General features: G+C 36.2%; 4 protein-coding genes across 5 annotated transcripts; 2 read left to right on the top strand and 2 right to left on the bottom strand.

Annotated features, from left to right (window-relative positions):
- Positions 1-21,938: 21,938 nt before the first annotated feature.
- On the top strand, positions 21,939-79,329 carry LOC129262436 (multiple C2 and transmembrane domain-containing protein 1-like). The gene is made up of 21 exons (XM_064099809.1): positions 21,939-22,669; positions 23,203-23,599; positions 26,024-26,246; positions 28,253-28,361; positions 49,986-50,174; positions 52,774-52,904; positions 53,857-54,043; positions 54,606-54,660; positions 56,300-56,338; positions 61,965-62,067; positions 63,052-63,154; positions 63,626-63,727; positions 64,597-64,671; positions 65,427-65,546; positions 66,226-66,351; positions 69,312-69,362; positions 73,357-73,374; positions 76,323-76,429; positions 76,903-77,012; positions 78,056-78,153; positions 79,182-79,329. The coding sequence occupies exons 1-21, from the start codon at positions 22,604-22,606 to the stop codon at positions 79,242-79,244; spliced, it is 2,472 nt and encodes an 823-aa protein (XP_063955879.1). The 5' UTR covers positions 21,939-22,603; the 3' UTR covers positions 79,245-79,329.
- An 8,206-nt stretch (positions 79,330-87,535) lies between these two features.
- Positions 87,536-93,674, bottom strand: LOC129260522 (large ribosomal subunit protein eL36-like). Its single transcript, XM_054898488.2, has 4 exons — positions 93,614-93,674; positions 89,875-89,966; positions 88,971-89,102; positions 87,536-87,938 (listed from the first exon to the last, which is right to left on the bottom strand). Exons 2-4 carry the CDS (start codon positions 89,962-89,964, stop codon positions 87,819-87,821), a joined length of 342 nt encoding a protein of 113 aa, XP_054754463.1. The 5' UTR covers positions 89,965-89,966; positions 93,614-93,674; the 3' UTR covers positions 87,536-87,818.
- A 2,403-nt stretch (positions 93,675-96,077) lies between these two features.
- Positions 96,078-100,316, bottom strand: LOC129262437 (uncharacterized). Its single transcript, XM_054900555.2, has 3 exons — positions 100,214-100,316; positions 98,336-98,777; positions 96,078-97,919 (listed from the first exon to the last, which is right to left on the bottom strand). Exons 1-3 carry the CDS (start codon positions 100,222-100,224, stop codon positions 97,797-97,799), a joined length of 576 nt encoding a protein of 191 aa, XP_054756530.1. The 5' UTR covers positions 100,225-100,316; the 3' UTR covers positions 96,078-97,796.
- A 5,649-nt stretch (positions 100,317-105,965) lies between these two features.
- On the top strand, positions 105,966-114,737 carry LOC135154119 (uncharacterized). Of its 2 annotated transcripts, none has more exons than XM_064099377.1 (2): positions 105,966-106,295; positions 112,620-114,737. In XM_064099377.1, exon 2 carries the CDS (start codon positions 112,895-112,897, stop codon positions 113,858-113,860), a length of 966 nt encoding a protein of 321 aa, XP_063955447.1. In that variant the 5' UTR covers positions 105,966-106,295; positions 112,620-112,894; the 3' UTR covers positions 113,861-114,737. The 2 variants fall into 2 exon arrangements, with proteins under 2 accessions (XP_063955447.1, XP_063955446.1); XM_064099376.1 differs by having other exon boundaries at positions 106,061-106,308.
- Positions 114,738-115,158: the final 421 nt, after the last annotated feature.

Genomic DNA, 115,158 nt, shown 5'->3' with positions numbered 1-115,158 from the left:
ATTCCAAAGGGAAGGGGCAATTGAAGAAAGAGCGCGGTCACCATATTTTGTAGAGGTTCGAGGTCCAGGAGTTAACTGCACTGTCGACACTGATAACTCTTTGGGAGTCCCCCATCCTGTACTGCCCCCCCCCCCCCCCCGATTCACATCACCGGTCCAAGTAGACTCACCACCAGGTAAAAAATCATTTCTTTATTTTCGGAGGGGTGGGGCGGTACTTTTCACAACTTACTGCCTCAATCTGAAACATTGGCTACAGTACGTTTTAACATTGCAAGAAATGGGAATTTTTTTTAAGGGTTCAATTTTGAGTTTCCAGGGCTCTTTTGAGCATTTTTGGGGGCAACGTCACCTGGACCCCCTGTGCAATATTTTCCTTGCTTACTACTCTCATACTGTAGTAATTCCCTTCACATTTACCCTTTCATGTAAATCCACTTTTGTCTAAAAATATACTGCACTGTTTGTTTCTGAAAGACTGTCATGCCAAGTATCTTTTGAAAGTTTGGGTATTCTGTCGCTTGTCATTATTTACATTCAAATTTGAGAAAAGTAAATGGAGTATGTCCATTGAGAAAAAACACAGCGATGATCTGGTTTACTTGTGTATGTGCATTTTATAGGCAGTGTAGATAAAGATAAATCAGTGCTTTGGCACTTTTTTTTATTCAGACCAATGTAAACTCCACGTGGAGGACTCGGAAAGCACAAATAATAAGATGCAAAATCATATCTGTATTCAATTAATAAGGCCCTTATTAAGGGTGAAACTCCTGTGAATTATCATTAGGTGGGCTGATGATGTCATAACCCTACATTCCTTTTTCTTATATGTTATTACATGAAATCATAATTGTTTCGTTTTTTCAAACATGTGGAAATGATGTGTATCCATTATATGATGGAATAAGTAAACAATAAATAAATAAATGCACTTTAATAATCAGTTGCCAATCCAATTGTTTCAGTTCTTGGTAGAATTTTTTTTAAATAAACCTAATTTCATATAATAAAATACAAAAGAACAAGTGGGGATATGACATCATCAGCCCACCTAGTAAATATTCATAAAGACATCCGGAATAATGCAAATCTTTAAAATTCAATAACTTTGTTATTTTGTTATAAATCCGATTTTGATAAAAAAATTTCAGCACTTTGCTCTGTGAATTTTACTCTATATTATTAAAATATAAATATCTTCAGCCTGGAGCATCCCTTTGATTCAGATCCTTTCTCTTTTTTTGGTTTATTTGTGTAAAAATGTGAACTTCGTCATCTATTAGATAAGCTACTAAATGCTAGGTGTAATGAATGATCTTCTACATTGCATTCTTGTAGTTGGTCATGTTTCATTTGAATAATTCATCAATATCAATCAGTGAATCAGCAATGCAAAGAAAGATTTACACATCTAACTCGGATTTCACTCCATTATGCAGTGATATGTAATCCAAACTACAACTTTCAATCCTCCTTTCTTTCACTCTCTCCCTCTCTAACCTCTGTCATAGTCTGTCTTCCCTCTCTTTCTCTCTCTCTCCCTCTCTCTTCCCCTCTTCCCTCACCCTCTCCCCCAATACATGTAGACTCCATACATATCTTCCTGCTGATAAAATTTTGTATACTAGTATATAGTTTGTATTAAGATAGTCGGGTAGCTTCCAGAAAATTATGCATAATGATGAGGTTTTGTAATTTTATTGTCTCAGTATAGTCTGACAATATGAAATTATGATGGAAAAAGGAGGAAGAATTGAAAAAAAAATCATCTTGTGTTCCTTACCTTTCTTGAAGGAAATTGAAGGAAAATAACTTACACAGTATATAATCATACTTTTCGGAAAACAAATAAATCTCTGTCTAAAGCGTCTTTCAAACATCTAATAACCCCATATGAGCATTATAACTTTTGAATAATACTTTAATACTTTTATTCAGTTGAATACATGCAGTAGAAACGTAATGTTTATATTAAAAGGAAATACAGTTAATGTGTACTGAAATTATATGTATATTCCAGATATTAAATCAGGCTAATTTAAAAGGTGCTGGTCACTAAGTCCTGCTCTCCCAAAATAACATTCACAATAAAAAAAAAATTAATTATGGATTCTGGCAAGGGCAGATCCAGGATGCATAAATGATGGGGCGCAGAAAGTGTGCCATATCTCAAATAGCAAAAAACTGAATAAGCTTCTAATAAAAAACAAATTGCTGTAGCCTACCAGAAAAACCTGGCAAGGTACGAGTTCCTGTTAAAAAGTGAATTTAATTTAATTGTCCTCACGGACCTCGCCCCCCCCTCTCTCCTAAAAAATATTGGTTATCTAAAACTGTACAAGTAATGAGTTATACCATTGGATGAAATTGGGAATGATGATTAATTACATGGATCTGTGATGAAGAGTATAGTAACAGGGATGCAGCTATTAAAAGCCTTGGAAAGTGATGAATTCTCACATTTATTTCTCACCCAAAACATGGTTGCCTGGCAGGTGATGTGGGTTCAGTTCTATCTCTTCGAAATGAGTGAGAAATCTAGTGATGTTTCCGAAATTCAGAATAAATCTGAACAGATATTGAGTGACAAAATTCTTGTGAATGATTGGCTTTGATAATTAAAAAGTAGTTCTAATATTTTGTCAGTGATTCAATGAACTGGCTAACATGTAAACCTAATTTTGGGTCAAATTTTCGAAATCGATTTTGTTTGCATATTCTGAAAGCCTGTCCATCTGTTATTACATATAATTTTATAGATTTACCATATTTCAGATAAAAATTCCTAAAGAATAACAGAATAACTGGCACATTCCCCTCCTTTGATTTTATGAAACGGCCTTAACCATTGTTTCTGTACTATTATAGTCTCTGAAATGGCAGGCAGAGGTGGAAAACATGACTTAGATGTTGTGGGTATGCATTGAATCACTTTGCGAACTGGCATACAACTGGCTAAAATATCGGTCAAAACTTTGCGCATGATGCACATGATTTTACAAAGTGATCTACCCCCTGTTTTTCGTAAAAATGAACAGTTTCTGAAATGAGTACCTGTGCTTCATATCGAAAAAATGAATAAGAATTGCAATTAAAACTTTTCAGACTATAAAAGGATAGAATGTATACTTTAAATTGGTGCTCTTGTTTCTTTCAAAGTGCAAAGTTATTGGTGTTTGAAAAACATCCAAACTTTGAACGTGATTATCTGAAAATTCTGATTTGGAGACGCTGGTTCATAAAATCGCTGACAATTTGTAATAATTGAATGTACAGGACAATTTTATACAAAGTAATTAAGCAAAATAGAAATGAAATGGCATTTGACAGCAACGTTATTAAAGTTGGTTTCATTGGAGTTATGCTTCAAAATGTGCACATTGTAATGAGGTTTTTTTTTCACAGTCAGTGATGAAAAACAGATTTCCTTGAAAGTATACATGTATGTATATCATGTTTGGATAAATATCAATAATATTCACAATGTCACACTGTATTGTGGTTTTAAAAAGTATGCCGGGTATACATCCTTGGATCAAGATCAATTCTCACTTTCAATTTCTCACCTTGTTCAATGTTGTCTTGTCTGGCAGTTGTTTTTGCAGGAAGGTAATATCAGAGAATGATTAATCATACAAATTTACATGTACATGTAGTTACCCATATCACCTACTGGAATTGATAGGCACATGTACAAAAATACAATGACTGTTGAAATGATAGGTAGCAGATTGATTTTAAAGGGGAATCCTACCCAAATAAAAAGTTGCTTTTACTTTTAGGGGGAAAAGTAAAAAAAAAAAATGGTGAAGGTTTGAACAAACAATATTAAAGAAAGTCACAAATTTTATAAAGTTGTTAAATTTGTTAATCAGTATACCCATGGCCACTTCAAATTGGCTGCATTTGTGATGTCATAGTGTGGTGAAGCAAGGAGTACTGATTTATATATCAATCCCAATACATGAAATGGCAAAATTTCCATTTTTCAAAATTTTTACTAAAAATTACATTTTTCTTTCATGAGGATATAAAACAGTAGTATGCTACCTTGGTTATATTTCAATTTCTGCCCCAAGGGACTTTTAACTCTCACCATTCTGTTTTACTTATATTTCTCCTACCTCACACAACATTTTTTATGACCATACCAGCTACTCATGGTTATTATCATCCACTCTCAGTGGATTTACCCGTTTATGAGGCTTAAACTGATATACTGCCCTCTCTTGTTCATATTCTTTGTAACCATGCAGTTGTAGAATTCTAGGTCTTGTTGGTTAGTGATTTTTATCAAAATTAAAAAGATGAAATCAGTATTTGTGAACCACTTTAGCTCTGTGTGTCACCCACATGATAATTAAAACTAAAGATGTGTTAATGTTTAAATTCCAGCCGACAAGTAGTTAGATTTTTAAAATGCCACATTTCCTACTTTTATGAACTTTGTGTAAGGTTATGAGAAATTAAAATGAAAAATTAAAATGCCTTAATTGATTACAATTTTTTTCTATTTCAAAAGGAATCTTTGTATACTTATAGTAGTCCCGAAAGGTGATAAGGTTGAATGCATTGCAGGGGAAAAAATTACATGGGATTTGGGGCACTTTCTTCCCGAAATGCTCAAAAGAGAGCTGGAAAAAAAAGAGCCCCGGTGGGTGTTCCATAAAGCTGTTCGTAAAGTTACGCACAACTTTACGAACGACTGGAACATGTTCTTATGTCCTAAATGAATGACATAGGAATGTATTATCTAGCACAAGAAGGGGTCACCAGTCGTGTGTAAAGTCATTCGTATCTTACGAACAGATTTTTGAAACACCCACCAGGAAAATCCCCTTTTCTTGCAAGGTTAAAGTTTTGAATATCCAATGTTGAAGAGTTAGGTTATAAATGAAAAGTACAGTAGCTCCCGAAAACAAAACAAAAAGAAGAAAAAATCCTGATGCATTATACTTTTAGCTTTGTACCTTTGAATTGGAAATACATAAGAATTTAATTAAAATCATCATTGTCATTTTAATCCACAAGGTTGTGTTGGTGCTATTGTTCAAAATTTGCTCTTGCAATATTGATGGAATGAATCATTCATAGTAAAGTGCTGGCTCGGTGGTGGTATTTATTTATTTATATATTCATTTGAACAAATTTTTTTTATAACGGTGGCACTCACAGAACATGTGGTGTGTCATTATTAAAAGTGTTAAAAAAATACCACAACCAATAAAAACTACATTAAATGGCAGTATAAACTATATGTATGCTGGTGATTGCTGATGCTGTGTGTATATTTTTCATTTGATTTTCATATGTATTTTACCTTGTTTTACTGGGAGCTACAACTCACGAGTTCCTATGAACTTTTCAGTAGTTTCCGTTTTTCTTTTATACATGTAATTTTCATTCTTTTACATATTGTATATTGTTTTTTATATTAGTGAGAAAATAAATAAATTGAACTTGAAAATTGAACTTGAACTTATCTAAAAAAGAAAAAAAAAGGGGGGGGGGGGGGGCAAGTAAGAAACAATATCTGAAGCATTACATTTACATTTAATTATAGAATAAGTTTATACCATGAGACACATGCCCCGAGTACACTCTACTTTTCAAGGATCGCAAACAAATCCGGACAAAATGTCAGATTTATTTTTAAACACTAGGTGCAAATTTTTGGATCTCAAAAGGTTTTAGATTCAAGTCCTAGAGCTCCATATTTAAATCCACATGGTCTGTTTGAATCTGAATCCAACACCCGGCAGGCTACCACCCACCGTATGGACGGCCAGCAACGTCAACATCTAAAATGCAAATTTGTTCATAATAATTTTCTAGATATATGATGTATATTCATACATTCGTCTTTCTCTTGAAGATTCAGTGTGATTCTCTTTGTTTACTATTAGAGGAGATTGTGCAAAATTCCTGTAGAAAAAATTATGGTATGGATGGATTTCCAGGCTGACTTTAATTTTTTTTAACAAATTCTGTATGTTTGTACAATGCAGGGCGATCACGAAGATAATTCATAGCAGTTCATAGCACGGTATAAAAGTGATTGATTCAGTACTACAAATTCAAATTTGAAGTGTATGTTTGTATCAATATTTCACCATTGAATAATTCTTGTGAAATCAGTATTATTACTTGTACTTTTAGGTTGAATGAAGTTGTCGTGAGTGATAGAGCAATTTCAGCAGGAAGAAATAAGAACCGGGTAACGACCCCAACCGGAGTAAAATTGACAAATCAAATACCAATTGAAAGCTTGAATAAGCCAAGAAGCACAGCATAATGCAAGTTTCATTCATTTATTCCCCTTTCCAGCTAATTGTTCTTGAGAAAACCCAAATTAGCCAGTTTGGAAAATCTGGTTCTCTCTGGCTGGCTCGACGTCAGAGCGATCAGCATACAGTGTCACCGAGGAGTGTAATTATTACAAAATAAGCTGAACGATTGTCTCAATTTCAAGATCAAAAATTCAATTTTTTTTTACACAGGAATTTTTTCATAGGAAACTGACACTGACAATATTTAGTGCTTATAACTGGATGCAGAGGTAAAGTGTGGGACAGTTAAAAAAAAAAAATTATTGGTCCCTTATTTAGCGCAGTTCAGGGACTCAGTTTTATAATTATGAGGGGAGCAATAAAAAGCTCTCCTAAAACTTTTAAGCGGAGCACTACAAAAAGCTCTTCTTTGACATACAAGGGGAGCTCTCTTGTCCGATTTCAAAATGGATGGAGGAATGTACGCTAAGTTACAACCCACAACCAAAGGAGACAAACAATCCGATATAGATCTTTGCAATATCTATCTTGAAATTTTTAGTGTGTTTAATTGCTTATAATATAATTGTGTGTTATTTACAAAACCTTGACAGCGAATGAAGTTTTGAAGGATGACTCGAACAGTTTGATCATTGACTGACACTCTTGTTTATAAAGCAATTGCTGAGGCGAGTGATAAATCGCTCTTCCAAAAATGGATTAAGGAGAACGGTAGCAAGTGATCACTCTCACTCCCCTTAAAACTGAGTCCCTGGCAGTTTTTCCATCTAAGATTTGCAATCAGATTATGCGTAACATGTTTTCCTGACATAGCAATCTTGATCAAAGAAGAGCCAGACAATGAATTCATGAACCCGCTTCCCAGAAATCTTCATACCGGTACTCTGATTAAGGTTCATAATAATAATGGTAGTCAGTTCTTGTATAGCGCATAACACATTATAAATAACGTCTCTATGCGCTTCCAAAGGACTTGGATATTATTACCTTGGATGTAGCCCCGCAGCCTTTTACAGCACGGTGGCATTTCAAGGAATAAATTCCTGCAAGGTACCCATTTACCTCACCTGGGTTGAATGCAGCACAAAGTGAATAGATTTCTTGCTGAAGGAAACTACGCAATGGCTGGGATTTGAACCCATGACCCTCTGTTTCAAAGTCCGGAGACTAATCCACTGGGCCACAACGCCCCACTTGCTGTTATATCATTTGTTATTGTAGTCAGGTTCATTTTACAAATTCAAGTGAAATGCAAATCATTCTCTTCAGGACAGAAATTTCATGCCATACAACATTGATCGCTCTTACGGAAGGCAAACAGTTGCTCATTGACTTAAATAGGGGAACCACATCATGCTTGATTTTGAAATAATTTAAAGGCTGACTACAGCTTTGGTAGGACCTCAAAAGCGAATGAACACAGTTTTAGGTTTTAAGCAGTGGAGAGATATGAAAAAGACAAAGCGTAGATTCTATGATATTTTCGCCAAATGAGCATTTTTAATTTAAAAAAAAGTACACAGAAAAACATCAAATTCCAGTTCTGCTTTTCAGGTATAAATAACAAATCATTACCAGGTGAACAGGAGTTGGCTTCGCTATCTCGGGTCTTAAGTAAAATGATGGTTGGAAATATCTTGACAAATAGAAAATTTGATAATTTCACTGGACATCTCTTTACTACTTCTGAAGCACATAATTTGACACTATTTTTTGCCTCAGTCTCACATTTGTACTCTCTTGCTGCTTATAATTTACACACTGTATCAAAAACACTGTTTAAAATGAATAAGCAATGCTGTTTCAGCCTGTTTCTATATTAAACAGATATTGTTTAAACTTTTTTTAACAAGCTATTTAACAAAAGTTTTAGTAATTGTCTGAATGTTCAAACAGTAGTTGTCATATTGATGGGCTTAAACAGCATTGTTTGAAAACTTGCACTTTTGCATTAAGATAGCATTATTGAATCTACTTTGTAATTATTTTCTTGGGTTGCCACACAGTCAAGCTATGCTTATAGTGGCAACCCCTGCAACATTCTTAAATCGTTATGTACTAAAGAGAAAATACAACTTTGTACTCTCTTTTGATTGACATATGTTTTGTTATGTACCCTATTGTCTCTTTTTTGGTTAATTTGTACCTGTATATGGAAAAGGTTGCAGAAATTAACTCAAATGAAAAACAGCTTTTTACAGTTCAAGCTTTGGTTCGATGTTGGATTGTTGGATTCCTATATGGTTTACACCACCTACATTACATCAAACTCCAGCAATATGGAATCACTGTCTTTGTGGATACATGTATGAGCACACATTATCAAGATTGCTGTATTAAAATGTCTTTGATTTCTGCAAATACGAGAGAGAGCATGTGATCATTCCTGTTTCTAAGGCACTGTTTGCTCTTTAAAGCTAAATGAACGTAGTTGCAGTAAAACACTGATTTCGTGAGAAAGTCTGTAAAACCAAGGTAAAGTATTGATATATCATCGTGGATCTAGATCTGGTACAGTTACATAAATTGAACTTTGTGAAATCATAATATCTAGCTAAAAAACGATCACACTGAAGATCGCCAACACAGATAGGCACACGTGGGACAGTGTATTATTATTGCTGGAATAAAGACCAGACGGAAGTGACCGAATCCGTGCTTATTTTGCTTATTTCTCAGCAATTACACAATTTCTTCCAGAATCCTTTGGCACATATTTTTTATTCATACAAACAGACACTTTGGTGATCATTATATTAAATTCTGTAAAAAGTCATTTTGAGATCGTTCCCACAACTGGAATTTATCTTTAAACGAGGACTGCTGATAGGGAGATAGGTGGCTTTTATACTTTGCTGTTGCCATGGGGCTAATGATACCTCCTCCCTGAATCATTCCTGTTGATGAATCATTCATGATGCAGTCTCTAGATGGTGAAGATGAAGATGATGATAATGGCTCAATCCCGTAGCCTAAGAGGAAGTTTGTACTTGTGAGCTCTCGCTGCTTCAATCATTGTGTAGCCTCAAGTACTGTTTCAAGACTGTTTTGAGCCTGCTACCTTAATATGTTTTGAACCTTTAAAATGGAAGATAAAATTGAAGTGTGGACCTATATAATGATGGAATTGTTCTGTAAACTTTGATAAAAAACAGGGGTAGGGAATGATTGTTGCAATCATATCCTGTTGACATATTGACGTTGTTATAATTTATTAGGAATGGAAATTATTCCTTGCATTTAAATGTGTGCCCCGTGCATATTGTAATTGTTATGTCAGTTGGGATAGGGAATTTCCCAGTTTGTATTTTAGGTACATTAATGAAATCAATTCTTTCCAATTCACATTGATCATCACATTATCTAGGATTCATAATTATTATCTTTTCTGTGATGCCCTATTCACATTATGATTATTACATAAACAATTAAAAATCAGTACTCTCTATTTGTATGTTTTCCCACCATTGCTATCTTATAAATGCCAACCTTTTAATAGAGATTTGATTTATGAACTGGTATTATAGGGGACAACCATATGTATATTGCTCTTATCATAAGCTTATTTCACATCATATCTGTATATCAGCAGAAAAATTAAAGGAATATACCCCAAATTGTCGCGCAGAAGTCACAACTCCACCTATTTACTGGCCCAATTCAAAACGAATGGCCATATATTATTGTAGTACATGTAGCTGCGCATTATAAATGGTTCTTTATTATCATGCAGTTGCTAGATTTTAACAGAGTATCCATCTTGAATCATTTACATTGTGATTTATCCAGAAATCTTGAATACATATCAGACAATGTATATTTGAATGGAACTGGTGAAAATTGTAGAGTAAACTTACAATTCACTCTGGTCTAGCTACTGTGGGCGGCCTCGGGTGAATGAACACAATGCAAGGTAGGACTTTCAAGCCACTTTGCACCAAAGACAGTAGACCGTAGCATCACTTGGGTCCCCAGCCAGGGGCGGGGAAGTCAATCACATTAGAGATGGCTTTAAACTTTCTGTAAAATCATCTTTATTAGATGTGAACACACTCATGTAAACAATAACGTAAACTGAACAAGCATCAACCACCATTATCTCATCAGCAAAACACTTTCTTTAGACCTGGGGCATCTTGCATAAGGACTTATACCCCTTTCATAAACCCAATTATGCGGCTAATAGCAGCATAATTTGGTCGTAAAATCGGAGGAGGACCAGAGTTATCCGCATTATTTTGATGCTGCAATTATCCGCATAATAGCAGCATCGGGACAAGATTTTGAGTTTATGAACGTATTTCCAAATAATGCAGATAATTGCCATGGTGCGGTCACAAGGTCACCCTTTTCCAACACAACCGCATTGGAGGGGGCATGTCCAGCTGTCATGACGATTATCCGCCTTTTTCAGGACGGGCGCTCGTAAATATGATGCGGATAATTTTCGGAGTTTGTGAACGCAATTTTTATTGAATTAGCCGCATTACTATTAGGCGGCTAATTGGAGGATAGGTTTATGAAAGGGGTATTACTCTTACCTCATTTGTCATTATAGGAAACCTTGATATTGATTGGCTGCTGAGCCCTGTTACCATGGTAGTTAACCACACTTGCAAAGTTACCATCATTGTAAGTGTTTGTGAAATGGGGTCTCTGTTTTGTCTACAAGCTTGTATCGTGATAGTGGCTTCTCTCTCTATCCACCTCACGATTGGTTGTCTAATCAGCCATGTGTGTGGAAGGCTGAAACTTGAAAGTCGAACGTCCTCCGGTATCAGACCAATATGAGATGCTGATGATGATGATAATGCATGTTAGGGATGATGCCACACGTGTCGCCGTGACGATGGGATGAAGTTCACTCCTATCTCTCCTCCTTCGTGCAGTGTACCGTTCTCTGAGAGGAATCTCACTTCATTGGATTGATTTATCTTGCTATATTAGAAGGGATGTGTGCATTCTGTTAGGAATAGATGATTGGGATGGAATGACTCATCGCGCATGCCATTTTCTTTCAGCGAGAATTCCCATTTGTGCTTTTTGAGACTGCAACAATCGGACACTATGCCCATGGTAAGACAGTTTTAAGGTATTTTAGAATATCAAATAATCAAAATACTACTACTCTAAGTGGTAGGTAAACTGTAAACTGCAGTTCGTGTTGGAGTTTTTTATTGCAATTTACTTTTCAAGATGCTCTGGTTTGGATTTTTATTAGAAAGTTTTTAGAGTTTAGTGTTGAAGCCAGGAACTACAGAAGATGACTGGAAGGCAACTTACAAAGTTCTGTACTTTCATGCATTCAGAAAGAAACAGATAAAAGGCTTTTCAAAATCAAGGAGCAATGTCTTGAAGTATACAGACATACAAAATTTTTTTTTTTTTCAATCTTTCATAGACTCTTTTGTTTTAAATGGTGCGCAGCCTATTCATTAAAAGTTAGCTTACCTTTAATATCCATATCGTTAACATGCACTGGTGGCTTCATTCCCCTAGTACCCTTTTTCTGATACCGATGAATGCACCATTAATTAATTAATTAATTAATATGCATTCATGGATAATCTAGATGATTTGATTGTATCAATAAAGTAATGCAGAATGTATATAATTTCTGCAGCAATGGTGTGCAGTTTGGCACTGTCAGTGTAGAAGCAGTCGCAGAGAGTTTTTGTCATGCTCTATGTCATTAATTCATCCTGTTAAGTAATTACTGCGAGCAAGACAAATGGGGAAAACATGTACATGTGCACTTTAATAGCACCTAGACATATTCATTACTAACAATTGTTTTTAAAATGATCTCCTTTATAGCATGTTGAACATGAGTAAAAAAAAATACTATGGTATAATGCCTTTTCTGTATTTTGATATTTTTCCACAAGAATGGAGAAAAATTATGTACTTGTCACCAGAATATGTTAGGTGACGTATCATTAATAAAAATATGACTTCATAATAGCTGTCAGGATGTTTTCCAATTTTGGAGTTTTATGCTATTTGATTACTTAATCTGATTTTAATATTTTTGTGGGGGAACTGTTTGTTGTTGCCACTGGGGAAGATTACTTTTTAGGGTTAGCTTTTCAATACCTTAAATTTGAACAAAGTGGATTTAGAATGACAGGGAAGGGGGGTTCTTCTATTTCTTTTTAGTTTCTAAGGAGGATGTACACATGTTTTTTTTTTCTGAATTCCTAAAAGATTTAACCCACATAAATTAATATGATACATCAAGCTTGGAAGTGATTATCAAAATTGGGTTTTTAAATGGCCTCTAAGAGCCTCCTTAACCCTGCTACACTCATCTGTACACCCTCGTCGTGAAGACAGTGAGATGTGGCCATCGAGGTAACTTCAAGAAGAGACCACATTAAAGAAATTCAAACAGATTTAAATCAGATTTAAGTTTTGGTAAATGCCCCCAAAGTTCATCTCACTATTCCAATTCAGTACTTATGTGTATGCCATGCCCTAGATCAGTTATGTGAAATTAAAAAAATTATTTTAATTGTGTGCATGCCTGATTAAAATAAAATATCTGGGTTGTGTAATAAAACCCCTTCTCAAGCATATGGAATGCTATGATGGGAATTTCAGGGAACAATTTTCATCTACAGCTTTGTGATATCCATCATCTTTTAATTTTTTGATTTTTTTGAGTGCTCAAAGTGCCATTCAAAAGTACCATTCTCAAAGTGCGTAAAGAAAAGATAACATTAAAGAGCGAGTGTGCTATAATAGAATTGATGGTCTATTATCCTCCCATCCCCCAATCTATAGTATAGGATAGTATACACCAGTGTAGTTTGCTATGTCTCAACTATATCGAGTGAGTATATTCCAAGGTGCCAGGCAGGGAGACCACAACAAGAATTCTCTGTAGGCTATCTGTCAAATGTCAGCCTTCCATGTTTCCATCTTGATGTATACCTGAGATAGCTACCCTTGGATTGTGCACCCCAGAGGCAACGTCTTATAAAGATTTAAAATCCAATCTTCTGGTCTGATTCTCAGCAAACCTGATTCCATATTATATTGCAGAAGACTCAATATATTTTAACATAACAATAAAAAAATACAGTTTCGTGTGTTAATAATGGTGATGACAGACATAATGAATTTTGTAGGGCAAATCATCATCTTTATTAATACTGTATTATTCCATAATATTGTCCATAATATATTTCTTTGCAATCTGTTTGTATGATGGATGATGACTCTAGATCTCGCCTCTGAATAGTATTGAAAAGGATGATAGGCATTTATGATATATAGCACTTTCCATCTAGAAATTGTTTATTCCAAGGCGCACTATTATTACCCTGGCTTTAGCTTGAGCGGCAGTTTCCAGGGCTGTGCATGCAAGCAGTTATCCTACATTGACCTCACCTGGGTTGAGCGCAGCACAATGTGGATCAGTTTCTTGCTGAAGGAAATGACACTATGGCTGGGATTCAGACCTAATACCCTCTGTTATTCAAAGTCCTATGACTAATTATCCACTGGGCCCTAATGCTCCATATTGATATTTAGAATGATGTATTCTTATTTTGATCTAGTATTGGTTCTTTGGTTTTCGTTGGTGAGTTTGGTGCCTAATGTGGCAATTCTAAAAGGCTTTAATATATGGTTGAATACATAGCCTTTTAGTGTGAATATTTTGGACAAGAGATCAAGTAAATATTGTAAAATCCCCCCCCCCCCCGGTAGCTTTTCTCGGTATGTGGTCACTATGGTCAGTGTACATTTCAGTTTAGTGGTCAAGTCCCTCAACAGTCGCTCATCATTTTCACACCTGTGATGTCAGGGTACTGAACTGTAGATGAATACTCCCCGAGTTAATACTCCCAGTAAGTATCCTTCTTGTAATCAACACTTGTTCCTTGCAGCAGAATATTTATTGCAAAATCAAGGAGATATAAATCTCCTTGGCAAAATCAACCATACACAGAGGAACGTTGTCATTTGCTCTGCACAACATCTGGTCGGGCTTCTGAAATATAATCTAAACCACAGTAAATTCCATTTTGAGATTTCACTGAAAAAAAACAAAAAAAACATAATCCTCTGTAACCGTCTGCTGCCCCCCCGACATCATTTAATTAAGTATGATTGAATTTGTGATGTGCAATAAATATACAAATCCAGTGAATCTTGTGAGCGTAAGCCACTATTAACCAAAGAATTTTACCTGTTTTTAGATTTATAGCAGATGCGTATGCAACCAAAGAAAGTTTGTTTGTGTTTATGGTGTAAAGTACTGTTTGTGTTTAGTATATGCACTTATTAACACTTCTTAATTTTAATATGTAATTTTTCTTTTTGCTATCTTAGAATGATTTATTTAACATTCAAAATCCTTTTTTTTCTTCATTTTTTACACTCATATTTTCTATAAACCAACCTGATGGTTTGTTAAAGTGTGAATTGACCAACCGTTGTTTAAAAAATATCCCAATTTCGCATGTTATAAAAAAAACCCAATTCATATGTGAACGAGCTTTATAGGTTGGTTTATAAAACATTTCTGAAAGTGTATCACCTCAAAAGACAGGTTATGATGTTTGCAAGGTGTTTTTGTTGAACTTCATGTCCAGTTCCTCTCTTACCTCTCTTCCTCTCTTCTCTTACAATAGACTAGGCATTTGCATGTAGTTGGAATAAAATCCATTAATTAATCCCGTTTGGAAACTCTTGAATGATTCATCTTCACACGTATGAATGACACTCTATTCCCACACCATGGATATCCCTTTTACCTTGTCTGGTGATGGATTGCAGCATATTATATTTACCTTCTAAAGCATTGAAGTTGGCAGCATCCAAGGTGAACTGTAGAGACTCCTTATGATTCAAATAGCCAACCTTAAAGCGTTAGAAGAGTACCGTAGTCTGCTGTGGAAACCCTTCATGCGAGGTGAGGGTCTGAATGTGCAGCCTATAATGCCTCTAACGGCAAGTGTTATATGTGCTCGTCTTTGCTTGGAGATCCACTTGTTGGTCAAGGTTTCAATCAGGGTGTATGGCTGGAGCCTTGAAGAAGGTAAGGGTCTGAATGTGCAGCCTATAATGCCCTCAACGGCAAGTGTTATACATGTATGTGCTAGTCTTTGCATGGAGACCCACTTGTTGGTCAAGGTTTCAATCAGGGTCTGTGCCTGTAGACTAGTAGAAGAGCTGCTGCTCGAAAGAAAAGAATCCATCAACCTAATATTCTATGCTGTTAAAAAGAGAGTTGAATAAAGCTTTAAGTGGAATGGTGTTTTGAGGAGAAGCATCCTGGTTTCGTAGGCCTGTCTCTTGCCTTGTAATCCAAATCATGTCTGTTTGAATTCTTTGAACTGAATGGTAGTTTTTATGCCTTGTAAACTGCAAATATCATTCTCTAGATAAATTACATGGTTTTTTAATATTTTATTTTGTTATGATTATCATGAAGTATAATAAAAAAAGAAAATATGAAAACAAAAAATCATGCCATATAGTGAGCCTTCTAATATTTTCATTACTAGTATTGTTACAGATTTTAAAAAGATGGCAATCTGTAGAAATTTGTATCATGAGAGTTTAGATTTGTTATGCATTGAGTTTCTTTCCAAAAATGCATGTTAAAACCTGAAATAGATGAAGATGTGTAAAGTAATTTGATTGAAATCATGCATTGCAATTTCAAGAGAATCTTACCTTTAGGGGGGGGGGGGGGCAAAACAAAAAACAACCCCCAACCCATAGTTGTCCATATATATACTAAAATACATGTAAAACATCTTCTGCCACATGAAATCTTCACTAGTAGTCATAATTAAAGGGGGAGTGAACTCTGTGTGGTCTCGCATTGACTGTGTGTTATAAATATGTAGTCTTAAAATATATAATATATAATACTTATTAAGTTAATGGCACTCAGAGGTGCTACATGCTGTCATAATAGACACCAAATGAGCTTTAAAATAGTAATTGCATTTCCATATCAGTCCTTTGTTTGATATTTTTGATGTATTTTCTAATATCTAACACATTGTCATTGGAGTTAATGCCCTTAACAGACTCCGAGATTAGGTACATAAAATACCACAATTATATTGCAGTTTTTTAATGGCAGTATAGAATTAGATGTTATCTGTCTTTTATGGTTTGAATGGATACTTTATCATTATCAGTATCTTATTTAAATGAACCTCTTTTCCCCACAATGCTTACTAGTTATAGCAACTGCTGTCATTGGCAATTGCTGTGGTAACCTCGCTTAAACAACCAATAAAAATGTAGCAAATTTACTATCAGTGCTGTAGTGAATATGGCAGGTAGGGGCAGTGCTGGGTATTTTTCATTTTATTATGGGGGATGGGAATCTTAATCTATTTTGGGCCAAAAATTATTATCTATGGTTATCATATATTCTTACATAACCCAGCCCACTCTTTTCCACACTATTGTTTTGTATTTTTTGCTTCTCCTTTTTTTCTTCACTTGAAAATCATTGGGGGTGGGGAGGCGATTCCCCCCTCCCCTTCCTCGCTGTTTTGTACCACCCTTTTTTAAGGCTATAGACATACATGTAGTAGTTGGCTGTTGGCTTGTTGTGTACATCAGGCATACAAATGACCTATTATTTGTTTCTCTGTTTTAATGGTAATGGGATGTATGATGCATTGCCGCCGCCTCGGGTGTTTCTAGGTCATCTTGTAATTCTGACAAATATTCTACATATTCCATGGAAACCATTAAGTTTATTAGATGGTTCCATCACTGGGAGGAAAAATCATTGTCAATTATCTGATATCCAAAACAGGCAATTGTGTATCCAACATTGGGCATTTCAGATGTTATTGCAACTCGCACTGGATTACCAGTGGTGATCAGCACTGTTACTGTCAGTCAGATGCCATCACTACTTGAGAAGTGTTTTTAAAGGGAAACCCTGGTAGAAAATTTCCCTCTCTTTATCTTCCAGAAAATATTAAAGGAAAATGAAAGGATAGATTTATTATCTGGTCGTAGGCCGATTATATTTCACTAATTAAAATAAAATTAAAATGAGGCAGAACGGTTTCCTATTTTCCATGATATGCCAAGTCAAAGTTATCAATATTTTGATAATCGAAAGACCCGTGGAGGTTGCCATTTTGCTCATACTCCCTATATCTCCGTGGGGGTCGTGACGTCAGCGACGCACAACTCGGTGTCCGACTCCGGCGCGCGCCTGTGAGTGCTAGCGTAAAACACTCGGGCCAATGCTGATCAGGATGGTATACTGCCAGGCATATGGCTGCTGAATTCAGTCAGAAAAGGGGACAAAATGCAGCCAGCGTTTACAGAATTCACGATCCGTAGAAGAGGCCAGAAATCTCTATAAAAAAAAAAATGGGTGGCTGCTTGCTGCTGACCGTGCGCTGATGTGCCTCTACTCTAGCTCTGCTGGTTGAGCAATTTCTTCGGCCGAGTATTGTGGCTCGAAGTCGTAGGCTCTCAGGGGTATAAGTGGATTTATTTTGATTGTCATGTACTTATTAATGATATGTGGTATTAAATTTTGGGTTTCATTCTCCTTTAATGGTTATTAGAGATTATTCAACCCTTTCAAGCTTTTTGGGGGAGAGGGGATTTACTTTGATCACACATACCACCTCAAGACTGCAGAAATGATGAATTCATGCTATGTTTCTTTACTTTCCGGGGGGGGGGGGGGGGAAGAGGAGGGTGAGGAGGGATTTTCCGTGAACTCGCACAAAACTTTTCTCAGAAGAAAGCTTTGCAAAAATGCGATGATTTTTATGTTTGATCGTACACAATACTCAATGCAAAATCATTGAAATGCCTCACTATCAATTGCTATGCTTAATAATTATGTTACAGGCGCTATTATCAAAATACTGTTAAACCTGTGTTAGTGGCAACCTGTTTATAATGGCCACCGGCCTATAGTGACACCTCAAACTGATTTCCATGGAGGCAGATTGTGTGTATAAGAACTTGTCTATAGCAGCCACCTGCCTATAATGACCACTAAAACAGATTCCCATGAAATCAGATTGTGTCAATAAGAACCTGTCTAAAGCAGCCACCTGCCTATAATTACCACTAAAACAGATTCCCATGAAAGCAGATTGTGTCAATAAGAACCTGTCTATAGCAGTCGCCTGCCTATAGTGACCACTAAAACAGATTCCCATGAAAGCAGATTGTGTCAATAAGAACCTGTCTATAGCAGCCACCTGCCTATAATGACCACTAAAACAGATTCCCATGAAAGCAGATTGTGTCAATAAGAACCTGTCTAAAGCAGCCACCTGCCTATAATTACCACTAAAACAGATTCCCATGAAAGCAGATTGTGTCAATAAGAACCTGTCTATAGCAGTCGCCTGCCTATAGTGACCACTAAAACAGATTCCCATGAAAGCAGATTGTGTCAATAAGAACCTGTCTATAGCAGTCGCCTGCCTATAATGACCACTAAAACAGATTCCCATGAAAGCAGATTGTGTCAATAAGAACCTGTCTATAGCAGTCGCCTGCCTATAGTGACCACTAAAACAGATTCCCATGAAAGCAGATTGTGTCAATAAGAACCTGTCTATAGCAGTCGCCTGCCTATAGTGACCACTAAAACAGATTCCCATGAAAGCAGATTGTGTCAATAAGAACCAGCGTGGCCAGTGAAAAAAATCAAATTATGCCAGAGGAGCAGCGAAATTATGCTAAATCGCGAAAAATTATGCCAAACCGTTTTGGACCCTAGGATTTTCCACAGGGAGGGGGCAAAACCGCCCGCCAAAAATATTTGACAAGAAAAAAAAAAAAAGAAAAAAAAAAAAGAAAGGTCTTCAATCACAAATAAAGGAGTTCGTACCAGGAAAAAAAATTGACAAGCAAATATAAATAAAAAATAAAAAAAAGGTCTTCAATCTTCAAATAGATCAAAATTATGCTAAATATGCTATTATTATGCCAGATTCTTTGCTTAAAAAGTCTAATTATGCCCCAAATTATGCTGAAAGGGTCGAAATTATGCCAGAAAAAAGTCTAATTATGCCGGCATAATGAATTATGCTGAAAGGGTCGAAATTATGCCAGAAAGCATAATTATGCCAGTTCTGGCAACGTTGATAAGAACCTGTCTATAGCAGTCACCTGCCTATGATGACCACTAAAACTGATTCTCATGGAGGTAGATTGTGTGTATAAGAACCTGTCTATAGCAGCCACCTGCCTATAGTGACACCTAAAACTGATTATCATGGAGGTAGATTGTGTGTATAAGAACCTGTCTATAGCAGCCACCTGCCTATGATGACACCTCAAACTGATTCCCATGAAGGAAGATTGTGTGTATAAGAACCTGTCTATAGCAGCCACCTGCCTATAGTGACACCTAAAACTGATTCTCATGGAGGCAGATTGTGTGTAGAAAGCAGTCACCTGTCTATATAGGCCACATTTTGTGTTCCCTTGGATGGTCACTATAGACATATTTTATAGTCAAATTTGAATTTTCACACTGACATGCTGTCTTCAGAAGATATGAAATTAGTTTTGAGAATAAGAATTTATTTTCTTGCCTGGATTTCTTGACCTAATACTCTTGTTGTCAATGGCACATTATGGCCCGAATTCACAAAGGTGGTTTTTAAAACCCACGGATGAGTTCATGGTTTATGCAGATTTCCTGTATAAATTACACTTATTTTACCGCGTATATTAAAAAATGCCCAATGCTGATGCGCGCTTTTGTCACAGTGCGTCAAATTGACGCCTGTTGCCGTCGTTATCCACGCAATTTTATTCATGAGTCCTCTGTTTTTATTCATGAGTCCACTGCTCAAACATAGGACTCATGAATAAAATAGCGTATCTAACCATGGTAACAGGCGTCAATTTGGCGCTCTGTGACAAAAGCGTGCATCAGCATTGGACATGTGTTATATACGCGCCTGATACGCGCTAAATTAAGCGTAATTTATACAGGAAATCTGCATAAACCATGGACTCAACCATGGATTTAAAAAACCACCTTTGTGCATTCGGGTCTATGAGTTTCTGTTACAGGCTGCTAAATCTTAGAATACATTCTTTAAAATATCATGGTCCCATTTCATGAAGAATTGTTTTAACAAATGCACAATTTCTACAACAAAATTACTATAAGCCAATCAGATTGAATAATTTCAGTAGCTTTTAACTGTTATTGTAAAGTAACAAGTTTTATGAAATGGACCCCAGATCAAAGGGTCAGCTGGGTGCAACTGCTAGTTTAGTCATACATTACTATTTTCTAGTCACTAGAACACAGTCATTTCTGACTTGAATATAAACTGTTATATGAAATATGACTAGACATAGTTGTACCCATCAAAATACTGAGGTAGTCATTAACTAAAAAGTCATTTAAATAGTTTGTTTTAGTTTAAAAAAAATCATAGGAATCTATTTGTGTTCATAAAAAAACTAACAGCATTCATCAAAATTTACCACCATGTACCTGTATACGTATTATGTGCCAAGTTTTAATGGAGGAAAATAAAAAATTGCTGAGGTAGGAATTATGTCATTAGAATAGATCCCCCCAAGATACACTCTATGGTACAACACATCCCACCTGTGTTTATTCCTGTTGTTTCTATTTTGACCTCAAACAGATCTATCTTGTTTAATTAGTTGTGCAATGTTGTTGAGATCATGTTCCAAATCAATATTTTCAGGGTATATTTGACCTTTCGGTCTTTGCCTTTAGTTCTCCCACTTCAAAAATCAACCCATGCAGACCACTTCATCTAATACTCATTAGACCGGATTTATATTATATTTACCCACTTACGTTTTTTTTAAAGAAAACATATGGTGCTCTTGTTTTTATTTCCAGATGTACCATGAAATATGAGGGTATATCCTTTTCTTCATCTCATACAAAACACTTTTAGGTCCATTTGTAACATAAGGAGAATAAAGCATAAATTAATGTCATTTTTCTTTCAGTAACGTTACTGCTTTATGACTTGTATATATCCAGGGCAGTGCCAGGGTATTTTGAGGGGGAGGGGAGGGGGGAGGTGGGGAGGGGGGAAGATGATCTGAAAGTGGCCTAATTTTCAATAATTATTTATTCTTGGTGAAGTGTTAAGGCTATCTTGTTTTTTTTTTTTACAACACCTTTGTTTTCTATTACTCTTTCTTTATTTTTTCCTATTTTTTAACTTTTGTAAAAATTACTTAGAAATTAAAGAAGCAGTTGCCCCTGCCTCCTCCCTGGTACCGCTCTTGGATATTTCATTTCTCTTTCCACATCAAATGAATAATCACTCATTGGCCATTTTTTTTTAAATATAAGATAAAGATAGCATCAATAAACCTGTCAATCTTTCATTCAATTGTGATTTTAATTGCTTATTGCGATGTGATGTTTCACATTGTATTTATTGATTTATTTTTGGTTATGAAAGACGAGAAGAGAGTCTAGGTTACTGTCTAGCTACTTCAAATACCAGCGCATTTTTTTTTTCTTCATGATATCAAATCCACCCTCAAGACCTCAAACCCGATAATATAATTGTATTTATTTTGTAACCACTGCTACCACTCTTCACTTTCACTGTGCCCCCATGCATACACATACATAATTTATCTGGATATTAAAGTCAGGGATTTTGTGATCCTACGCATCATACTATGCAGGTAAAGAAACAGTACTTCCATAGAGCTTGGGTATGTTTTAGTATCGGCTGGCCACCAAAAGTAATTTATGTTCTTCACCTCCAGTTATTCACACATAATTAGGGATTGATTTCATTGACTATCCCATCCACTCCGTTGGTTTTAGTTGTGACGTTGTCGTAGTAGTTCAGCGTTTGGATGTATCAACATCGAAGCATAGCGATGTTGTATGGATTCATTTCTGTTGCGGATTCGTGTAGATTCTGGTTGGAGCTGGCAGGGTGAAATTTGCAAATTGATTCGATGATTGTTTACATTGTACTTGGCAAGGGCTATCTCCTTTTTTGGATGCTTCTCGTGGAATGATGTAGATATTTCATGGAGGATTTGGATTTGAGTGGAGTTATTTTGGGGTTGTGTTGATTCACCGTGTAGCTACCGAGGCTGAAGTTCATTCAAGGCAGAGGCTTTAGGTTGTCAGGCCAATGCAATACCACATGGAAAATGCAGATTTCTGTCTCGATTGGATGTCTTCACTGCATGCATTGCTTTCAGTGAGTGTGTCTATGTCAAGTCAAGCCTGTCCTGTGTCGTACACACCTGAATGAGTACCTGAAAAGCTTCATGTTGGGATTGATGGCCCAGTAAACAAAATGTGTGTGTTTTCATGTGATGATGAGGACACATTCTCTGAGTTCTTTGGGAATTGTGATTTGTTGGTGAGTAAACTGCTCATTATAAAATCAGGTTCATATGTGAATATGGTGAATGAATCTTGGCAGCTCTGGGAAAATCTTGCACTGGAATCAATACGAGACAAATGGAGAACAAAATTATGGGTGATATGAAAATTGGAAGAAAACGGAAACGAAAGGGAGGGAGAGGGGGTGGAAGAGAAGAGGAGAGAGAGAGAGAACAAGAAGAGAGAGAGAGAGAACAAATAAACTTAGATGGGGGCAGGATGGGAATCAAATGAAAGAGTGAAATATACAGAGATATTGAAAGAAAGAAAAGGTGCAAAGTTTTGATTGATGGTGGAAAGAAAGATAAATCAATACGTATGTACATGAAGATTTGTATGATTATTACATTTGAGAAGAAAATTATTTTGAAAGTAAGATGATTCTTTTTCAAAACTTTACTGTGAGAATTGATAGCTCTCAGTTAATGTAATTAAGCATGAATAAAAGCATAAAAAAAAACCTATTCATACAAAATTCATACAATTTCAATTGTCATTGTATCTTTGCAGCCAGCAGCAGTTCGTAAACGCCTTATGGATAAGAAGCATGGAGACCAGTCCTCCTCCGCTCCCGAATCCAGCCCCCACCGGACGACATCCCTGCCCCTCACCAACCAAAACAACAACCAACAACACACCTCAGGGGGCAGCGAAGACGACTACCATGGTAGGCGGAGCCGGGGGTCGTCGCTTGGTGCTGTTACCATGGAAACCAACCAGCGGGGATCGGGGGATGATGCAATGGTAGGGGTGGATGGGGGGTTCTTGTCGACGCAGGGGATGAGCTTGGAGGAGATGGATGAGCGGGTGGCGGCGAGGTTCAGTGGGGTTCCTCAGCCGGGGCACTTCTACCGGTTAGAGGTCCATTTGAAGGAGGGACGGGATCTAGCAGTCAGAGACTGGAGTGGTAAGTATTAAAAGTTTGTAAATAATAATGATAAACAAAGCATTTATTATGTGCCATCTATCTAGCAAACTATCCTAAGGAATGAGAATCTTTGGAAAACTTAGTTAAAAGAGATTTTTTACTTGCAAGTCATAATTCCACCCCCTCTCCAAATACAATGTTTTACTGTATGAGCTGGAATTTTCATGATGGCTATATTTTTGTTAGTTAAAGAAGTCCAATATTTCTAAAATTCCCGCTTCTGCTTAATATAGCCTTGTGATTGTAAAAGTCATAGATTATAATTAAAAAAATGGAAATATTTGATTTTAGAGAAATAATTCACAAATGAAATATCTGTATGCTAAAATCATTTTTTTTTCTCATCACTTAGTATCCATCATTCACTGACAGTTACCGTGTAGTAACATTGCTTCTTAGCCAATCCAACAGGGGGTTCCAATGAACTGATCATTGATGGAAGCCTTCTTGAAATGTTGCCAAGATCTTGAAAATGGTAGTCAGATTTTATTAGGACCATGTGAGACCTATGGCTCGTAACACAAAGCTTGCCAATCATCGTAGATGAATATCATTATATTGATTGCATTTAGAACAAAGTACAATCCATCGCAACAATCAAACTCATGATCAATTGCTAACCTATGTGTTATGGGAACCTAGTATCAGTTTCTTCTACGTCCTCTCCTTACACTCCGTACCAGAAGCAATTCACTATTAAAGTGGTTGTTTCCTGATTGTGTTATTATGTTGATATCATAGCATAATAATTATTATTTCAGTATACAAATAGTGAATAGGCATGAGTGGGATGGTGCGAGATTTCGCATGAGGTGAAAGAAAGATGCTCTATTCAACGAGGCGTTAGCAATGTTGAATAGATCGTGTCTTTCCTTCACCGAATGTGAAATGTTGCACCATTGCACAAGTAAGAATATTCGCTATTTGTGTTAGTACAACGCCTCGGAAGTGAGTGACAATACAAACAATATTCCTTTTTTTCCTACATAAATCTATGAAAATAAAAGAGAAAATTTTGAAAGCAAAAGGAAAATCCTTTCAAACGCACATCTGATCCGCAGCAGCAATGTACACTTCAGCTAGTAAGCCCGGCCCTACACGTATTGCACCTGCATTTGCTAAGTACATGCAATACGTTGAATCATGTTGTAATAGTGACGTCACCTTTTCCCGACCCATGCAGCGGTACATTATGGACGGTACGTGTGCAACGGTACAATGTTTGACATTCAGCCTCTCATTTTTTCACGTACCACAAGCTAAGTAGACGTTGTACAATATGTATAAATCTGTCATTTCCGTAACAGTGCAATAGTCATCCCAAACTACATTTTATTCCAGGCTCATCAGATCTCTATTTCAGGATCCGGCAAGCAGGTTTATAAATCTAAGTCTTCTCCATAGCCGTACAATATCTTAAACCACCTTTCTTTCCAGGTTCATCGGATCCCTACATCAGGTTCAAGATCAAAGGCAAGCAGGTTTATAAATCTAAGTCTTCTCCATAGCCGTACAATATCTTAAACCACCTTTCTTTCCAGGTTCATCGGATCCCTACATCAGGTTCAAGATCAAAGGCAAGCAGGTTTATAAATCTAAGTCTTCTCCATAGCCGTACAATATCTTAAACCACCTTTCTTTCCAGGTTCATCGGATCCCTACATCACGTTCAAGATTAACGGCAAGCAGGTTTATATATCTAAGTCTTCTTCATAGCCGTACAATATCTTAAACTATCTTAAACCACCTTTCTTTCCAGGTTCATCGGATCCCTACATCAGGTTCAAGATTAACGGCAAGCAGGTTTATAAATCTAAGTCTTCTTCATAGCCGTACAATATCTTAAACCACCTTTCTTTCCAGGTTCATCGGATCCCTACATCAGGTTCAAGATCAAAGGCAAGCAGGTTTATAAATCTAAGTCTTCTCCATAGCCGTACAATATCTTAAACCACCTTTCTTTCCAGGTTCATCGGATCCCTACATCAGATTCAAGATTAACGGCAAGCAGGTTTATAAATCTAAGTCTTCTTCATAGCCGTACAATATCTTAAACTATCTTAAACCACCTTTCTTTCCAGGTTCATCGGATCCCTACATCAGGTTCAAGATTAACGGCAAGCAGGTTTATAAATCTAAGTCTTCTCCATAGCCGTACAATATCTTAAACCACCTTTCTTTCCAGGTTCATCGGATCCCTACATCAGGTTCAAGATCAAAGGCAAGCAGGTTTATAAATCTAAGTCTTCTCCATAGCCGTACAATATCTTAAACCACCTTTCTTTCCAGGTTCATCGGATCCCTACATCAGATTCAAGATTAACGGCAAGCAGGTTTATAAATCTAAGTCTTCTTCATAGCCGTACAATATCTTAAACTATCTTAAACCACCTTTCTTTCCAGGTTCATCGGATCCCTACATCAGGTTCAAGATTAACGGCAAGCAGGTTTATAAATCTAAGACCATCGTACACAATCTCAATCCGAGGTGGAATGAGGTCTTCTCCGTAGCCATCGAAGATGTCACCAAACACCTTTACATCCACGTCTTTGATTATGACATTGGTACTTCTGATGATCCTATGGGCAACGCCAAGTTTGACCTCATGACGCTTAAGACGGGCGAGTAAGTAATTTACCCCTAGGCCTCAGAATCTTTTTTCAGGAGCTTGGTTTCCAGGAATTTTATTACATTTTGATATAAAGAAAAGCCTCAAAAGGAAAAATCAGTTGATTCAATGAAAATTTTTATTTCACATGATAAAATATTTCAGAGATACTAGATAAATTGGAAATAAAACCTGTTGGGATTACAGAATTTAGTTGTAAAGTAGTTGGTACTGTTAATGATTTATAGTTTGAGTAATTGTAATATTCATCTTTAAAGTATGTTGTCAACATTTCTCATGGATCGCTTCATGCAGACTAGCATAGTCTAATCATGTGCTCAGTGTATGCATTGCCGATCTATGGATTCCATTATATTCTGAAAATATTTTCATGACATTTTCATAGAGATATTGCATACCTGCAGGGGATAAACCAATAAAGATCTGTCTTTCGTTAAAAAATGTGAGAATATGGTGTTGATAATGAAGAGCATTTTTGAATGACAGATGCCTTGTGGCTATTATCAGTTCTCTTCAAGACCCCTTCCCCTTTCCATCACATTGCATGCATATTGGATTTTAAATATTGATTTTAGCAAGGGATGCTGTTTTCCTCTCTAAAACAGTCCAAGAGATCAATAAGTAAGGAATGAAAAATCACATTATGATTTTCTTCGGAGATTGTGATCCCTCCCCCTTAGCTTTTTTTAATACCATTCTTATGATACACATTACTGATATATTTTCTAAAATCGTCTTTACTTATATTATCAATGTCTCATAAAAAATGTGTACTTGTTCAGCCATTAGATTATTTCACACCTTTTCCAGATAAGAAAAAAATGTATGTTTGATGTGAGCAAATATAATCCATTTCTTCCTAAAGGTCATAGGGTAAAGTGGAAATTGACACTGTTCCCTAACCTTCATTGTATACCAAAAATCCAATCAGAGTAGGTAATTATGTGTGTATCTATTCCAAGTATTTATGTACAGGAGGGATATATAGAAAAATATCTCACTTCATATCTACTTAATTCCATGCCTTTTGAAGGAAAGGATGGCTATATAGACAAATATCTCACATCATATCTACTTTATTCCATGCCTTTTGAAGGAAAGGATGGCTATATAGACAAATATCTCACATCATATCTACTTTATTCCATGCCTTTTGAAGGAAAGGATGGCTATATAGACAAATATCTCACATCATATCTACTTTATTCCATGCCTTTTGAAGGAAAGGATGGCTATATAGACAAATATCTCACATCATATCTACTTTATTCCATGCCTTTTACAGACCTGCCAACCAGTACGTTTTTGCAACCAAAATACCACAGTACGTTTTTTCTTTGAAATATGTTTTTTTTTTATACTAAATTGTAATTTATTGAGAAAAATAATCTCTATATGTCTCTATTTCATAAAACGTACACAAATATGGTTATTAGATCAATGTAATTTCAGGTAACTTTTTTTTTTCAATCATTTTGTTAAAACCAGGGTGAAGATATACACATGTTCTAATGTAGTTTTTTTTCATCTGCAAGAGCAGTGCGCATTTTAGCTTGCATGCAGCCTAAGCGCCGCGATGAGCGAGTGCACCAAGCATTTTATTATGAAATACACTTTTTTGGGGAAAAATACAGTTTTTTTATCACAGAATACAGTTTTTCATTCACAGAGGTTGGCAGGTCTGCATATTTATCTTACACGGTGAAAATACTGATTTTTTGTCAAAATACTTATTTTGGGGGATAAGAATACTGAAAATGCAAAATACAACTTGGCAGCTCTGCTTTTAGAAGAAAAAGTAATTGATTAAAAGGTAAAATCTTGGTAATCTGGGAAGATTTTCAAAAATCTGAATTGCCAGGCTTTACATTATGTCCTATCAGTGTATGTATCACAGAAATAAGATCAAGCCTTGAACAAAACTTAGGCATTGTGTAACATTGTTGAATTCAATGATCCTTTACAATATGAACCTGATTTCTGTTTTATTCACGCAATTTAGACCCACAGAAGTAAAGTTGGACCTATCAGATGATACGACCGATGAGTACCTAGGCTATATTGTATTAGTCTTCTCATTGATACCAGTGAATGAAGGGGAATATGCTGCTGTGAGTAATGTTATTTTGTTTATTTAATCAATTAATTTATTTATTCATCTGTTTATTTATGTGTTTATTTAATTTATTCATTCATTTTTATTTATTCATTCATTCATATTTATTCATTGATTGATTGCTTAATTGATTGCTTGATTAATTTATTAATTGATTAATTAATTAATGCCACTCAATGAGGGAGAATATACTGTTGTAAGTTAATGCATTGTATTTATTTGATTAATTTATTCATAAGTTATTCATTTATTACCAGTGATTGAGGGCCAATATGCTGCTTTAAGTTGTGTTTTTTGCCTATTTTATCTAATTTCTAATTAATTGATTTATTATTAACTAATTCATGATACCAGTATTATGAGTGAGAATATACTGCTGGGCAATTCTGTATAATAATCAACCTGTTTGTACATCCGACCCCCATTTTTCTCAAGTTTTAGTTCACTTCATAAACTGACCAAGTCATGATCATTTGAGAGCATTACAGACTGTCAAAAGAACCAGAAATCAGAGACAGAAAATTTCATGAAGATCCCACATACACGGGGTCAGGCGTACATATTTTATGGAATTGCCCTGCTTATGAAAATTATTCGCCATTTTGTCTCATTATGTAAAAAGAAGAATCTTATCCAAAATTTACAAATGGTAAGTGTCAAAGACTACATATATATTTTTTTTTTGGGGGGGGGAATAGAATATATAATGTTTGCTGAGAGAGTTTGTATTTGTATTTTTTTTTTTCATTTTTGAAAGTTTAAGGAGCTGCATCAGTACATGCAGGTGCTGTGTTTGTTGAATTTCAATTAAAGGTACTTAAAAGTAAGAGTCCATTTCAGTGTAGACAAAATGGTGGGGGTACATGTATGTTGAAATACTGATGTAAAAGACACAGTGGGAATTGTGCTGAAAGATGAGCAACAAACAATTGTTTAAGTGTCCTTTATGATTGTATTTCAATTAAGTTTTAGGAATAATTTAAGAGCTATACCACATCTTGAACTTCTAGGAGTAAGTTTGAAACAAGTCTACTTAAAGATAATGTTACATAATGCGACAAGACCCCCCCCCTCCCCCATATAAAGTGGTCAGTCCTTTGTTTAAATGAATATTCAAGAACACACTGCTCATAAATGGTTACATGGTGGATTTTTTTTAAGTTCCACAAGAAAATTGCGATCTTGTTTTTCAGATGAACAAACCTTGGATGGATTACAAACAATGGCTTCGTCCTCCAGCTATCATTTTATAAACTCCAAGGCAGCATTATACTCGGGATTCAGCTCGGCACTTAATCTTACCCATGCATAATATATGGATATACCTTTCTAACTTGAAATTCATCCTGTCAACCTGTTATTTGAAATTCATGAAACACTTCTCTCTCTGTCACTGACTTGGGTTGTAAAATCCCCAGTGCTTCTTTTCTCCTACAGCCTCTCAATCAAACTAGAAATTTCATCTTAAACTGAAATTCAGTGATTTTACATGAGGGGGTTTTTACATCTACCTGGTCGGGAAAAAATAACATGTATTTTTTTACATGCGAAAGCAATTTACTTTCCAGGGAAAAGGTATTTTTGTCTGGGGCTGCTGGTCAGCTAACCAACCCCAAATTTGCTGCATCATATTTCAGCTTATATTGAAACCTATAGGAGTTTCAGGAGCTCTTTTTTTTTTTGTTTCAAGAGCTTTGAGGTCAAGAGCTTTGAGGGATATTTTGGTGGTGAATTTACCCAGAGGCTTTGTATATTTTTTCCCTGGTACTTAACGTTATTTAATTTCAAAACTGAGGATTTTTGCAGGGATTTGTTAAAGCTTGCAGGTATATTTGCAGTGCAAGAGCAGAATACAGAAAATATCAACTTTGCATAACTGCTTAACTTGATTTTTCAATGCGAGAATCATGTTTTCTGCTCATGAACTGTAAAGCCTGGCGAATACTTCGTGATCCGTTGCACTCTGATTTTCAAAGAAATTGTAATAGCACAAGTTTGATATCAACATGACTTATTTACGATCAAAGTTCCCATTAGTGACGTGAATGCTGTAATTTGAATTCCAGTCTATTCCGAGCCTCCATGAAAGAAAAAAAAATGAATTAAATTCCAAATTGTAATGATGTCATCGTCAGCTGCGACTTTAAGCCGATTTGGACCTGACTCACTAGAAGTTTTGAAGCAAAGTAGAATTCTCATTATAGTATTCCTAGCATAAGCCAAACTTCAGATGAGATAATTTTACTCCTGAACTTTCATATTCAAATGCAAAATATGATAGGTTAAAAATGGCGTCATAGTTGGGTCTTGTAGTTTGTGGTGGGCTTAAGAAATTATATTGTCGTTGAGATCGTAAAAGCACAATGGAAGTATTCAGTATTTTGAGGTCTGAACAAGTTTTTATAATTTGCGCGTGTTGTTTCTGTTTCGGCGGGTGTGAACTTATCAATAGGTTAGCAAGATCCCTTATAGGTCATTGGGGATATCTTATTTTGCATAATTGAAGTCAATGATCTGATTAGGCAGATATAAGGTTTCTTCTGCGCCCTAAACAAGAAGGTCGTGAATACATTAGATTTCTTGAAATAGTAGTTTGCTATATTTCATTTTTTTGAGTGGGCAGCTCTATCTTTTTCTTTGCAATGGCTATTACAATTTAAGACTTTTCTACTCTGTATCAGAAAAACATTATGAGTTTTAATAAAAGCATGGAATTTCTTGATTTAATCAAACAACATTTTAGTGATGATATTGTATTATGTTGGGGGGCAAGGAGATGTTTTGACATGGTTCATTTCACATTGATTCTATTTCATTTTATACTGTTTATTTTTCCTCCCCCCATTTTTTCATATTTGAAATTTTCACTACACTTACTGTTGACAGCCATCCGAAATGCAGGCGCAGGCAGCACACAGTGCTTGTGTACTGTAATGAAAACTGCTGCAAAAGCGGAGGAAGAATTTACCCAAAACAGGTCTAAATTTTGCAAAGTAATATGCAGCAAATTTCTCTCCCCACCTCCTATTCGTTTGCCACAGAGATTGATTTCGATGTCCACTTTTTCCTGTGAGGCATTGCAACTTTTGGCCTGTCCACTGCAACCGATAGGTGGCACACTGCATTGTGAATCCTCCAAATTCTTTTTATTTTTCTTGATCTTGGGTCCGTTTCATAAAACTTGTTACAATAACAAATTTACAATAACAGTTATAAGCCACTGAAATCCTTCAATCTGATTGGCTGATACTATATTTGTTATAGAAATCTTGCATTTGTTATTATAACAAGTCTTTATGAAAAAGAGCTCTGGACTCTAGATGATATCATATATGACAGCAATTACAAACATTCCCCGCCCTTTAATTTTGAACAGAAATGATATTAAGCAGTAAATTAGTGCAGTTAATAGGCCTATATATCATTCTAAGTGTATACATGAAGTGTCATTCTGCAGCCACCCATCAATGTGCACCTTGTATTTCTCTGTTCCTGATACACTGTAATAAATTGGGGTGTTAAACCTGACACCTGCTGACGTCCCTAGAGGACCACACCACACCCTGAGGTGTAAAAATTACATCCTAGAGATTAAACATTACACCAAGGAGTGTAAAAGTAACAATAACTCATATTGTATAACACCTTTGGTTGTTGAACTAACACCACAAATTAAACATTGGAGTAACATGATTGGTGTAAATGAAGTCCTTTATATACACCATTTATTAACTGAACACTGCAGTGTTTGCTTTGCAGTATACCCTCTCTATGCCCCCTTGGATCCATTCAGTTCGATGCACATGGTTTGATGTCTGATAAATAATCCGAGGCCCATCCATCAGAACCTGTCGGTGATGTTTCCATTAAGAAGACAAGCGATTGAGGCAGTGGCGTACCTAGGATTTTCCACAGGGGGAGCAAAACCGTCCGCTCAAAAATTTGACAAGCAAAAAAAAAAAAAGGTCTTCAATAAAGGATTTTGTACCAGACTAAAAATTTGACAAGCAAAAAAAAAAAGGAAAAAAAAGGTCTTCAAGCTCGTCAGGGGGGGCAAAAAAGGTCTTTCAAGCTCGTCAGGAGGGGCAGGGATACGTCCTTTGCATGGGTTGTGGTTCACCCCCCCCCCCCCCCCCCGTAGGTACGCTAGTGGATTGAGGCAGTACCCCTATGTGACTTTCAGGGCCCTGTGACAAAGCTTTGCGATTGATGATATGGCTGATTTCTATAATTGATTGCATTGATTATTTTGTATGATCAATTGTAAAAGTCGATAATTGATCACTATTGAAGCTTAATGTAACGGAGCCCAGGTCAATTCAGGCCTAATCCCATCTCAAAATGACTATCAGTGACCACCTTCAGGAGCAACCTGAAAACATACCTGTATAACGGTGCTTTTTAGCGGATAACCATCTATGTATTCATTGTATAAAAAAGCATCTAATTAAGATGGAAAGTGCGCTATATAAATCATATTTATTATCATTATTATCATTATTTATTTGTTGAGCCCTGCTCACAATAAGCACTGAGGATGAATTCTTTAGTGTTTGTACTGATCATGGAATAGCCGATAAGTTGTCATCACTGTAATGGACACCATCTCCTGGGTCGTTTTGGACATTTTGATTGGAGGGTTAATCTTTGTAAATTTCAGAAAATTGTGAATACACATATTGTATGGGGCCTTGATTATTTCATGGACCTTCGGATCCATTGTTTATGAAATGTTGAACCATAGAGGAACTTAAAACATGGAGAATATAAAGAGGAGTGGAAATGAAAAAGAGCATAATGTACAAATGTCCTAAAAACTGAAGTTCTTTTTGAAAACCTTTGTGAAGATAGAATTTTATTGATATTTAAAAATATATAGGTGCTAGTGTATAGACTGGGGGGGGGGGGGGCTTGGGGGACATCGCCCCATAAAACAGTTTCTTGACCAAGGAAAAAGGAGAAAAAAAAAAAAAAAAAGGGGGAAATATAATATGATCTTTCTCTGGATATTATGTCAAAATCTATCCAGAACTTTGCCGCATACACCATTTCTGGCTCCCTTGAAATTTTTTGCTCATGATGATAATGAATATAGGACTACGAGGCTATATGTGATAGGGTGATCACATCAGATCCCAAGAGATTTGCAGTGATTACTGCGGACAGTGACAGATGAAAGATACCATCCAAATTACATGACGAGAATGGTGTTGGAACATACATCCAGGTGTCCCTATGTAATTCAGACAGTGTCAATGTTTACACTTTGCTCAGCAGTGACATATGGGGGATTGCATCAGAAATGCTAATTACTATGTAAATAGGTGTACTGTGATTGATTTGCTTGAAGGTATCATACAAGTGCGTCTGAAATAAATGGAGATATACAAATAAAAATTTTATTAAAAAGAATATTCATGAAAGCACCTTATAGTGGCAGCTATGCTAAAGCTAGGGTAATGATATCAGCCCTTATATATATACTATTAGTATTATGCTCTATATAAATATTGCAGGTTATTATTTGCCTAGAAATTGGGAGAGTGTTTACAGGAAATGTGATATTGCCATTTAAATAAAGTTTATTGTAGTAGATTTTGATGAAAACTTTATATAGAAATATCTTAAGATGCTTAACAGAATTAGTTATTTCAAGTAAAATATTGCTGACATGCAGGGGATGGAATGTCAATTTTTCTATCAAGTGATTGACCCCCCCCCCCTCCCCCTGCATCATAATAATCATTTGTCTTTTTATAGACATTTGGTGTTATCAGTTTCCATTGCCTTCCAATTTGGATTAATTGAATTGATTTTAGGTCAGCATTGTCTTGCCACATCTGCATATGTCACTCCCCAATTGTGGAACATATTCCCACACTCAATCACCTACAGTCAGTAGTTTAAAACACATGTGAAGACTTATCTTTTCAATAAAACTTGCAATATCAAGTTTTTTCATGAATGAGGAAATCAACTCTTTTATTTAATATCCATATATTTTTATTGATCTTTTACAGCTTACTTATTTTGTTTTTATTATTCTTAATTTACCTTTTCCTCATTATCTTATGTACATGTATTTAAATTTTCATTGCCTAAGTATTCTTGCCTATACACATATTTCTCATGTCAGTTTTTACAAAGGTGTATTGCTTTTTAATGTTTGAAATATGTAATGAGTCTTTTAATTGTTTTTACTTTGTATGCATGACCAATTCAGCCATTTGGCTGCGACTCATGTTTTTAATAAACCTTGAATTGAATTGAATTCATTTATTTTGTTATGCATGTTAGAATGTATAATTATAGTAGTTGCGCAATAAAAATTCTTTTTAGTATTATCATTATATGCATCACTGGTGGAGAGGCTACGCATCACAACTATTATCCACCTTACTGTAAAATCTCAGCAGTGAGAATGTTCCCCATGGTGATGGTCAACATCCTCATGTTCTCAACTCTGGTAGTTTATTAGGAACTCCCTCCGATGCCATGTTATCAAACCATGCATGAAGACTTCTTCTTCCAATATTATCTTGGCATACCCCTTTATCTCATCATGTATCCTTTAATATAAAGATTGCTTGACTGGGATGCAGACTATGTGATCAAAGCAAGCATGAAGACACTTACCTCTAAGACACCATTCTCATTATACTTTCTAAAACTGGTTTACTGGAAACCGGTTGACGAAACCAGTTTGGAAGATCGCTTTGCTAGCGTCCCCATTTGATCACCCGAAAGTGGTTTTCAAAATCATTTCAAGACCGCTTCGACCATTCTCATTACACGTTAAACTAGTTTCCACTAAACTAGTTTTAGGACAGTAGTGAGAACAGTGTCTAAGGCCCCGTTCTCATATACTTTCTTGAACCAGTTTAGGAAACCAGGAATAGAAGATCGCTTTGCTCGTGTTCTCATCACCATTTCCTGAGCTGGTGTCTAATGCCACTTCAGGTTAAGCGATCTTGCTGCTATGGGAACCCTTTTGGTGGAGTCACTTATTTCATGAGGAATTTTAAACTGTAATGCAGGCCTTCTTCACACAGTGTGTACTGAGTGGTGCGCCCAACATTCTTGTTCCGTTGGAAGATCACTTCGTGAAGAACAGTTGTGTCTTCCCCTGCACATAATGAGGCAAAGTGGTCTTGAAAACCACATTGCTTCCAAGACCGCTTCAAGAATTTCCATTACACGGTGGTCTGGTTTCCACTACACTGATTTCCACTAAACTAGTTTTAAAAAGTAGATGTGAACAGGGTCTTATATTTACTATCCTCGTACCTCTTAATACCTCCTCATCTGCTCCTCAATCCACTCACTTTTTGCCTTGTTGTCTTACCAAGCAGAATGACTATTCCTGTCAATGTTCTTTCCTTATTTCACCTGCTCTGTATAAACACTGCCTGCTTTCAAATGTATCATGTTTTCAAACTATAAGCTCAAAAACTTTCTTTTCCTTTAATCTTGCTTCATTATAAGCACATCTATTTTGGGGAAGGGGTATATCTACCCCCCCCCCCCTTTGATGATGAATGAAACAAAATAGTGTGACGGTGGGAATCACCTCAACAACCCTTGACATGTTCTTCCAAAGTGAGATTGCTATAATCTAGGCGGAGGTTGCAGCTTCATGTACAGTTGTACCCCGGGGGGGGGGGGGGGGGGGGCACTCAGTATATAATGCATAGTGGGTATGTGCCGCGGAGGGGACCCCCATTTTTACTCTCAAATTTCCGTTCCAAGGCATAGCATTTTTGTCTTATTGAGAAAAAGAACAAAGAAAGCCGCTCCAAAGCATAGCATTTTCTTCTTGTCGAGGAAAAAGAATAAAGAAATCCGCTCCAAAGCTTCGCATATTTTCCGTTACGCCGTTCCGGCCGTATTGATCTGCTACAATGAGCCGCAATTTTGGTGAAAAGCGGCCGCAAAGTGCTGTCCGACCAGATCGCCTCTGCGCTAGCGGACACGGCGGCCGTGCCGCCGGGCTAGCTGCATGCACGTTCCATAGGGATGCATACGCACTCACACGCTGGCGATCCGTTCCAAGGACCCCCGTTTTCACAAACATTTGTAGTTCCGAAGCCCGTTCCGAGGACCCTCCATTTTACAATAAGCCCGCTCCAAGGCCCCCGTTTTTTTATCTCGCCCGCGGCACAGACCTACTACTTTTTTGGTCGAGTGCCCCCCCCGGGAGTTGTACTCAAAAGTTAGTGAACCCCACCACAGGATGCACCCCTTCATGTTGAGAGTTGAATGTAGACAACAACACTACAATGTTCAGCGAGCCCAGAGAAACAAATTATATTGAATTTTATATTTGATTGCCTGACAATTAAATCTCTAAATATGGCAGAACTTGAACACTTTAAATATGTTTATTTTCTGGTGGGGTTCACTAACTTTTGAGTACTGTATGCCTTTATTGTTACCCTAAACGTAAGTGGTGAATCTGATGTTGCAAAGCAATCACTGCCAAGATACCTCTTGTCTTGCTTTAGTAGTCATTTTTTTTGTCTCGCCTGCATAGCAGAGACTAAAGGCGCCACTTTTCCGACGGCGGCGTCGTCAACATTGAAATCTTAACCAAGGTTCAGTTTTTGAAATGTCATCATAACTTAGAAAGTATATGGACCTAGTTCATGAAACTTGGACATAAGGGTAATCAAGTATTACTGGAGATCCTGCCTGAGTTTCAGGTCACATGACTAAGGTCAATGCTGCTATATCGAATCGTGATTCTCCTTCCGTTTTCTCTTATATGCCCCTTATTTTCTGGTCTGATTGAACACATTGTGTATTACACATCCCATTTTACACCATGCACTTCCATTGGCGTACTGTTATTAAACCAAGCATGTCTGTTCATTCATGCAATACCTAATTATGTCGATGATGTGCATCCATAGATCAGTCTTTGATAATGTATCATGCATGTGCAGGGGGCCGTTTTGGGACTCTTAAAAGGGGTTTTTCTTTACCCCCAAATATAATTATAAAAATGAATTGCATAACTAAATAAATTAATATTGAAAATAATAATGAAAAGTTGATATTTAATAAATTAATGAAATGAAAATAAAAAGAAATGTATGCAAATGAATAAATTGAAAAAAAGAAAGATATAAAAAAGTAACAAGGTAGAATTAAGTAGCATAAAATGAACAATAATATATATAAAAATATAATACTGATAAAATAATGGAGAAAGAGTTAATACACCCCTTAATTGTACCAGTCTCCTAAAATACAAATGATTTATAGGGGAGGGAGGGCAAAAAGAAAAATGGAACAGTAATATAAATTATAGTTAATCGAAGAATACAAAGATATCAGATGTAATGTCCACAAACACACGCTACAAATAAAGATAAATGTTTTATTCAACCAGTCAGAGTTGGGGTAGCATTCTGAAGAAGGTAAATAAAAATATAAAGGTAAACATAGAATTGAATACAATCTTAAATCTTAATCATGTGTGTCTTTAATTGCCCCTTGCCAGGGCAGGAAATAAATTTTATCTTTTAGCGGCTATTTTTTGTCACATTGTGGCGATTGCTGAATTTTGGGGGCTATTTCATTTCAATTTTACATACTGTAAAAACATATTGAATTGTTCTGTATGTTTGTGGCAGGTATTGGGCCTAAAGAAAGTGGTTGCTTCAAATCATTAAATTTCGGGGAAGTTTAAATGTGATTTTGGCAGTCGTGAGGGTGAAATCACCCGTTGCCTTCATGTATGTTGCCCCTCGCTCGTGAACAAAATGTTATGTAGGTCTTCACAGTGAATTTTCGTTTTAATTTCATTTGGTCTAATGCCGATTCGTCCAGTTGCCAGCTTGTCTACTATCATTTGGTCTACCATCAGTTCGTCCAATATCCAGATGGTGTAATTGCCATTTTGTCCACTCACCATTTCATCTAATAACCAGTTGGTCCAATAGCCATTTAGTCCGTATACCATTTGGTCTAATTAGACTATTAAAGTGTTAACTGGGCAAAATGAATGAAAATAAATTGGATATTAGACCAAATGTTTATGAGACGAAATGGTCATAGACGAACTGGTGATTAGATAAAAAAAATTATGATTAGACCGAATGGATATTGGACCAAATGGTTGTTAGACGAAATATTGATGGATGGAATGGCATTAGACTAAATGAAGGTAGACCATTTGGTGAGTAGACGAGTTGGCAGTAGACTAATTGGCAATTTACCAAATTTTCGTGGAGTTATTGGGCACTATTCACCATTCAGTCTTTGATTAAAGTACATGTATTCTCAGGAGCAGCAGAATAATTTTGAAGGGGGTGGGGGGTAGGTATAGCTGAGCTGAAAGTAGGGGCTGAACAAGTAGAAAATCACAATAAGATGGTAATTTTCATGTATACTAATAAGTGACAACAGTGGGGTGGGGGATGAAGCCCCTCGACTCCCTGTTTTGCTGCCCCTGATCCTGGCATCCACTCTATCACTTAGGACTGTGAAATGGATTTGTAATCAAGATTTCCGTAATTGAAATTGGCCTTTTGATTGAAGATTTTCTAATCAGGAAAAAGGAATCTGTTCGTGGCTTGAATACACAAAGATGTCTGCCTGTCATTTTTAATTTAAAAGAAAACTGAAAAACTAAAAGAAAATAAGGAAATATGTTTATCATCTCTAGTCAGATGTACCTTGCATTCTTGATCTATTCTTTGCAAATTGAGTTAGTCAAGTAATCTATTCCTGTGGTTGCTTTGAAATTGCTGTATGCCTATGAAGCAGTGACATTTTAGACCAACTACAGTATATACATGAAATATAGTAATATGTGGTCTTGGATTGTATTACTGAACAATTTCCATAAATTCAATCATTTCGACCACAATGTTCTCGTAAAATTTATCAAACTTCCACTATAAAGTCACAAATACAAATACAAACAATGAAGAAGTAACATTTTTGCAGAGCTCACCTTTGGGCAATTCCATAGGTTGGTGGACATGAGCTCAATGTGTCTTTGTACATATAGCCCATCTGAACCGTAACGTGAGTAACCACTTTATCTGCACCCCTAGTAAAAACCCTGTGTTCTTTATTTTTTGAATTATATACAAATTTGTCTCCCTAATATACTTCTTTGAAATGGATATAATCAACTTTCATAAAAGCCTTGCATGAGGACACTTTTCACTTATGTCCACTTTTCATTTTATGCATGTCCAAATCATGTAACATGAGTAACCGACACATTTCAAAGATTTGCCAGGAGCATAATGAAATTTCCCAAGTTTTGTTTTTATACAAAGGATAGTCAGACTGCGTACTATGTTGTGATAAAGAGATGTTTAGTTCCTATCAATAATAATGGAGTTACAGCTCCAAGTATGAGTCAAGGTATCTCCAAATGTAACATGAGTAACCGTGGAGTAGCCCCTTTTGTTTTTTACAATATCAGCTTCCGATCGCACCTCTCTTTCTATTTGAAATATTTTGGTCACTTGAAAATGGTATTGTGTGTATTCTCTGGCAATGGTTGGAAATTTATCAAAATCACTGATCAGCTATTTTTAACCATTTTATGTTATTTTGTCAAGATAGAATCCATAGACATTGTGTATTTGGCCACTCTTCATCACCTTTCTATTCAAATTCTCTGTGGAAAGATTTTGCAAAGTTCTAAGCATATTGAAATCATTTTCCGATGCGTAAATGCGCCTGATCGGTAATACAAGGTGGGTTGGTAATACAACCACTCACTGTATAACAGTAATCTACAATTGGACTGCATTTGTTCCCAGATACCGTGTGACTTATTTCATGAATTTATGAAAGAAATCTTTTAAAGCAAATCGCCAAAGCTCGAGTGCCTCCTAGAAATTGGTCTCTGAGTGTGAGAGGTCACTGATTTACAGATTGGAAGGGCCTCCTAAACATTCCATGACCAAGAAAAAAAAAGAGAAAATGAGAGAGGAAGAGAAAGTGTGAAATTATCTTTTATTTTCTGAATATTTTGTCAAAATCATCTATAACAAGATCAGAGTTTTGTATTAAATATTTTAAAATTTTTGTTTACAGTATTCTTAATAAAAATTCCCCTCCCTCTCACCCTACGCCATATCTTGCCCCTCAAATTTATGGCTCTCCAGAGGCTGCTGTGATTGAAATGGAGGAAGGCAAAGTGGCTACATTCAAGTGGTGGCCATTTGACACTTGACTGTTTTCAATGAGCATTCGATTGAAAAATTTATTCGATATCTCATAATGGTGCATAATTATTTACTCCCCCTTCCCATTGACCACTATTGCATACAAACAGCTATGTTCATGATTATTTTCCCAATTAATTACTGACTTTAGTCAACATTCTCAAGGTCTTGATATGATTCTGCATTGTAAAATCATGTTAAGAATGACACCAGTTAGTGTTCTTTGAGAGGACCACTATTAGGTGTTAAGATGACACCCTCTAACACTTTGGAATTTGTATTTATAGCATAGTAATTACAAAGAATGATTTATAAAGCTTGCTATGGAAAAGAGTCTCTCGAGGTTAAATTCGATTTAAGCCATGGTTCGGAAAGAACACAGTGTCCCACAGTGTGTTCTGCAGTGTGTTCACAGTGTGGAAGACAATATGAAATTACCTTCACACTGGTAAATTTGAGCATTTCAACTGTGTGAATCGCATATTCACACAGTCGACAATGTGAACACAATGTGAACAGTCAGACTGTTAAGGTGTCCACAATGTGAATATATCTTCACACTGTTGAATATGAGCATTTTAACAGGGTGAATAATATGTTAACATAGTCCACACTGTGAACATGCTGAGCACACTGTGTGGCCCTGTTTTTTCCACACTGATCTAGTCCACACTGTGAACTTGTGAAAAAAATTTCTTCACACTGTTGAATTTGAGCATTTTAACAGTGTAAATAATATTTACACATAGTCCATTATGTGAACACACTGTGATCACACTGTGTGACACTGTGTTCTTTGGAAGCAGGGATGACACTACCATTGGGTGTTGAAATTACACCATGAGATTAACAATTGAGTGTATAAATGCTGGTGTTGACCTTCTGAACACTGATGGTACAGTGTTAACACCATATGCCTAGTGTTTACAATGTGTATTATTCACCTTATATCTAGGGAAGATATGAAGTTTCTGGCATTTGAATATGAAAATGAAATGGAATGGTTTAATTTTATTCTTTAGGTTTTGTTTGTTTGAAACTTACATGTATCTAAACATGCTTTTGAGAATATCAAATTCTTAACATTTAAGGCTTGTACAAGGCAACTTGTCAAAAGTCTGTGCCGTGTCTCTTTGCATAAAGGCACTACATGTATGCATCTTTTGAAATAGGCTTTTCTGTATTTTCCAAAAGATGAAATGTGTGGATTTTCTATGAAAAGCCAAAGGGCCTAATGGCCGGAATTCACAAAGGTGGTTTTGAAAACCCACGGTTGAATCCATGGATTATGCAGATTTCCTGTATAAATTACGCTTAATTTAGCGCGTATCGGGCGTGTGTATAAAAATGCCCAATGCTGATGTGCGCTTTTGTCACAGCGCACCAAAGTGACACCTGTTACCATGGTTAGATATGCTTTTTTATTCATGAGTCCACTGTTTGAAGAGTGGACTCATTATTCAAAACAGTGGACTCATTAATAAAATAGCGTGGGTAACCAAGGCAACAGGCGTCAATTTGGCGCACTGTGACAAAAGCTCACTTCAGCATTGGACTTTTTTTTTATATACGCAGTAAAATAAGCGTAAGTTATACAGGAAATCTGCATAAACCATGGACTCAACCAGGGGTTTTCAAAACCACCTTTGTGAATTCGGGCCAATGAGTTTTGAGCGAGGATATCTTGTATCCTGTAAGAAGTCCCTCTTCTTTTTTTAGTTTCTTTGTTTTCATTGTCCCTCGTGTTCATGCTTCAAGCTTCTTATACCTTTTCTCTCTCACACATGTTCTCATAATTTGTTCTATTATTAGAAACCATATCGATTCAAGGCACTTTTATAACATTGTGCATTTGAAGAGCGCTTGTTTATTCGTATGTCGATTTTGAAAATAGCAAGTTCACTACTTTGTGGACTAGTCACCCGTGAAGTGGAAGCCCTTTCTGAGAATGACATGATGATAATAAGCCTCCACAATTCACACGACATAGGTATACTGGCCCCATCGACGTTATGCTCAATTTCACAGTGGGCTCAAGAAAGGAAACGTGAGGGGGGAATTATCTTCCGAGGGAAAGCTGAATGATTGTAGACACTAGACAGGATGTGACTATCTTGCAAAAAAAAAATAGAAGCACTAAACATCTTCAATTTGGTTGTAGAATGAAATTGAATGGAAAGAACTGGGGCCCGTCTTACAAAGAGTTGAGATTGATCGGATCAATCGCAACTATGGAAAGCCAGCAAAGTCAACATATAAATGCATGTTTGTTAAAACAAATTCTAGATATGAGTGTATATCCATAAATTCATTGATAGCAAGAGCATAGCAATATACCACATTTTGTATATATGATTATGTTAAATATTATTGATGTTGTTGAATATGATTATAATAATAATACATAACATTTATAAGGTGCTTACTACTGGTGTCTTAAATATTAGTTATAAATTTATGAAAATGAATTGTATCATTATTTATGTCATTTCTGTTCGAAATAAAATCTGAATCTGAATTGGAGAAGAGTATAGGAAAAGTGCATTTAATTGAAACAATATTTACTATTAGGTATTAGAATGTAAATCAAACTGAAAATCTTATACCCTGGCGGATTGAGAAAAAGAAATAAGTGAGAATTTATAAAAAATGAAAGAATTCAATACATGAATATTCATAGAAAAGAAGATGAAGAAATAAAACCACAAAAATAAATTTTCAGAGGGGCTTAAATCTCACAAAATTGATGTGAAATTGGCATGATTGTTTTGTATTTGAATATGGAACAGAAAAAAAATGGCTGAAGGGGAAGAAAGAGAGGAGAGAGCCAGTGTACATGTAACAAGAAAGTGAAGCAGAAATAGTGCAAATTATATTTACCGCTTATTTGGATGATTTTATGATAGTGCATTCGTCTTCTATATATTAAAAATGCATGGTAGATGTAGAGACAGTGATTTTCCATTTCAAAAAATGGTCTTTTCCGTTTCTGAAAATCTGTTATTCCGTTTCAACTTGATCTAAAAATGGATATTCTGTTTTGTCACTAAAAAAAAAAAATACACAGCAAAAACCCAAATTCCGTTTTGCAAAGGTGAATTCCATGATTTTCTGCATGATAAGTATAAGAACCAAACGGATTTTCCGTTTCTTTTGCCGGTAAAATGGAAAATCACTGTCCCTATAGATGCTAGCCTTGATTGAACACAATGATTTAATATTTCAGAGTTGATAATCAATGTTTGATCTCCACTGTCAGTGATAATGTTTTTGAGGCTTGTTGCAGTTTTCGGCAACTATATATCAGAGAATAAGACAGAAAGATAATGGTAAGTAAATATGAATGTGTTTAAGAATTAAGGAGTGTTCTATATTAGTATGTATCATAAATATAATTGATGTCTTAATATGCTTTGCGATTCGCATTGCTAATCCCATTTTTTTTTTGTCAGGACAATTAAGCAATGAGAAAGTATAATTACTGTGCCAGATGTGGTTGTAGATCATTACGTGCCCGTTCCAAGGAATCAATTTCATGTTTGCTATGAGTGATGTAGATGTAAGAGCAATAATCAGCGACACACTGCGCAATAGCGATGGGGTGCATTCGATGTCATAAGCCCCTCTTGTGTTTAATATTTCCCTCTTGTCTTTTAATATTTTGTCTCATATCAACACTAGAATGAGAACAGCTGTGTTAGCAATCAATAGCTGACGATGAATAATGGCCGTTGTTAGTTTGTCATTATGATTGGAGAGCTAATAAGTTAAGGAGCGCGATGTTTTGCCTCATTGTGCTTCCGTCTTTTCTGGTGTCAACATGTTGGATCCTGGTCTGTCTCGGAATTTCGAGAAAGGAGTTGCTACCAGTTGAATATTTGCGATTGTTCTCGGATTTTACAATTGCACATTTAATCCTAATCTGGACCATGTATTATTGGTTTAAAGTTGCTGTATAATCCAATGCTGTTTTGAGAAATTAAGTTTTAATTCCTCCGATTTGTTGCCTTCAATTTTACATTGATGAAAGTATAATCTGTCAAGTTACATGTACATGAAAAAAAAAACATGTTTATGAACGGAAACATAGTTGCAGAGGCTACCTTGGACTAGATGACTCTAGGAGTGCATTGTTCTAAGGCTTAATTCTAAACACTTCTTTTTTATTACTGTGCCTACAGAATGTATTGTGATTATTCAGAAAAGGAAATGTGATTTCTTCAACAGTATAGGCAACATATGGCTACCTGAGTTCTTGATTCTTTGGATGGCTGCATAGAACTATGATGTGTTTCATGAAGCATCTTTTGAGTGACTTTCACTGACAAATTTGTTCTGAGCCAATCAGATGCTAGGATTTCAGTAGCTTATAACAGTTGCCAGGAAAGCTCACCTAGTTTATGTTTTGTGAAAAGCCACATTAAAGAAGAGGATGAAAATTCCTTTGAATTATCATCTCAACATATCTTGCCAGAATTTGTTCTTATGGAATTTTTGTTTCTATTCCTTTTAAATGGAATTACACACTCGTTGAGACTGTGTTGTAATTGAGATTTCTAGAGAAAGCACCCTTGATTTGTTATTTGATTTGTCTGAGCTGTATGAATTGAACAAACAATGAAAATTAACACTGTCTCACTATGATTGATGGTATTATCCCATGATTTATTAATTTACAGGACAGCAATCTATGTGGTAATTCAACTCATCTGGAGTGCCTCGTTTCAAAAACATTCTCAGATAATGCACTAAGATTTATTCATGGAGCGTGCTGACATTCGGATTGGGATTTACCATTCTGTCTTCATGTTACTTGGCGTACAAGAGCCGCTTGTTGAACCTAAAGTCTCTTGATGTCAGATTTAATGTGCAAATTTATCATCTTTGGAAATGCATGGAGTGTGCTTTAATTTCTAATAGGGATCTCCAATCCTGTTCTTATATGTTGCGTCGATTGAAGCCTCATTACCAGTATCGTCTTAACTCTCTGATTGCCCAAACTTGTCAACTTCCAGGACACCAAGATGGAAAGCTTGGAGGGGAGAAAGCAAAGGCTTAAAAGATTATCCGATCAATCCTCGGATGATTTCCTAGAAGAAGCTGAGAATGCTTTGGGAGATAAACCTGCCCCTGCTATGTCCGCAGTGGCTGTTGTTACTACTTCTGCTGCTGCTGCTACGTCGTCACCCCCACCAACCAGTGGGGCTAGTAGCAGCTCGGGCCACTCTTCTTGGGTGAGTGGGTTTATCAGGGATAAAATTACATGGGGGCTCTGGGCAATTTCACCCTCCAAAATGCTCGAAGGAGCCCTGGAAATTTTTGAAAAGATCCCCCAAAGTCCCCATTCATTTCAGTGTTAAAGCTTATCCAATGTTGCAGATTTTATAGGCAATCTGTTGTGAAAAAATAGCCTCCGAAAATTAAATGTTTTGCCTGAGGTTTATAAGGTCGTTTTCATTTGAAAAAGTATTTAAATATTTGTAAACAAAGGGCCCTCCCCCCCAAAAAAAAATGTATTTTTGGTAATGGTCATTGTTTAGTGGTTCTGACTCGTACATTTTAATTAGAGTGGTCTTTCAATGAACTTTCAAAGTTCTTATTAGTCTTTCCATGATCTTTCGCCAGTCTGTCAATATTTTTGCTGAGATCACTGTTAGACTCATGAGAGATCATTGAAAGATCATTGAAAGACCAGGCAAAGTCCATGGAAAGAATTCTGAAAGATCAGTTGTTGCATAAAAGATCTCTGAAAGACCATTGAAAGATCTCTATAGGACCAGTCTAACACCAGTAAGACAAGAAATATCCATCAGTCTTTCAGAGTTCTTTGAGGGGTCTTTCTGAGCCATTCCACAGAGATGACAAATTTCAGTGATCTTGGAGACTGCTGTAAGACCTTGCCAATTTTTGGTCTTTGAAAGGTCCTTCAAAGGTCTCTCCTCTGTTGAATTGTTCAGTTGAAATATTTTTTTCTTACTCAATTTTTCAGTGACGTTTCCTTTTTTATTTGATTTATTTTCAAGCTTTGGCTTTGTCAATGAATGGACAACAAATTATCATCTCAGACTTGATATTATTGTACAAAATCCACTCCAGTCTCCAGAAAATGACTACGAGAGAAGCGGCTGGTTGATAACTGATTACGTTTCAATATGATGGAAAGATAATTATATGAATGTCGGCCAATTGTGAAGTTTACCGAGTCGGTTTGCTTTGTGAGCATATGGTTGAGATACTTGTGCACAGATGTGCTTGTGTAAAATAATTGAATTATAATTATAATAAGAAGTAGGTTCTTTTATAACAATTAAGGGTCTTTTATAAACGCCATTTGTAGAATTATGCATGACTTCACAAATAACTGGGATATTAATAACCAGCATAGAAGCAATTGAAAAATTGATGTTATTGAACAAAATAAGAGTAATTCACAGTGGCGTGGTGGGGCAAAAACTCTTTGAGTTGGCCAAACATGCCGTATGGAGCAAAATAAAGAAAAAATTGCGAGTGAGCAATTGTCTTTGTCATGAAGTTTGTGTAATTAAGTCCTTACACTAGACAGGAGATTTGTCGATATCCCAATCTCTGTACCCATCCATTCATTGAATACGGCAGATTGTGATTACAAGAGCCATTCATGTAGAGCATGATTATTGCCTGAATATTGATTTTTCAGCTGACTTTTAATTTCCTGTTTGTCATATCCATATCCTTGGTTCCGTCTGCCTTTTCAGAAAAGCGAGTTTTGCACTGCCACGCACAACGAATTTGAGAACACAGTAAATGTACTGAAAGCACAATTCAAATCGCTATATACAGCTGGGAGGTCTTTCTAAAAAATTGGTGAACCAGGACAGTTGGTCTCAAGTTTTGGAGCTGACAAAAAATGTGTCGTTTGTCCAGAGTCCAGGATGAAACTGCTGTTTTGGATTTACTAATTTTCAACAAAGACTTCTTGGATGCTAATTGTCAAGAAGAGCAGCACATGACTTTACATTTTCTATGTTCTTGAAAGAGTTGTGATTGATCCATGGAAGAACCTGCAACAACAACATCTACTGTAGATTTTAAAAATACGTTCTGTGATGTACATATTCATGCCTGCATCATTGCCTCGACAATGCAGTGTTTTCCTCCTTTTTTTCGAATGGCAGCTTGTGTCTATTTTTTATGAAAATTTTTTAATTAATGGATAACTTCCCTAGTTGAGATTGATCACATTGATTTGATCAATCGCAGCTCTTAGTGAGATGGGGTCCCGGGCCCCGTCTTACAAAGAGTTACGATTTATCCGATCAATCGTAACTCTATGGAAATCCATCAGTGTCATAATTTTTTTCTACGGAAAACTTGCACAATGTCCTCTGTATGCAAAGAGAAGCACCCTGAATTTTCGATAAAAGAATGAATGCATGAATAATATATATACAGTGTTTATAATTCAAATAAATAATGAAATATGGCGGTTGCAAATTACTTCAAAAATACAACCAGCAAAAATATTGTCAGGAATCTCAGATAATCGATAATTTTTTTTAAGAGACAGAAAGTTGACACCCTCAGAACTGTTCTTGCTCAAAACCACTAACTGCATAATACAGTTTGTTATCAATAACATATACTAGAATTCTTTGATAACTTGCTCTTGGTCAGTAAAATGACAGAATTTCAGGAGCGTATAAGTTCTATATCACTACCGGCCGCAAAGAAACGTTATTGCTAACAATGTGCTAACAGAAACTCTGTTACAACAGGTAATCTCACAACGATGCTTAATGTCATAACAACGCATGTTGATGCCCTCTGCATTCATTGGTAACAAACAGAACAATCACAAAACAATACAATTTATTTCATCATTAAATTGATCCAGAGATAAATTATGACAATGTTATATATCCAGTTTGAATATTCAAAAGATATGTGTGTTTCTCTTTATGTCATCAAATTTTCAATAAAATGGAGATTTTCTCCCTTTTCTTCGTAATATTTCTTTCACATGATACTGTAATCTATATTTTCAAATATTTCTATTTGCATAGTGGGTTTGATAGTTACTCCTTGCACACAATCAAGATAAAAGCTTCATTAATTCATAAAGCTCTGCAGACCCAGTAAAATACTAATGGCAGAGGATGAATGCTGTATAATTTTGACAGAATCTTTGTTTATATAGATGAAGTTGTTTTAGCATACAAATGATTTCTCTTGTTAAATGGGGTAAATTCTAGCAGCAAACCTATTGTTCAGGGGGTGGGAGTGAATTATTGTGCCACCCCCCCCCCCCCCCCACTTGAATAGTAATGACATCATGTATTTATGCCCATCCTCTTGCTGAAGGGTTTTAGATTATTTTCCATATTTGTTTGCCAATGTTTCATTCTAATTTTAAGTAATTATTAGCTTAATGCATTTCTGTTATCTTCTCTGAAAGGATTATAGAACTTTTTAAAATCTTGTAAGGATTCTCTTTAATAAGAGAGAGAAAGGGAGGAAGGGAGGGATTGAAATGTCATTTGGATTGAATATCAAAGTTTTTTCGTGCTTTTTTGTCACATTCTTTTAGAGGGTGCATTTATGCACCGCTTGCAACTTGGGTAGAATAAGTATTTGAAATCCCCTTTTTAAATGTACTTCCAAGGAGTACTGTTTATGTTTTCCCCCAAATTGGCACTCTCCATGCAATGTACACGTAGACCTGAAATGAGGGGTCACGTTGGGATGCATGTTTTTTTTTTTTTTGTAAGGTCTATTACCCTGTATTCTGATCTCTTGTTTGAATTAAACTCGGGTATAAAGTTGTAGTTTAACTTTTGATAGCCAATTGTGATAGGTATCTTTAACAGGACAAGTTCAATATATCTGCTCATTTGACACTCAAATGATTAATAGCTGACTGGGAATAATTACTGAAATAGTTTTCTTAATAATTAAAACAAGTAAAGATATGAAACATATAAATGTACACGTAAAGGCAATCTTGAACTATTTGGCTTCTCATGATTTCAACATAGAATTAGACCATGGTCTACGTAAACCCTACTTTAGAATACGGGTCAGTGTTCTTTTATTCAAACAGTAAATGCACTTATAAGGACATCATTTGAATGCATCTAGAATCAATGTTGCATTTATGCTTCCCTAAAAACCGTCTTTCTGGATAAATGCCAATAGTAAATGCATCTGTTTTCGAGTATGCAATTGGTATCCTTACTGCAGGACCATGTTTTTAAATGTGTATCTCTTGTCCAGTTATGGCCTGGACACAAAAAGCCTGACTGCATCACATGACCACTTGATTGTAATACCATGAATTAGTTTGAAAACACAGACCAAAGTATTGATATCTTAATTGAAATTTTTACAGTTTTCAATCAATTTTCTGTATGTTCTCTCTCCCTCCCCCCCCCCCACCCTTGCAGTTCAATCTTCGGCTGAGACGAGACAATGAGATGAGATCAGGGAGTCAGCGAAAAGGGAAATCTCAAACGTGGATAGGGGTGGTAACCATCACGCTCCTGGAGGGACGGAATATGGTCCCTATGGATGATAATGGACTGAGCGACCCCTACGTCAAGTTCAAACTCGGCGGAGAGAAATGGAAGTCAAGGGTATGTTTTTTGTTTTTTTTCTGAGAACAAGACACCGTTCTCATTATATTTTCTAGAATTAGTTTACTGGAAATTGGTTCAGGAAACCAGTTTGGAAGATCGCTTTGCTAGCGTTCCCATTTGATCAGCCGAAAGTGGTTTTCAAAACCTCTTCACGTAAAGTGGTCTTGTTGCTAGGGGAACACTCAGTGGGGTGACATGATTCACGCGAAATTTAAAACCGCAGCGTAGACATTCTACACACAGTGTCTGGAGTAGCGTGCTCGAAAATGTGCGAAGATCGCTTCCCGAAGAACATTTGTGTCCTGACTTATGCTAAAAACCAGTTCAAAGAGGCATAGCAATCTTGAAAACTACATCGCGGTGTGGTTTGCCGAACTGGTTTGGAAGATCGCTTCCAAGACCGCTGTGACCGTTTTCATTACATGTTAAACTAGTTTCCAGTAAACTAGTTTTAGGACGGTAGTGAGAACGGTGTTCAAGACAGACACACTGCTGTCCAATGAGAAAAGGAAGCAACTCTGTTTGTTATCAATTTTTTAAGGATAATTTCTGCATGCTAGACATAATACTAAAGGAATTGGAATCACATAGCCCAGAATTTATGGAATATATATGTTCAGAAGCGAGTAACTCCCTGTGTTTCCACATAAGTTTCCACATAATTCTGACAAATTTCATCTCACAAATCCAAAACTAATAATAGCACACAAATCAATTAGACATTACGGTGCAGATTTATGGAACAATTTATCACCTGAAATTAAGTTATGCTCTACACTTTATTCATTCAAGGCTGTTTTGAAGAGAAATACACTGTTAAAATATGATACCTAAAATTTCTGTGTGTTACGTACCAACCGATATTACAATCCCCCCCCCCTCCCCTGCACTTGCACTCTCGCACACTTTAACTTTTATCAACATGATTATAACTTCCTCATTTTACATTTTCTTTCCCTATCTACTTTTTTGGTAATATTTCTATTATTTTGTGCAATAAAAGATAAGTCTCTTTTATTGCACTATTTGTCTGATTTTCCTTCCCCTTTCCTTTTGAGGCCTTTATCAATTTCAAGCTCTAAGCTTAAGATGAAGGTCTCCCACATTTCAAAATGTATTAATGTTGATATATGTATATATACATTTTTTTTTTTTCTGCTATTTTTTTTTAACACTAAAAAAAGAAGAAATTTATCAGGTATAAGTATGTTTCAATTAGATTGTATATTATGCATATGTTATTAATTATATCATTTGCTTATTATGTTATGCTAAGAAAAAAAATGATTACACTTGTATATGCTTTTTTTTGGAATGTGGAAATAAATAAATCAAATCAAATAATATGACTCATCATCCTCTTTACTAAGAAAGTCATTCCACAGATTTGCTTCCATTTTTGTTATTGCACGGCAGCATAAATTCCTTCAATTTTATGTTATTGTAGAAGTGTTGTTGCTTGTTGGATAAGTCTATTGACTTTAAACCACAAAGGTCTGGGTTTCAAATCCCACTGCAACAATTGCATCATTTGGCAAGGCGTTTATCTACATATGCCACTCTCCACCCAGGTGTAGAAAATTGGTACCCAGGGGTAGAAAGGAACTCTGATTGCTTGAATGTCTGATCAGCGTGGCTGTGCTTACGCTGGGATAAATATATGCAATTTTTAGAAACATTTTATTAAGCGCTTTATAAATATTGCATATTATCATTATCGCATACTGGCTTTTAGAAACATTTTTAAGCACTTTATAAATGTTGCATGTTATCATTATCGCATACTGGCTTATTTCATGAGCACCAGCATATTTATGGGTTGCCTTGAAATAATACATTCTGGGTTTATATTCCCAATCTCACACACAAAACCTCTTTGCAATAGATACTTAGCTGTAAAAGAGGTGGGTAATTTGATACCGAATGTTGTTATCCACAGGGAAAAGCCGATAATATTTTGTGCTGTAATTAAAGTGTTGAATCATTAAGAATATTCAGTGCATATCCTGTAATATATCATCTGATATCTGTGCGTGTTTCCAAACTATTCCCGCTAGGCACCCATTTAATTCTCCTTGAAGAATCATAGTGTCATAGAATCATCGTAATCTGCCAAGAGTAAAAGCTGCATGATTTAATTTTTTTCCAAAACCTAACAATTGCATTAACTGAAATTGAAATTTCTGTAGTCCTACATTATTTTATTAATAATTTTGTTAAGACTTCAAACTAGTTTTGTTGACTGAACCTTAATATTTGGAATAACTTCAATATGTACTGAATTTTGGTTTTACATGTAGAATACTCATATTTTGTGTGATGGACTTTATGGTACTGGATTTCTTGCTGATCATTGAGCTCATATTTTGTGTATTTTTTTATACAAGGGTGAATTGTCCATTGTATCAACAATAGCGTTTGAGTTTGAAAACTCTTGTTGGAATGTTCCTTTTGGAGTGGAGAAAATGCATTTATTATACTATGTGGGCAAGCCAGAATGTGACGACGAAAGATGGTATTCAATTCGGTTCTTATGCCAGAATTGTATTGTACTCTGTATTGTACTCTGAATATGATTATTTTTTTATGTTTTTAGGTTGAGAGTAAAACATTAAATCCCAAGTGGATGGAACAGTTTGACCTGAGGATGTATGAGGAGCAATCTTCCACGCTGGAAATCTCAGTCTGGGATAAAGACTTGGGATCTAAGGATGATATCATGGGAAGGTACATAGAATGGGTGCAGGAGGGGTGGAGGTGGTGGTGGTAGTGATTGGTATTGGTGGTGGTGGTAGTGATGATGGGGATGATGATGATGATGATGATAATGATGGTGGTGGTGGTGTTGGTGATGATGATGATGATGACGATGGAGGTGGTGGTGATTGTGGTGGTGGTGGTAGTGGTGGTGATGATGATGATTTTGATGGCAGTGGTCATGGTGGTAGAGTTTGTGGGGATGGTGGAGCTTGTAGGGATGGTGGTGGTGGTGATTATGAGGTTGATAATTTTAAGGAATAAGGTGATAATCAAGATGATGATTATGGTTATGATCTAGTGATGACCTGAGGATGTATGAGAAGCAATCTTCAACGCTGGAAATCTTCAGTCTGGGATAAAGACTTGGGATCTAAGGATGATATCATGGGAAGGTACATAGAATGGGTGCAGGAGGGTAGGAGGTGGTGGTGGTGGTTGTGGTGGTAGTGATGATTAGATTGATGATCGTAAGGAATAAGCAGATTATCAAAATGATTATTATGGTTATGATCTAGTGATGATCTAGTTGTTGATGATGTTATCTTATTAATGATGGGATTATGGTATTGATTATGATGATGATGATGATGATGTTGTAGTTGATGGTGGTGGTGGCTGATGATGATGATGAAGATGACGCTATTGATGATGATGATAATGAAGATGAATATCATGACGATGATGACAACAACGACAATGATTATGATGATGGTGATGAAGATGATGAGAAAGAAGAACAGTCAATTTGCATTATCTAATCTGGATAAAACTAATACTGTATCTTTTTGTTACTTACCCGTGAAAAAATAACAAAATTTTAGTAAAATCTAAAAAAAAGTCCCCAAAAATGTTTGAACTAATATGATACAATGAACCAAATTTACATATTTTATGATATATTTACTGGTTCTGTTTGTAGGTCACATATTGACCTTTCGACCCTTGACATGGAGCAGACCCATCAGATGACCATTGAATTAGAGGACAATGCAGGAACTCTGGACATCTTACTGACCATCAGCGGCACTGTAGGAACAGAGAACGTCTCGGACCTTGCTAACTATAAACATGATCCAAACCTGAAGAGAGAGCTCTGCCTCAAATATGTAAGTTAATCCTCTTGCTAAGCAGTGGTGTAAATTCAGGGGAGGTCATCAATGGTTGCTTTAAGTATGTGTGAACTTATTGAGTGTGATTAGTTGAGTTCTAACATCAAACTTTTGACAGTCTTCTACAGCAACAGTTTTTGTGTGTCTCAACTTATACTCAACTTTGAATAATAATTTTGGTCTAATTATTTGAAATATCTTGTACAATCTTAATGTGCTTTCACATTATTTTCTATTTCATTATTTTATTCAATTTTTGGCCATGGATCTGTCGAATTCTTTCCTTTTTGAAGACTTAAAATTTTGAGATTAGTTGCATATTGTATGTGATGAAATAAGATAGTTAGTAAAAGACAATTGAATAATTCTATTATACAAAAATTTTCCCACTTTTATTTAATGCATTATACTAATATCTCATACCACCCACATCATATGTGTTTCATAATTGTTTAGTGTATACATTTGAGCTTACTTTAAGAAATACTTTGTTGTTGTTGTTGTAATGTTTTAGAAATAAGCAATAAAGGGTTTTATATTCATTTGCTTTTATTCCTAGGGGCTGCTCAACTCATTTAAAGACGTCAAGGATGTCGGCTGGTTACAGGTCAAAGGTGAGACAAGTCTGACATTTAAAACGCATAATTCAATATGTGACTATCCACCCCAAAACCAACAATAAGTTGCCCAAAATGAATGTTGAGATTTCTATTGAGCTGGAAGAGCACACCCTGAGCTTTAAAATTATATCTAATTTGTCAAAATTGATCAGCAATTATCCACACAAGTACTTGATTGAATGCAGAAGAAACTAAGTGAGAGCTTCAAGAAATATAAGGGAGAAAACTGTTAAATTCGGTGGATCTATCGGTTGCAACGGACAGGCCTAAATTGGCAATGCCTCATGGGCAAAAGTCGACATCTGTTGCACGCAGTAGTACTAAAGTGCATACAAGCATGCAATTATTCAGCACGGCTCAACAGGATATGCTCTTTACTAGGGTCCAGGAGTTGGGAGAGACATTTGCCCGCATATATCTGTGCAAAATTTAGACTGTATTTGATGAATTCCTGCCATATGGTTTTCATTTTTGAAGCATCACAGTCACATTACAGTACACTAGCACCGTGCGCTGCCTGCTCCTGTGCGCGATGTCGACCGTGAAGTGAGACAATCTGCCTGTTCGCTGCAACCGATAGATGGCGCACCATATTGTGAATCCACGGAATTCTAGGTTCACTCAAGAATGAGATATGTAGACTGTGCCCTTTCTGGGAAACTTCCAAGCAGTCACCAAAACGTGTGTCAAAGAAAATCTTGTATCTTGTTTTCTATTCAAATATACAACTTGAAATTTTGACAGTATGAAGAATAAGAATTGGGTGATCCCATGCTAGAAAAATCAACAATTTTCACAGCACTTTTCAACCTGCTGTCCAAACAAACGAGGAACTTCAATTTGTTTTGTGGTAATATTAAAGTACTATTGGTTAGTAATGTAAAAAAAATGACAACCAATAAAAATATGTTTTCCATTGATGAATTAGGGGTGAAAATGTTGCGTGTCGTATGGGACATTTCTGAGTCCCTTACGACACACGACATTTTCACCTTTTTTAATTCACACATACTCAAACATTTTTTGTTGGTTATGAGTTTTTCACATCACTACTTGCGCTAACCTTATCATTGACAAAAAATAAAGTTTTATTTCTCAAGCATTCAGCTAAGAGGCTATAAATTGTTGTCAAAATGTTGTCAAAATGACACATATGGAATTGCCCAATTACTCTTTGAAATAAGCTATTTTTTTTAGTTTTTGCTTTTCAAAGACCAAATTAATATTTTGGCTATTTAGAGTAAACCTTCCCTGGTGTCTTATGTTGGCATTGGGGTGGTTGGTTACATGTAGGTGTGAACTGAGTAATATTTACTACAGTAAGTGTGATAAAGTTCATACACAGAGTTGTAATTTGGATAAAAACTTGATATCGTATCAACTGAAGATTCATGCTCCAAATGTATGAATTTCACATACTTTTTGGTATTATATTGATTGTTATTTGTATAATTTTTTGACAAAATGATTGTTACTGATTTCCATTCTTATTGATATTATTGAGAATGATATGTGTGAACACAAAGAATAAATGTAAGCAGTTGAAGGTAAATTTAGGTATGAGATGACCATCATGTGGTAATGAACAATATTTATGTAATAACATGCATTTTTTGTGTTTCTGATTTTGCAGTAATCAAAGCACAAAATCTTCAAGCAGCTGATATTGGAGGTAAGTAAGAAATAACAACTTTTGTCAAGGTGATGGGACAAATTATTTATTTTAGGGTGATTTAGAAGTAGCTATCTCTTGGAGCCAATCTTTTTTTTTAAGAAGAGCTAGAGAAAGAAAGGAAAGCTCTTTTCTCTAAAAAGTGACTCGTAAACTGAAATGAAAAACTTTCATCTTGCCTCTATTTGCTTGTAGCAAAATGCTGTGTTTGTTTGATTCACAAGTATGGGTAATGCTTGCTTACTCATGCTTTAAAAGGAAAAGATAGTACATGGTGCATTGCGACTGATGATAGTGCACAGTGCAATACACTTTCATTTCATTGTGCAAACTCTAGATAATGATTAGATTCATGGTGACTTTACAGAGAAAAGTTGGTTATGTGAGAGATCAGTTTAGCATAATAATGATAATAATACCAACATGCTTATATAGCACATATCACTGCCAAATGCGTCCCTATGCGCTTAATTGGATATTATTACCCTGGCTTTAGCCCCGCAGCCTTTTACAGCGCGATGGCATTTCAAGGAATAAATTCATGCCAGGTACCCATTTACCTCACCTGGGTCGAGTGCAGTACAATGTGGATAAATTTCTTGCTGAAGGAAATTATGCCATGGCTGGGATTGAACCCAAAGTTCAAAGACTAATCCACTGGGCCACAACGCTCCACATAGCATAGAAAGCCACCTCTCAACCTAACCCTCCTTCTTGGTCGCCCCCTTCCCCTCTGACCAGCCGCCTCAAACTCAGGTGTCCTCCTCAAAACATGATCAACATTCCTGCTCATGACGTGTCCATACCAACATACTCCGTTCGCTTTCGCCATCTGGTGGGTGTTTGGTGAAAGTTGTCAGCACTGACTAAATTTCAGTGAAATCCTTGGTTTTGATTGGCTGAAAGGCAAGGCCTCTGACTGTTTCTGTGGTAACTGTCGGAGAAAGACAACTTGTCAGTGCTGATAACTTTCATGAAACGGCCTCCTGATCCACCATCTCTTCCAACTCCAGCATCTGCATCGAAACCTCGATCTCCTTCCTTTCCATCAGCTTCACACCACACATCCTCGTGGACTCACCATTGCTCCCTCAGTCCTTCTCAAAATCCCCTTCTCATTATCAGCAATAATTGACTGTATTTGATATACATTAATAGTTGTAGGTCTATTTTTTAAATCATGATGTATGGACCCATTACTTACTGAAATTGGAGTCTCTGTAAAAAGCATCTGGAAATTAATATTCAGTGTTCAATGTGTTAAAGCGGAGGCATCTTGGTCTAGTGGTTCTGACTCCAGTCTCTTAATCAGAGGGTAGTGGGTTCAAATCCTACTCTGGGTGTCAATTTCCTTCAGCAAGAAATTTATTCATATTATACCTCACACAACCCAGGTGAGGTGAATGGGAACCTGGCAGGAATTCATTCCTTTAATAGTTGAAATGCAGTGTGTCTAACAGCTGCTCTGCTAAAGCCAGGGTAATTATGATGCATTGCTGCTCAGCACTAATAGAGAGCTTCTGAGAAAGTATGTATTAAGTGCTTTATGAGCAATTACAATTATTATTATTATCATTATTATTATCATTATCATTATTATTGTTATTAATATTATTATTCATATATTGGCATCTGTCTGTCTCGAGAGACAATAGAGTTTGCGCTGGTAGTTTCTTTTACTTCCTAATTCATAAAGTGCAGCTCCTGCGATGACTAAATAGTCCAATCCTTGAGAAGCAGGTCTTGTTGCAGTTGCTGCATACAAATGTCACTTGTGGCTGAGCTGTTGGAGCCATGGCTATCTGTCGTCTTAGTTGTCTTTTCTCCTCCCATTGATCTACTCTTCTCTGTTCGCTCCTTTGGATGCCAATCTTCACAGCATGTCTCCATTTGGGACGATTTGCAGCTAGGGCTTCCCAGTTTGCAGTGTTGATTTCACTGGTCTTCATATCCCTCTTGCACACATCCTTGAAGCGGAGGACAGGTCTTCCAACAGCCCTGGTCCCGGTGGCTAGCTCTCCGTACAATATGTCTTTTGGAATACGGCCGTCATCCATTCTAGTGACATGCCCAAGCCATCTCAGTCGTCGTTGTGTTAGATGAGCATAGATGGTTGTCATTCCTCCCTTCTTGAGGACATCCTTGTTTGGGATGTAGTCCTGCCATTTGATGTTCAGGATTCGTCTCAGACAGCGGAGATGGAAAACGTTTAGACGACGCTCCTGGCGTGCATACAAGGTCCATGACTCACTGCCATACAGGAGAGTGCTGAGCACACAGGCCTCATAGATCTTCATTTTTGTGTTGGTGGTTAGTGAAGTGTTCTCCCAGGCCCGCTTTGAGAGTTTAGACATCATAGTTGCTGCTTTGCCAATGCGTATGTTGAGCTCGGGATCAAGAGAGAGTTTGCTGGAAATCATGGAGCCGAGGTAGGTGAAGTTTTCAACCACTTGAAGGGTGTAGTTTCCAATGGAGATATCTGGAACACTCCGTACATCCTGGCCCATGATGTTTGTTTTCTTGAGGCTGATGGTGAGGCCAAAGTGTTCACAAGCTTCTGAAAAGCAGTCAATCAGTCTCTGAAGGCCTTCCTCTGATTGGGATGACAGAGCAACATCATCAGCAAACAGCATGTCTCTAATCAGGATTTTCCTCACTTTCGTCTTAGCCCGAAGTCGTGCAAGATTGAGTAGTTTTCCATCGCTTCTTGTGTGTAGGTACACACCGTCCTTAGATGATCTGAAGGCGTGTGAAAGCAGCACAGAAAAGAAGATCCCAAAGAGCGTAGGGGCAAGCACACATCCCTGCTTGACTCCATTCTTGATTGGGAATGGGGCAGAAGTAGAGCCGTCATACTGGATGGTGCCCTGCATATCATCATGGAATGATACAATCAGTTGAAGCAGTGTGGGAGGGCATCCTATCTTCTGAAGCAAATTGAAGAGAACCTTTCTGCTGACTAGGTCAAAGGCCTTGGTAAGGTCGATGAACGCAATGTACAATGGCTGTCTCTGTTCACGGCTTTTCTCCTGCAGTTGGCGAATGGAGAATATCATGTCAATGGTTGATCTTCCAGCCCGAAATCCACACTGTGATTCTGGGTACACACGGGCTGCAAGCAAATGCAGTCTGTTCAGGATCACTCGGGCGAATGTCTTTCCAACAGTGCTTAGGAGGGAGATTCCGCGATAGTTGTTACAATCACTGCGATCCCCTTTGTTCTTGTATAAAGTAATGATGTTGGCATCGCGCATATCATGCGGAATTGTTCCCTCTTTCCAGCATTGACAGAGCAGTTCATGGAGGTGGCGTAGAAGATCAGTGTCCTTTCCGGCTTTGATTAGGTCTGGGGGTATACCGTCTTTTCCTGGAGCCTTGCCGGAGGTCAGGGAGTTCACAGCTTTTGTAAGCTCTTCTAAGGAGGGTACAGTATCAAGATCTTCCATGACAGGTAAGCTTTCGATGCTCTCAATTGTAGCTTCATTGACCATCACCTCACGCGAGTAAAGCTCTTCATAATGCTCAACCCATCTCTCCATTTGAAGCTTCTTGTCTGTAATGATCTCCCCAGTAGTTGATTTGAGATGTGATGTCTTTTTTATGGTTGGCCCAAAGATCTTCTTTATGCCTGCGTACATACCGCGGGTGTTGCCGTTATCTGCAGCAAGCTGGATGCTCTGACATAGGCCTAACCAGTAGTCATTGGCACAGCGTCTAGCAACCCGTTTGACATCCGTCCTCGCCTTTCTGAGGGCTGTGAGCGTCTTCACAGATGGATCACTCTTGTACTTAGCGAGTGCTGCTCGTTTTGCTTCAATGACAGGCTCCAACTCTGTGATTCCAGCTATGAACCAGTCTGGGTTCTGCTTTTCTCTCTTGCCGAATACTTCCATGGCTGAGTGATGGATTGCATCGCGAATGTGATTCCATCCTTCTTCAGCAGTAGCAGAAGGATAGTCCTGGAGGGCCTGTTCGATGGAGTCGGCGAAGAGATCCTGCAGGTCACGACTTGATATGTTTGCAGTGTTAATGCGTGGGCGAGCTTTCTGCTTTGAGCGATGTATGCGCTTGGGCTGAAGGCGCACCCTGCTGGCAACCAGTGAATGGTCTGTGTCACAATCCGCACTGTGGTAACTTCGGGTAACTTGGACACTGTTCAAGGATGAGTTTCGTGTGATGACAAGGTCTAGCTGGTGCCAGTGATGAGATCTGGGATGTCTCCAGGATACCTTGTGGCATGGTTTTGTGGAAAAAAACGTGTTGGTGATGCAGAGGTTGTGGTAAGAGCAGACTTCCAACAACCTTTGACCGTTTTCATTCAGTTTACCAATGCCGAAGTGTCCGATGCATTTGGGCCAGGAGTCATGATCCGCTCCCACCCGTGCATTGAAGTCTCCTAGTAGGAATAGGTGCTCGTTGGCAGGGACGTTAGCAATGACAGAGTCCAGATGCTCATAGAACTGGTCCTTTGTCTCTGCAGAACTGCAGAGCGTTGGGGCATAGCAGCTTAGGATGTTCACTAGACCGGAGGCAGTTGATAGGCAAAGTGAAAGGATGCGTTCTGTGCCTCAATCGAGGAGAGTAAGGAGTTCCTCACTGCGAATCCAACGCCATGCTGTCGCCGTTCCTGTGGCTCTCTCCCCTGCCAAAATATGGTGTAGTCCTCTTCTCTGATACTCCCCTCTAAGGGGAGTCTTGTCTCTTGAAGTGCCGCAATGTCAATGTTGAGCCTCTTTAGCTCACGGTCGATGATCGCTGTCTTGCGGGTGTCATCGACCTCTTGAAGATTGTCTGAGATGCCAGGACACATAGTCCTGACGTTCCAGCTTGCCAAACGCAAGGCTGGGGTTTTCTTTATATTTCGTTTATTGCTTGGTGCAGTAGTTTCAGTCCGCTTGTCGAGTCAATTCTCTAAGCTCCAAGCACCCGATGGAGCAGGCGGCCTGTGGCGGGTCAGCACCTTACTAACTGGGGGCTGCCCAGCTTGAGGTGGGCGGTAGCTGACCAGTGGAACACGAAGATCCCTCCCACCGACGGAAGCAACCCGTAGCGCCTGAATCCTACGCCAATCGGAAAAGGCTTATAACTCGTGACTGCTGCTTCCCGTGTTGTTTCTGCCACTTTTGACAGTGGCACTGAAGTGTCCTCTCCAGAGCGCAAGCCTGGGCTCTTTCTATGGAGATCCTGGGTAGCCCAATCGTCAGAATCCCCCTCTCGGCCTCACTGATGTAGTCCAAAGGAGAGCAGAACAATACATTTGGCACCAGTTTGGCTGCAGGAGCTGCCGGAAGAGTGTCGAGACGAACACCAGACCGCCTGCGGGGCTCCACTCCGGTTTTCAACGAGGTTAACTCCCTAGCTATTTTCCCATAGCTGGATGTCCGTCACCCTGGACAGGGGCCCATACCGGGTACTGTCAGCCGGAGCCAGCTGAGCCCGGGACTCGTGTAAGGCAGGGTCGTCACGCCCTGAAGCAGTGAACTAGGTCACTACCCACTCCAGAAAATTAATTGTTATTAATATTATTATTATATTATTAGTATTAGTATTATTTAAGTAAGTGTCAGGGAATGTCCCTCAGGGAATGTCCCTCAGTTTGAGTTCAAATGATCTTGTCTCGGTGCAGGTAAAAGTGATCCATTCTGTGTGTTAGAGATGGTCAATGCCAGACTACAGACTCAAACAGTTTACAAGACATTACATCCTGAGTGGGGAAAGGTCTTCACATTGTAAGTTATTCATTTATATAATAAAACAATTATATGGCTGTAAATGAGGTTTATTATGTTAAATATTTGCAATCAATTGCAAATATTCTGTTGCAATTTTACAAGTTATAAATAAATTTCAACTTCAGCAAATCATATTACAATGCTTGTTTCAAGAAGCAGATTAGAAATTAATCAGAAATTTGCAATTAATTGAAAAAAAATTATGATTGATTAAGGGACCGAAACGCCCCATGTTAGAGCCTAAGTTGTAAATATTACTATATGTTATAAAAATGTCTAAATATATTTTTACAGCCATGCTATTCTTGACACTGTAGTTTCATGTCAATATATATTCTGTTTTCAATGCCACGCTTGGTAAAAAAAAGGAATAAAATAATACTTGATATTGGCAAAAATCATTTTGTAAATCGTCATGCATAGTCTAATATGACATTTAAATGACTTTGGTACTGCAGAAAGAAAGAACTCAGAATTATGCATTATTGCTAGTAGCTGGTAGAACAATCTTGTATTAGAAATTAGAATAATTCTCTTACTAGATATTGTCTGCCGTGAGATTAAATGATTCATCTTGTCTATTTGTGTCCCCTTTCTTGCTTCTCTCTGTCTGTCTCTCTCTCTTATGCATACACCCCCTTTCATCAAACTAATTTCCTCTTTCCTCCCTTTGTTTCTTACTTCTATCTTTTCTACTCTGTGTCTTACCCACTCCCTCTTTGTCCCCTCTTTCCTTTTCTTTATCTCTCTTTTCTTCTCCCACTATCTCTGTATCTTTCCATCTCTCTCTTGCTCTCTCTGTCCTTCTCTCTCTTTCTGTCTGTTTATTTGTCTCTCTTCTTCTTATCTCTCTCCCTCTGTCTTTCCTCGTTCTCTGTCCCCCTCTCTGTCTCTTTCTCTATCTCTCTCTCCAATCTCTCCCTCTGCATTTCTCACTCCCTCTCCCCATCTTGCCCTCTGTCTGTCTGCCTCCCTCTGTAGGCAAATCAAGGACATCCATTCCGTATTAGAGGTGACGGTGTACGATGAAGATAAGCATGGTAGTCCCGAGTTCCTGGGAAAAGTAGCAATTCCAATCTTGAAGGTATGACCACCATACATTCAAATTCATTCGCATATGATTTGATCAACCACAGCGGTTTACCAAAGCTTGGGTTGTGGGTGTGTTTGATTTATTCTTGGCTTCTTTATTATGGGGCGAAGGGGGGATTGTCGTGGTGTTCATCTGTGGTATTCAATCAACATGCCATATTGTAAGTGCCCATCATATTTTCATATATATATTGATTTTTATTTTTTCCATTTATGTACATGTATGTTTAATAAAGTACTTAAATAATTTTTAAAAATCTATGAATCCCTAATTTTACAAGCCTTGGTATCTGTTACATTTAAAATAAAACTATTGAGATTTTCTTTCTCATGTTGAAAGTACATTTAAAAAAATGGGCAAACAAAGATTTCTATTTCTATGGTACAAGTTATCCATTTTTTATGGCAGCTGTGGCAGAGAAGATTTTCTACTATTTCTGCATATTTGTCTTCATTTTTATAGGTGAAATGTGGAGAGAGGAGGCCATACACACTGAAAGACAAGAAGCTGAAGAGAAGAGCCAAAGGAACTATTCTACTGGAGCTGGACTTCATTTACAATGATGTAAGATCAAGGACTTTCAATATAATGAATCCAAGAGGAGTAGTGTTATCTTAGTCATGCCAAATATGAAAGAAAAAGTGGGAGAAGGTGTCATCAGCTTGCGTATTCATGGCAACATGCAATCAACTGTTTTATCAGAGATGCAAAACTTTAAAATGCCATAACCGCATTGTATTGCATCAGATTTTGATGAAAGTTGCAATTTGTATCAATTTCGGGTTGAAGTAATTCTTTCAATCTTGTTTATGATTATGATGAGGAGTCGTTAATTGAAATTTGTCTTTCCACTCGTGCATTTCTTTAATTACAGTGTGAAAAGCGGAAGTATACCTTGATATTAAGTTGGGTTTTAATAAAAACAGGATAAAGATAATGCAAAATATTGGTAAAGTTTAAATGAAAATGTGTCAAAGAATAACAGAATTATGATTTTTTTAAATTAAAGTTTTTAGTTCGTGGCATCCCAGACAAGCAGCTCTTCATAGGTTGTGTGATATCATTTACAAAAAATGCAATTTTCTCAAAAAATTTAAAGTGATGTTACTTGTGTGGTGGATACATGTGTATATAATCAGACACATCATCTCATACCTCCTTCTATAAGACAAATACTTGTATTCATCTTATTCCATTAAAAAGAAAAGGAATTAATTGAATTTTACTTGGTATACATGTATGGGGTAGCCGCTCACATATCACATCACGAATTAAAAACTTTAAAAATTCATAACTTTCTTATTCTCTAATGGATTTTCATCAAACTTTCACCAATATTTTTCTTTATTTTGTCTGCTTTTATTAAGATTGACTTATCATCAAGGTAAACTTCCCCTTTAATAGTACTCTAATTTTCCCGTTCCTACATGTAGATCAAGGCTGCTATTAGAACCTTCAATCCAAGAGAGGACAAGTATATGGAACAAGAGCAAAGATTCAAGATATCAGTAAGTATACAATGAAACCAGTCAACATTCAACGACGCTGGAATATTTCAATCTGACTAACAATCCAAACCTGTACCAGGGTCCTGTTTTGTAAAGACAAAAATAACAAATGCAAACTTTATATAACAAGTTTACTATCAGCCAATCAGATTGAAGGATTTCAGTAGCTTATAACTCTTATTGCAAATTTGTTATTATAACAAGTTTTATGAAATAGGACCCAGATCAGAATAATCCGGCACCTCAGCTACTTATTGTGGAAGGAATAGTTATAGGTTTGAATTTCATATCAATTTGAGCTTGAACATGAAATCTTGAATCCAACTGGAATTCATAAAAAAAAAAGAATCATTACCTCAAATCCACTTTGAATCCCTCTCGGAACGATGAGAATGACAACAATTCATAATCCATGAGAAAATGATCTTTATTTGTATTATTTTTCTTTGAAAATCAAGAAAATATATAAAGTTGTGCACTATTTTATCTTTGAAATGAAATTAAAAAAATACTCATCTGGCACCTGTTGCAAAAAGAGTTGTATTTATGCAACATCCCCTAGTACTTGCGTTTAATTAATTGGTTGAAAATCAAGTAATGTTTGATTTTTAGAGATGTGTTTGATCACAGCTCTTTCTGCAAAAGGCTTCCTGGTGCTGTAAGAATGCTTTGTTGTAACAAGCCCCCTAATTCTATTAAACATAGCCAACAAATATCAAAGGTGATTTTATTCTTATTCTTTTTTTTCCTCCGAGGTACTACAAAACAATCTATCAAGAGTGAGTAACATGGTAACAGACATAGTGAGCGTTGGGAGATTCATTAATAGTTGCTTTCAATGGGAAAGCAAGCTACGTACAATCATTGCATTCGCTGTAAGTATATACCTTTGCTCAATATTTTCTTCTCTTTCTTTTCGTATTTTTTCTTTCTTTTTTTCTCTTTTCTCTCTTGTTGTTGTTAATTGTATTTCTGCTTGCTATCCACTTATCGAACCTTGACTACATTTAAAATTTTTCACAATATTTTGAAATTGTCTGTTCGTCTTAAATTTTTTTTTTTTTTTTTAAGTTATCCTTAACCATTTCTTTTTTTATTTTCTCTTTTCTTACCTTCCACGATCTTTCCACACTTTCATTGAAGTGTGTGGGATGTTCAAAAACCAATGTTTACCTGCAAAAATATTACAATCCAAAACAAATTATAATTTCTCTTTTTCTGAAAAAAAATCTAGGAACATTTTCAAGTCATTTATCAACAATCAATTTCATTTCAAATGATTACAAAACCTATTAATGGTACATTTGAGTGTTTTTTATTCTCACCATTAATGCCATTGTGTGCGTTAACAAGGAATTTATCTACATTTGCCTCTCTATACCCTTTAAGGGAAGTCAATACTTCATAGGTTGATGATTAGGTTAATGTCACACATTGATCTTATGGTGGTGATGTGTACATTTTGCATATTAAAGTGCATCCAGTGACCAGGGTGATAGTATCTGAAAAGATACTGAATTGTGCATCATTTGTTTTATTTTCATATATTTGCAGGCCTTCCTCATCATTGTATGGAACTTCCAGTTGTACATGGCTCCACTGGCGATCTTAATGCTCTTCACGTGGAAGTTTGTAGAGCAATGGATTGTCTCTTCATACAGCAAACCACCGGATGAGGATGTAAGTATAGATACGAAAATTAATTCTGATATGTTTTGTATTGTGCCAATTTGCAAACTTGCAAATATTTCAAGGCAACAAATAATTTTTTCTTGGGTGTTTTCTTTGTTCATCTGTTCTGGCAATAACGTAAGATTTGTTTAAGGAATAATTTTAATCTTGATGTAAGGGTCACAAGGTCAAAAAGTTCATTGGGAAAATAAAAAAATGGCTTGTTCTTGCGATACTTGAAAAAATGTTCGAATTCACACTGCCGAGAATCCATCTAGTTTTTACCTTGATATGGGATTTTGACCCAAACAGGGTACCAAGTCTTCGGATAACCCTCTGGAACTCCAACCCATAGAGGACAAACTATTTTTTACCCTTTTTTAAATTGAAAATGTTATAAACTATTGATTGATTGAAATAGCATCTTGAAAACAAATATTTAATCGACTTATCGTTGCAGGATCCAGACATGGATCCAGCCAGATTAGGTATAATAGTATTCTGCACACAGCCCTTGAACTGATGGGTGTTTCATAAAGTTGTTTGTAAGTTAAGAATGACTGGTGATCCTTTTAATTCTTGTGGTAAATGATATTCACCATTAAATGTTCATTGGTGTTTATTAAGTGCGTAAGAAAGGTTCGCCAATCGTTCTTAAAGTGGCTCTAAACTTACAATCAGCTTTATGAAACGGGCCCCTGGTGGGTGTTTCATAAAGCTGTTCGTAAGTTACGAGCGACTTTAAGAACGACTGGTGATCCTTTCTTGTGTTAAATGATGTACACCAAAATGTTCATCCGCGATGGTTTAGCACGTAAGAAAGGTTCACCAGTCGTTCTTAAAGTCACTCTAAACTTACAAACAGCTTTATGAAACAGCCCCCTGGTACATGTATTGTATCTACCCTGACTGGACCCACCACCATAGGAGAATTTCCCAACCAGAATTTGCATTTTATGCCTTGTCAGGGTTTGCGTTTCTTGGATTATTTTTGGCAAATGACTTCAAGCTGATTGAAAATTAAAGAGTTCCAGTCATGTACATAAGTTAACAAATATATTAAAACTGCACCCTGTATCATTAAATATACAATCAGTTTTGAACATTAAGTGCAATCCATAATGATATAGACTTTGAGAGACCTACTGACGACCTTCCTATGGTCATTTTCTATGGTCTTATTCTTGCACAAAATCATAGCAATGCATGAAATGTTATTGTATCCACCGCGACTGGATCAGCAACAAGGAGAATTACCTCACTGTATTTTTTGTCAGGGTTTGCGTTTCTTGGATTATTCTTTGGCAAATGACTTGAAGCTGATTGGAAAATTAAGAGAGTTCCATTCATATGCATTATGAGTAAACAAAAATGTTAGATATGTTCTCTGTAACATAAAAGATTCAATCAATTGTATATATGAAAATTATTTCTCGTTTGTCATATTTTGAGGAGCCCACAATATACAAGCTTTGCTTTTTAGTGGGATCCTCCATTCTCACAAATTATAAATCACAAATCCTTTACACATGATTATTTTGTATGTAACTTTCTTATAACATGTCTTTTTCAAGTTGATTTAATGACCTTGGTATATTTTTTATGATGTTGACTTGTTATAATTGTATTTATTTGATTTATATTTTGTTGAAAATGAAATAAATGAAATCAAATCAAATCAAAAACATAAAATGTATCTCTTCATCTTGTGATCCCCAATGAGGTACTTTTGAAGGACATATTGATGACCTTTCCTATGATCACATACTTAAGTTGAATTCTTGCACAAAATCATTGCAACGCATGGATTTCAGAGTTGTAGTATATCTATCTCTACCACTTTTTCAAACCTCGGGTGCATGATTAAGTAGGAATGTAGTACAGTCAAGTCTGCTTTAACGCCGACCTGTATAGGAGGGCCTACTGTCTGTAAAGACCACAATAATGTACTTTTCCCATCAATAGTTTTCCCTGTTAAAACATGTACTACAGGGGAGCGTTTCATGAAAGAACTTGTCAGACGTTTTATCCGACAAGTCCCATTTTATCCGACGGTTACTATAGTAACAGTGCCTCTCAGCCAATCAGAATCAAGGAAAGATGTCAGATCTGACAACATGTCGGACAAATATGTTGATGAACAGTCTCCAGGGGGGCGTTTCATCAACATTTTTGTCCGACAAGTTGTCAGATCTGACATCTTTCCTTGATTTTAATTGGCTGAGAAGCACTGTTACTATGGTAACTGTCGGATAAAATGGGACTTGTCGGATAAAACGTCTGACATGTCCTTTCATGAAATGCTCCCCAGGAGTCTGATATATACTGGGCTATGTTTACCTATATTTCTTGTTTAATAGCTTGTATTTTGTCCACTTCTGAACATTTTGTCCATAAAGACCATGTTTAAAAGAAATCACTAAGTCTTTATAAGCTGGTTTTCTTTATAGACAGGTTCTCGTAAGACATGTTTCAAATGGGAAATACTATTTAAGGGAAACCATATTGTGGTCTCAATAGAAAGTTTGTCATTCTCTATGGATGGTCGCTTTTACACGCAGATTTCACCGTCGTGACGAGTTCCTTTAGTAATCATGCCTTGAGTCATTACGTGTTGAAATCTTAAATAAACATGAATCTTGAATAGATAATTTAATATATTAATATTCAAACAATATCGAAAGATGTTACATATCTATTAGTACCCCTGTCATACTATTTTGAAAATATGCATTTACAGGTATGTGCATTTTGAGTTTGATGATATGCATACAGTTTGAGATGGATGAATACCTACATGTACGTGCACAAATTTTGAGATTGACCAAATAATATAGTCACATATTTTATGATTGACTGAATATTATATACATACAGTAGCATTTGAAGTGGCATGATTGTTGAACCCTCATTTACCCTTCCTTTCTTCTATCCATCCTTTCCTTCTATCTCTCTCTCTTCCATTCAAGGACTATGAGGATAGCTCAGGAGAGGAAGATGAGGCGGAGGAGAAAGACAAGGTAATGATCAGTAGAACGTTTGATACTTCCATGCGATGATCTTTCCATAACCAGATTTGGGTGGAGCCACACATTTTCTGCAGGCATAGACCCTGATTGAATCTTTGATCAATGAGTGGGTCTCCAAGCAAAGACTAGCACATAGGAAATTTGCTGTTTCAATTCAGGGCCTTCAGTGTGCAAGGCATTATAGGCTCCACATTCAGACCCTTAACTCGAGTGCAGGGTTTTACACAGCAGACTAAGCCTCACACTGTTCAACACACTTTCCATGTCAATAATTAATTGTTGAAAAACAAAATATTCTGTTCCACCTCCAGGGCTATAGGTGTCAGGTTTACTGGGACTGCAACTACAACTATTTGTTCTCAGCCTTTGTTATTCATTGCAGTGGGGAATAAACAATACGAACTTTTGAAATTGCTGTAATTTCTATAAAAATCTGTATTTATGACAGTATGTCAGACATTTTTTAGATTGATAATGTCGATAATGACTTTCTCCGTGAATCTTAGCTCAAGATACGTTTGCTTTACTGTCTTCCCTTAAAGAAAAATGGTTATCTTAACAGAATTTTTGGTCGAAAAAAACCAAATTACAGCAAGTACCTGTTACATAAAAGTTACAATGATAGAATCTTTGCCATCTACTGGTGCCTTCTATGGAATCCTTGATTTTGATTGGCTTTTGAGTATTGTTACCATGGTAGTTACCATTGGATGGCAAAGTTACTCTAGTAGTAACATTTATGCAACCAGGCCCAGCAGGGGCGGTTTTCAGTCAAAAATTAAGATCATTTTGTCCCACTTGATATTTTACAAGCAAAAAATGAAAAAACAGAAAAAAAAAGGTCCTCACTTCTGTGTGGATGACATATTCCCATTACAAATATTTTCTATGACTCTCAAAAGGGGGGGGGGGCACATCTGTGTATAAACTGCATATTTATATTAAAAATATTGACTGACTCTCAAAAGGGGAGCATGGGCCGGATGTGCCCCCCCCCCCCCTTGGATTTGCCAATGGGGCCCAGGACCAGAGAATTTAGAAGATTCACCTGACAATGTCTTTGAAGTAAAAGATTTCTGATGGATACTTAAACTGCTCATGAACTACTGAAAGCATATCAATGCAAATTATTGTCCTAATATCAGTCAATTTGAGGCTATTGATTTGAAGACTTGTTAAGCTCATTTACAAATGAAGATCAACGTAAAGAATAGTCAGTGGTTCTATCCAATTTCTTCCCAAGTCTGGTTTTGGTCAGATATTGCTGTATGAATATTGAGTATCACTACTACAATCTGTACATTGGTTATTTAAGAAAAATATATATAAAATGAATGATTAATGTGTAGTTGGATGCATTGTACAGTATGTTCATTAGTTGTGTTTGCATGATCTGCATGATTTATTTGTTGGATGAAATAATTGTCACTTTGTAAGATAATTGTGGAATTAGTTTCATTCACTGAAGTATTATGTTACATTTAATCAAAATGAAATGGACATGAAAAGGGACAAGACAGTTTGGCAATCTTTTATTATTACTATTTTTATTTTGGATACATTTTTATTTCACTTGCACAAGTATTATCATTGTAAATTTTGTTAATTCATGTATTTTTTTAAGTACTGTATATGTTCATTAACATATAGCTTTAAAAAAAATATATTATATAATTGAAATCATTGTCCTGTATTACAAAACCTAGTGATTGATTGTAAATTGATGTTCACAATTGATTATACATTGAAGTCATTGTTATCAATCGTGCATTATTTGTTCTATGATCACTTGCTACGTTTTGTGTCACTGAACCCTGATGGTCATGCATGCTAGATACTACAATCAGTCGGTCAAGAAAATTGCAAAATGTGCATCGTAGGCTAACTAAATCACAATGGAGTACTCAATGTACCTTACATTTATTCACAGATTAATGAAAAAACGTTACTGTTTAGTTCTACATTTAGATTCTTTATTGTCAGGGCTTGTGCTCTTGCTTGGTTGTAATATTGCTTATCAACTTGACTTATCGATATAATGTGGTCAAATTATTGAATAGTTATCAATTTGCTATACAAAAGGAGCTTAAAGGAGAAGGACATAAAGTTTATTTGATAAAAGCAAGAAAAGATAATAAAACGTATTGGTGAAGATTTGAAGAAAAGTCATCAAAAATTAATAGAATTATGGATTTTTAAAATTCTGGTTTTGTGAAGTCACAGCAGCTTGTTTCCCCATCGGTGATTTTCTGTAATTTCCACAAAATGCAATTTTCTCAGAATACTGATAATGGTTTTTCTTGTGCATTCATTATATAATCGGACACATATTATTTCATACTGCTTCTATATAAAATAAAAAAATTAGCCATCATGAAGCATTATTAGGAAATTTGAATTTATGCAATTGATATTACATGAAAAATGGGCAGGGCTCCCAGCCCATCAGGGAAAATTATTTTTCTCTTTTCCAGTCAGGGAAAAATCAGGGAATTTGATTTTTTTTAAATACCTCAAATCAGGGAAAAATGCCTCAAATGAGGGAAAAATCAAGGAAGCTTTATTGGCTCAAAAGTCGAAAGCACGGTAGTCAGTCAGACTCTGTTATATTTTGTTGCATATCAAAACAACATCCATTGAATGACTGGTTATGGTGGTACTAATTAGATTTACATTATTGTTTTTATACTGAAAATACATGTAATGCACTGCAACAACTTAGCAAACATGTGAAACTGGAAATGGGTTTAAACAAATATCAGGGAATTTTTAAACTACCTCAGGGAAATTTTTTTTTTTTCTTGAAAAGCTGGGAACCCTGATGGAGCAGCTGCTCGCATATGACATCACAATTTCAAATAAATCACACAACTCTCTAAATCTTTTGATGGACTTTCGTCAAACCTTCACCAATATTTGTTATGCTTTTATTAAAACAGCTTTATCGTCAGTGTGAACTTCCGTCCCCTTTAATAAACTATCAAAGTAAGTTTATTGAAACCCTTATAAAAAGGGACTGCAGCTCACTGTTTTGGAAGAAATACAATAATATTGCATTTATCTTCTGCTCAGATTTGTCATAATGACAATGCAAATTCGAATGTATTGGAGTTATTTTTTTAATTCATCAGGGATAGGTACATGAAAATGTGTTGTCATGGTAACTGATATGTGTGAAATGGCATGCAATGGTTGGAATAATGACTTTCCATTGTGTTACCAGTGCCCACTGCACATGAAAGCTTGTTGCTTCAACTAATTGTTATTGTCTCACTTCCTTTAATCATACCCCGCCCCAATTCACTACCCACATCCACTTGCCCCTCTCCCTTCTCTCTTTTTTATTCTTCTATTCTTTGTCTCCATTTCTCCATTATTCTTTCTCCTCTTGTTTTCTCTTTTCTTCCTTTTCTACTATTCTACCTTGTCTTCTCATTTTCCTACTCCATTTTTTCCTTCATTACCTTCTTAATATCTCTCTTATTCTTTGTCCTCCTCTCCCTTTTCTTCTACTTTTCATCTTTGTTATACCATTCATTCATTCATTCATTCTTCTTCATCTTTCTTTTTTTCACTTTTGTTACATTTGGGATATCCCTCATTCTTTTCTTAATTCTCCTTACTTTTGTCATTCTCTCTCCCTCTTTCTTTCCATATTTCCCTTTCTCATTTTCTTTTCACCACTCTATCAAAATCTTCAACTTCTGACCTCCCTCTCTTATTAAATAATCACAAAATCATGCAACCCCTGTACCACAAACTCTAAACAATATTTTCCACCTGTCCCGATAAACACATATACATGTACCCTCATTCTCTTAATCTCACAATCTTCTGCTACCCATTTGATGTTTCACCCCTTACCCCTTACCCCCTCCTCCTCCCCCCACCCTCTTCCTTTATTTACTCCCTTCTACTACCCATCCACTACCACCACCAACCCACCACAATTTTGAAAATTGTCACCCCTTGTGCATATCAATAGAAAAAGGAAAAGAAGACGGTAAGTGTCGGTTTGCTGTGTGCCCCTTTATTGCTTAAATTTGAATTAGTTGTAGTCTGTGTGACCATGACAGTTTCCTTTTTGATTATGTGAACTTTGCATTTCTTCATTTCATGATATAACTCAGTAAACGTGCATTCCTTATTTCTTTACACATCTGAATATTGCATTTGTTTCACCATACTGTATCCTAACCAGCCCGTGGTTAGTTATATCTTCAATACAATGTATATGCATTTACATGTACATGTACACTATTGCCTGCAGTAGGTAACTTGCATCAACCGTCCATAAGTTGAATGTTTGCCCAAGTCAAAGCTATTCTAAGACCAGATTATTCTAAACATGTATCTAATTTCTATGTCGATTTTCTCTAATAAAGTCAAACAGATTTCTGTGGTCACGGGCGTAGCCTGGTTTGAGCATGGGGAAGGTGCACACCATGGGGATCGAGGTAGAACTAATAAAGTGGTATGGTTGTGGCACATCTTGGGGAGGTGGAAATAAACTTTGGAAAATCAGCTATTGAAAGCAGAAGGGGTACAAATTTTGTTTTGCTTGCCAGTGCCCGAACTCCTCTACCTCAGTGGGAGGGTGCACGTGCACCCATTGCACCCCCCCCCCCCCCCCAATCGAGCCTACGCCCTTGGTGGTCTTATGAAGATTAGAAAGCATATTCCCAAAAGATTTGACTTCATTGGGAAAGTTACCTGTACTTGGAATATTCAAATACATGTATGCTCTACACTACAGGTCGACGCTCATTTACAATATTGGTATTGGTATTGAAATGAATAACGATTCAAAACTGACTTTATATAGTGACAGATTGTATGTCTTCAGGCAAAGATATGTGGGATTATTAGATTTTCTATTCTCCCGACTTGGAAGAGTATATCAATATATTTCTTAAATGGAGCTACACTAGTGCAAATTGATCATGTTCATGGTCTTACCAAAACTGTAGTCCTAGTTAATTCTACCACCATCACATTCTTCTATACATTTATAATTGGTAACATAAATTATGTTCATTTTAAGAAAATAAGGGTTTTTTGCAGTCTCTGCTCAATAAAGTTGAAATACTTTGTATTTTTTTTCTCATCCACATTATAATTATAGCGTAGTGTAGATTTATACTAGTATAGATATAGCATGTATATATTATATGCATTGTATGGTAGCGATTATTATAGTATTAATAGCTTATTCTATCTTCTCTGTTTTCAAGCCTCTCTTTTCATCAATAGCATTTAAAAAATGAGAAGTTAGAATTCTTCTCAGCTAAACAGTGCATGTTGATTTTCCCTTGTAGCTATACTATTGCATAGAGTTAGATAACATGACACCTTCAAAATTAGATGAAGAGTTTAGAAGAATTTAGGCATTTAACATAATTATATTGATCATTTAAATTACAGAGGCATATTTTTACTGTAAAACTGACTTATTGGATATTTGTACACACTGCATTTATTAGAAATACAAGTTCATATGTCTTCACACCAAGAATTTTCATTTCTACAACTTGTCAACGAGATTCGTATTTGACATAATGAATGCTGACAAGATATTGAATTGGAGATACTGTATATGTACATAATAATATTGTTATTTAATTATAAGATTGCATGATATAATGTAGTTACTTTATATACATGTATCTATATAAGGATATATGCAAACTAAAACAATACTATGTTGCATTTTAAATATTTTTATATGAAGTTATATGCATCTAATATGAATCACATTGATTTTTTTTTTTTTTTTTTTTAAATGTATATTTACTATATTTTCTCCCCTTAACATGCCTTTCCTTTCAGCTTTTCAGTGTTTCTCATTTCTTATACATGTACATGTATTTTAACAGTGTATCAACTTGTTATATATGCATTCATTTTAATACATCATATGATTTCTTTTGTAATGCAAATAAAGAATTTTGAAAATGACATATTTGAACACATTCTGCTCAAATAAAGAATTGGGAAATGACGGAAGGAAGCAAACAAACCTTTCTTTTGCCAAGAAATTAATGTTTTCAGGCTTCAAATTATAGAAAATATCCCCAAATGTGTATAAATTATTCATTTTTTTCGAAGATGATTCATGAGGCCTATAGCAAAGAGAAATGATGCTTTTGCATTTCAGTTGATTATAGACGTGGGCGCCGTTTTACAAAGACTAACGGTTGGTCCAAGCAATCTCAGCTTTCTGGAAATCCACCACTGTCATAATTTTTCTGACAAAAAATTTGCACAATATCCTATGTGTAAACAAAGAGGACCACACTGAACTTTCAAGAAAACTATGGAATGTATGAATATACAATATATCTCGAAAATATGTGGAACTAACATGCTTTTTTGATGATGCCGTTGCTGGCTCTCCATTATTATGGTTGATTGGATCAGTCGTCACTCTTTGTAAGATGGGGCCCTGGACCTCATTAATGGTAGTGTTACTTTTACTTGTTCTGACCTCCAAAGTCGAATGCCAAATGTGATACAAATATCTAAAAGAAGATTTCCGTTTGGTACATCAAGCACTCAGTTCATTGATACATTGTAACTATCTGGGAGTGATCACTAGAATAGTTTCTTCAGCATTTCAATAAAATTGAGAAAATAGCATTGTAAATATAGGAAATATTAAAAAATTTAAAATGTTTTGGCTTCAGTCCGTTGCTTGTTTTAAACCAGAGTTCATGGGTAAAAGTTGATGGCAGTTTCAAATCACTTTGAATCTTTGCTTTTTACTCTCAGCCTAATTGAAATATTCAGCATGTAATCTCTTTCTTCTGGATGCGGCAGCCAAATATTTCAAACCTTAAATCCTGCGGGTACAGGGGACTTCAAAGAATTGGAACTTTACTCTCAAAGCCGCCTGAGATACATTGATCAAAGAAAGCAATTAAACATCTCCCTTTTTTCCTCTAATTCCAGGAGAGTAAAAGAAGTTTCAAGGAGAAGTTACAAGCGATAGAGAGGGTTTGTCAGACGATACAGAACACCCTCGATCAAGTAGCATGCCTTGGAGAGCGAGTCAAGAAGTAAGTATTGGCAGATTATCATGGACTGTTTAAACAAAATACAATGATGATATTAATACTCATAAATTTGTATAGCGCAGCTTTTATGTGAATATGTTCAGTTGGGCTTTAATACTAAGAGTGCTTTTTTACTTAATTCTACATGTACACAGCGATTTCCGAACAAAACATGGTGTTTTCTGACCAGAAAGGTTGCCAAGGATAGTTGACATGATCAAAACTTCTTGGTGGTTTGATTTGTAGCCCACTTTTGCCCTGTCCTCAAAATTTGTTGCTAAGATGCTCCCAAATCAACCAACCCATCCCATATTCTCTTCCGATCTAATGATCAGGATAGACCAGGCTTTCACATCATGATAGCGGGACACCCCTTACAAGTCTATTTCATTTTCTCTTAATCTTTACCCAAATTTTCAAGTTTACTGAGCTACAACCTGCTAACATTATATTTTTGTTTTTCCTTTTTTCTTCAGCACCTTCAACTTCACCGTACCTTGGTTATCCTATCTGGCTATCATAGTCCTATTTATAGTGACTATCGTACTCTACTTTATACCTCTTAGATATCTCATTCTTGCATGGGGTAAGTGAAAAATAGTTAATTTCAAATAACCAGTCATTATGACATTGATTCTCAAAATTCCAATACGGTCACACTCTTAATATGAGCTTTGACAGGAAGCATGGTGGTCAGACTAGGTTTTCACCGTGTAAGAGTGAGAAAGAGAGAGAGAGGTAGATAGTCCTCAAAAAGAAATGTCGGGTAATCTTTCGGATATTGACTCCCATGACATTTGCTCTGGCGACAATTACTCCACGATAAATTCCGCACTCTAATGGAATGACTAAATTTAGCCCTAGATTTAACGCTATACTCAACCCTGAATCTAACCCTAAATCTATTAACACAAAACCCTATTGCAACCATAACCGTAACACAAAATCTTAGACAAAATAAAGCCTGGAGCAATTGTCACAGGAGAAAATGTCATGTCACCAAAAAAATTACTTTTTTAAAAGCTGTCTCAACTTTTCAATCACTCATTCTCTGCTCTTCATGATGGAAGCATTTTATGAAAGGACTTTATCCAACAAGTCCTGTTTGAATCGACAGTTATCTTAGGAACTGTGTTTCTCAGCCTATCAAAATCAAGGATAGTTGTCGGACAAAAAAAAAATCTTTGCTCTTTATCAGGATTTAAGAAGAGTGAAGGAAAGTGGATATTTGTAATATCTGAGTTGGAGAGGCGATTGCTGATTTACGCTTTTAAATCTACTTTGAGAAAGGGTTGCAACTTAGACTTTTGACTCAAGAACACAATATGCCGTCTCACTCTTTGTAGTTGTAATAAGTGGTGATAAATAGGGGGTAAATGATATTTATTGGAAAGGAGTTAATGAAGAAAAAAATGATAAGGAATGATATAGCATTGATAAGGAAATGATATGAAATTCAATATTGCAACATGGGGGCAGGGGTGTTTTGGTTTTTTTAATCAAAATAAAGATAAAGAATGTTTGAGGTTATTTAGAGATGTGTATCAATCAGAATGTACATTTATATAGCCTGAAAACGTAACATGCAACCGGAGATATTTAACTTTTTTATTTATTTTCTTTTGATAGGTATCAACAAGTTCACCAAGAAGATTCGAAAGCCTCATGCCATTCCAAACAATGAACTATTGGACTTCCTTTCAAGACTTCCCTCAGATACACAACTCGTAAGTATCCTAAATTCCCATATATTCACAGTGGCAGCACTGAGGGGGGGGGGGGCATTTATCCCCCACCTACAAAATTTTGAAAAATGAATGAAAAGCCTGTAGAGTAATTTGTAAATGTAGCCCTTGCCGTCCCCTCCCCTTCCCCATCGCCACGTTAAAAATCTTGGTGCTGCCTCAGTATATTCATAAGGAATGCATAGGTTTTGGTTACATGTACATTCTGCTCTTGTTTCCTCCCACCCCCCCCCCCCTTTCCTTTATATTTATTTTGTTATGCTTTGGCTTTGCAGCGTGCTCTTCCTGTTTCATGAAAACATATTACAATAACAAATGCACAATTTCTTTTAACAATTTTACTATAGGCTAATCAAATGGAATGATTTCATTAGCTTTATACTTATATTGCAGTTTGTTATCATAATACAATGAAGAAAATCAAGGGCATGGGGGCTTGCATTTAGAATAATGATTTTAATTCCAACAGTGCCATATATTTCTTATCTCGAAATGCAGGTGAATTTGTTGCAGAATTGTCGTAGATTTTAGGCAAAATCCCATATAGAAGACATGAAAAACTCATGCATTCTAATTATCCTGTGTGGTGTTTCACAAAGATTTAAGTTTGACTTAGAGTCGCACTTACATGCCGATGCATACATGATATGCAATGCGTGATCTTATTGATTAATACACAGTAGTGCGCATCCTCATGGCATGATCTGACCAATGCGGTCATTTTAAGTGGGACTCTAAATCATACTTAAATCTTTATGAAACACCACCCCCCCCCCCCCCTGGGGTCTGTAAATTTCCTTCCTCTAACTGATCGATTTTACGAAGGTTGAGTCCGACAAAGAGAAGGAAGGAATTCTTCATGTGTCAGTGAAAAGGGGCTGATATTAGAAACACTTTATTGACAATATCTTGGCATCAGCAGGTTCTAGAGTATGGTTTCAAATTTTTCCAACCTCTTTCATTTTTCGTTATTTTTCTTTATATTTATGTATTTTTGCTTTGTCAAACAGAAACAGTATCGAGAGCTCAGGCCTGAACTATCAAGAACGGACTCTCCTAAAAAGAAGAAATAACCAAGTGGCTTTTCATATTTGGAGAAAATGAAATGTAGATTCTCTTGCTACTACTTGTATCTGAGCTGAAGACTGCCCCATGCATTGGTGATGATGATGATGACGGGTTCTTGTACAGCGCCGATATCCGCCTCTGCTGGACGCTCATTGTGCTGGCTCATAAATAGGAAATGTCTCACCAATTTCAAAGTCTTCAAACAGTGCTTAGAAGCATCACTCAGTTCAAATACTGTCCTAGTAGTGCTACAATTATGTTATCCTTGCAATGATGTTGCCATTGGAGTGGGGAACAAATCGGTCTTCTGGCAAGACTCAAAAGTTGATTGGGTAAGCTCTGCTCTCCTGATAAATCGGGCAAGGCTATTCCACAGCTTTGGTCCAGAGATTTCGAAGGCTCTGTCACCCCAGGTTGTGCGACTGAGAGACTTGGTCAGCAATGCCTGGTCTGTCTGGTTCATTTCCCTCTTCATCAAAGATGAACAGATGCTTGAAAGCATGGACTATTGATTACTATCATCGTCATCGAGTGTAAGGTGAACTGCCCCAGGAGTCGATCAGGGTCGCAACCATTGTTGGTCGTACTACTTTCATTGTGAAGCACAGCAAAGGAAGAAATAGATTAAATAACCAAATGAGTTTTCATATATGGACAAAATGAAATGAACTAGTACCGTATGGGTACTAGTATTCAACCCGGCATAATTCAAAGATTTTGACATATTCCCCAAAATATTTAGAAATAGGGAATTTATCTTAATTTCATACCTTTGTTATTTCCAGGGTAATCTGTTGTCGATATTTTCTTTGTCAATCTGTCGACTGTATGCGCGGAGGATCGAATTATGCAGCGATGGCCTTTTGCACTGAATGGTACTAGTATTCAACCTAGTGAGGATTGATAGCAAATCTCAAAAGGGTTTAGATTGCTAAATTAGATCTAGATCTATGTAAGTCTCTGGCTTTGATTAATTCCCTGTTTGGTCTCATCTCAAATGGTCTTGTCCATAGTCGGATGGGACAAGGGCAGATTGAGAGACAGGGCCATCTTTCATCGCTAGGTTGAATACTAGTACCGACGGGTTGAATACTAGAACCAAAATCCGTCGCCGTATAATTCGATCGCCCGCGCACACAGTCAACTGGTTGAAGAAAAAAATAACGGAAAAAGAATAACCAGCATTTGCTCTTGGAAATAAGACGGGTCTGAAATTCAGGTAAATTCTATATTTCTATATATTTGAGGAAACTCTCCAAACGGGTTGAATACTAGTGCCCTTACGGTAGTGCTAGTGATTTTTTACCCGATTGCTATTAAAGAAAGCATGAATGTTTGTAAGCAAACAAACAGAGGACTGAGGTCCTCTCTGAGGGACCTGGTAATGAGGATTTAAATGCCCTACCAATGGGTACTTTAGAACCAAGTGGGGGAATCGAACCCAGGTCACAGAAATACAACCCCCTACCCCCCTCTACCGACCGAGCTTTTGCTTGCTATTATGTGTGCTGATGACTATATGTACCATCGTGTGATGTTAAATCTCCTCTTTTTGGAAGTGAACAATATGTTGAAAACATGGATTATTGATATCGTCAAAGAGGATAGAGTGGACTGCCTCCAGCGCTGATCTGGGAAGCCTTTCTTGAAAGGACATAATGGACGTTTTGTCTAACAAGTCCCATTTTATCCGAAAGTTACTATAGTACAATGCTTCTCAGCCTATCAGAGTCAAGGAAAAATGTCAGATCTGACAACTTGTCGGACAAAATTTTTGATGAACTGCTCCCCAGGAGCATTGTGGCCCAGTGGATTGGTCTTCTGACTTTGAAACAGAGGGTCGTGGGTTCGAATCCCAGCCTTGGCGTGATTTCCTTCGGCAAGAAATTTATCCACATTGTGCTGCACTCAACCCAGGTGAGGTGAATGGGTACCTGACAGGAATTTATTCCTTGAAATGCCACCGCGCTGTAAGAGTCAGCGGGCTAATAATATCCAATTGAGTGCATAGGGACGCATTTGGCAGTGATATGCACTATATAATAAAGCATGTTGGTATTGTTATAGTAATTGATGTTCAGTACTGGATTCTTTGCAAAGCACAAAAAATTCCATTGTTGGCAAGCCTGCTTCTCTCCTGACCTTTCCAAGACGGTTCAGATTAGGTCCCCATTTATAGACATCGATAGACCCTTGATAGACTACTGAAAGACTCAAAATTGGAAAGGAAGAAACAAGAGATTGAGATTCACCTTGGTTGACCCTGTGACTGCATTTTATGTGGAGATTTGTTCTAAGCCTTGATTTGAACAAAATTCAGGAATTTCCCCATCTTTCAGTTATTCAATTTAACTATTTTCTATATACGAAATGAGACTGTCATTTTGGTCCTAAAATGCCAGATATGGTCATTTTTGAGAAGTGAAGCATTTCAGTTTATATTTTTTTCTCTAATAAATTAATTTGGACAAGAAGTTGTGCTACAGTGTATGTGCAATGTGTGCTATTTAAAGGAGGTCTTTATCATTCAAATATAAATCTTTCTAAAGTTATGATTGCTTTTCCATTGTTCTTCTATCTGTCTGTCGGTTGGTCGATCTATTGCAACATAATTCACAGCTACCATTCTGATAACAATCATTCAGCTGAAATTTATGCATTTCATGAAATTTGCGAAACGGCATCTACATCTGGGAATGCTTTATCCTTTGTCACATCGTAGGAGAGGAACAAAGTCGTTTTGAAATTAATTATCACAAATATGCTCTGTTGTGTATATTGGCATGTTAAAAGAAGATATTTATTTTTTATATGTATTTGAGTACTATTTATGTCTTTAACATTGTATAGCATTTATTATTTGGTTGTAAGAATGTACATTCCTATTTTTTTCCATTAATGCTGATATACACATAGATAAACAGGAGACTCTGCATAAGACGACCTTCTATAATTGATCAGCCGCCTAACTTGAAGCATTGTTTTCCTTTGTTTTGGGGGGTTTTTTTGCCAAATTTATAGCAGAACCTTTTTGAAGCATAACTATGGTAAAATCAATTAATTTCAGCGGATAAAAGAAAGAATAATCATATCTTTATGAACATAAGAAAACTCAATTTTATATTGACTTTGCACACAAAATCACGTTTTGGAGCAATGTAGGGTCTGACATGCACTTATCTATTGTTGCATAAGTTTTGAATTGCATACCCGGGTGTCGTAAATTTGGTCTCAAAAGATGTGCAAGACTTTTAAATAAATAGTTAGTGAGCGGCCCGGTCGAAATATTTTGTGCAGTGGAATGGTCGTAGAAAATGTTGAGAGGGGGGGGGGGGGTTGATTCAAACCCCCACCCCCCCCCCCCCCCGGCGGTTTTAGGGTTGATTGATAGAATCATTGTTTTCAAAGTCATCTATATCCACATAAAGATGCAAAATTTGTGCCCCAAAGCCCTGCTATTTGCACAATTTGTCAGATCAAGCATCAACCCAGCTTCTGTGTAACAGTTTTTGCTATCACCCTGACTGCCACGATACTCATGTGACCTTACTTTGAACAATCACGTTGTTGTTGTATGATGATATATTACAAACTACAATATATGGAATATTAATCATTTACAATGCTACATGGCAAAGAGATAATAATTTGCCAGTATTAGCCTTTATCTTAGATAGATTTGAAAATTTGATATTATACACTATTATTTATATTTATGGTACACCAAATTCAAGCCATATTTACTATATTTTCTAACACTTGTATATTTTTAATATTCCTTGCCTTTTCTTATCAATGCACTTGTTTGTACAGATAACTTGTATAATTATGTAAATGTATTGCACTTGTATATAGTAATTATATATTACATCAATCAACATCTATCTACAACTCAGGTGTTGAATAGTTAATCATGTTGTAAATTTCATTATGAAAATGGACTTGTAATGTTTCATGAGAAAATTGTCATATTATATATAGATTGTGTATTTTTCTTCAATATATGTATTGATATTACCAAAAAAAAACTATTGCACAAGAAAAGAGTTTATGGGAAAGCAAATCTCAAGGAGAGAATCATTCTGGGGACTAAAATGAGACGAGTAATATCAAAGAAGTTTTATTAAAATATGTTTAAGGAAGATTGGAAGGTCATTGTTGTACTTTCTATTGGGTCCTCAAATTGGCAAACATGATTCAAAATGAGTGATTTTGTGGACAACTCTCTATTCGTTTATGACACAAATTTTCTGATTTTACCTTCAAGTTTTATCTTTCAAGTCGCATCTTGCCTTCTCCTGAGCACAAAATACATGTATGTCAATTGTCATTAAAAAGTAGAATACTTAATCCACATCACTAATGGAAAGTTCTACAAAATCAGTCATTTTGATGCATATTGGCTACTTTGAGGATCCCTATAGAAAATTTTTGCCCAATTTTTTAAAACTTCCATAACTCCCTTATTTTAAAACGATTTTGATTAATCTTGTTTTAAATTGATTTTCTCAGTTTACTTTTTCCAGCAAGAATAACTCTTTCTTTAGGTTTTTGTTTTCTTTATGTCATAATCTACATTTTAAATCCATTTAGTGTGTTGAAAGTTATTTTATTCGCGAATGCACATTTATACCAAAGTTGAAATAACATAGAATCATTGTCAAAAATTTAAACTGTATATACTATGAGATTTATGGTCTTCAGTTAAGGTATTAACACACAACATATGAAAATTGCATGTTCTATGTTTAGAGAACAGATATGGGAAATTAATTTCCTGATAAACATTCTTTTCATTTTAATTTCATGGAGAGGAACTCAGGTTTTATGCAATAGGAACTGAAGGAAATAATTTGAATTGTATCATTTATGACCAGCATTATTTAGGGTCATGTGGTTAATTGGTAGAGCATTGTTTTGAGTCATGATCGTGAGAATGGGAGTTTGAATCCCTACTTTTCCAATATCTCAATCTACTTCAACCAAAAAGGCCAGAGACTAACTTCTGGGGGCCCTTTCATAAACCTGTAAGTTAAGAGTGACTTTAAGAATGACTGGTGATCCTTTCTTGTGGTTAATGATTTTCTCCATTAAATGTTCATTAATGATTATTTAGCGTGTAAGAAAGGTTCACCAGTCATTATTAAATTCGCTCTTAACTTAAGAACAGCTTTATGAAACACCCACCTGTTGTCTGTAAGGTCGGCCTTTATGACTTGCTAAAATGTTTCCTATGTAAAGGCACCTTGTTGGAAGTCAAAGCTGCATCCTTCTGGCAGCTTTTACCACTTATCCTCACACTTCATTGTACACAGAATAATGGTAATGCAGGAAAGCGGCAATGAAACGGGGAAAAAATTTACACGGGGCTCCAGGCAATTTCACCCCTGCCCTGGAAACTAAAAAAAAAGTAGCCCTGGAAAGGCCCCATTCATTGCAATGTTTAAAACTTATCCAATGTAACAAATTTAGGCATGAATTTGAGAAAAGTAGCCCCCGAAAATAAAAAAAATAAATTTGGCCTGCAATTATAAAAGGATGCATAGCACCCTTGTAGCGGGATTCCTGGCAAAAGATGCAGCACTGACTTTTAACTAGTTACCTAATTGGTTATGTACCTGGTGGGTGTTTCATAAAGCTGTTCGTAAGATAAGAACGACTGGTGATCCTTTCTTTTGGTAAATGGTATACACCATAGGCGATGGTTTAGCGCATAAGGAAGGATCACCAGACATTCTTAAAGTCGCTCTTAACTTACAAACAGCTTTATGAAAGGCCCCCCGGTCGGTGTTTCATAAAGGTGTTTGTATTAAAAATGACTGGTGAACCTTTCTTACGCGGTAAACCATCGCCAATGGTGTATACCATTTACCACAAGAAAGGATCACCAGTCATTCTTAAAGTTGCTCTTAACTTCAAACAGCTTTAAGAAAGACCCACCCGATGGGCGTTTCATAAAACTGTTCATAAAGTTCCGCATGACTTCACGCACGACTGGGACGTGTTCTTCGGTGCTAAGTCAGCTACATTGGTATTATCACGTACTATAAGAAAGGATCACCAGTCGAGAGTAAAGCCATTCGTAAGTTATGAACAGCTTTATGAAACACCCACCAGATTGGTGTATCTGAGGAGGGAATCTGAGTTCCTACGAGTGTTACTTCAGTAGAAACAGTTTATATGACTGCCTTGTACGTTTTATTTTCCCCCACTGGTAAAAGGAGTATATTCCTTACTACATTCCAGTAGGTTATCAAGCAACTCAAGTTTTCATTCCTTTGAGATTAACCAATTTCTTTGGGTTAACTGATTGCTTGATTGGCTGAAATGATTAATTTTACTTCTCAGTTATCAAATTGTGTGGATTAATACTTTGAAACTATGAGAAACAATGAATTCAGCATTTTAGATTCCTCTATGAAAGTAACATTTAACCTCTAAATGCATTCCATGATGTCACAAATCAGATTTTTTAAAGCCAAAAATTAAATTTTTATCTCAGATTAGTTGTATGGAACAGTAATAATTCTTTTCAGTCTTTGCACGATTCTGCAGTCTAATTTTCTGCCATCTTCAAAGAGAACATGCTGAAGTAGATTTATTAGGTTTAGCTTTCAAAAAATACTTCTATTTGGGGTTTTCAGAAATATATTTATGCTGCTCTTTTATGTTCACTTCCTGGTAAGATAACATTTCTGTAATCTGTACAAATGATAATTTCTTGAAATAAATCATGTCTTTGTTTATTGACATGTGCCTTTCCATGAGGAAAACTATGAAACCGAGTGTTTGACTGACTTGTTCCGTTTCTGTGTTCTTGAATATATCTTAAAGGGATGCTCCAGGCTGAAGATATCTGTATCTCAATAAAGAGAGTAAAATGTTGAAAAATATATCAAAATTGGATAACAAACAATGAAGTTGTTGAATTTTAAAGATTTGCATTATTCCAGTGAAACAGTTTTAGGCATGTCTTCATGAATATTCATTAGGTGGGCTGATGATGTCATATCCCCACTTGTTCTTTTGTATTTTATTATATGAAATTAGGTTTACCGGTATTCATAATTTTTCTACCATGAACAATTGGATTGACAACTGATTAAGTGCATTAGCTATTTATTGCTGCAACTTATTTAATCATAATAGTGACACATCTACACATTCATGAAAAAAATATGATTTCATGTAATAACAAGAAAAAGGAAAGTGGGAATGCGACATCATCAGGTCACCTAATGAATATTCATGAAGATATGCCTTGAACTGTTTCACCAGAATAAAGCAAATCTTTAAAATTCAATAACTTTATTTATTATCCGATTTTGATGAAATTTTCAGCATTTTGCTCTGTGAATTTTACTCTATTTTTGTAGATATAAATATTTTCAGCCAGGAATACCCCTTTAATTCAAAATGCATAACATCTAAATCATCATTAAATCATTTCCTCCTCACACTGACATCACCATCACTATAATTATGTAACTTCTGAAGGTTTCCATGGTGAAGAAAGACTGTAGAGGTTTCAAGATACACCATTGTTCCTGAAGACCACACTAACTCTTCGACAAGTGTGTTCTGGGCTCTGTAACACAAAGGTTTGCAATCAATCGCTAAATACCCATGACCAATCAAGATCATCGTTGCATTAAAAATACTAACCGGGAACCAAGAATTGCAGTTCTTTTATATTTACGTAGCCCTGGTCATTTTCAGGGAAAAGAATACATGGTGTACGGTGAAACTTCTACTCTTTCATCGCCATGGAGACCTTTAGAAGTTAAATTATCATATCATTGAATCATCACAAATAACATTGTTATCATTATGACCAACACCATACCAATATCGTTATCAAGATCACCATGATTTTCATGGACACCACCATTACCAATATTGTTAGTATCACCAAGGTTGTCACCACGCTGGGCGGAGCTACCAAGCTCTCAAAATCTCTGCCCGTTTCTCAAGGTTAATTTCACCCCGGACCTTCACCAAAAGTTGCTGAAATTTCACATTTTTAATCTTGACATCCATGAAATGGCCAGTTTGGCCACATATTTTCTTTATTTCCTCAATTTGTTTTGTTTTAGTTTGAAATGATATTAAGGAATGAAGAATACCCACTTCCTCTTTGGCTCTGAAAATCGTTTTATAATGTTACACTCGGTCAACACCCTTACCCTTTTAATTTAAATTTTGATGCGATATTTCATTCTAACTCCCATTGACCACCCCATCACACATTTCAGCAATCACGTGAAGCAAAATAAAAGAGACCATGTACAATTAATTGGGTTTCTCTGCAAATATCCTGTTCTCTTTTATTCACATAATGATCACATCAATACTCGAAGATGAACCACCATGTTGTGAGATTATACCACAAAAAGATGGGCATCCTACCCAATGGTCAACAGCTTGAAGTATGTTAAGATCTGAGATAGAGTACAGGTGATTATCCACAAGCTTCAGAAAAGGAGTCTTCCATATTGGTAGATGATTGATGAGAATAAATTAGATCTTGGGATATATTCAGAGTACACATATATCCTCTTCACATGAGTTCGTTAAGTCTACTTGGACTTCTGTTCTGCTGCTGCGGCTTGGGCAGCTGCTGAGGCAGCCTTCCTCTGGGCGGATAAGATGGCGTTCAGTTCCTCACGCTTTCTGCGGCCACGGCCAAGAGTTCCCAACTATACAAAAAAATGAAAGAAGGCAGAAGTAAGAATTTAAGTCGGTCACAGAGATTTGAAGTTATGACAATATTTGACGATAACCTGATAATACAGTTGTGCTCAAAGATTTGTGAACACCATCACAAATTGCACTTCTCCTTGCTGAGTGTAGAACATAGACTACAACACTACAATATTCAGCAAGCCCAGAGAAACAAACTTTATTCAATGTAATATTTTATCACCTGACTTCACAATTAACTATCTAAAACATGACATTACAAATTATCAAATCTGTTTTTGGTAAACTTTTGATTGGGAGGCTGCAAGCTTAATCACACCTTTTGTCATAGTTCTGATAGAAACTGAGGACAACATGCTCTCTCTCCTCGAAGCACGTTTCCCATTCTAACACTTCCATTGTATTACATCAGCAACTATGTCATCTATATGTAAAAGGTAACATGATTTTGCCCCTACCAGAAGCTACAGCTATGGCTTGTAAGTGTAGCCTAATCATTTACAGGGTTCCCAGCTTTTCAAGAAAATAAAATTCCCTGATTTTCCCTGATGAATTTTAAAAATCCCCTGATATTCAAACCCATTCCCAGTTTCGCATGTTTTCTAAGTTGTTACAGTGATTTACATGTATTTTCAGTATAAAAACAATAATGTCAAACTAATTAGTACCACCATAACCAGTCATTCAATGGATGTTGTTTTGACAGGCAACAAAATATAACAAAGTCAGACTACAGCGACTTTGACTTTTGGGTTGATCAAAATTTCCTGATATTTCCCTCATTTGAGGTATTTTTTATCAAATTCCCTAAATTTTCCCTGACTGGAAAAAAGTAAAATTATACATTACATTTAATTGTATTTCATGGTTGAAATAAATTGAAATTGAAATTACATATTTTACAACTATTGTCTGGTGAACCTCGCAGCCTCGCAACAGAAAGCTTACCAAAAACAGGTAAAATATTGATATTGTGAAACAAAAAGGATTTTTTTCTTCAAGAGTCCAACATTGAGCCGAGAACTCACCCTCTTCTTGCAGAATTTGAGAGCCTTCTTGTCCTTGCCGACCTTGAGAAACTCCAAGCACCTCCTTTCATATGGAGCCAGCCCTGTGACTTCTCTCACCAGGTCGCGGACAAACTTGGCATGTTTGTTCATCTGGGTGTGGCATACAGACAAAAAAGAATCAAATGAAATTTTCAGATTTGTTTTTTCATTTAATTTCCCCACATCCATCATTTTGATGGACCATCCCTTCAGTTAAAATAATGGTTGGGTATATTTGTCATTATTACCATCCACTCTTCCATTAAAAGAAAAAGAAATAATACTAACTATCGAAAATAACACTTACCCCCCCCCCCCCCCCCTCCTACAAAAAGGAGAAACATATCACACAATAATTATTCAGTATATCAAAATGACCACATTTTTAAAGTTTAACTCTTTGATTTTGTTTATTCAAAAGGAAAAAAATATTAACATCCATCTCAAAAACAAGGTGCACTTCCCATCAAAGTAGTTCTGAAAGCTGACATTGTAATAGTGAAAAAAGTAGTCAACAAAGAAATTCCTGAATTCAAACTAAGCTAGATGATGAGATATTTAAAAGAATGATTCAAGGGCGACAGTTGCTCTATTTAGTTCCATGAAATTTGCTCTGGCGACAATTGCTCCACTGTAAATTCCACACAATAATGGAATGGCCCACTTCAACCCTGAATTTAACACTATACCCTATCCTAAACTTAACACGAAACCTATATAGCAACCCTAACCCTACATCTTAGACGAAACAAAGCCGAGCATTTGTCGCTGGAGCAAATATTGTCACCACTATATTTACCCCCTCTATCCCTCCCATATGGCAAAATGTAGGGAGCATCCTCTAAATCAAACCGTTACTATTGTTCCTTGAACACGGACTTACCCCTCTCCTGGTGGCTTTCTTCACAGTGCTATTCTTGGTCATCTTGTGACCCTTGTTGAGGCCAACTGCCATCTCATGTCGGATCGCCATTTCTAACAAAGTAAATCACAACAGAGAAAAAATGTCACATTTTCCTATCACTCAAAACTCCCAATAGATTGTTCAATTTTTTTTTCTTATATTACATTTACAACAAAGAAATCATGCAAAACTCCAAATTGGTAAATGATTTCTTCTTCTGTTCTAATCTTGGAAGGGCTCTCTGCAGGCTATTTAACCACACTTTTTTCTTTTGAAAATGAGCAAAAGCAACCATCTGCCTAAGCCTGAAAGATGCCTGACAATACTTGGACAAAAATAAATCTCCAGTGCACCCAAAATCTAGCTAGTTTGTGATCGCAATTATTGTTGTTCACATAAAATCTTTAATACTTTTGTGGAGAAATGAGAAGTCACCCCATCTTTCATTGCAAATTAGTCAGGTGCAATGGTGAACTTAGCAGCGACATATGTGTGCAAACAATATTCTGAGATCCAGTTTATCTCAGATCAAATAAATTATTTTTTCTCTGTTAAAATCAGTGAGATACAATACCCTTAAAATCTCTTCAAATTGGTATCCCGAGAACCATTTTATCTTCATTTTGTCTCTGCACCTAGACACACCCATTTTTTGAAGCAATAACCAATGAAAAGGCTGTTATACAGCACTGTCATCTCATTCAACCAATGAAAATCCTTTCTGCCAGGTGTAGCAAAGGAGTGTGATTGCGTCAGTTTATTAAATTCAAATGTGCTCGCACTACATATATATGCTAACATGTCTTTAATGAGGATTTCATTACAGAAAACTTATCAATGACTGTCTTAATTTTCAATTCAACCTTTGGAGCTATTCACCTAGATATATTGCTAAAATAAACATTGTGGAAATAAAATAGCCCCATCTTATTTTAAATTAAATATACTTTTTCTACAAAGTAGCATAGGCGTGAGCACATTATCTGCATTACAATGGTTAGGTACGTTGGCACTACTCTAGCTCTGTTGCTTATCTAAAGTAACCTGCCCAAAATTCGACATATTTTAAAATATATTCTAAAATATCTTTTCGCAAAATGATATTTGCATGTTTGTTGAATATATTTGTTTATATACTACATAAATTAAATCCTGTATGCTGATTGGTTTAAATAGCATCATGTGACCAAACATATTCTCACTATTTTGCGATGTCGAAAATGAAACGCCCACCGAAGAAAATGTGCTATTCCGTGACGTCAATGATGGAATAGTCGACTATTCAATCATTGACGTCACAGATCATGATGGCGCAAGCACTAATACGCGTTCCGCGCACTGAGCGCGTAGCTAAGCACTTCAGGAAAAGTATGTCAGTCAGCGCGGCTGGTTTGGTGCAGATTTTAAAAAAAAGATGAACTAAGAGAACAAGAAATAGATTATCAAGATCTATTGCTCTAACTTATTAAAGTAGGATATAAAACAAATATACCAGGCCTTTATTTCGAAAGTATAGAAGGGAATTATTCATACTCGGTTGTACTGGCAAAATCACTATTTTTCCCTCGGGGCTTTGCCCCTCGGGAAAAATAGTAATGCCAGTCCAACCTCGGATAAATAATTCCCGCTATACTTACTCAATGACTGGTATATTTGTATACTATTTTTAAAATACAATATTTATTTTTACCCTTCATCTCGAAACAATATTTCATAAATTTTGAAATGTAGGCCTGACGCCATGTTTTGTGGTCATGATTTGGAAGCCCCTGCCATTCATTCAATAGTGCATCGTTTGTTCAAAAGTCAGTGCACGCACGAGTCGCTAAATTGTGCAGTACTGCATGCGAAAAGCAACCAGATGTTGCAGCGGCAATTCACTACAACATTACGTTCGGATCCCCGTCGAATAAAGGCAAACCACTACAGTGCCATTGACTCGTTTTCTGTGCAAATTCAACGGGGATGAGATTGTTTTGATTTGATATGATGATACGATCCTAAATTTGAGAGCATTTGCGAACTAAGAACATAACCAAAACCACAAATTTCTTATTTTTCAGGCATTTATCCGTGACGCAGATTCAGCATTTTAATGGGCAAACTTGGACTAGATCTATTCAAAGGGGATTTTGGAGTTGAAATCATGACTTTCCTCCTTTGGCGAGTGATCGAAGTGTCTATAAAACTAACTTATAAGTAAAACAATGAGTTTGGTTAGTGGTGACCGACTGCCGTCTGAGCTGCTGGCTTGTGAAAAATGAAAATCGTGGCACATGGTAACTGATATTAGGCAGCCAACAGTCATTAAAAAAATGCTGCATTCATCAATTCATATTGTACAACGCCTTCTTTATTTAGCTTGTTGAACGCGAGCAAATGGGATCTTGGGAGGCTGAATGTCAAACATTCATACCAATGCACACACAACGTACCATCCAAAAATTGGCAAAATGTACCGTTGCACATCTTTAGCCTATGAGGTGACGTCACAATACGATTTAATTCATTGCATGCACTCAGTAGAAGGTGCAGTACGAGCCTTTATCATATAGCCTGCTGGCTAAGTAAATGCGCAATGCTGCCCAAGTCATGTACGCTTGTGGGATTTTGCTTTTCGCTTTCTTTTCGATATTTTTGCTCCCTTTTCCAGCAGAGGCGCACGGCCAATATTGGAGACTGTCTCCATTGTGGGAGATTATCTCCAATATCAGAGACTTTTGTAAAGAATTTGGGTATCCAATTTCAGAGACAGTCTCCAGTTTTGGAGACCAATTTCCTTTGTTTACATTTGCTGCAAAAGGATTACCTTGCCCTTGGCGGCAAATAAAAATGTGATATTTTATAAGCAGATTCCTCATGAAAAATTACCCCTTTTTCACCGTCTACTTTAAAAATTCACCATCTACTTTTGTTTTGATAAGGAATTTTGTTGTCAATCACGCACAGAACAAATGGGCTTCTGACCTCAGTGAGACAAAATTTTGGGTGGAAAAAATCATGCTTTTTTTGTTGGTGTCGTTTCTTTTGTCCGTTTGCAAAGCAAGTCTCCAATGTGGGAGTGTCTCCCCTATTCAATTTGGAGTCTCCCATAAAAAAGGCATAGGCCTAAGGCCGTATTTATTATTGGCCGTGTGCCTCTACTAGACTACTGTTTTCATAGATTACTGCAGGGAAAGACTTTCGCTAGATTCCGAGGTATTGTACAACACAAATAGCGAATATTCTTATTAATGTACCAGTAATGCCTGGTGCGAGATTTCAGATTTTCACATGATTTAGTGAAAGACGCTCAACCTCAAATTCAATTAACTCCGCCTCGTTGAACTAGAATTGAAATAATAGAGCATCATTTTTCACCTCATGCAAAATCTCGCACTCATGCCTATTTGCTATTTGAATATTGGTTCAAAAAATCAAATGACAATGTCAATCAATGTCAGCAAAATGGTCGTGACCAAGCACTCAAGTCAATGATGTGATGGTTGTCTACATCTAACATAAAATCCCATTCATGGGACTGGTCTATCACAATCACGTCTACACAGAGAGGCGTCTATTTCTTTCCATATATATACATGTTCCAATAGCTGAACAAAACAAAATTATCGACAATGAATTTATCAATATTTCAAAATATGATTGGTGAAATTAACAAAATGTTTAATGAACTCAAATGTTAGATTTCATTGGATATCTTTATTTAAAACAAACATACTTCCAAATTCACGGCAGCGATATGGGAGAAAAGAAAGAGTAATCGTATGTGCCAACGAACGTAGAGGGCAGCAGTGTTAAAACGGATTGACCGTCGCGATAATTATGTTTTATTATTTTTTCTGTAATTTTCTTTTGATTCAATAATTATGTTTTATTATTTTTTCTGTAATTTTCTTTTGATTCAACATGTTTCACTCCAAAAGACATAATGCTAGTAATCTTAATTTTCACTCCCAGGTTGCAGGGGCGGATCACGCTTTTGCCAACGGGGGAGGGGGCGGATGTTTTTTTCAGTCATATTTCCCTGATTGTTGGGGTTTTTTTTCTCCGGGGGGGGGGGGGTAGTCATTAAGAATGAAGCTTATTAAGGACACTACCTTTACTACCAAAACCTGGATTCGCCATTGCTCATCTGCCTCATGACAATTCCGCATTGCCAGGAATCAAATATACATGTACTTTTGTTTCACATTATCATGTGGAGAAATCAAGGTTTCATATTATTTTCTTGTATGATAAAATTTAAAAGAAGTCGTAGCGAGTGGCAGGCGACTTTAAAGTTCCTAATTCATTAATTCGCATACCGACTAGAATGGGAATACAACCGTTTTGTGAAATTATGCAAAGTATTAATAGTACATAAATTTCTTATTTTACATCAAATTTTGATGAAATTTTAGCATTATAAGCTTGTTTACTTTTGTTTTTCAAAATCAAATTTTGTTGAAGTAAACCTGCCCCCCTTCTCCTCTGATCCTTACCCACTCTGTCACCTCTCTTTGATCTCCCTATCTCTTTCTCTTCCTTCCATCCCCATTTTTTTTACATCCCTCCTATTTCCTCTCTCTGTATAGCTTTCACCTGTCTTTCACTTAGTACGAAGTATTCTTGCTAAAAAAATATACATGGAAGATAAAACCAAACTGAATGGAAGCCATAGATCCCTTCTCATAATATAACTTGTAAGGGGGCAGCAGGGGTGGTTTTTACCTAAAAAGACGGGGGGGGGGGGCTAAAAGGCCCCCCTTGATATTTTAACAATAAATACAAAATGTGATAGAATTAATTATGTACGCATAAACTGATATAATCACAATTTTATTAGTAAATAAACTTGACAGCAGTTATCATTATTTACCTTGTGAATGCTAGTCACAACAAGAAAGATATATGCATATATTACTTAAATATATAGCACAATATGGCATAATCAATTATTTCATTTTCTCAACAATTTATAATGCATTTACTTCACTCATGCATAGATTAAGAATTCGTCCAAATTTATCAAAATATGGAATTGCATCCCAGGAAATATACTCATTTTATCATTGATATTATATAATACATATATTCTTCAAAATAATTCTGAGCTTTCCAACTCTGAAAGATCAGTATGCACATTATCTCAAAATTTTGAACAGTGACATGTTTTTGTTGACATATTCTCTTTCCTAGATAATTATTACAATAATGACTGAAAACAATGGAATCTTGGGGAAAACAATGACTGTAGTAGAATAATTAGGATAGTCCAATATCAATTCGATTTAAATAAAATGACTAATGGAACATTTAAACAATGATTTAAGTTGAAATACATTACCCTTCCTTTTTATTATTATTTTTAGAGACTCCTACTATTTCCAAATCTAACTTCTCTTTTTTAGCAGTTTTTCTTCAAAATGTTCACTAATGCTACACTTAAAATGAGTAGTATTATGCATAAATTAATTTACTACAATAAATAAGATCTACATTTCTTTATTTTCTCTAATAAAAAAGGCTGTAATCTCTCTTTTTTTAATGGAAAAATCACAGAACACAGGCAAATTCAAATTTCAACAATGCAATTGCTGCATGAATAACTTTGAAAATGAAATAACAAAAGCAAATGACAAAAAAAAGTAAAACACTTCTAATGCTACATAAAAGAATACATGTATTATCAAATCACTGGCAAATTTCGCAAACATTTATTGCAGCCCATTATAAAATTTGCATAGTCCTATTGTTCTGAAGTTTATAACCTGACATAATACCACTTTATACACTCTGTACTTTAATTTCTCCTGATTTCAAGGAGCAAAAAAAAAATTGTGATGCTATAACTAAAGCCTTCATTGTCATACTTTTAGGTTATTCAAGTTTCTTAAATGAAAAAAAAACCAAAATGAACAATTCTAGTTTAATTGAATAATTTCTCTAAACTCTTGGAAATCTCAACTATTTTGATGATAATTCATTTTGAAAAGCAGAAGCACTGTCTACACTAAAATCATTCTGCTTTCTCTCATGCTGTGTACATATTGCCAGCATTTATTTTTGCTTGTACATCCTTCTATTGCTTTTAGTCTCCCATCGCAAATAAAATGAAATAAAACAAAGTACTTTATGAATAAAAGAATAATAAACAAATGAATAAATAATAAACAATATAATTAATAAATAAATAATAAACAAATGAATAAATAAATGAATAAACAAATGAATAAATAAATAAATACATAAATAAAGGATTGAATAAATGAATGAATAAATGAATAAGTAAATAAATAAATAAACAAATAAATGAATACAAGAAAACAAAAGTTCTAATCATAAACAGACACTCCTTAAGAAATAAACTTCACTTAAATCACACAAATTTTACTGTCAAAGACTGCACACAAAAATATGCTGACAGAGCACATAAACCATGTTCTACAAACTCTGTTTTTATAACTGGCAAAGGAATCAACTTCAAATACATTGCACAAACAACAACATTAAAAAAAATCTTCATAGTAACAGGTACACTTCATGAAGCTAGTCAAATATTGACAAGATACATTCAGTGTTCTTAAGGAAATAATAAGGAGTTGTTGCATCGCGACCCAGAACAGATTCAAGGACATAGAAAATGTATTGAAAATGCCTGTCAAATGACAAAGAACGGCTGGGAGGTCTTTGTCAAAAATGGTTGAACCAGATCAAGTTTCATCCGAAGTTGCGGAGCTGAGGGACAATTGCGATTATGTTGTTTGTTCGAGTCCAGGACGAAACTGCTGGTTTGATTCACTAATTTTCGACAAAGACTTATTGGAAGGTTTTTGTCATAAAGGGCATTTGACAATATATTTTCTATGTTCTTGATTCCATCGTGCGCCATGGAGCCAAAACTTCCTGATAAGAAATGAGGTTAAAACCACCATGTCAATAAAGTTACATTATAAAAAAGGATACCTTTAAATAACACTGATTACACTCCGCCTCATAAGCTATTTGATTGAATTGAATCCCATTTGGATAAAATGGAATACATAAATTGACAAATTCAATGGGAATTGTTCAGTTCTTCAGTACAACATCCCGCATCATGACCATGTACATAGCTGAGCAGTCATATTATGTGATCAATGTACATTTATTATAGTTCTTATTCATTTAATTTTATTTTATTTTCGATTTCATTTTTATCACAATATATGTTCTTAGAAAAGGGGGCCTTCGCAATGAAAGTTCTGCTTTTTAGTCAGTCTCCTTTTCTTTCAATTTCATTCTGTTTTTGTATTGTACAAGTTGATTAAAGTGTTATAGTAAGTTGTAGGCCTACATGTAAATTGAACTATCTTTGTAAATATGAAAAGATTGAAAGAGGAAAATAAATGAACTGAATTGAAATTACTTGATATAATTTTTGTTTGGGATGGTCATATTGGGTGATTTCAAGTTCAGTGTTGACATTTTTGGTGTTGGTGTTAGGTCAATTTTAACATGATTATAACACCAAACATAACATGAAGATGGTCCCGAAAAGTCACTCACTAGTTATTGAGATGTCAATAATGTTATCTGGATCAGTTTTATAAAATCTGAATAGGTTTTGGAGCTAGGGGAAGCAGTCAAAATTTCAACACCAACACCAAGGCCAACACCGACTTGAAATCACCCAAGTCCTTGACTCCTTGCAGTTACAATCTCAACATTATAATCCATGGTAAGCACCATGGTAACATTGCGCAATACTAGTAAAATTAATCAAAGAAAGGTTTCCATTGAAAATGCAATTGACATCAGAGATACAATCAATCTTACATCACAAGGCCTCATGTTGATTACTGACAGCTTGTAGTATAGTTATAATGAGTCATTATTGTATCCAAGGATTGTTGTAGTGAAGAATGGTATTGATGAAGTTGTTACTTGTAGGAGAATCTATCATTCCATTCTGGCTTTTTCTTCCTCTGTTCAGCTGAGCGGGTTGGTCTCCCTTCTAAATCTTTCTTCGCCGACTTGGCTCTTCGCTGAGATCCTTCAACACTCTGAATGTGAACGACAACAAACAAATTAAATCTAGTCAGATATTAAGGTTTTAATATTTTAATATCCAAATTGTGCATTTTCTGTACCTTTTTGGTATCAAAGGAACTGATTTCCAGGTCAATCAAAATGTATTACAATATCAAATTATAATGTGCACAATTTTAAAAACCTGCGATCATTCATCATCTGTCAAGTATTCAAGTGATCTTTTCAACATCATTAAGCCTTATATGCCAGATAACGGATGACAAAATATTGTCCGCATAACCGAAACAAAAGAGTCTATGTGTGCTAGTAAATTGTAAAACGCTTAATGTAATTACAGATGCATATGGTTCTAAATCAAATATAATTGCTGGAACTTCACATGATCACGTTCAACATTTCTTTCACAAACATGGAAGGTGTCCCTCACCCCGGCACTGTTGACTATCCTGCCTATGATGGCGTGAGGAGCCGGTGACGACGCTCCTCGTCTTTCTGGCTGACCTTTGGACTTGAGAGGCCCACCTTTCCGATGATTCCCAGACCCTGCGGTTTGTCCTTTACTTGGTGATATTGGTGGCAGTGGATTGTTTTTCTGTCCCGGTCTTCTATGTCTCGCTGATGAGTTTTTTATGTGTTTATCTGATGATAAGACGTCATGACCCTGCGGTCCTCTAGAGTTGGTAACATCGCTGCTATCTTCTAAGTCACTGTTTTCTCTTCTCTGAAGTTCAGCTTTTAATCTCATATTGAGGGCCAATGCCTCTTGCAATAAAGTCTCTGTCTCTTCCTCATCTAGTTCTACATTCTCCAGTCTTTCACAGAGATCTTGAGGTATCTCAAATCCATCCTCTGCTGCTCCTTCACTACCCCTGGGAAAAAAAAATTAATATGGACAAATCTTAATTGTTGGATTTCGCAATTTTCTGAATGAAGAGGTTAGATTAGAATTATAAAATAACATCTTCAATCAATGAATCATCCTCATCATTCTTGCATCAACATTGGCACTGCGGGTCCTGGCCTGGGAGACTTACGTCTGTGTAGTACAAGTAGGAGTATGGTAGTGGATCGTATTACCGAACACTTTTCATGAATTTAATCATATCAAACACATTATTCTCATAAAATTCACCAAACTTTCACCATAAATACACAATTACCTACAAAATATAAATATGTAAAAATTTGGCCGAAATCGTTTGTCCTTTTTACGATATTAGCTTCCAATTGGACCCCTCTTCGCATGTGAAATATTTTGGTCACTTGAAAAAGGTATCGTATTACCGAACGTGTGTTTTCTATGGGAAAAGTTGAGAAAACAACAAAATCACTGATGTCTGAGCTATTTTGACCATATTTTATTATTTTTAGAATATTAAGACTTTGAAAATGTGTTTTTTACCATTTTTCATCATCTTTCTATTCAAGTTCTCTTTGACTTTGGAAGGATGTTGCAAAATTTTGAGCGTATGAAAATATTTTCTGTTGCGTATGATACGTGCGTTCGGTAATACTATTTCAAATACAAAAACTCCGAAGCAACATTCCCAATAGACAGCTGGCAGCCGTCTGTTTCGAGGAGTTTTTTAACTTTTTTTTTTTTTTTAAATTTCTCCTCGTACACAGACGGCTCGCTAGCGTGCAGCCACCATTAGGGGACTTGCAATGCAAAATCCCCCCGTCGGGGCTCTTCAATTTTTGTCTTTAATGAATAAAAATTTTGAAAATTAACGCGACCAAAATGCAAATTAATATTCCCTCTTGGCATTAATTGCCCAAAAATGGAGAAAAATCAAGTTAAAAGGAACAAAAACAGTGACTTACCTCGGCTGTCGCGCAAATTCACTTCCCCGTTTTATCTGATCTTAAGTACATAAACATATGGCCATTGAGTCCCCTGTACAGATACAGATCGCGCTAGAACTTCGGTCTCTGTATTTGGTGAGTGAAGCCAACGGAGTTCAGCTGAACAACCAACATAACAGAGACCGAAGCTTTTGGTCTACATTCCCAACAGCGGATTTTTAGATATGTGCACCTCTGCTCTAACCTCGCATGCTTGTGTGAGTGCTCTAAGTTAACTACGTCTACGAGTACGACTACGTCTACGTCTACGGCGCTCTACTTTTTGGCACCCCACCAAAATGGATACGTGGGACTCCAGTAAGTCATTGAAATTTGAAATACAAATAACAATAACGCTTAACAAACTTATCATGAAACGAATTTTGAAGATGACATACTCATAGAAAATCCCAAAGAGATCGATAAGAAAATAGAAGTGATAAAATATAATTTCACTTACGGTTGAGCCATACGAAATCATTAATACTTTCACTGCAACGAAAAACTAATTTCTTAAAGCTTCCCTGGAAACAGAGTTCATTTTCTAATTTTCAACAACAGAGGGCGAAAATGAAATTAATAAAGGCCAACGTAAACTGGGGCCTGTTGCATGAAAGGGTCTTTCGTAGAACCATTCTACGTAAGAACGAGATATCGCTCAATAATTGTCTCACAAAGCCGATTTGGGCGATACGAAGAATGGTCCTTGGAAAGACACCTCCAGACATGTCCTACGTAGGCATGATCTTATTTGCACACCGCCTGCCGCCGTCGGCATTGAGAGAAAATGCGTTTACGGCAAGCCACACTGACATATCACCTTTAAACATTTTTTTGGGGTTGCACACTGATGCATTTTATCTGGGATGGCGCCAAGTTATTTTTTATATGGGGGCTAGTTGTCATCAATTTCAGGTCGTCTTTTTGCACGGCAAGGCGACCAAAAACATGTCATTTTAACTTCTCCGGGCATTATGTCCGGGGGTAATGTAGGCCCAAATATTTTTTTAAATATGTTTTCTTTTATTCTCCGTCCTATCCCCACACCATTTCCATTAATTTTTATTTGATATATATCGAAATGGGTGGCATTATCTCTCTGACCCCTCATGCTTTAATAGATAATTAAACAACATGAAAACAAATTTCATTACAAGAAATGATGTAAGGTAAAAAACGTGTTTATAACCTTCAGCTAAAACGAAACACGATACAAAACTAAAATGTTAAACATGGTAAATTATTCATTTATTTTTATTTCATTTTCATTATAGGCCTAATTATTTTTTGCTGAGATTAATTTTAATCAATGAAAATTAATTGTCGGATTTGGGCTAACTAATTGAGATGTGAAACAGTGAAACAAAACAAAAAAGAGTCTGCATTAACAAATTATAGCTAATTGAATTTAAGATACAGATTTGGCCTATAGCTTACGAATCCATCACAATCATTACAAATGAAAATAAGTTCATTAAAGAAAAGATTATGGAAAGTCCATACGAAGAGGCGCATTTTAAATCGTAAGATATATAGGCCCCTTCCGCCCCTATGTCATGTTAAAGCAATAATGTAGTCTCTATTCCTCAACTTTGAAATGTTGAACATATATATTTTTTATATTCTTAAACTATATTCTTATATAAGCTTCCATAAATTAAGTGATCAACTTTAAAGATGACCAACGTTTATGATCATTGTACTATAGCATTATTTCTGTAAATAGTATTTTTCCATTGCGGAGTGCACAACTTTTTCTATGTTTTAATTGCTATTTCAAAGCACTACTTTATCCACTTGGACATGTTTGCAGCAATTTTCATAGTTTCCTTGTCTTCGGTTACTCATCATGCAACTGAGGTATGTTTATACTCTAAACACTCGCATTTGTATTTCTTGCGTTATATCTGACAAATAAAATAAATAAATTAGATTTTTCACAGGCAGCCTCTCATATTTTCCTTTTTAGTCTCATACAATCAGACACTGTTGATTTTGTTTACTCCATTCAAACCCTATTTTTACCTCAACAGATAACATATTAACGCATAATTTGCAAAACCATCATATATATATATATATATATGCATAAAAAATCAGTATATTGAACTAATAAAATGTCGAAATTACTTAGTTAAATCAATTTTTATGTCGGACAAGGGTCTCTTTCGTCGAAATATCAATGAAAGGTGTCTCTAAAAGGACACCGTGTTCTAAATAAGGGAAATAATGAAAATTTCGATTTTATCCAGTTATGTTTGTGAATCTTGAAAGTTTTTTCTCTTTTTACCTCATAAAGTACGCTCCATACATCAATTCTACAATCAGTAATAAATAAAACATGATTTGATCCCCTTTTATTGAAATATATGATTTTATGAAAAGTCGTCATTCCGAAATAAAAGGTTCAGGTGACGATGAAGACTAAATATTTTCCCGATACTATCGATATCAAACGATGTCGCGGACTTGAAAGACAAAATTGCCTTCGTGAAACGGAAAGCGCTGATTTGTCGCCAATCTTCCTATCTCGGAAGAATGGTCCTAGGACGTTCCTACGTATCGCTCATCTCGTCATGCAACAGGCCCCTTACCCTACCATATAGAGATATATTATCTCTATGGTCCCTACAAAGAAATATGCAGTGCCAGAACAGATCGAATATGAAAAGGCAAAAAGAAAGGATAAATTAACTCTACACAATACAAAATGGGGAATTTTTCCCAGTTTTCGGTTTGAGTCAATTACACTCAAGTTTTTATTTTTTTTCTTTCTTCAAACTCTTTCTCCCACTGATCCTTACCCATCAATCTAAATTTAAAAAAGTCAATATACGATTATCTTCCTACAAAACTTGTTTTTTATAAAATGATTAATATATAGTATTGGAATAATAGTATTCAATATTATAAAATATATCATGATGCCATTATGGGTAAAAGATCAAGGAGAAGGGTTTTGGTTTGGCTGCTCTCCCTACACATTTTTTGTTTGTTTGTTTGTTTTGTTGTTGTTGTTTTTTGGTGTGTTTTATATATAAATCTTTATTCAGATTGTTTTACACTTTCTAAATATAAACGTTAAGACTTTTTTTGTATTGTCTCACAAAATATGGAGATATAAATATATATTTTTTTAATTATGGGAGATAGCCTATTCACATCTTTATATAAACAAATTACATGTATTTTATACATCAATTTTATTGTTTGCTCAGAACTTAAAAAGCCTTTATGTTTGGATTTTTTCATCATACAGTACCGCATTATTATACAGTAAATACAAGTGAAAAAACTGTTTGATTTGTTTGTATTGTGGGTTTTTGTGATAATCTTTTTTTTTTTAATGTTTAAATGTATAATATTTCATTTGTTATACTGCTGTATACATGTATTTCACTTTATTTTGTATATTTTATTTATTACCCTTGTATGTATGAAAATGTGATATTATCTGAATAAAGGCTAAAAAGCATTAACAAAAACTTGCTTGATCTTCGCGTGCGTATTATACATGTTATGCAGGTGGGAAGGGAGGGGTCGGGCACGGACCCCAAAATATTTACGACCAAGAAATATGATAAGAAAAGGATAGACAAGGAAAGAAAATGGGTGAAATATAACATCATTTCTGAATAACGATGTCGAAATCCAACTCAAAATTAGATTAGAAAAAAAAATCAAAAGTTTTTGCAACTTAATTCACTCAGTCGCAGCTTTTTAAAAATGTGCTCCAAATGTCCTGTCTGGCCCCTCAAAATGTTTGCCTCATAACACTACTGAGTCTTAAATCTCAATATTGATCATTTGGTTTCTTACATGGTTCCGAAGTGATCTTACAATCGGGTCTTTTTTTAAAGCTTGAATTCATGCAGGTCAGCAGTGTGTAAATGAATTGTCAATTGACATTTCGACGGTCTTCCGCTAGATCACTGATTCAAGAATCGAGATATATCCTTGAAAGATCATAGAGAGACCTGCAAAGTTTGTAGAAAGATTACCGAAAGATAATTTGTTGCATATGATGAAAAGATCACTGATATACAGTGCGTCCCACAAAAAACGAAACCGAGATTTATCGATGATTTATCATAACTTAATCACAAATTTTTGATTTTTTTGGTAACTTTTATAGTGGAATTTGATGTAAATGATTTGTATGTTGAAGATTTATCAATAAAAACATAAATAAAAAAAAAAAATAAATAAAAAAAAACTTAATCACAAATACAATAGACAAAAGACCTACCATTGTAAAGCTTAGAATCTCCTCCATCTGAAATTTATTTCGCATTCACGCTGATCACGCATGAGTGAGCAAAAACAATTTGAAGAGGGGATACCTCAATTACAGAAAATTGTGAGGAAATAACAAAGTTCTGGTTATTTGAAATAAGGCTTGAATTTCAATAATTTCATAAAATGAAGAGGTTCTACAGGCTAGCATTCAAACTCACTTGACACTCCGTTTTGTTGACGATCGGCCATGCCTCAAGTCTTTTGTTAACCATATGCGTTAGCTTGAACTGTGTGAAATCGGTGAAAACACGTTTATTTAATGAAATTATGGAAATACAAGCATTGTTTCGAGGGAACATAACTTTTTTACTTCTCGACCATTTTTTGTGATTAAGGTATCAAATAAAAGAGCAGATATTGAACTTTTTAGGAATGTGATTTTCTTTTTGAAATTCAGATACCCCCCCGCCAAATGAGTTTTTGGTATAATTTCTTCAAATTGTTTTTGCCGCTCACTCATGAATGAGGAATAATATAAGTAAGATCAGATGGAAGAGGAGATTCTAAGCTTTACATTGGTAGGTCATTTGTCTATTGTATTTGTGATTAAGTTATGATAAAATTAATCATCGCTTAATCTCGGTTTCGTTTTTTCTGGGACGCACTGTATAGACTATTGAAAGATCACTCATGGAGAACTCGTCTAAGTTCGAAGTATCAGTCGACCAGTCCTTCTTTCTTTCAAGGTATTTGGAGCCCTTTAATTGGATCGAGCCATCGGGTCACAAATTTCAGTGATCTGGCAGACTGCTGAAAGAAAGACCTTGCCAATATTTCAATATTTCGGTCTTTCAAGGGTGTACGTTCTGTGAAATTAGGGCCTAATAAAGATCCCGATAAAGATCTCTGAAAATGAATTCAAATGTCCATGGGGGGGGGGGGGGGGTGGTGGTGAAAAAAGAGTTTGGTTGCAATTGAAAGCCGTATAAACTGTGAATTTGCAACTGATCCCGATCGATCGACGATCGATTGCCAGGTTAATTGCGTTGCTTGAAAATTGCTATCAATCTGCATGATTTTGCATCGGCAAACACAATTTGCAGCACAAGAATACATTGAGGCTAAGACCCGGCCCCACCAAAAACTGACCACAGATAAAAGACACATTTCAGTTTTTCATTTGTGTCGTCATCAAGTGCTTCAAAGTAATTCTTAAAAACATATTGAAATTCGAAAATGTTCTCGCTCGGTTGCTAGACTCTTTTATTTCCAGCAAACAGTCATTAGGTTGATATCAAATATAAAAAAAACTCTCACTTTGCGCACACAAAATTATGGAAAAAGTTTCTAGATCTATCTCGAGCTCTTCTTATTTTTATCAAGTTGATCTTCTCATTTTTTTTTCATCATACTAATAAACTTAATAATTTGGTGGCCTATAGGGTTTATAAAGTAGCTACGAGTTGGGAGCAAAAAATGTGGGGGGGGGGTAGCAAGGGTAGATTACTCTACATTTTTTTTTTTTTTATAATGTCCAGGGGCAACAAATCCAATTGGGGCCCCATGCATGCCCCCTCAGTGCCGCACTGACTGTATACTATTTTTCCTCCCCTCCCTCCCCCTTTATCACCCCCTTTCTTTCTTTCTTTCTTTCTTTCTTTCTTTCTTTCTTTCTTTCTTTCTTTCTTTCTTTCTTTCTTTCTTTCTTTCTTTCTTTCTTTCTTTCTTTCTTTCTTTCTTTCTTTCTTTCTTTCTTTCTTTCTTTCTTTCTTTCTTTCTTTCTTTCTTTCTTTCTTTCTTTCTTTCTTTCTTTCTTTCTTTCTTTCTTTCTCTCCCTCGCCACCCCTCTCTCTCTCTCACTCTCTCTCTCGACTTCCCTGTCCTCTCCCCTCTCACATTTCTCTCTTCTGTCTTGACCTCCTAATTCCTTTCTGCTACTTCTATTTTGGGGAGCATTTTCCATTATTTGTTTTACTCTTATGGTCGAGCATGAGTGCGGAAAATAAAAGCCAACTCCAAAGGATGGCGGGGATAGAGTAAATAAAACTCCATCGCAATTACAAATAGCTCTTTCTCAGCAGTTTTCATAGAAGGGAAACCTTATGTCTTATGACTTGTAGGCTAAAACTTATTAGCAGAGATTAGTATGTACTTACCAGCGTTGAACATTATACTAAAAAATACAAAATATATCTATCTTCAAGGAATTAAGATTGCTGCACGTACAAGCCATTGGAATTGCTTCCTCTTCTTCCAAATTGTTACAAGATTTTGTGGAAATCAAATTACATTAAATTTATGAGGTAATATTATAAGGTAAGAATCTTATTATATTTAGACTTCTGTATTCGTTGCCAATTCTCTTGCCGAAGATACCATGCAGGTTTGAATTCTGCATGGATCATATTCATACAGCCAAATTTCATCCATTCTTTTTTGTTTAGATATATTTAATTCATTAAGTATATGATCGTTTTAAAATTATCAACCGTATAACTTTGGAAAAATATTGCTGCCATTGCTTTATATATAACAATAAACATTTTGATTGGCAAAACGCATTAAACTCCGGATTTGTTTTGTTACCACTGTATATGAAGCCAATACGTGATACAGGCAATCTTACGAATATCGTTAAATTTGTATTGAAATCGTATTCCCCCAAAGCCTATGATGTCATCTGAGGCGGCAAGGGCCACACAGATCAAAAGCAAGTTAATTAGAATTATTTCATTTCAAATTATGTACATGTATACTGTGGGACTTTATGATAGGCATTGCAACTCGTATATTAAACATTAGAAGGGAGGAAATCGGGATTTAATTATTTCATTGTCTTTTCTTTATCCAGCATCCATGTCACCCTCTTTATCGTTCTTGCGTTATATTTTTTGCGTCTTTCGATTTTTCCGTGTATACAAGTAATAATACCAATTATCACGATATTATTGTGTGGTATAGTCTGCAATCTGTGCATTATCGAAGCAACGGACAATACTTTGTCCATGAGTAAACAAAGAACAACAAAAATCGGCTTTACAAAGTCAGGCTACCCGAAAACAGTGTTACCGTAGAGACTATTTGCTTTAGCCATACCCATTGCAAGCTGTATTTGCTCAGTAAGAATGTTAGTTTACCAATGCTAAAAGCTGTTAGTTTTGTTACGCAACAGACACAAATATTCATGTAAAGAACAGGATACTGAAGGCTACAATATGATCAGTTTTTCGAATTAAGATTAAAGATGGTAGCACCAACAATCTATTTTTTAGGCATTTTTATTTGCATTAATCAGAGTGGCTATATATAGTTATGGGGTTATAGAGGATCGCCCCTTCTCGAGGGGGGGGGGGGGCAAGGAGAGGAATGGAGGGTAAGAATAGTGCAGTACCGTTAATGAAAGAGAAAATGAGAAAAAATTAAACAAACAAACAAACAAAGAGTGAGAAGGGAAAGAAGGAATACATTAAAAACTGAAAGAAAGAGAGAACGAACGAACGAAAGAAACAAAGAATTAAGTTAGAAAGAAAAAAGAAGAACGAAAGAAATAAAGAAAGTAAGAAAGAAAAAGAAGAACGAAAGAAAGAAATAATAAAAGAGAAATAAAACTAGAAAAAAATGACTCGGATATCTTGTTGTTTCTATTTTCGTTCCTGACAAATAAGCAAGCAAGAAAGCATTAACCCCCCTGAATATTAAAGGAGAATGAAACTCTTGGAGCAAGTTAGCTTTTGTGAAAGCAGAAAAATCAAAGAATAAGATCAACAAAAGTTTGAGTAAAATAGGACTAGCAATAGAAGAGTTGTGAGCATTTGAATGTCCAGATCACTAATGCTATGGAGATCCTCCTATTGGCAATGTGACCAAGATCTATGATGTCACAGATGAACAACTCTCCCCTTTTGGACACTGAAAATATACCCCAAAACATATCTTTTTGCTCCTTCTAATCATATGACAAACGATTCATCAATGATATAATGTTGTGAAACCTCTGTACTTGTCCTCTCATAAAGAGAACACCTCACCTTGTGATAGATTCTATAAAAGTGAGAATATAAGTGAAATAAGTACTAAAGCAATGAGGGAGTTGTACGTGTGTGACATCACAGATCTTGGTCGCATTGCCAATGGGAGGATCTACATGGCATTAGTGATCTCAATATTCAAATGCTCATAACTTTCTTATTATTCATTTAATCTTCCTCAAACTTTCATCAATATGTTTCTTTGATTTTTCTCTTTGATATGGATTCAGCTGGTTTCAAGGGTTTCATTCTCCTTTAACACTCACTGGCAGATCTAGGGGAAGGGGGGGGGGCAAAGCGGGCCGGTGCCCCCCCCCCCTTGACAGGCACAATTAAAATGTGTAATGTAAAGATGCTGTTAAAACAGAAACGTGCCACAATTTTGAAAGTGTGAAGACCCCCCCTTTTGTTTTTACTTGTCAATTTTGTTCGTGGACGAAATGTCCTAATTTTTTTTTGCTTGTCAAATTTTCCATCGGGAAAATGTGCCCCCCTTTTGGAAAATCCTAAATCCGCCCCTAATCAACAATATAGCAACGAAAAAAAGTATTGATGACTCAAACTCTTTTTAGCTTTTAAAATTTTGATAAAGAGCGAGAGGGTACACTATTAATGAGGCCCGATTATGGTTGTCGCGTTTCTCAGTCGCCAGTGCATATGGGGCAGGGCCTCCACGATTTTTTTAAACAGGGGTGCTGTTTTAATTGACAAGCAAATTAGGTTTTGACATCAAAATTAAGGTTATTTTGGTAACGAGAAATTTAACAAGCAAAAAGGGGGGTTCGCTTGGCTTTGGCCCATGCAAGATGAATTTGACAAGCAAAAAAAAAAAAAAAGGTAAAAAAAAAGAAAAGAAAAAAGTGTTCAAATTCAAATTCATTTATTTCACATCTCTTAACAAACGGTTCAATACAAGTCATAGTGAACTAATGCAACAGTAATAACAACATTGACAGTTGTACAATTTAGACAAAAAATACCAAGACAAAACATTAAGTGATGAATGGCATGTAAGGGAGTAACAAAACGCCATTGGCTCATTACTAATGATAAAACAAAACAATATCTTCCAATCAACTTTTGAGATTGAAACAAAAAACCTACAAAATTTAGGTCGTTTGGTTATATTCATCCTATCATACCTAACACACTCCCAGGGGGTGCTGCCTATAAAGAATAACGCACGCATGCAGCACCGCCAGGTAAGTATTGGGGTGCTCGGCAGCCCCGCTTCCAAGAGCCATTCATGCAGTGGCGGGGGGGGGGGGGGACTCAAGCCAACCTCTACGTAAAACAACTGACTTTTTTCTTCTCTTGTTTATAGTTTACAGTTCCCTTTAATTACTTATTTTGTTCTAAATTTCGTCCCTTTAGTATCCTCTTTCCCCTTTCATAAACGGCACGGTTATAGTGACCAATTTGAACAAGTGACCAAATCGAACACATCCTTCAAAAATAAGGCACTCATCATGGCGCAAGCCCAGCAACATTAACAGCCCCTTTGTTTATAAACAAGCTACAAATATAAGCAAATTCTTCGTATAAATCTTAAATTACACAATGCAAAAAAAGTACAAGCAATGAATGTATCCCGGAATGTATACCGTGTATACTCCCCGGGGGTGGGGGGGGGGGCACTTACATTGACGAGTGGATATACCATGCGCGCGACCAAAAACACGTAAAAAGAATGTTTTTTTTTTTTCAAGATGGGCACGTTACGTACGTAACGTAATAAGGGTGTCAAAAACACTAAAATGATGAAAAAGGGCGGGTATCTATTTCGCTAGGAAAGCTACGTGTTTAGGGTAAAAATTGCGAGGGTAAAAAGACCAAACTATATATAAAGGATGTACTTTTTGCCCCAACAGTCAACACTACGTGATATCCACTCGTCAATAGAAGTCCCCCCCCCCCCCGGGATATACTCCATGATTATAGGAAAGACCTGGGTCCCGTAACATAGCGGTCAATCGTACTCTTGATTTTCACCACATCGTAGTCAATGCAATCAATCGTAGAAAAATATTCTACGATCACTGCTAAGCTTTGTGTTACGGGCCCTATAGGGTGCTGGTTTGCCTTGCTAGCTTGCATTTTTTTCTTAAAAATAATGATATGCATTTTTCTCTCAAGCTGAATTGATTTTGTAACTTGTGATAATTAGCTAGGTGAAAAAAATTAGATAGGAATAAATTTCATTTTCATAGGGTAAGAAACCAAAACACATACACCGTTATGATTTGCACTGGGCCATAGAATTAAGAAATATGCAAATGAAAAACCACTAAATGTTCAATTTAGTATTATGCCAGATTTTATATCCAGCACCTCGAAAAGCTTCATGATATAATTCCCTCTCACATTAGCAGTATATATTTTACCCGGAATTACAGGCCTGTTTTATTCATTCATTTACAGCCCTGTAATGTAAATTTGCCACCCCCCCCCCCCATGTTTAAAATGTAAGAACGTTGTTTAAGCATGTCAATCTAATAACTATTGTTTAAAGAAGTTGTTTAAAAAAAGGTAAAACAACTTGTTGTTATTAAAAATTGGGTGCTGTTTTAATTGACAAGCAAATTAGGTTTTGACATCAAAATTAAGGTTATTTTGGTAACGAGAAATTTAACAAGCAAAAAGGGGGGTTCGCTTGGCTTTGGCCCATGCAAGATGAATTTGACAAGCAAAAAAAAAAAAAAGGTAAAAAAAAAGAAAAGAAAAAAGTGTTCAAATTCAAATTCATTTATTTCACATCTCTTAACAAACGGTTCAATACAAGTCATAGTGAACTAATGCAACAGTAATAACAACATTGACAGTTGTACAATTTAGACAAAAAATACCAAGACAAAACATTAAGTGATGAATGGCATGTAAGGGAGTAACAAAACGCCATTGGCTCATTACTAATGATAAAACAAAACAATATCTTCCAATCAACTTTTGAGATTGAAACAAAAAACCTACAAAATTTAGGTCGTTTGGTTATATTCATCCTATCATACCTAACACACTCCCAGGGGGTGCTGCCTATAAAGAATAACGCACGCATGCAGCACCGCCAGGTAAGTATTGGGGTGCTCGGCAGCCCCGCTTCCAAGAGCCATTCATGCAGTGGCGGGGGGGGGGGGGGGGGGGACTCAAGCCAACCTCTACGTAAAACAACTGACTTTTTTCTTCTCTTGTTTATAGTTTACAGTTCCCTTTAATTACTTATTTTGTTCTAAATTTCGTCCCTTTAGTATCCTCTTTCCCCTTTCATAAACGGCACGGTTATAGTGACCAATTTGAACAAGTGACCAAATCGAACACATCCTTCAAAAATAAGGCACTCATCATGGCGCAAGCCCAGCAACATTAACAGCCCCTTTGTTTATAAACAAGCTACAAATATAAGCAAATTCTTCGTATAAATCTTAAATTACACAATGCAAAAAAAGTACAAGCAATGAATGTATCCCGGAATGTATACCGTGTATACTCCCCGGGGGTGGGGGGGGCACTTACATTGACGAGTGGATATACCATGCGCGCGACCAAAAACACGTAAAAAGAATGTTTTTTTTTTTCAAGATGGGCACGTTACGTACGTAACGTAATAAGGGTGTCAAAAACACTAAAATGATGAAAAAGGGCGGGTATCTATTTCGCTAGGAAAGCTACGTGTTTAGGGTAAAAATTGCGAGGGTAAAAAGACCAAACTATATATAAAGGATGTACTTTTTGCCCCAACAGTCAACACTACGTGATATCCACTCGTCAATAGAAGTCCCCCCCCCCCCCCGGGATATACTCCATGATTATAGGAAAGACCTGGGTCCCGTAACATAGCGGTCAATCGTACTCTTGATTTTCACCACATCGTAGTCAATGCAATCAATCGTAGAAAAATATTCTACGATCACTGCTAAGCTTTGTGTTACGGGCCCTATAGGGTGCTGGTTTGCCTTGCTAGCTTGCATTTTTTTCTTAAAAATAATGATATGCATTTTTCTCTCAAGCTGAATTGATTTTGTAACTTGTGATAATTAGCTAGGTGAAAAAAATTAGATAGGAATAAATTTCATTTTCATAGGGTAAGAAACCAAAACACATACACCGTTATGATTTGCACTGGGCCATAGAATTAAGAAATATGCAAATGAAAAACCACTAAATGTTCAATTTAGTATTATGCCAGATTTTATATCCAGCACCTCGAAAAGCTTCATGATATAATTCCCTCTCACATTAGCAGTATATATTTTACCCGGAATTACAGGCCTGTTTTATTCATTCATTTACAGCCCTGTAATGTAAATTTGCCACCCCCCCCCCATGTTTAAAATGTAAGAACGTTGTTTAAGCATGTCAATCTAATAACTATTGTTTAAAGAAGTTGTTTAAAAAAAGGTAAAACAACTTGTTGTTATTAAAAATTACGGACTTAAATTTTTTTAACTGTGTATCGTAGTGATTCCATAAACACCGATATTACCATCAGAACATAATTATAAATGATCACCTTACATGAAATCTATCTGAACACGTGTGTTTCTGTTTATTACATCACGTCGTGTTAATCATCGTGTTAATATTCTTCTTTTATCTTTTCAGCCATTCATTATTGACCGAGAAGGAGAGAGGATCAGAAGCTTTGTAAATACCGGTATACCCGACTTCTGGTACGACAATAGAATCTTGAATAGGTCAACCATTAATTAAATATCAATTACCGAGAGTTAATATTTGATTAAAGAATTGCCTGACATAATGGTTTCTCCCAAGCGTTCGGAAGTTATCGTTGTGTTTAATAGATCGTATCATGACTGAAAATTGTTGGAACTTAGCTATATGCTAGCTATATACGGTCATTAATTGGGAATGACGCCATGAAGGCGAATGTGTTACGCCGGGAATTCCTTTCGGGGGTTGCTTTTCAAACACCAGAGGAAAAAATAGAGAGACTTACAGGATCAATTTCTACCAAGATAAGCCTAAAGGAATCACCGGAAAGCCGACATGGTCCTACGGATAGGAATATGTACACAACAAATACGACACTGGCGAGAAATAGACTAATACGAGGACATCCGGAGCCATTGGAACGGGAACAACGGACGCAACAAAGGAGAAACACCGAGAAGGATAGTGGTGTGCGCGTGAAGCAAATGTTTTACTGGGGGCACGAGAGAAAATCACCTCCCAGGAGAAACACCTCACCATCTACAAAGACAACTTCATTGTTTCCTTCTCCCAAAATGCAATTTGATCCTCGTTTTGATCAAGATCATGACACAAAATCTGGCAAGCTGCTGCATTCGCGTCAATTGAAAGCTTCCTCACAGAGTGGCTCTTGTCCAACCCAGATCTATTCCAAGTTTAAGTCGATCCATTCCGAGAAGATGAACAGAACTTATCCGCAGCAAGTCAACATCAATGACTACGTCCTTCCAATGGATCACCATACACGCAGACGAACCCATCTCCAGCCGTTAATGCTCGGTTACGACCCCGATAAACCGAGGTTGGAAAACACCAGTTATCACCAAGCACCCGACAGGGCGCCCTCATCATGGAAGTCCGACGTCTTTCCGACATCGTCGGCGAGATCGACAGCGGATTCGCATTCCAATTACACGTGGCCAATGAACATAGACGTAGAGGATCGCCAGGGCAACCGATGGAGCCCATTGCAGAACACTTTTGATGTGCTACAGAATGAGAAGACAAACTCTCTATCTCATGAAGATAGACGGGACTTCTCGGATTGGCCTGCACCTCCGCCAAATTCGGTTACCCCCTCCTCTTTTGAGATGAGTCAGCCCCCACCCAATACACCAAATGATTGGTGGTAGTAGGCCTTTATGTAGATGCGACCTTTTTATTCTCACTTATAGTGCTGCATAGCCAGGACAAAAATGAAAGCAAAATCGTACAATCAACATAATTTCCTTGGTGTGAAATTACCCCCATCGCATTTTGACCACGCCCAGCATGGAGAGCGTTTTATCATCAACATTTCTAGTTCAGCGATTTTTGTCAGGCAAGTTGTCATGATTTTGATTGGCTTGAGATTTGAGAAGCACAGTTCGGTAACTGTCGAATGAATAAAATATATTTTGTCGGATAAAGCCGTCTGACAAAGTCCTTTCATGAAACGGCCCTCATAGGTCGACGGTGATTGGGTTATCCAATTTGGAAAACTCTGTTATTTTAAACACTTTAAAGTGTTGAACTAATTACTGACATATTATAGGCCTACCAGGCCGTCTTTGGTCTATTTGGGCCAATATACCTGGATGTACACTGTTAGAAAATTTATCCTAAAAATAAAAGAAGTTCCTGCAGCAGAGTCTCGAGAACACCTGTAATCTTACAGAAAATTGGTATTTGGTGTATGTAATCTTGCAAATTTCCTTCAATAAAACACCCTTTCCCCTTTTTAAACAGACCTGTTCTGTTAAATTGCAGAAAAATTCATGTTTTATGAATTTACAGAATGATTCTGTTATTGCTCTCTGCAAAATCTTCTCTTTTTTTTCCTGTAAAATCACGTTTTTTAACAATGTATAATGTAAGCTTTATTGGAATATATTATGTATCGTATCATTTTTCTTAGTTTCTCCCGAATAAAAAAGTAAAAGAAATTACGGAAAATAATTAAGGAATCATGCATGGCAATGTTTCACGATTTAATTTGAAGTTCGTGTAAAATAAACAATTTAATTTTTAGGTGTGTTGTTTACTGGTATAGTACTTAATTGCCTAGGATAAAAAGTATGAAAATAAGGAGCTATAGTCAAAGAGAAAAGGGAAAGGAAAGAAAGAGAGAAGTTTGCAAAGAAAAAAAAGGGCAGGCACCATGAGAAGAAACACGGGTGACACGAAAGCTTAAGAAAAAGAGATAGAGGGGGAGGGGCCGGCGGGGGCGCGGGGAGATCGAGATTGAGATAGGGGCCGGGTGCAGAGAGAGCCGGACAGAGAGTGAGAGAGGGAGAGATAAAAATGTGGAAGTGAATTAATTTTGTCATTGGCCAGGGTCATTGGCAGAGCAGGGATTGGAAGCATGGCATGCAGTAGTCAATTAAAAGGATGGAAGTTCACCCTTATTATTGATTTTTTTTTCATTTTGCCTCCGACGAAGATTCTGCTA

The sequence above is a fragment of the Lytechinus pictus genome, chromosome 5, assembly GCF_037042905.1.
Source record: "Lytechinus pictus isolate F3 Inbred chromosome 5, Lp3.0, whole genome shotgun sequence".
Taxonomy (NCBI): Eukaryota; Metazoa; Echinodermata; class Echinoidea; order Temnopleuroida; family Toxopneustidae; genus Lytechinus; species Lytechinus pictus.
This window is presented reverse-complemented; position numbering and strand designations above follow the sequence as displayed.

Coding starts and splice junctions, on each gene's coding strand:
- LOC129262436 (XM_064099809.1), top strand. CDS start 22,604: ATGTGTGTGTTTTCATGTGATGATGAGGACACATTCTCTGAGTTCTTT. Junction 22,670..23,202: donor TTGGGAATTGTGATTTGTTG/GTGAGTAAACTG, acceptor GTATCTTTGCAG/CCAGCAGCAGTTCGTAAACG. Junction 63,155..63,625: donor TAGCAATTCCAATCTTGAAG/GTATGACCACCA, acceptor TCATTTTTATAG/GTGAAATGTGGAGAGAGGAG.
- LOC129260522 (XM_054898488.2), bottom strand. CDS start 89,964: ATGGCGATCCGACATGAGATGGCAGTTGGCCTCAACAAGGGTCACAAG. Junction 89,103..89,874: donor AGAAAGCCACCAGGAGAGGG/GTAAGTCCGTGT, acceptor TGCCACACCCAG/ATGAACAAACATGCCAAGTT. Junction 87,939..88,970: donor TCAAATTCTGCAAGAAGAGG/GTGAGTTCTCGG, acceptor TTTTTTGTATAG/TTGGGAACTCTTGGCCGTGG.
- LOC129262437 (XM_054900555.2), bottom strand. Junction 97,920..98,335: donor GGATAGTCAACAGTGCCGGG/GTGAGGGACACC, acceptor GTTCACATTCAG/AGTGTTGAAGGATCTCAGCG.
- LOC135154119 (XM_064099377.1), top strand. CDS start 112,895: ATGAAGGCGAATGTGTTACGCCGGGAATTCCTTTCGGGGGTTGCTTTT.